We start from the raw sequence: 119,931 nt of genomic DNA, 5'->3' as shown, positions 1-119,931 counted from the left end.
CAAACAGTCCACCCATCAAATCCGTATCTCTCCAATTTAGAGAGAAGGATGGCATGGGGGGCCATGTTGAAGGCCTTACAGAAGTCCAGGTCTGACCTTTATAAAACTTATGTTATTAAAACTATGTGCAAGTAACAGGCATTCAGAAATCATTGCCGTGTGAATTGTTTAACTCCAGGAGAAGCTTTAATTTTGGAAGCAGTATCAGATTCTTTCCAGTAAATGAAAAGCAAAAATCCAGCTAGACTACCAAAGCACTGAGAACAGCTCCCGTCTTTATTCAGAGATGATAGTAAACCCGTTGTACAGTATTTCTGAGCAGCGGGAGATGATCCTGCTGTGAAGACATTAAAAGAAATTCACTTGAATTTGGCACGTACCTAAATTTCCTCTTTGTTTCTTTTTCTTTTCTCTATAAGTAAAATCCAATCTTGCACACTCACCATCGTCTAGTTTAAGGTGCGCTCCCACTGAGTACGAGCTTGCTGCCTTTTCTCGTTCCTGTTTCACTGTTTTGTTCTGTTCAAGTGAAAGATGTATTAGGATAACATCCCATAGTCGGTGCATAATTCCAGCAGAGTCTAGGACACCACCAACAATTCAGGATGGTGGTGGCAAAATCTAAATTTAGGTTTTGGGCAAGCCTAAAGGTGTGAATTCATTTCTAGGTGGAATTTATTTAGCTAGTTGTCAGCTTGAAGTTGTTTTGTGGCCAGGTTGTGTATCCTACGTATTCAAATGGACATAACTGCACAGCTACATTAAAATCTTAATTAGCAAAGATGCTGATACAGCAAAACATTTTAAAGGCGTAAACTGCAAGCTTTATGCTATGTTTTTGAGTGATGGCTTTCTCTTGGCTAGCGATCTTATGTAGCTCTGTAGGTCATACTTTTATATGAAGCAATATATTTTGTCATGTGAAGCGCTGACTTGGAAATAGGTTTTTAACGGTGTTAGAAGCTGGGCACCCGCATGCTCCTGTAGCTGCACCTTGGGCCTGCGGTAGGGCAGCCGCTCTGTCGGGATGGAGCCCAGGCCAGGTGTTACAGGGGTTGGTACGGATGGGTTTAATCGCAAAGCCTTTGTACTCTTGGAAGAACTGACGCTTTTGGCCCATCTCGTAAAGCTCACCTGCATTTGCCATGGTTAAACTGGGCGACTGGTCTCCATCCCTTCAAAAGAGTCTTCTGTTACTCAGCTTCTTGGTCTTTTCCTCTGGGTAGTAGTGAGTTGTGTCTTGCTCTCTGCTCTTCTGGAGAGGTGTGAGTCCTGTCCCTTTCCCCTATCCTCTGCCCAGGCTGCTGGACTCTGCACTTCTGATTACACCAGACAGGGGGTGGGAAGCAGAGAGGGGGAGTAAACGAGGGAGCTCGGCCCCTGCCACCCCTCTGAGAGGGCTGGCTGCCCAGGGGAGCTCCTCAGCTAAGGAGCTGGACCCTCTGCCTTTGAAATGTGTGTAATGGCTTATTTTTGAGCTCGATGGAGGCAGGATAGGACCTTAAATAAATTATGCAAGACATAAACACTCTTCAAGCATAAAAGCCAGTTCCTGTTTGTCTGCGAGATGAACAATTTGGCAGCGAAGCGTGCAAGAGATGCAGAAGGTGTTTGCTCACAGGGGCTGGGTATTGTAACTTCTGCGAGCAGTGAGGAGAGCCACTAGTCGTGCCAGTACTGCTGCCTCTACCCTGCAGGAACCAACAGATATGGGGATTTCAAGTGCCATGGAAAAAGAGGAAGGCAAAAGTGGGTGTGGAGATGACAGCTAAAGGTAGCAATTCAGTCCGTGAGCTTACTGTTAGTCATTACACGGTGTTCTGTTCCTCGGTTCCTTATCAGATTTATTTGCAGATGATCTAACAATCAATCATGAGGACCTTTGGTAACTTCTTGGTTTCTGTTTCCTTTTACTATACCAATTTGTAAACTGGCACAGGTTTGTTGGCTGGTGGGAGTGGAGTGGGGTTAACTTCAGTTGCTGCTGCTGGCTGCTTGGCCTCAGCTTGCTGTCGTGGTGTTCTGCCCTGCTCAGATTCCAACACATGCCTTTCTTCCAGTCTTATGTCCTCGTGCCTTTAGATACTCTGAATTCTGTGCTTTGGAAGTTACCTTCTCCTCTGGAAATGGAGTGACAGAAAATACTACTCTGTATACTCCTGCTGCAATCTTGGCACCAATATTTTTATGGGAATACATTAAATTTTCAGTTCAATATCAATTTCAGTCTTACTCTCTCATGCTCTGAATAAAGATTTGATGCTGCTCAGATCCCATAAAGGTGGTGCTTGAGCAGCCTGTTGTCACAGAGACTCAGAACTGGCAACGAGAAATGTTGGGAGGAGTTCAAGACAGTTCTCAGTGCTCATTTAAAATGATCATTTGGAAAAGTCTAATAAAAGTGGGAAGAAAAGAAGGTCCAGGGAAGCCAAAATACATGGTACATCACCAAAGGACTGCTGCATCCCAGGCAGGGTACTTGGTATTACTAATACTGGCAAATATATTAGACTAAAGCTGAAACACAAGCACAGACGCACAACGGATTTTTCTGGGTGTTTTTAGTAGAGGAATTCTTAATTACTAACGGAGTTGAGTGCCTGTGAGTACAATGTATGCCAACCTTGCTACTTCAGGTCCAGGTTAAAAAATATGGAACACAGAGTAGGTAAATAGCTGGGAGTGACTCAGCTTTACCTGGAGCTTCTGGAGGGTGCTGGAGAGCAATGCCTATAAATCACGTGCAGTGGTTCTGATTTCTTTGATTTCAGTACTCTGGGTATATGAAGAATGAAGGCAAAAGGTAAACCAGCGCAGTGTTTGTAACACTACCTTAAACTTTAATTATTCCTGCCAAAATTTATTCTGTGCTGGTGGATGTAAACTTTGCATTCAGAGTTTCATGTGTCTTGTCTTAGAGAAGAGCTATTTCTTTATGTGCTTTTGTTTCTGCTTGTATCAGAAGTGAGGGAGGAAGAAGTACAGACCCTGGACTGGAAATTCTGGTGATGCTCTGTCAGCAACTGCCCAGCTGCACACGCCTCCGAAATACCTGCCTGTGTTTGGTAACAATTTCAGGTGTTTCTCGGGTATCCCCCAGCACCACAGAGCCTGCAGTACTCACCGGAGTGCTGCAGAGGATACTAGTTGATATGTGAGCTGATCACCGTGTCTTGGAAGAAATTGAGGCTGACATGCTTTGATGGTGGGAACTTTCACTTATACACAGAGATCTCAAATGTTTCTTTAAAAATCTTATGCTCAGACATCCAGACGATGCATAGTGCAACATTTTCTAGCAGTAATTTGGGGATCATTTGAAGAAGGAAGCCTCAAGACTTGACTACAGTAATGGTCTTGCTGAGCTGCCTCAATTTAGGATGGATAAATGAGGGATCGGGAGAAACGAGGATGATCCTTGCTGAGGTACGGTATTTTTTGCAAACTTTGTGTAGCTGTAGATTTGCGGTAGGAACACATAGAAACAGAGTTACATTTGCTATGCCACACTAAAAAAATGTATACTTAATATACTTCAACATGTAAATGTAATAATTAAACTACCAAATGAACACATAGGTGCCAAGCGGTTCTATGTTTCAACATCAGATCTTCTTGGCAGAACTAAGTGGGGAGCAATTACGCCTGTCATTATGCCAGTATGGGCAGAGACCACACCCATCAGGGCAGCAGTGTCTTGGATGAGCTGCGATGGTGTTTGTGCTTCACACCCCAAAAATCAAAGTCCAGCTGAGGCCAGTGCTGGACGACCTAATGTTTAATAGAAAGAAAGGAGCATTTTCTGAAACAATCTTGTTTTGCTAAATGAAGACTTATAATGATGTATGGGTCCAAAGGAATACCTCTAGATAGCAAACCATTACCAGGGTAATGATAAAGGTCTTGGGCAGTCTTCTATATGTGTATGGTATTAGAGTGACGAGAAGATTAAATGATTGATGGAATCAATTCTTATAGTTGGGTTCAGTTCATTGAGTCCTAACTGTTGCAAACAGTAGAAAGTCTGAAGGCAATTAAGGAATGTAATAGGAGCACACAGGCATCCCACCCCATGCCAAGGAATGAATGGTGGCATTTTGTTAAAACATCTTGGCTGAAATAAGCGCAAATCCTTATTTATTTTTATTACTGTTATTATTTTAACATTTCTGTTGTGGTTTATTGCCAGGATGCCTAGACAGTGAGAGAGCTGTAACTCTGGGTTGTTATGAGCTTGCTCAGTGGCATGTGCATGAGTGAGAGCTGCTCTCCCCTTCATGCATTCACCTGCCGACCAGGACACTTGTGCTTCCCAGTTTCCACCTTACTTTTGTTCCAGATGTTCTAAGCCTGCATGTTTATTACATTTCGCTTAAGAATTTATTCCCATTTATTTTCTAAACTGTGAGAATGCCCCAGTACTGCATTCAAATGAGACATAACTGGAGTGTTGGTGGTTTCTTAGAGGGATGTGTAATGTATTGGACACATTTGCTGATTGCTAGATTTACTAACATAGTAAACTTAGCACATGGAAAATTACCTGTTTATGCGTTAATATGGCAGTTTTAACAGTCCTGTCAATACTCCTTAAATACACCCCAAAACAGTGCCGAGAATTGATTTTAGTTGACAACTTCTGTAGGTGTGGGTGTTTTTAAAGAGTTTGGTTTATGAAACAATTCTGAAAAGCTCTATAGTATCTTGTAAATGAAAAGCCAGTGTTTTCCAGATGGCTCTATAAATAAATTTGGTAGACGCAGAAATAAGTAAAGGTATTTCAAGAGCTCCAGGCGTGTTTTTGCACATAATACTATGGTGAGCTTGCAGAGGAAATGAACTTCCTTTTGTTTGCAAAACATAAAAACCCTGAAGTTCTTAACGTTTTTTCCACACTGCTGGGCGTGTTAAGCTACTACGCAGGTTTTTCTTGTCGATCAGAGGTTTCCATGTGTACCACGTTCATGAACCCTCCTACAAAACCTCATAGGAGAAAGGCCAGTGTCAGCTCTAGACAGCTCATAGAGATGCAAACCACAGCATTCTGCTGGGTCAGAGTCCAAGGTGTAGGAGAATAAAGCGTACACGTGTAGCTGGCCTGTAGCAGAAAATACAAAGTGCAATTCGTATTTCCATTCTCCTTCCTACTTTTAAAAAAGTTGGTTTAACTTACTATGCGATCCAGGGTCATCTTACTACAAAAAAGAAAGAGTTACCGAAGTTCTTTGCTGTCTCCAAGAACCTCCTGTATTTGTTCCCTGCCTTGCGCTTCTTGATCTCAAACAATTTCTGTTCTTTAGGCAAAGGTGAACTTGACAGTGCCCAGGTTGATTTCCAACTGCCTGGCTTGCCAGCGTGCGCGCTGGGACAGCACCAAAGAAACAGGAAACATACTGGTTTAAAATAAATGGGTTTGATCCTCAAAGTGCAAGAATGTTACTGAGTAAGTGCTCTAATAGCCCTGTTTTCTTGCTGACGTTTTGGGCCATGTGGCTTCGTGCAGCATATTGAAAAAGGAGTGGAAGGTGCAGAGCATTGCACCCGCCTGCCTTGTTACCTGTCTGAATGTGCAAAGGGATTTGGTGTGTATTCACACCTGAAATCACAGAATCCCAGCATCGTTGGGGTTGGAAGGGACCTCTGGAGGTCACCCAGCCCAACCCCCTGCTAAAGCAGGGTCACCTACAGCAGGCTGCGCAGAGCCATCTCCAGGCAGGTTTTGAATATCTCCAGAGGAGACCCCACAGCCTCTCTGGGCAGCCTGTGCCAGTGCTCGGTCACCCTCAAGGTAAAGAAGTTCTTCCTCATACTCAGGTGGAACTTCTTGCTGTTTGTTCTTGTTGCACTTTGTGCCCGTTGCCCCTTGTCCTGTCGCTGGGCACCGCTGGAAAGAGCCCGGCCCCATCCTCTTGGCACCAGCCCTTCAGGTATTTGTAGGCATTGATAAGATGATGGTCCAAGAGGCACTTCTGTAACAGAACACATGCAGGAGCTTGGAATTGCTTATCAGTATGATCAGCCGTCGGAAAGGTTGTAATATGGTTGATATTAAAGGGACTGTGTAAATGAAACAGTCTAAATATATACCTGGAATAATAAACTATTGCTAATCCTCTGGAAGAAAATGGTGCTCTGTCATTCAAAGGTTATTTTTCCCAGATTTTAGATGGGGTTTAAGATTTTTTTCCCTATTATCTCCAGTATAACTAAAATAAATTAGATTATTTTTAAAGGTATGTTACATAGTTATTCTCAAGGAGTGAAATTAAAACTTCTAAACTTTAGCACCCAAGTGGAATCTAGGCTTCTAAAAGTGCAGCTTTTTTTCTATATACGCTATGCATTCTGTTCAGTCAAGATGGTTTCATTATTATACATTTCATGAGCAGAATGGTCTTGAAAACCGTTAGTATGTATTATACCGGCTTTTAGAGAATGATACAAAATAGCATATCTCTGTACCTTCCCTAAAAACCTCTTCTCCGAGTGCCACTGACTTATTTCTAAACTGTGTTCCTTCCTGTTCATTTGTTGTGGCTGGAGGCAGCAGCAGAGACCACGGCTTCCCTGGGCCCAACAGCTCTCTGCACGCTGTACGTGGTGCTGTGTGGATGAATTGTCCTGCCAGAGAGCTTGTTGGTTTAGCGTGTCAAACAGAGAGTGGCTGTTGTGTTTGTCATTTTGCAGACAGGGACAGTGATGCAAAAAGCTCCCCAGTTGCACATAAGAAATCTGTGCCAGAACTGGATTGGAGCCGAGAGCTCCTGCTTCTCTCCCATTCCTCTGCACCACAAGGCTGCTGCTGCTTTGGCCTCTTCTGGAGTTTATAAATGTTACCAGCAGAGAGAATTTATTTCATTAATTTAAAGCTTTGAAGCCTCTGATGAGCTTTAGAACCCTAGAGGACAGAGAGACAAGGAGCAGGCAGCTGATGTACTGGAAGGAACGACCTGCACGTGAACAGGAAAAGAAGGGTACGGAGCTGGGAACACCAGCCAAGCCACCGCTGCCAACCCAGAACCCCCAACCAACCCTCAGCCCCTTACCAATTTTTGTAAAGCTTTTGTGGACAGGGGTGGCAGGCAGGGGAATGTGTCGTTTGGTGGTTGCTTCCTAAGAGCCCCTGGGAAGAGCAGAGGGGTGGCGGCACGCGAGAAAGCAGAGGGATGTTCATTTGAAAGTCAGACAACTGATAGAAACTCCTATGAGATGTGGATCGGTGAGGCAGGAGTAAGACGGGTGTAACCTCTGTGGCCTGTCATGTGCTCCATCAAACTCAAGGCCTTCTGCAGGGAGGGCGGGGGGACACTATGGTCCCAGCAGCCTATTTTCCTAGAGCAGAAGGCCTCAGAGAGGGAGCATGGCTCCAAAATGTGCGGGAGATGCCTCTGTTGGGCGTGAGACCCCAGTGCTGTTCTGCAGGTGACTGACGGGTAACGAGAAGCTTTCAAAGGACCCCAGCGGGCAACCGTTTAGGGTGTGAGGAGGAAAAGTGCGAGTAACTGTGGACAAGGTGTGCAAAAGGAGTAGGATAGTGTTAGCCAATGTCAAAGGCAACGGGATGGAGGAGGAGGACTCAGTGCTGTTTGGGAATCGGCTAAGATGTCACCCCTGGTATTTGATGATGACGCCCTGCAATGTGATCTCTTGTTTACATTTTAATAGATCCATTTAGCGAACGCGGTGGTAGGATCCCTGCCAGCTCTGTTCGACCAGCTTTGTTTTCCTTGCTAATGAGCGCTAGTGGAAGGCAAGTGCAGGCAGGCAACCGCTTGCGCCAGTCCGACAGGCAGCCAGGCCTGGGCCTGGGCCGGGGTGAAGCGGGGCTGGAGTTTGTGCTTTGCTCAACTTCTCTGAGGAAGGATTTTTGCCAAGCTCTGCCCTTAGACCTCTTCACACTTTGCACCTGTACACACGTTGTCATGTGGCTGGTGTACAAACTGTCCCAGGGAAGCATGGCGCACCCGCACACCTCCGAGGCCATGTCGCAAATGCCACCAGTTGCTAGTGACTTACAGCTGGGGAACCCCGAAGTGGGATCTGCTGGATTTAAAGCCAAGGCAGCTGGGCAGACACAGCAGTGCCTGCGTGGCTGCTACACAGCTGCAGCAGGTGGCAGGAAAGCTCTCATTGCAGAGCGTGGCTCAGCACCAGTCGGTTGAGCGCAAGGGGCAGGAGCCTGTCCAGGGACAGTCGGGGTCTTGGTAGAGAACAAAGTCCAGGCTGTGTGATCCTGAGTAGCCCCAAGATAAAGTTGAATGGAGGCTTTTTACCATGGGTGACGCTAGAGCAATCTTGTCGGGTTTTTATTCATGTGCTTTTGTCCATAAGAGAGCCCGAGGGGAGAGCACTAACACCGAGTCAGAGGCACGATGCGAAGGTGATGGTGTGAACCGAAATTACGTGAGGCACATGGAGGCTGTTGCCTTCCCAGCTCTGTTGTAGCAACCTTTGTTGCTTTGCCTATTGTGCTCCTGTGTGGGTTTTATGAAAAGTGGTAGCTCTTAATACCACACACACTTGGGATAACAGCGCGAGGTGTGTGCAGGAGCCAAGGCTGCACTTGGTTGCCACCGTACATTATGTAAGAAGAGATGATTAAACAAGTTTGTTTCATTTCATTTAAGTTTGATAAACCCATGTGTAGAGGAATGAAGGCAGTGGGTTGATTAACATTAATAATATGCAGCTGTGGCCTTGCTTTGTAGGCAGTGGGTTGATTGACATGGATGATGCACAGCTGTAGCTCGTTCCCAAAAGTGGTTAAATAGCCCCGAGAAGGGTGGGAGAGGAGGTTGGGTGGTGGAGGAGGAGTGTGGTCTGGTCTCTGGAGGAAGGAGAAACAGCATGGACAGCAGAATCTGACTGAAGGTAAGAGCCAACTGCTAAGAGTCTCACCTGTAAGAAGGTGGTGGTGTTACTGTACCACTTGCACAATGAACGTGCTTCAGACTGTGCTTACTGAAATGGATTCCCTTAGTCCTGGAATGTTGGAAATACTGAGTTTTTCCAGAAATAAAATGGGGTTGTCAAGCTGGCAGCTCTTAGTGAGATGCAAATGCTTTTGATTCAAAAAGAAAACAACAACAAAACAAAATAAAAACCAAACCAACCAAAAAACCCCCAACTGAACCCCAAGACTAGCTTCTTGCAAAAAATTATATTCTTATTTTGAGGGGCACTTATTGTGTTCTGTAAGTGGGGTAGTGGTACCACTGGCTGGATTTTACTCTTACAGATGAAGTAAAAGAAGCTTACCTAATGTGTTTTTCATCTGGGACTAAGAATTGCCTAATTTATTGCTGTCCTTAGTTAACTTAGTGTGACCCAGATCTAAATTTAGCTCTGTAAAAGACAAGTTTTTTGTAAATTTCAACACTGTCTAAACATTTAGATTAAAAAACTGTATTTCAGTGTCTTCCCCAATGTTTGTTCTACCCTTGTTTTATTTTCACTGAAGTTTTGTATTTGTTGCTTTTTGCATAACAAAACAAAGACCAAGTGGCAGTATCATTACATACCTGCAAGTTGTAAATCCTTAGCTGCCTTGAAATGTGCACATAGCAACATAGCCTGCATTAGTAAAGTGGAAATATACACAACAGACTGAACTCTACAAATAATTGTCATTTCCCTAACTTATGGTGCATCTATTCAAGTACAGTATATAATAGAGCTTGCGTACTGTTGAAATTACTTACATATGAAAAGCTTCCAGCATTAAATGTATAAAACTGTTCAGCCACGTTTTTTTGGAACAGAGGCTTCTGTGAATACATTAGAATTAGTGGTATAATTAATTAACAGCTAAGAATATAAGCATCTAATCCTGCCGCATGCCTGTGAGATCTGCTGAATTCAGGTTTGGTGGGATGACTACACAGAGTGGCAGCCCTAAACTTACCAGTATTTTCCTTGCAGAGGTCATAAAGAAAAATCAAGTGACCTCCCCTGCAGCATGTTGTGGTTTACACCTATGTGTTATAGGAATCAATCTTTGTAGAATTACTTTCCCTATAACATTAAAATTATAGGAAGCTTACAGTCCCTCTGCAGCGCGTGTGAGTGTGGGCCACCTAAAGGTGGGGTGTGTGCCCTGTGCTGAGGGATACGTGCTGCTTTGGGACCTTAGGTTCGAATATGAACCCCTAGAAAGTACCAGCCCAGCTCTGTGGCCTTCCATCCACAAGACCCTGTAGTCCTTCACCTCTCTCAGGCACTGGAGGAACCCCCTGGAGAGGAGACAGAAGGTTGTCAAGAGTCTGCTTATCCCTGCGTGAACAGGCTGTGGGTGCTGCGGACTCTGCTCTTCAGCTGACAGCTGCATATAGGAATAAAATCTGGCAATAATATTTATTGCAATAATCACGGTGTGACAGGATGAATGCCTGTGAGCCGAAACTGAACATCATTCAAGTTAGAAATAAGGTACACTCAAATGACAGTGGCCAAAATTAACTATTTCAGCAACTGGCCTACACCCATGCAAGACCATGGCACTGGAAACGCTAAAGTTGGTCTTTTTTTTACAAGAAATGACAACTACTCATTTCCTACAGCATCATGTTTAAACACTGATAAATATTTTCTTTTTTTCTTCTCAGGCTCCTTTGGTTGACAAAATGCAGAACGAATCTTAACTCTTTAGCCAGGAGTACTAACTGCCATTGAATTCTTCTCCCTTCTCTCCCCCCTGGTTAAGAAATCATCAGTCTTGTCAATTTGGTTTAATAATACTCTTAAAGGCATTATGGCATCTACACTCCCATAACTTCTCAGCTTTACTTCATTTGAAGGATTAAATGTTTGAACTTCAAATTTAAACACAAAGATGAAACTGCCTCCCTTAGACCGCCTGTGCTAGCCTGACTTCTCCAAATCCAGCTCTGGAATGGCACCTGGGCTGTCAGCAGCACTGGGTTGTTTGGGGACTGCGTGGGTATGGTCCATGCTGCAGGTGCAGCTCTGTGAGTGAAGAGACTCACGCTTGTTTAGTGTCTTTGTCTTAATTTTTGAGTACTTTTCAGGATTCAAGTACAGGCACGAGCTCCTCCACGTGAAGGGAGGAGCCAAAGGAAGAAGGAGCTTTTGCAACCACTTCCCTAATCACTTGCTTTGCCTTGATAGCGGCGTGTCATGGAAGTGTTAAGGGCTCTGAACAGATGTTGGAGAGATTTGGTGAGTACCAAAAGAGCACGTTCTGTAAAGAGGTAGTGGAGCAATTACCAAAGCAATTGCTGAGGAAGATGCCGTAACTGTTAGTAAAAGAATCTCCACATGCAAGACAGTCTGACCCTAAGCAAGAAAGCTCCTGGTTTCACCTTCCAGAGCAGAACCAGGTGCTCCACCTGGAGAAAGAAGATGCATCGTTACTTAAGCAATCATTCCAGAGCTATCCAGCTGCTTCCTGCTGTTCATAGCTATGCTGGGAGGTCAGCACTCACTGGGCTTGGTAAGGAACTGAAGGCAAGGTCACACCTTACATTTGGCTTTCAGATGTCTGTCTATGCTCATGGTGTATCATTTATCAATTTTCAGGAAAAACTTGTGAAGCTGAAGTAACTTTGGGCATCCTGGGATATGGGCATGACCAGCAGCTAGTAAAGGATGGTATAGGGGATGGTTCTTTCCTCCTTAGAATGATGCATAACTTTAAACTTGTGTTTGAAACACAGATGAGAGCAGTAGGAACAAAGATATGTTTAAATACTTATGTATTTCATAACTATATTTAAAATGTGTTAAAGAACAACAAAGTTACAGGAGAAAATGACCCTGAGAAGGAAAGAGAAAAGAAATAAGCAATTCACAGGAAGAGAACTAAGAGATGGGAGAAACTTGCCTGCTAAATTGTGTATCGCTGAATCGGGAGGCACAGTGTGGTGTGCTTTTAACAGTCTAATACATATTATGTTTGACGTATTTTTGTCCCTTTTTCCTCAAAAGTTAACAGCTCCAAATAAATCGTTCTGGTTAAGCTAAAAAGAATGGAGAAATGGGTGGTATTTCTAGAGGAGAGGTATTTTTCACTTACAGGGAAGGTTTTAGAATTCTGCTTGTAACACTGTTGGACCTGGTTCTTCTCTGTTGTTTTTATTTTGAATTTTCAAGTCACATACTGAATTATGCCAAGTGACAGAAGGGAAAATATCTGTGTGGAGCAGAGTCATGCTCTCATGAGCAATTGGCTTCCTTGGCATATCGGTCTTTTCAGGCACTAGTGACCCTCTGAGTGAGAAATGGAAAGAAGAATGATGAGCCAGATTTTCAGAGAGGCACGCACAATTAAACACATTTGAATGGGTCTTATTTACTCTTGCAAGGAGTTACTTGTATTTCCCTCCTGAACACTCTGAGCCTACTGTAACCTTCTCTAATAGCCACACAGGTTGCTGCCCTCTTGAAGGGCTGGATGAGCTTGACCTTGCTTTCATCCTTTTCTAGCAATGATGTAGCTCTCGATGGGGTAGAACAGATTTTGGCCAGCTGTATGGCATGCGCAGCAGTTACAAGTTAATGGTGGAAAAATACGAGCTAGATGTAGGATATACTCATACACAGATCCTGCATTATATGTATGGCGCAAGGAGGCGAGAGGCTGTGTATGCTTCCTAAAGGCGTCTGGCAGCATGTGTTTTAGACTGTGATAACGATTAGCATTTTCATATGAAGTTTCTCTCCCACTTAAGATTTGCAAGGCTGTACACATGGCCTATTGCTTCTTAATATAGCAAACACCAGTAGATGTTACATATGCTCTCATGACTTGGCTTACACTTGAATCCAACTTTCTGTGTGAGAAATAACTGACTTTGATGCCTCATTTGTTCACTGATATCATTCATGATGGTTTTGCTCAAGCACAGTTGTGCCAGAACCATAAATTTTTTGTATAGGTGGAAATGTTACTCTGGTTTTGTAGTCCATCGGTTTATACTATTGTCCAGCTTCCCAGATGAGAAGGTAAGTCTACATGCACAAACATGTCTTACTGTAGTAGGCAAAATGGTTCATGGACGCTTTTGCTGAGTTTGAAAAACTTGCTGGAAAAGCTGAAGAGGCATGGCTGTGGTAAAAACTTGGGGGGGAAAAAAAAAGTAATTATGACCTTGTGGTTCATAGCTTGTTTAAAAACACCTGCAAGGAGGTCAGTATAAGCAATCCTAAAATCTTTCTCCTGGATTAAAGAACCAAAACAAGAACTGGAATATTACTAATAGCAAAATACACTAAATTATTGGCAGAGTTCAATGAATGCAGGTAGTCCACCCGAATTCAGTGCTTCAGAAGAGGCCAGGATACATGACAAGATGAAGCAAATGGAAACTCCTCTCTGTATAACAGAAAATGTTGATAGGTTGTTATTTTTTTCTGTAATACTGATTTTTATGAGCACAAGCTTTTGTAAAAAACCATCATCGCCAAGAAACTCTTTGGCTGCATACACTAGTCAATGATACTTAGTCCCATTAGTGGGAAAACAGACATAACTGCCTGGGAGTCTCTCTTCAAGAAGCTGTTGGAAGACAGGCTGAACAGAGCCTCATCTGTTACTCAAACTAGTTACAGAGATTTTGACCCACAGGGTATTCTGTTGAAAAACTACTCCACAAGGATGTTCCCATTATGTAGAGTTATATGAAAAATGTCATTGTTGTGATGAGAATGCTGGTGAGAGACCTGTAAAATCTCTGGTTTCACAGTTCTTCCCTCATAGGTTGCTCTGAAATGACCAAGTAGCCATCTTGCCCTTCAATTCACTACAGATAAAGTGATAGATACAATCGACATATTACAAAATATCTTAAATACATTGAAATTGGGCTTAACAGTAGTTTGTTAAAAATCCCCCAATGAATTGTCAAGGAAATTGGAAATGTAAATAACTTTGATTTAGGAAATAATAATTATTATTAGGCTAGATGGGTTTTGGAGTGTGACCAGTTTACTGGATCCTTAATGAAAATATGTGTTTGAGAGCTACTGGGAGCTTTCTGCATTGGTATGATGGAGGAAAATATCCTATGATATATGTGTATTATGTATTAGCTTTTCATGAATCAGAGAGGTTCTGGGTGATGAAGGTAAACAGGGATAGCTAACGTAGAGTACGTTGCACTCGGCCATTTTTGTAAATAGTATATTTGGAGGAGAAACATCAGAAACTGTCTTCATTCTTCAGAATTACTTTCTAAGCAAACGGTACGATTTGTAGAGCCTCTGAATGCATCTGATTGAAGATCATCCATGCAAAAAAGTTAGTACACAAGTTCTAGATGTCTTTCTAGAGTGGTCTTTCAAGAACTTTTTCCTTTGATACTCTATCATGAATGGAAAGTGGGCACAAGTAGCTGAGACCAAGCCTGTTATTCAGTGGAGAAAAGTTTTAAGTAAGACAAAGCTCACTCCCAAACTGCCTTTCCCTCAGGACAAAACATCCTCAACATTGTTTTTAAGCCTCAACAGAGACTGTTTCCTTGGACCTGCAGCCAAAGTAGTTCCCTTGTGGCTTCTTTGTAGGAAGAAAAAAAAATCAAGATGGGAACAGGTTCCTGCAAACACATGCTTGCACACACAGAGGGTGAAGTCTCGAGGTGGCGTTGCTGCTAATTCACCTGGGAGTTGATGCCAGTGACAGGGTTAAGCACAGACATCAGTGTACTACTGGACATACGCCTGCGGCATATGTCTCCCGACCGTTAGCTGTGGTAGAGGAGATGCACACCGCCTCCTGCAGATTCTGCCTGTGCCCTGACCAGGGACTGGCTCTGAGCATCAAGGTGAAATCCAGTCATTCTAAGAGATACCTTCTATCTCCAAAAAATACTTGGGGGAAAAAAATAAACACACAAAGGTTCTAATAAACATCAGTATTGCCCAAAGGACCTTTTAGGCTTGATGATCAAGGACCTACACATGGAAGCTGTTATCAGTCCTCCTGCAACTTTGGATGGATCAGCAATGTAAGGTATGTCCAGCTGGACATTCCAAAAAGCAAGAGGGTCTGACCTATGAAAAGTCACCAAGCAGGACTGATTTGGGCTAAACTGTGTTGTGGCTGGATCAGTGTTCCTGCAAGAAGTATACAGCGTTTGGGATTCCAGAAATAAGTCTGTTGCATGGGAAATGTGAACCATCCTATTCAGCGCAGTTTGTAAAAGTAGCAGCCATCTGTTGGGGTTTATAGCAGGCTGAGAAACACAGGATGTTTACTTTTATTCAGATGTGCAGTGGATGTGCCTTGTATGAGCAGCCTGGTTACAATGCTAATAAAACAACTGGGACATTAAGCTCAAGAGAAAAGCTTGTTTTATGTAGTAAAACTGAACTTGAGCAAGATCGTATTGGCAATGTACATGCATGCACACTTATACTAATCATTTAAGTAAAGGTCAGCAGAAAACAGGCCAGACGGAAATTTAGAACAAACACGGCACAAACTTCAAGACTAATTTGACTGCTCTCTGAGGTGCTTTATGGAAACCACTCCCAAAACAAATCATCTACAAAAGGTAAGATAAGGAAAGGTCCACTTTCAAAATAAACCTACATGGCAAAATTACAAGCTGAGGTTAATTTAGATAAACTCTCCAAAAGGGGATTTGACGTTACTGACAAGACTGAAATGTGGCTGCGTACAGCGTGAATCCAAGAGCTCTAAAGATGAGATGGAGGCATTCCCTTATCATTGGCAGGGATCACCAAGAGCCGGTAAGATACATGAGAAGGAGCTGGGCTCAGGTGTCTTTGACTACAGGAAAATGTCACCCGCAATGTGAATAACTTCATGCTGCTGTGAATGTTAACCACCAAAAGGGAAAAATTCCCGTGAGAGTTCAGAGGATGCAAGTGGAATTCTGCAAGTGCTAAGAGAATGAATCCAAGAAGTAACCAAAGATGCAGATGGAGATGCTGGCAAACAGCATTAGCAACAGCTAAGGTTGTTTTTGCCAACAAAGGAAAAAGTTTAGTAAATCAAATAAAATTAAACATGTAGCACCAATAGATGTTCTACTTTTTCCTGCAAATGTCTTTTACCATTTTTTTTTTCTTCCAAGAGGTAATGAGTATTTTTGTAAAGCTCAGTTGAAAGCAGGCTACCTTACCTACATTTCTGTGTAATGGCTTGAATAAATGGGTAACATTTCAGATGGCAAATATTTTTGCAACTAAAATAAAGAATTCTGCATACATGGTATTCTGGTTGAAATATCCCGTAGACTATCACCAGCAGGACCAAAGCTAGATGGTAATTTTCTTGAAGAAACAATTTGAATGGGATGATAGGCAACAGCACCGTATGAAAGCTTTGGCACGCATATTTGTTATAATTCTGTCAATTTGTTAAAAGCAAAACAGTGAGTTGTAGTGGGGAACAGGAGGCAAGTTAAATTGCTTACATATATGTATCAAAACAGTTTGCTAAGTGCAATGTTACCAGGAATTATGAAAAAAATATCCAAAGCATATTCGCTGTTGTGTATTAGAATGGCAGTGTGTAACTTCCTATAACTTCCCAAAGAAAAATAGCTGCATCACACTGGGAAAAGGCCTGAGGTGGATTTCACTGGGTGTGGAATTACATTTGATGCGATCAGAATAGTCCGAATGTTGAGGAATGACATTCTGGGTCAAAAATAGTGTAGTTTGGAAGAAAGTTTGGTAACTCTGGTTGTTTTCATATTTTCCAGGATGCGGCTTATGTAGTATTTGATGACCCTAAATGAAGCTGCAGTGAGTTTTCAAGAAAGAAACCTAAGAAAGATCATAATATGAATTTGACTAGGTACAAATCAGTGACAAGAAAAACCCAGACATTTAAAAATTGTACTCAAGCAGGCATTGGACGGCCTTGCCCAGGAGTATTTCACACTCCATCTACAAGCTGGTGACAAAAATCCAAAAACTAAATTTCAAGGACTCAAGAAATTATATCAACAGCCCATCATTAAAGCCCAGTAACTGCAAGACACTGGAATTGCTCTTGTTTGAAGGGCTCTAATTAGCTATTTGTGTACTAAAAGCTCTCAATGTCAGAATTTAATTGTCTAGTGTATTTTTGAATACAGATGTACACCTATAGAATTGCAGTTACAGATGAATCTGCTCAGAGGTAGGAGCTCACCTAGAAAGACATATATTAGAACTAAACATGACTCAGAAATGCACAATTCCGTTAAATATTTATTCAAGATGAGCGAACAGTCTATGTGATCCGATTATTTTTTATCTGTGTATGAGCTGAAATGGCTCAAGTGGGAGCCACAATTTCTTTGAATGCACTAAATATAGCTTAAGATGAATTTTCCAGAGGTGTCTGCTGGTGCTGCTTGGTGCCTTAGCAAATCATGGTTTTAGCTCCTCCTTGCATCTTCTTAAAAAGGAAAATCTAAACTATTTTTGATCTTCTCTCATTCAAGTCTTGGCTATTGATTCTTGCTATAAATTCTTCTGGGACCCATCTGACACTGGATAATGTTGAAAATTCTCTAAGTGTGGGGGCTGGACAGCATGTCAAAGATATGATACTCAATAATGATAATATGCCAAATCTTATCAAAACATATCACAGGTTTTATATTGGCTCAAATTCTACATTTACTGAATTATCTTACCCTAAATCTGGTGTGTAGGCTTCGCTATAGGACAGATCTTTGAAGTTGATAGTGGTGCATTTTTATTTGCTGGCAAATAAAATTCATTAATGTGTTGTATATGTAATGCATGTTGCAACTATGGTAGCCTGTTGAAGTACAAGGACAATTTAATCTCCTTGGTGCCCTTGGGCATCTAGTTTTTTAAAATTTTATTTTACTTGAACCTGTTCATACCTTTTGCCTCTCTAACAGGATATGAAAGCTTGTAATATTCCATCTTGCCAGATAACAGAAGAACAAATAATACAAAGCAGTTTTGAAAAATAAGTCACTTATTCACTCATCTCCATTCCATTGAAGATCATAACAGACCGCTATCAAATCCAGCATGAAATTTTTTTTCTTCTGAGCTTAAAATCCCCAGCATATTAATCCTCTCCTTGGGCAGAAATTGTACCAAGCCATCTTACTACTTTGCTTTCTCTATATTCTCTTTTCCAAACATAGTCTATACCAAACAGTGGAATAACGATGTCTCTGTTTTATTTGCTATTCCTTTCCTAACCTTAGCATTCTCATCTCATTTTGTTATCAAGTACTGCAGAGGCTTTAGTGCCGTTCCTTCTAAGTGTTTCCTAAAAACCAGTTCTATTGATGTGCTCCTCTAAACTGAGATAGTCTCAACTCTTCCACGAAGTTTTTAAACTTCCAGCACTTGCACAGAACAACACCATTTTTGTTCTTGTTCCAATTATCTATTTTTGTGTGGACTGCTTAGTCAGGAGGTTGTTTAGGTGGTTCTTTGCTATTTTCCATCTAAATCTAATCAATTGCTGTCTTTTTGTAGGATTCATAGCTTTTGGATTTCAACTCCAGTTCCTGTCTCATGTGAAGTCTGTCCTTACTGTAATTTATAGGGTATCCATAATTCCTGTACAGGGTCACGAAAGAACGACAAGCTTCCTTATTCGTGTAATTTTCTCAGTGGGGAAATTTTCCTATTTGTTTAACCTTGACAGTGGATCTCGGAAGATTTTACAAAATGCTCTTATAACCTTTCTTTTCCTGTCATTCCTATTTTAGCAGCATTCATACAGATTCCTTCCCAGTGCTTCCCAACAGTAAAGCCTCTACCGGTGTACCTGCCAGCCAGGGGAGGGGCAGCAGGACTGACTGGCTTACGGCTAACCCTCTCCTACCACGGATGCAGGGGGGCTACTTTGTTCTGCTCAGCGTGAGGGCACACCTGCCCATGCAGCAGGCTCCCAGGAGGACTTGTGTTTAGACCTGGGACTAACACTCAGCCACTTCTTTCCAAGTAGCTTTGCTCCTGATGTCTCTCTAAGTTGTTTAAAAACTCAGTGGAAGTGCCCTTGGCACCTGTATGGCTCTTCCTCTACCCAGCTTCGTACTGCAAGCTCTGGAACCCATTAGGGCTGGTATTTTAAACTTATTTAGGTGCTGCAAGACTCCCTCTGATGTTAAGCATTCCTTACTAGGCTGAACTGAGCTACAGATAAAACACTTTCATTTGCCATAATTCGAAAACTTTGAGTATCTAATAGGTTAAAGCTGTACCATGAGTTAAAAGATGTAGCAAGCTGAAAAAAATACAACATGAATACTTGCTTGTTCTCTTTTATAAGAGAACAAGGTATCTCTCTCTCAGCCTACTCTGTCCTCAGGGTCTCTGTACTTGCGGAAAATCTCAAGTGTTTTATCAGCTGCTGCTGTAACCATGAGAGATGCACCAAGCTTGGGAGTGATCTGGTAGGTACTTCACCAGATACGGGAAGTACTATGAGCAGCAGTTCATATGCTTAAAGCACTGCTGGACACCTTAACTACACGCTGGTATTTTAGTAATTTTATTTGTTTCGGGGTGTGGTGATGCAGGAAGCTGGGCCACAGTAGAGGGTGCTCACCTGAAGAGGATGGGTTTATACGGGGAGATCATAATAGTGTATATGTTGGCTTATAAACACATTAAATGCAGAGATACCTGAAAGGAGGAGCCTCGATCACAAAGTGAAGATATGGAAGCAGACCTCATTTCACTTGGGATTCAGACAAACCCCAGAGGCACAGGGGACCACATCACGCATGGGCAGGTGCTGTTTCCAGGTGTAATTTCAGGCACCAGAAGCAGTTCCCTGTGGGGAGAGAATCGGGGGAGCACTGGAACCTTCAGAGGCAGTTGGAGAGTGACAGTTGGAGAGAACAGGTTGGCTAAGGAACATACCGCAAAGCCCGAAGAAGGCAGGGGTAAACAGGCAGAGAAGGGAAGTTAAGAAAATATTCAGAAAACTAGGCTTAAAGGAGCACCTGGGGCCTGAAGGCAAGTTAAGATGCTGGGGGAGGGAACAAAATAAGAACAAAATCGTGAACTGGGTAATAAGTGAAAGCAGTGTTGTGCTAGGAAGAGGCAGCTAGCCAGCTGCCGAGGCGAGCAAGCTCCTACTTATCTTGCCTTGTTGACTACAGAAACAGACTTCAAATGACGCAGTGTCTATAAACAGAGAGGAAGAATTAGTTCCCATTCTGGTAGTTGTGTCTATGACCCTAAAATCCTTACCCCACACATGCATCAGGAATTCAGCTCCTGAGGGCACCGACAGCGTTATTGCACAGCTGGTACAAGGAGGAGCAGTAAGCAAAAAGTAATCAGCACTTGCTTATTATAACAGAAACTCGGTACATCGATTACAAATGTTGCTCAAAAGTTGGACATACCATTCCTCCCCAAAATGTAACACATACAAATCAGAAGCCAACTGCTGGGTAAACAGACTAAATAGAATGTTTTCTTGTTACATGTGAATTCCATTCAAAAGTAAACAAAAAAATCACAGATTGTGCTGCTTCAATCAAATTGATGGAACAGGACAGTTTCTTTGATGCAGTATTCCACTGTGTTCATTTTTGTTAAAAGACGTATCAGAAAAGCCTTGTTCGCATGCTGATTTACCTCTTCAAACAGCACTACTGTTTCCTCCATAATGCTTTCTCTTTCTGGTCTTTTTCCTGCTGGTCTGAATAATTAGTTCTCTGGGGACATCAAGTCTTTTCTTGCTTACTAGTATTGGAACAGGGAATATCTGAACTAATCCCACGGCACCCCTGATAATGCTGCCTTTGACATTCAGAAGATCCTTTATGTGACCCTTACTGTAGGCAAATACATGTCAGATGTGCTATGTGAAACATTTACAAGCTCCTGCTAGATCCATTTATGTTTATCACTCAATGGAGCAGGACTTCCACAGTGGTATCTATGTAGCAATCCTGTCTGATAAGCTGCTATGTAAAGAGCAGAATGCCAATGTGGATGCGAGCTCTGTATTCATGCCTGGGTGGCCATAACAGATGGTCTATCGTGGAACTTCAGTCACACAAAAATCTGAGTGAAGTGGCAAAAATCTGAGTCACTGGTACAAAAAATCTCTCTTTTGGAGGACTCTCGACTGCTGTTCTGACTGTTTGGGTGCTAAAAAGCACAGTGCCTGTAACTGGTGATAAGCTGCCCCTGAAAATTCCTTTCTAAGCTATTTTTAAAAATGCCTTTTGTAGGACAGTAAGGCAGTATAACTTTCAAAAAGGACAGGCTTGTCTTGTGCCTTTGAGAGCAATGGTGAAACACTGATCAAAAGAACTTATTGCTTGTAGACCTTCAGGAAGGGCTGCAGGTATTGAATGCGTGCATATTTTTATATATATGCCTACACAGACTTGTATGTGAGATGTTGGTCATGTGATCTTTATCAGAAGACAGTTAATTTTTATTCTTACAAATTGATACATTTATTTATATAAACATATAAATATATACAGATACACATATATGGAAAACACCTGTAGTACTTATTTCTTCTTCATCTCTGCTTGGGATTCATGTAATCATTTTTAAAAGTAGCAATTGGTACAAAAACCAGACTAAACAGAGAACAGGAGAATGTCAAATAACAGTGCCCCTTTGAAATATTAGCAGTTTTACATTCACGTCTAATGTTGTGGTCTTAAATCTCCTCACAGATGGAGACTTTACAGACCAAAGCAGAAAAAAAAAAGCAACCTGGAAATAAAAGGGAAGGCAGTTTTGTAAACTCTGCCAACCAACTGATCAAGAAAAGGTAAGATTTCTGTTTATTCACTGATAAAGCCTGTATTTTTCTTGAATTGTTACCATAAAAACATCACCTGATATAAAACACATCATAAAAATGCTTTACACAATCAAAATGGACAAAACATACCACATGATGCATTTTTCATATACAAAATAAACTAGCTGAATGCATTATTTACCAGCTTGTTCAGCTATACTGAAGAACTAATTCTATAGCTAGGATAGTGGACTTGGACAGCAGTTTTGATTTTTACCCCTTCTGTGGCCATTATTTTAGCAAATGACCCCATCACATGCTCCAGTTTTAGATCTTTAGTGTTTTACAAAGATGGATTTCATTTCATACTGGGAACACCAAAGTACAACCATGTAAAATGACACGCTCAACTTCACCTAAAAAGCCAGTCTAGCCGTCAGACTGTGCTAGAACTTCGCTTTCGCAGAGTATGCTATCAATAACTTTATGAGCTACTCCTTGCACTGTTCAGTCCAGACCAAAAGCAGCACACAGGACAGTGAATAAATCTGGGAATTAAAGTATGTCACTGACAAACACAACAAACAGAATAAAGTACACATAACAAAGCAAAACATGTGCATCTGCAGGTTCTGCCACTTATTGCTGGGGACAGCAGGAAGTTACACTGCTTTTGCCAAATTTTACCTTCTATTGGTATAAAACCTCCCTGACCTACATTCTTTGTTACCAACCCTTGCTTGCATTTCAATTAGCTTAGCTGGTTTGGTTTAAGTAAAATCAAAGTTTGAAATGTTTATGAATACGAACAAATCTCTCTCCTAAATTTAGTTACACAACTATCGTGTAACTGTGGTACAGTACAATCTTAGTTAAGTTTTGGTTTTTAGATAAAATTCTTCTGACAAATGCAATCAATTTACAAAGGATGACACATTCTACAGTCTTCTGACTTAAAATCACGTGCAATTTTATTTTAAAAGATGTCTTCACTGCTTGATTGTCCACCTGTCTGGCAATAAAAATGAAAGGATAGCATTAGGGCTGTTGTAGTAAGTAATTTCTCGAATAGCATTACTGCCTACTTGAGGGCGATATAACTGGCTTGGTAGGTTGGCAGAAATGGATGCAGGGGTAAAATAGGTCAGCAAAATTGTGAATAGATCATACTGACTCAAAAGTATTTGTATTGGCATGTGTAAACAGAAATGCAGTCTCTGACAGGCACAACAGCAGATGCTGGGGTTGTTGAGGCCTTAATTGTAGTACTGCGTCCAGTCTTGGGATGCTACAGTTCAAAAAAAAGACGCACATGATTTTAAGATGACATGGGGAGAAGAAATAAGCATCTTAAGGGGTTTAATACTGTGACACTCAAGGAAAGATTGAAATAGAATTGCTTAGTCTATAGGTAAGAAAGTTTAGGGGACACATATTTCTTAAGGTATGCAAGAGGCATACTGAGAGGAGAGGCAAAACTGTTCACATCAATTACAGTCACATTTCAGTAGCAGCGAGTTCCAGGTTCCTCAACGTGAACCGGACCAGGGAGCTTACCTGCCTGAAAATTAGCGATTTTGAAAGTAGTTTCACAACAGCTTAAAGCCATCTAAATTGAGTCTGCCACAGTCCTGCACCTCTTCCGTTACGCCAACATCGGTACTCACACACCTGGAGGGTAAGCCGAGTCGAGAAGTAGAGTGGGACGCAAACTAGGGACACAAACTAGGTAGCTGTTGTAGGATTAGTATGTTCAGAGGGTTCAGGCACCCAGAACCTGCACAAACAGGGGGGGTGTGACTGACCCAACAAAGCAACCAGCTCTCAAACTGCCCTTGAGCTCATCTCCTAAAAAATGACTGCACCTCAGCGAGTTTTGGTCATACCGATGCAGGAGGGCTGCTGCTCGTGAGTCAGGTTTTTTTTCTGCCAGAAACACAGGGGAAACAGTGAATGGTATTTTTAAATATCGCAGTTGTATTAATACTGTCAGTTGCATTTTGGAAAAGAAAGCCCAAACCAAAACCACCAAACACCAAGCCATCAGGTAAATAAATCTAAACAAATTCGATAATATTTAACAGTACTATCTACAAGCGCTTTTTCTGTGGGCCACTCTACACATAAATACACTTAAAAAAAAAAAAAGGCGCAAAATTATTCAGACAGCAATCACAGACTGGCTAAGAAACCCAAGGGTAAGTGCTGCAGAAGCCCTGTCGCGATATGGAGGCCACTGCCTCCCGGCTCTCGTTACCGTGCAACCCAAGGCAGCGGCGGGCCCCGCCGAGCGGCTCGGGCCCCGGCACAGCCCGGCCCCGGTCCCGCGGTGGCCGCAGGGAGGCCGCTCCCGCCCGCGGCCCGCCCCGGGAAGGGGGTCCGTGCTGCCCGCTCCGCTGCGGCGGGACAAGGGCTCTACCTCAGCGTTCGCAGGGCCTGACCCCGGCATCGCCGAGATGTTTTACCTCAGCCGACGGGCCTCGCTCTAGCGGCGGCCGGCGCTCGTCCGCCTCGCCCCCGGCCCGCGGAGGGACGAGAAGGGCGATGGCGAGGGCGATGGCGGTGGCCATGACGAGCCGCTCACCGCCGCTGCGCACCGCGCCGCCCCCGCCCCGGCCGCGCTCCCCTTTCCCGGCTGTCCCGGCGGCGGCGGCGGGCGCCAATGAGGCGGCGCGGCCCGGCGGCAGGCTCCAGTGGGCGGGCGCGGGGGGCGGGCCGCGGGCCGGGGGGCGGTGGCAGCACGCTCGGTTGTGAGTGAGTGAGTGAGTGTGTGTGAGTGCCATGGCCGGAGCCCGCTGAGAGTGACAATAGGAGCGAGCCGGAGCGCGACCCCGACGCCCACCGGGATCCCCCCTCTCACCTGAGCCAGCCGCCGGCGGAAGAGGCCTTCCCTCCCCGCGCAGCACCGCCGCGCCGCCCGCCCGGCCTGCCCCCCCCGGCCGCCCGCACCGCGCCCGCCGCTCCCCCCCGGCTCGGCCCGCACTCGGCTCCCCTCGCGCCCCCCCGCCTCCTCAGGGCCCCTCCGCAGGGCTCCGCCGGGAATGTGAGTGAGGCCGCAGCCATCGCAGGCAGGGGGCTGCGCCGAGTGCATGGGACTGAGCGGAGCCCGAGCAGCCGCCCGCTCCTGAACCCGCCGCCAACGCCGCCCTGCGCTGGGGAGGCCGCCAACGCCGCCGAGGCCTACAGGCTCCTGCGCCGCCGCCGCCGCCGCCGCCGCGGCAGGGACCGAGCCCGGCGCGTACCACACTCGGGCCGCCGCCGCCAGGCATCGGCCGCGCTCCGCCAAGCCCGGCTCACGCCGCCGCCGCCTCCATCCCGTCTCCGGCTTCTCTACCAGGAGGGTCAAGGTAACTCCATCCCTCCGTCCCCCCGCGCCGGCCCACGGGGGAGCGGCGAGGCGGCGGCGGCGCGGGGGGGAGGCGCGGGCGGGCCGAGGGGGAGCCGGGCGGCGGCGGGGAGGTGCGGGGGGCTGCGGGGAGGACATGTTCCAGCTGCGGTGCTCCGCGGCTCCCGTCTGGAAATGACAGCCGAGAGCAGCGGGCGGGAGGCAGCTAATGACACCTCTGCTTCCCCGGGCGCGCAGGAGCCGCGGGCTCCCTTCCCCGCTGCTCTCCGTCGGCATTTGCACGTCCACTCGCCTCGCCGTGCATTGCCCCCCCCCCCGCCTCCCCCCGGGGACCAGCCGAGCTGATGTGCGTGGCTTCCTATTGACCGAAATACTTGGGGAATAAAATGCGATCCCCTGCTGAAAGGAGCAAGAAGCAGCGGCTGGGTTTGCAGCTTTCCCACTCGCACACAATAAATAATCTCGGGCTCCCCCCCCGCCCCCCCCCCCCCTCCCAGCTGAAACTGTATTTCACTGTGGTAGTGCATTCAGGGGAGCGAGCGTGCATTTGGAGAGATGAAAAACCAGATCAGTGTTTACTGTAAGGTTGTTAGGCTGGATGTAGTCTTGTTGAATTAGAATTAGATTTTAATAATTTATAAAGCAGGTTAGGGAAACTGTTACTAAATTTACAGCAGAGAAGTGTCGGTAAAGCTTCTTGCTGACACAATGATCCTGCAGTTTAAGTGATCTACTTTAGTCCCTGTCCATTTTTTTAATTTTATTTTATTTGTAATTTAATTTTGTGAGAGCATGCAAACATTTCTGCAGAAATGGTTACACTTCAATGATGCACGTGATGGAGAGGTGAATCTTTTTGATGAGATGAAATAGGGCCAACCAGTTCAGACTTTAAGAATACATTTTTGCTGATATTTCCAGAATTTGATTTATGTAACAGGTAACTTTGTGTTTATGTGTGTTTTGGCGGACTGTTGAAATCTTAGAAGTGGGTTGCTGAAGTACAGGCCATTCTATTTCAGTTTATCTGACTTTTTTATTTATTAATCTTGGCTGGGGCCTGAATACCCTGGTAATGGTGGTATTTTTTTTTCTCCCCAGATGATAAACAAGACCAGTTTAAGGTGCAGGTTCATGTTGCTGATAGCGTATTATATTTAGAATGCATAACTCAGTAGTGAAAGAATACCTCAGGAGAAATCAAAAAGATAGAACAAGGCTTTTCCCTTATTGTAATGCCAGCTGCACAGTTCAGCTTCTGGGTGCTGCACATGCTTCCTCGAAGAAGCTGTGGAGTTTATACTCCCATTTTTGATAGATTTAGTACACGTATGTAATTTTGCATTAAATAGTTCTTATCTTTCGGAACTTGTTTACGCTGTTGCAATAAATCGTACTTTCTAAAGCTTTTCTTAAAAAGGACAAACCCAAATAGTGTCTGCTTCAAGGGATTTAATCATTGATGAAGCATATGAGTAACCAAATATTTTAATAAAATAAGTACTCGAAAGTGTTCTCTATATTGTGGAATCAACTTCTTTTAGCATACGAGTCACTTTGGTAATTGAAGTCAACAGACATTGAGGATGAGTAATGCTTTCCAAGGACATGTTCTAAGACCCTGATCCTGCAAATGCTTATGCCGATGCTTAACTTTGCACTTGTGTGTAGCCTTAGTGAAATCAACAGAGCTGCCCTTGTTAATAATCGTGCTATTAATGCAGATAGTTCTGTTGATTTCAGTAGGAGCGCACATGCTGGTGAAGTTAACTGTACAAAGAGCTGCTGGAAATATGTAGGCCTAGATTTCTCCTGTCTCGTTTCCCTTAAGTATTACTCATGTATTTCAGCCAAGATGCGATGGGCCTTTTTAACAGACAGGACGAGACTGGTAAATACAATAGCTGGATGGATTAATTCACTGTTGAAATGTTTCCTTTTGGTATTTCTTAGTAGCATGGAATCAGCTACAGGAGTTACTAAGGCAAATTTTATAGGAAGAAGCAATGCTTATTTCTTAGACCAGCTGATAGAGTTGGGAAACAAACTTCTGCTTGCGGAAACCTTTTTTGGCTCTCTGCCTCTCCCTGCAAACCTCATCTGGTTTATGCCCTTAGAACAGTTATGGTTACCACACTGCTATTCTTACAGAAATGCCAGGACCTGGAATAACTATGTGTGAAAAGACTCACAAGAAAATAGCTGAATGTTTCTAAAATGGAGAATAAAGAAGTAATATGTAAAATTTGTCTGTTTTAGTGAAATTGTAAAGCATAGCAGTACTTTTTGTTATGCTTTCTTAAATCTCTAGAAAATCTTGTATGTAGGTATGGCAAATAAACTGAGTTTTTCTTCTGTCCTATTTTTTTTTTCTTTCTATGCATATTGATGACTAATGGCAAAGAACCAGTTGTACCTTTTTGCGTACCCATTCTTTAGCGTGCATGGTCCCTTGCAGAATGAGTTGAAATTACTTTGTCCCAAAGAGCATATAGTTTAAGGCTACAATCCTGTGACAAGTCCACAGTTGTATGACGTTCTATTGACGTAATTATGTCAGCGTTAGGTCTGAATTTTTCCTGTTGCAGGATTTTTGGCAAATGGCAGACACAGATAAAAAAGGGAGTGAGAAGAATTGTTACACTGTTCCATAAGTTTATTCTGTACAATTTGTACATATGTTGGTGAGTTTGCTGTCTTAATCGTATATCCGGGTGAGTTGTCAGCAGGAGAGTGGTGCAGAAAGAAGATGATGATGATTTTTTGAAAAATTAGGTTAATCTTTGCCCATTTCATCCATTTGGAATATCTTTCTGACATTTGTTTTCCTTCAGTAGGGATATGTCCTCAGCACCAACTACTCCTCCATCAGTGGATAAAGTAGACGGATTTTCTCGGAAGTCCGTCAGAAAAGCCAGACAGAAGAGGTCACAAAGCTCCTCCCAGTTTAGGTCTCAGGGCAAGCCTATCGAGTTAACTCCCCTGCCTCTGCTAAAAGGTAAGATCAGGAATGATTTTTAATTACTAAAACAGTTTTACTCTACAGCCAGCTTGTAAACTCAAAGTATTCTGTTGCCAGGAACTGCAGGGAAATTTTGCTAGCAATGAGAAATGTTTCATGCCAGAAATGCATATAGTTAAGCTCTACAAAATAGTTTATCTGTGATTTGAAGGTGTGGTAGTTGTTTGCAATGCTCTTGAAAGTTTTAAATGCTGATGTTAACCTGTACTGTGACTTGGATTTTCAAGGCACCCAGGCTGCGTGTATTTCAGTTGGTGAATCCTCAACAGTTGACATGAATAACCAGTAATTTTGGTATGGGTAAATTGACTTGTGAGCAGAGGGAGACTGGTTTTTAGTATCTTTCTTTGTCGTGTGGGTCTGCAGCCTGTGACAGTGGTGCCCAGTGCAGCCCACGGGCATGTTTTCATTGCCCTCCAGCAAGGTATTAGTGGGGAGGTGGGACCCCCTCTCCTACCATTTGTGAATGGGTAGTTCCCAGCTCCTGGCTTCTGCTGGGTTTGGAAATTGAAAAGTCCAGTGAGCTGCAGCATCTCAAGAGGGTGGATGTGCTGCCAATCAGGTCTTAGGCAAGACACTACTGTTTTGAGAACCTGAGTATCCCAGCTCGCGTTGAGTTTCTTCTGGCAGTTTTAACCTCTAATTTGGGAAAGAAAATTATGATCCAGCATACTACTCTTGAAAGGATGCCAATATCTCTGTAATATCTTGAATGCTTCCCCTAAATCCCAGTTGTCACTGAATTTCAGTACAAATACAGGGGCCAAAAGCACTTCTCAGAATTTGTCTGGTGAGGAAGGGGGGATTGCCTTTCAGAAGTGTTTCTTTTACACTGAATTATCAAATGGTTTATTTGGTTTTGTGGATTTTTTTCATTGCTATTCTTTTCTGCTATAAGTAGTGAAAACAAGTGTGGTCGTTGCTGATAATTCTGCAAAATAGCAAGATTATGTGTGTCCCATTTTTGCTTTGTGGCAAGTATATTTCCCATATTCCCTCCTCTACCTGTTTGGAAAATATGTTAATCAGATTATTGAAAAAATTAATAAATATGTATTTGAACTTTGATTTAGTTCTTAACCCCACTTCTTCATAAGAAGAGAGAAATTGGAACCCCCCCCCACCTAACCCCCACAAAAACCCTCACCCCTTAATGTGTGTCTTTCAAATTAAAAGTAGGATTCTAGGATCAGTTCTAGTGGAGTAGTCATTAAAATATTTTGGGTTCCTTTCTGTGAGGTACTTGTAAGAATGCACAAATGGCCATACTGGATCAAAAGAAAGCTCCACCTAGCCCCACTGCATTGTGCCTGACAGTGATCAAGCTAGAAGCACAGAGGAAAGTAGAAGAGTGGGAGGCCTGGAGCTGTGCTGTACCAGAATGCTCCCCACCTTCAGCATTTTTCGGTTTATGGTCTGTTGGTGCCAGCAGATTTGACTTTGTAGTCTGTAATGAGTATTATTTTACAATTTTTTTCTTGTTGTATTGCGACAGTATAATGAAGAAGCCAATGCTCCTTTAAAATAAGTTTAAAGCTCAGTGTACTTTTGCAGGTCATTTTTGATATGCAGGTTGTTTCCTTTAAAAATAGTAGTTGCTGCACTTCAGAAGGTGAATGGAGTTTATCCTTTGTCTTAAATGGCTAGATTACTGGAAAACATTGAGATTTGTATTTGTATAAATGAAGAAATTGATGTTATAATTTTTTCATTCTGTTGTGTAGTCCCATTTGGGGAATAAACTGGGTATGTGCACAAGCATAAAAACATTGTCTTTGTCTGAGGACCTGGTCTTGCAGAAACATAGGCTTGGGCAGGTGCTTTATTTGACTACTGTAGTTAGTCCTGTGGACTGAGATATAACACTATAATAAGATAAAACAAACAGATGGGGAGCAGAGAGTGTTGGTGAGACATTTATGATTAGTGTCATAATCAGTTACAGTGGTCCAGCTTCAAATGAAGAACCTGATCCTGTGAGTTAGTTTTCCCTCTTTGACAATGCGGATTCTCAGAGGCACAGGGATCTACCTGTGCAGATTTAATTTGCAGGATTTGAACCTAACAATCTACCTGAAACAGTAGTGGTATTGGTCCCTGCTGAAGGGACACTGGCAGTTAAAAATCATGTTACTGTTTGGAAATATTCTTGACCTACATTAATGTTTGTAACATTCAGGATTATTAAACCTGAAAGAAGTGAGGAAACAATTTTCTCCTGCGTTTTTCATACTTTTCGTGGCCAATTGCCTCAAAGTCCTAATTTTTTAAACTCAGGTTTACACTTCAAACAAGTGACTAGTCCTATTACCTCAGTCCAATAACCATATGATTTCCAATTTTATTCTTGTTGTTTGGGTCTTTCAAACCAAAACAGAGAAGGGGCTTCAGCAAAATAGCATTTTAAAGTCTCAGAAAAACGCAGTCAGTTTGGAGACCTACAGTTGCTAAGTTTATTTAAACTTCTTGTTTTGTGTAAATTTCAAGTTTAATTAAACCTCTTCAGGAATATTTCAGTACAGGAAATCTTTAGAGGACAGACCTCAAATTCAACCTTAGATGTTTTTCATATTCATGATTGAGGAGCTTTGCTGACAAAAACATACGTGGTATGTTTCCTTCTTCTTTTTTAAAAAAAAACCCAAATATATTGTATATTGTCATTTACAGGCTGCCTTCTCTCAAGCAGCACTTTTATGGACTTCAGTATCTTCTTTGATTGCAAGAATCATGTATGCAGAAAGCTAGATAAATGCTTAGTCCATTCTTTGCAAGTTTTTATATATGCCTGTCACCATAATGATTTGAGCACCTTCCAGTAGTGTATTAAGTGACGTGACTACACATCTGTCACATCTTATCTGCTCTCATTCCTTTCCCTAGGGGCAGAGTCATATATAGTGAAATGGCTTGTTTTGGTAGTGTTTTAATGCAGTCTGTTGCCTTCTGTGAACATACACGCCTGTATTGCAAAAACAGATAGATAAGTCAGCGTTGTTGTTGTTCATCTGGTAATAAAAATGTTTCAGGAAAAAATAATAGAAGAGACAGTATGTTTTGATGATATGTACAAGTCTGAAGGATAAGCTGCTGTTTAGGAAATGTAATAAGAATCACCGGAATTTTCAGTATTGCTTATTCCAGAAAAAAAAATATAGAGAAATTAAGTTGTTACTGTTTTGTTTGTTTGTTTGTTAGGTTTTTGTTTGCTTGTTGTTTTTCTAGTTTTTTTAATTTAAGTAACAGAAGTGTGTGTATTTTATCTTTTTGAAACAAACCTTCAATGTATTTAGAAACTAAGATGTGCCTTCAAAGGCTCTTTTGGGCTGCCTTTGGGCTTTCAAAAGCCACAAGCCAAAAAGCTGCTCTGTCTGCCTACAGTAAAGACTTAACTTTTTCTGAAAATGTAATTGTATTTTTATTTATTGCATTGTGACTAAATCTAATTTGGAGTTATCTTTTTTAATATGACTAATGTGCAATATAACATTTTAAAACCAACCTTTTCTCCTTTGTTTCAAGTGTAGAGGAATGCAATGAGAAGTGCATATGGGAGTTGTGATACAATTGTCCTGCATTTTCAAGATGTGTATTCTTACATATTTTCAATCTCGCATGCATTTTTAAATGTTTGCATGCCTGGTGTATCTTGCAGTGCATTATGGCTTTAGATTTTGGCTTTACTTTTAAAGAGGTTATTGGTATCATCAAGGCTGGCAGGTCCTGTGGGGGACTGGTTTGTGGCAGAGCAGTCCTGGTGAAGGGCCCTTTCTGGGAAAGAGTACCTTTGCCTCTGTGCCTTAGTCAAACCCAGCCCAAGTTTGTTAACTGGGTTTGTGGCATGCCTCAAATCATGCTTCTTTTGTAGAGGAAGATAGTATTATGTGTGTATTGGATAGGTGTATTATTTATCGGAGGGTTATTTTACTTTCATTTCGTATAGGTACTCTTTTTGCTTAGAAGTCTCTGGAGGTACATTGGTTGGAGTGCAACGTTAGAGTTGGTTGGAAAAAAGTATATTGTAGCACTGGACACATGAAACCAGAGCAATTTCAGTATTACCTGTAAAAAGGGGGAGGGGGAGTTCATTTGTGTTTCTACCACACCTGTAATGTGTGTGGGACTGTCCAGAAGAAGATGACAGACATTCAGATGACTAAAAAGATCATACGCCTTATGAATACGTGTGTAGCATCTTGAGAAATTGGACAGAAACTTGCATGTAATTCTCAGTGTTCTTTCCATACCACTTGCCTTCATTAACCATACATGTTAGGTAAAGCAAACCATCCAAAAGTAAGACTGTGAAATTTTAAATCAGTGTATCCCATTTTTGTAATTTCAAGGTGTGCCTATTTTTTCCTATCATCCTCCCACATTTTCCAATGATCTAATGTAGTTACTGTAGTTTACTTTCAGGTTTTCTAAAACCATTGTATATTTTTGATGAAAACAGCTCAAAGTCTGATTTTTATTTTTAGATAATTTTTCTTCCTTAAAATAGACACTCAGAACAGAAGTTCTCTGTCAACAGTACCAATTGCTTTGCTGCCTCAATATTATGAAATTTATTGAGCTTCTAATACATTTATCAGATAGTTTCCATGGCATTAAAGAGTTGCTGTAGTGGCAACAAAAGAGCATTGCATAGTCAAAAAGGGAAAATTCTTTTCAGTTGCTGTTTGCTTTTGATCATTGTATTATTTCCCTATGGTTGATATTTTATTATAAGCTTTTTTTTATGAATCCTATCTAGAGGTCAAATGCTGAAGTTCCTAAACAGTAAAAAAGTCTTACTAACTCCAGAAGCCTCTTGACTAAGTGAGAACTGCAAGATGTGCACCTTCTTTTTCAAACACTATTACTTTTGATTTTTTAAAAATCTCCTTTATCATAAAAAGGTCTGGCTTTTTCAGACTTGCGGATACTGTCTTCAGAACTGTGCATACGGGAAATAGTTTGGATTTGGGTTGTATAAGAAGAAAGATGCAGCTTCTGTTTTCTGTTGACTTCCATGGGGGTTGGCTGCTTGTCTTCACTGGGCTACTCTCAGTTTGTGACATTTGAAATACTTTGCAGGTGTCAATAAACTGTTAATAATATACCTAAGCTAAATATGTTATCCTAATTTATAAACAGGAATTGAGGGTCATAGTGATTATGGCTTTTCAAAATAAAATTTTGCTTTATTTCCATAATTGGAAATAGATCCCAGGACTACCAATTCATTTTGTGAAAGAAATGCTGGAACTTATATTGTGCTGTACATACTTAATGGTGAATCAAGCATCAATCCTGGAACTACTTTTAGGAATTTTGTGCCCATTCTGGTTGAAATAAATCTGGACATAACGGGCCATCTCTCTGTAAGATTAGGGAATAGGGCCACAGCCCCAAAAAGGAGAAGGACATGGCCTATCTGTTATTTTTTTCTTAAGATTTATGAGGTTCTTGTCATATGTAATTAATTTCTTCACTTTCTTTTGTGCTCTTGGCAACTGTTTTTTTAATATATACTTAACTTTCTATTTTTTCAGCATCTGGTGGTTGTAGAATAATCCTTTCCAATAATCTTAAATGTTTCTGGTTGTTTCTAGAAGGTATTTGTTTGATGGTGTTTAGAAAGGGCCATCTACTAATTATAGTCTTTGTGATTTTTTCTCCACTTGTTATTGTCTCCTACATTTGGAAGTTTGTAGATTTGTAGTTTTGTAGAGAGAATGGGCATGTGTATGCTGACTACACATGGAAATGCTGACTTGTAGTTAAGATCATAGTAAAATAACACCTCCTTATCTTGACAGTGTATTAGTAAAACTGCAGTTGGTGAGAATGTCAGCTTGGCCCCGATCTTCTAAAGTTTCCATTCAGTTGTCTTTATTTATTTCTAAGTCTCCTTAGGCCTGGTGATTTTCCTATAGCTGTGGTGGTGGTGGTTTTTTGTTTGTGGGGGGCGGGGTGTGTGTGTTTTTTTTTGTTTTGCTTTTTAACCTGAAGCCCTCAGTGTAATTGTTTTACTCTTGGAATTTGTTAGTCTACCTCCTAGAAATGTTAAGTGATGATCATTCCCACCTCTTCCTTTTCTTTTCTCTTTTATTTATTTTTAAAGTGAAGTAACTTGTCATCACTGTGTAAAATGTATTTCTGTACTCTTCACACGATTGAGTCTAAAATCTTGATGATTTTCTGCAGGGATGTTTAGACTTTACCATCATCAGAAACTTTTGGTTTCAGTCTGTATTTGCACAGTATGTCTCTGTAATATGTTTCCCAGTATTAATTATTTGTCTAATAATATCACAGTTTTCTTTTCTGTGTCCAAGTGTAACCCTGTGGGTCTTTAACAGAACCTCCTGTTTCTGTAATAAGCACCTCCTTTATATTCCTTTCCTAAAGTACTTTTGACAAATACAAGTTCTGGTTTATCCATGCAGTTATTTCTATATAGTATACATGATGACCGCCTTTATAATTGATTACGATAAGTAGCTTTACTGCTGTGAAAGGGACATATTCCATATCTCTGGAATTTCGTGTGTATTTATAAAATCTGTGTTTGTTTATATTAAATGTGTGTAATATAATTTGTGTATGTAAAATAAGTTATATTTAATATCATATAAAATTTAGATTTTGAGCTTATTTAATTTTCTATTCTGTTTTTAAAATTCAGTACTTACAATGGAATGCTACTTCTGTTAATTGGTAAAGCTTTATAGTAGTAGACTATATAGTAGTAATAGACTATATAGTCCCTTCATGTTCATCTGTTCTAAGCTACTGCCTCCCTGAGAAAAGAGCATTTTCATTTATGCTTTCTGGGGAGTGGGAGGAAGACAGAAACCTATTTTTAGATTCAGGGTAACTTCCTTTCACCTACAGTTTTTTCAGTGAAGTTATTACTGTTTCTTTGGCTCAATCAGGCAAAAATCCTTAGAAGTAACAGCCGAGAGGGCTTGCTGAGTTCAGTGAGTTTTGGTAGGGTTAGGCATTTATGGATCAGTGGTGGGACTGTGTTATCTTGGTAACTGTCTAATTCATAAATATCAGCAAACGGGCAACCATTACTTCATCAAAGGTTAAGGAAAATATGTTAGAAAAATACCGGAGTCGTCTTTCAGAAGGGTATGACAGGGCTTTTCTTAGTTTGAAACCTCGCTGGTTTTAAGTGTCAGTCTTTATTGGCAGGTACAGTTACATGAGGGTTTTTTCTGGTGGCAAACCTTCTTCAAGAAGTTCCCAAGCATATACCACAGTGCACTACCTCTCATCTGTGCCAAGATGAGTGTCCGTGGGGACAACAGTGTAAACCAGATTGTTAAAAACATTTTGTCTCCTCCTAATTTTAGTGATGTTCCTGATCCTGTGTCCTCTCAAACAATTAATGTAGAACAACTGAAATGGTGAACTTTTAGGAAGGGTTGATGGCTTCTGTGTGTGGTTTGCTGCTTAAAGGAAAAAAAAAAAGTAAAAATTGCTGCAGCTACAGTCTGAGGATTTTTATCAAGCATTTTCAAAAGATAAGGTAGCTGTCCAGAGAACTGGTGTAGAATACTTTTGTGCCCACAGTTGTTGCACTTGATTGAAAAAATTGACTGTTTTGAACAAAGTCTTGAAGTCAGGCTACAGGGGAATCAGTTCTGATCAGGAGTAATAATGAATTGCAATGATGGAAGGTTTTTCTAGTAGATTGTGATGTGTGTATCACTTTGAAAATGCATATATTTAATAACAATTTTATTTTAAAACATTTTAACATGTTATGGTGTTTTTATTAATACATTTTTATAAAAAAAGATTATTATTTTGCATTTATGCCCTTTATTTATTTTTATCGTTATTTTTTCATTTCCAGTCTGTATGACAGGTTCTTAACTGTGGTATTTTCCTTGCATGTAAAGTGCATGGGCCTTCCCCTGGCATCTGCAAGGGTCTGGGACAGAGAAGGAACACAATACAACAGAGCTGATGTACCTGGTTAAATGGGCAGAAGGCAAGAAAGTGAAAGGGATCGTTTCTGGATAGCTTCCTAAAAGAAAAAGTAGAATAGCAGATTGCTGTAAAGTCTGTTGAACATCATTGGACATATTGCTAGCTCTTCTGTAACAGCATCTGCTTGCGTTCCCTGGTCTGAAGAGCTTGTTCTAATAACTTAATGTTGGACTTCAGAACTGATCAAGTTGTAATAGAGGTGGAGGCAAGCAGTTTGTTATTCTGGTTATAAAAGTTTGTGCATAATTAGTTGGGGTTTTTTTTCAAGATTTTTATGAAGTTAAAAAGATGTGTCTGCTGCAAAACGTCAGTTGCAGACTCAGCCTTCCTTACTTGTTGGGTATTTTGCAGAAGCTAAAATAAATAATCAGTGGTATCTCAAGGATGATGAATAAATGCAGATAACTGTGTGTACCTCCTGGTAAAAGTATTAATTTTAGGACTTGAACCCCCACCTGGAGGTAATGGTTAAGCACTTGGATACAGTGATTTTTGTTCAGAAAAATCAGATAACCTTCATGAAGAGTAAGGTTAAGCTGAAATTGTATGTTCTCTGGAGAAGTACTTTACTGACAGATTTTGATTAAAACAATGAAATAAAGCATTTTATACTTTTCATTGTGAATGATGGCTAGGTATAAATGAGTTTGTGTAATGCGAGGGAAGTGTTTCTTTAGGGATTCTTTTATCATAAGGTTAGATGATCTTCATTAGAACTGTTATTTTTAATGGGTTTCTAAGGCTTTGAGGAGCATCAGAAACAATGTTTAGTGTCATTAAGAAGTAACTGTGGTTTGTGTTGGTTACAGTCTGTAGTTTTCTGTGGGATTCCTGGAAGATTTTTTGGGAAGTTTTAGGGATACGTTGTGTAAGATCTCTATTTTATCACCCTGCTTGTGCTGTCTACCTGATCTGAGCTGACCTTTTGTTGTTTAGGATTTCTGTGCCTCTTTGCAGTGTCATGAGTTTTAATTTTATGATTTATTCTTATGATGAGTGTCTTGTCGTCTTTTTTGTGTGTGCTTGTACCAAACTTGGATTTTCTGGTTTTAAAATGCAGGTGGCAGTAAATTTGTTGCTTTCAAGTTTTGAATCTCTTGTCATATGGGTTGTGTTGTAAAGGAAGATTACTGCAAGTTAAACCTCTCATATTACAAATTGATATTGGTGATAATCAGAAACAGAGGAGAGGATGATTCCAGATTCTAGAGGAATTAAGTATTCTAATTTTTCTTTTATGTTACCCAGTAGAATGTGACGTGAATGCATAACCTTCCGTTAGTTTTCTTTGCAAGTTTAGCTCATGTGCTTTCCACTTTCACAATCCGACAGCAGGGCATAGATGTTATATGCAGTCTCTTTATAAATAAGGAAGTCTTATGTATTAAGTGGTTTATGACTTCACACAGGGTTAACTGTTCAGAACTGCTTATGGAGAGTACTTTTTCCCATCTGTGTGGAAACAAAAGTGAGAATGATGGCGGTTACAGCTGAGACAGTACTTGAATCACTGTAGAGAACATAACTTATTTGTTGAATATTGTGAGTGTTACCAAGGGAGAGTAAATTTGGCAGCTCGTTATCTTTGCTGTTTTCAAATAACATTTTTGGGGTAGCTTTTTGAATAAGTTGAGGTGGTACTGTGTTACTAGTCATCTTGGTTCTCTTTCACTTTTCCTTTATTCCACCCGGCCCATACTTCTCCTTTCTTCTCCTTTGCTTGTTCTTTATCACCATCTTCCTTACTCCCTTTCTACTTTTTCCTATAACCTTTGACAGATACAGTTCACATATTTTTCCACAAGAGGGTGATAAAACTCACTCATACATGTGAAAACAAGCACACCAGGTGGGATGGATTGCAGAGGTTCTTGAAAATCTCGATGTAATAAAATCAGCTGTATTTATAAAGAAAAAAAAAAAGTCTGTTCACCTTCTTAAGCTCCATCCATGTGTCACAGTGGTTGTTTGCGCTTCTGGAGACAAGACTAGACCTGTCAGGATGGAGATCCACCCCGTGAAGAGCATGCCAGCTCCATGCTGCTCTGTTGCAGTAATCACACCTTACTGCAAGACAGTCTTTCCTTTCTGTTATTCGTGCAGTAATTTTCCTTGTCCTTTCTCCTCCATGCAGTCTCCTGATTTTTTTTTCTTTTTGTTTTTACCCCCTCCTGCTTATTATTAGAAGAAATGTAACCACTTTCCCCACCAATGCTAAGAAACATGAAATTTCTACTCATCTTTAAAAAGTGCAAAAAGGGTGAAAAGGCAAGGCAAAGAGAGAGAGAAAGTAGTCGCCACTGTCTATAATAGGTGATCTTAACTAGAAGTCTGTACCTGCTTTTGGTGAAACCTAGGCCTGAACAGGTGTTTTACTCAAGATTAAACAATGCTCTAGTTTCTTTTTTTAGGACTAGTAAGGATGGTGGAGAGAAGAGCTGAGAATTGTCTGTCTTAAGTGATGGAGATTGTGGCTGAAGTTCGGGCACCTAGTTTTGGCTATTGGAAAAGCAGTGCAATTGTCTCAGGCTATGTTGGATAGCAAAGGTAGGAGAGCAGACCTACTAGGTATGCAGCAGAGGGCTGGGATGCAGGGCTTTTTAGATGCACCTTGAGGAAGAGGCAGTGTATCAAGGTGGTTGTTAGCCTGTATTTTGGACGCCATAATCTCAAAAAAAAAAAAAAAAAAGTCCATTGCTGGAGTTGCTTTAGAATATCATCTGAGCTGCCAGATTAAATCTTGATAGCCACAAGTAAAAAGAACTGCAGTGAGTCCTTTAATATGAAAGAAACGAGCAAATGGGATCTATATTGTGGGTTAGGCATAAGCTAGGCAGTGGAAAGGTTCCTGGAAAAATTCTAAACACTTCATTGCGATGAGTCAAAAGGAATTGTAGCAAGAAAGGAGAAAGGAACAAAACGCTTGAGGTTTTGTGTACCCCATCCTCCCATTAACTGTGAAATTTCAGGTCACAGAGTGAAATTTCTCACTCTTCCTTAATTTCAGGAAGACCAAACAAATGCCCCAAATAATAAATACAAAAGATGCAGTCTTTCAGGAAACCACAGAGTCAGTGAACTCATCAGAGTATCTCAGTTTTTGTCTCTTTCCAGTAGTAGGAAATCACAAAGGGAGGAGAAAGGTGTTGGATTTCCGTTTCTCTTCCTGTTCTTTCGGTGTCCTGTTGTCCCTGAACTACCACATCCATAATGCCCACAGTCAAATTCAATAAACAGCATTTGGAGCACCTTGCTTGATGGGCAAGAAGGGCCCAGTTTAAGATTTGGTTCAGGTATCCCTAAATCTCAAGTGGGACAGATCTTCTAGCCCTAGGGATGAGGGGGACATCCCACCCCAAAGCAGCCATCCTACAAAAGAAAAAAAAAAATCCCCATGAAACCTAAATCATTCCTAGAAATTCTGTATGTGCTTCTGAGCTGGTTCTGTCAGACTATAAGGGAATTGGAGAGATTCTAAATGATATTAACATTGTAAAAGTAGTTTTCTTAAGTTTTCAGGATGTTCTCCTAATGAAAGAATGCCATAATATCTAGAAACAGAAGCAAGCGGCTAGAAGCAGGTTTTGAAGTATCTCTAAGCAAGTTTCTTTTATTTTACTTCCTGCTTGATCATTAAGTCATTCCTGTTGCAGAAACTTTCCTAATCAAGGATTTTTCAGAGAAGAGGATTGACATGTTCTCCAGAATAGATTCTGAGGTGACCTTATTCGACCCGAGTGCATCGTTGGTCTCCCGTTGTTTTGCATTTGCACGGTTGGTTCTGGCATGAACAGGCATTGCACTACAGCAAAATTTCATTTGAGAGCCAGCATCTTCAAAGTTACTTCACTTGTGGTGAAATGTGTCAAAACTTCATGGTCAATAAAAAGCGAATGGTTTGGAAATGAACATATTTTCACGTTTATTTGTTTTTGGATAAGTATTACATTTCTGGATTAAAAAACTCCTGATATTTCAAACATAATGGGAAAGCTCTACAACAACACATAATATAAAATAATAAAGCACAGACTGTTTTTTTCATTACAGTTGATCTTTTTCGATAAATAAAGCATTCAGTACTTGATAGTATTTTTACCTGTGTAGTTTTAAATATCTCGAGCAACAGGACCTATCTCGTGTCCATAGCTGCAGCAAAGATAGTTGAGTAGGGTGCCCACCCACGTCTGCTTCCTTTAGGGAGAGGAGTCGAGTGAGTGAAAGGGAAATAATTCAGCCTTGCCCCCCATTCTTAGATTCCATGGCTAGATAGACAGTGCCTCCCCCTCTTTTGAGCTCATGCCGCAGTTGTGGTTAATGTAGTTTTACTGCATTGTTGTTTCCCAGGTTTCTTGTCCATATTGAATATCTATATTTGGGATTATTTATCCCAGATGTATTAGTTGGTGTTTTTCCAAGCTGAATTTCACTTTATTTTCTGGTCATGTAAGAAATTTGCTTAGGTTCCTTTGTATTATTTCTGACTTTGCTGCTGCTCAAAGTTCCCCATTTAATATCCTCAGAAGATGTTATCTATATGCTATTTTAATCATATAGATCATTAAGGAAGTTATTAGTGTCTGGACTAAATTGACTCTTATCTCACTGGCATTTCTTTCCAGTTGGATACTTTGAGATTTGTATCTTTTTATTTCTAGACTTTTCAGCAGTACTGTTTTTCTCAGCCTCTCCTATCCAAAAAAATTGGAGGCAGTGGTAGACTTAGTACTTTCGGGTAAAACAGAAGTGTGGTTCATGTAGAATAAACTTTGTAAATCCAATCACAATTGAAATTGAAGCTGTATTATACTCATTGCGTATATATCTTCACATTGATTTCGGTATGCTGTCTTTGTACTTTGATTTGTACAGTAGTAGTTCTTAAATGATAAATTATTAAGTAAATATTTTCCTAGTGGAATGTGCTTTCTATTTTTGTATGTCATCTTGAGAACAGAATGTGATTCCTTTCTGTAGGGTCAGCTATTTGAAATACTTGCCTGTGTTTATTCTAACTGCATAATCTATAATCCTCAATATGTCTTTAATCCACTTTATCTCCTACAGAACTACATCTTTGGGATAGGGAAGAATATAGTGTGATAGAATCTAAAGGTGTAAAGTTAGGGAAGATGAAATTAATTTGAGGTCAGTATTGATAGATTTTTGGCAAATAACAGAAGAAATGACGAGTTAATACAATTAATTGCTACTTATTTTCATTCCTAAGGAATGAACAAATAATAAGTAGCAAAGAAATTTTGCAGTATTTCATATCTGGAAATATGATAAAAGTAAAGATGGAATTTACCAACTGGCTAATCTGAAACATCTCCTACAGTGTTAAGGAAAAGGAATTGATTTATTTTCTTTTGATTCTTTGTGGTTATTGTGTGAAGTCGAATTGAACTTAAAAATATTTACCTTTGAATGCACAACTAAGGTTAGAAACCAAGAGTGTGTGTTTCTTAGCACTGACCATTTGAGATTGAGTGGATGCATTAACCTGAAACAAATTTAGCTGTGGGTTCAAGGAGGGATGTGTGTGTGCCTGCACATGCGTGCTTAGAAATCTGGTCTTCGAAGGAAGAGTGCGTCCTGGTACTGATTTGTAGTGGTTCTGACAATTTGGTGTGCTGGTTTTATTAAGGATTGCACAAAAAGCTTCTGTTGTGGTTGCTTCCTTAGAATAATGGAGGATGAAAAACTTCTGAAAGATTTGCCTGTAGCCTATATTAATTACTAGGCAAAATGTGACCCTTTAACAAAACTGTTGGTGCTGTTGGGGGGTGTCTGTATTGATGGACTTGATAAATTGCATTTTTCAAGTAGAATAGGAGAATAGGGAAGACCAGTCATCAATAATCAGCTGTCAAAATTTCCGAAGATTCCCCCCCCCCCAATTAACCCCAAACAAACTTTATTTAAAACCACTGCTTTCATATGTAAATTTCAGGTAAGAGTGTTTTATTAGGTGAATATTGAAGTGTTAGATGCAAATACAGCTGAAGGTCTTTTCCCAAGTGTTGCTGGTTTTGTTTTGGTTTTTTTTTGTATGTTTTGGCAACTGACAGCAATTGAAGATCGTTAAAGAAAACACGTTGTCAAAGGTCAGATTTCTGTGTTTGTCTAATACTAAGATATTAGGTACCATTTGTCACCTAGTGACAAGTAGTCTGATTTTACAAGGTGTTTGGGTTTGGAGGATGAGGATAATGATTATATTAGTCTGATTTTACAAGGTGTTTGGGTTTGGAGGATGAGGATAATGATTATATTAAATAGCAAATTTGCACAGCACAGTTTTTTTTTGTTAGTGAAGCCATACTACATAGCAGGCCTGGGTTCAAACATCACCAGAGCTTCTGTATTTTTTTATTATTTTGTTTTTAAGTAGTTGGTGTTAAATATTCCTGGGCTTGTATTTTAGAAGATGAAAATTGGCAATGTTAGGTAAATCTGGCACATTGGCCCTGACGTTTGTTGTTCTTACAAATGGTTAGGAGCATGTGAGCACTGAATCCCCCACATTCTTACAATACTAAAAAAGGAGGAAAAAGCTAGTGTGGCATTTCAGCATTCTGTATTTGTAAAACTTCTGAGAATCCTGCAAGGAGATGCAAATCACAGGAAAGCTCATTAACTCCATGAGTAGAGATTTCCTTTATAGATAAAACCAAAAAAAGTTAGCATGTAAAGCAGCATGGTCCTTGTCTGCTACTTGCCCTGAAAAATGATTTCATCTAATCCATTCCCTGGAAGGGCAGCAAGTGAATCTCAACACTGAAATGTCTGTTTTGCACCTGCATATGCCATTGCGATAGCATCCATATGACTGGAGGGAGGGTGGGCAGGCCTGCATTTTACTTTTTCCAGGGAGGAAATAAGTGCGAATTTCCATTTTTTCCTTTTGGATGACAAGAAGTTTTCTACAAGCTTCACTGCTTAAATTCATACTGTGCTTTCTGTGCTGCCATACCATTTTCAGTAAAAGAGCAGTTGCATGGAGACAAAGAGGCTGCTGATTTAAGTCTCAATAGAGAAGTCTGTTAGCCTTCAGCTGTGGGAGGATACTAAATGCAGCTAAGAGGCTGGCAGATGCTACCTGGACCAAAACTACTTGAAAATATTAAGCAGCTGTTTAGTAGGTTTGCCTAAAAACAATTTAATGACTGGAAGAGTTGCTGGGAAAAAAATAACAGAGGAGTTTTGGTTTAAAAACGTACTTATTGTCTGGATATGTTTTGCTGTTCGTGGTGAATAAAAAAACCCCAGAGTTCAGCTACAAATATTTTGCTAGTGTTGATGTGAGGTGGGGGGAATCCAACCCCAAGCCCTTCTTTCTCTTCCCACCCCCCATCTTACAATTTTTTTTGGTAAATTATGTTTGTTTATGCAACATTTTGGCTTTCATTTTCAAAGGGAGTAATACTGTTTCTGATTATGTAAGTTAAGCTGAAAGCTGTGGAGTGTTGTCTTCTGAAGTTTTCAGAATACTCAGTGTATCAGGTGCTATTACTGGTTTTCTAAGCTGTAACACTGTGGAAATTTACCTGAAGGTTTCTTTTGTGCTGCAGCCTTTGAGAGCACCCTAAGGAGGCCAGAAGTGAGGTGGTGGGGACTGGGACTGAGTTTCTATGGGGTGCAGGCAGAGCTCCGTGTGTGACCCAAGAGGGGAAGTTTTCTTCATCTACACTCTCTGCATCCCTGCACTGGCCTCCTCTGCAGGTTGGATAGTCCTGGGTGCTGCCCTGGTTTCTCGCCTTGTTGCTGAGCCGGCGTGTAAACACTCTTCAGCTGTGTAATTTCAGATGTGTGAGATGCTGTGTGGGATGCATGAAATGAGCCACCCCAGCGTTTTTTGTTTTTCCTCTTGGCGGATGGAGAGGGGAGATAAGTTGTGTGAAGCTGTTGTGCTGTGTGACTAAACAGAAGAGGCCTAAGGAAGCCATTGCTCAGGACAGGGGTAGTTAATTTAAGCAGGGAGTATGAACTTCTAATTAATTTATAAGTGTAGTTCCCTTTATGACCTGTTCCATAGGGAGAGTTGATTACAGGATCTCTTGTGTTGGGTCATTAAATAGTTAACATCAATGGAGATATTTATGTTTCAGAAGCTGAGATTTGCCCACATGTGGATATAAGCATTTCCAGTAGAACACATTTGTAACTACCTGGAAAAAAGTCAAAAGAGATGATTAATGTTTTGTATGGAATAGGTTTAATTTTGTGTGCCTCAAATTTTTAGCAGGTGCTGCAGAAACTGTAGAAAAAAAGTATCTTTTCAGCATGTCCCACCTATGCTTCACATTGAGCCACAAAGTAATAATCAAATGAACAAGAATCTCTCAACTGAGTCTAAATGGAAAATGTGGCTTTCCATGGCGTAATTATTCCAGAAATGATCATTTCATTGTAGGCAAGTTTAACTAAAATCTGAGATTTCTGCAAAATTATTTGAAAGAAAGAATACGGTTCTGTTTTTAAAGCAAGGCAAAGAAATAGTAAGAGCTTTGAGTCTTGTGTGTATCTGTCTTGATTACTAGTTCTGCTTCTGATAGAAAGGGGTTTTCAATTTTCATAAATGTGTTCTTGTCGTTTGCTTACTATTTTGTTACTACAGTAATGTGGCTGAAAGTTCTGTACGCACAGTTTCATAAATTTTCAATTTTTTTTGGTAGAATTTCTAGAAGCTTATTTCAGCAGTACACTTTTGCCCATGTGAAATGGTTGCTTTAGAATTTTTCCAGTGGTCACTTGCTGTTCATCAGGGGTGGGTTTTGTGCCGTGGCTTAGACTTTTGCTTTGTGCGTGAACACCAGCCCAAATTTGGCAGAGTTCTGAGACAGTGGAATATTATTTTGTGTGTAACAGCTAGATAGGCTTATCATAATTAAGAATGATCAGGTGTTTTAGCATCTGTTATTAACCGGAGTGTACATGTGTCATCCTCAGAGAGCAAATGAGGATGATTTGTTTCCTCTTAGGTGTGACAGAGGCATCAGTGTCACTTCTGTTTGTAGCACTGCTAAGATCAATACTAGGATGCATCATGTGATCTGGGACTTGGCATACTTGAAGAAGCTATAGGAGAATGAGAGAGATGTAGATCCATTAAATGATCAAAGACCCAAAGAAAATGCCTTATGCCATACAATTAAAAAAGTATCTGTTTGAATAGTTTATCAAAAAGCTTGAGAGCAGATATGGTCATAGTGTCTTATGGTGAGAAAATACTGGTCTAAGACAAGAAGAGCTAATGCTGTCAGCTAAAGCCATAAATTAGGCATGTGTTTTTAATAATGAGGAAAAATATCTGCTGGCAGGAGCTGGTTAAAGTGATATTAGAGTGTCTGTTTACGTGTTTCCATCTAAAAGTTACATTTTAGTTGAATGCGAGTTACTGGACTTAATTAATGGGGGGGTGCTTCCTTAGGAAATCTTAGGGACTATCTGCTCTGTGAGCCCTTTCCATCTTGCAGTTTCCTAAATTAGCAGCTGTAAGACCCCCCCGCTTTACCCATTTTAAAAGCTTTGAAAGTTTGTAGGAAAAGTGGTAAGGGATTTGGGTAAAAAGCGCGGCTTTCAGAAATTAGACTAGTTGGATATTTCCTTGGAGGAATTAAGACTTTGTTGTTTCCTCTGCTCTCTATATCTTGGGCGATGCTGTGCTAGTTGCTCAGAGCTGCTTGCTCTTTTGCTGCTCAGCCTGAAACACTGGGTTGTGATGTACAGAATGGATGACGACTTGAAATGCAAGTGAACTTGGTGGGAACTAGTCCTGAATACTACACAGCACTAAGTAAACATTCAGAAAAATCAGGATGTCTCAAATTGGGAATAGGAAATTAATGGTTGTTTTTAATCTGAATCTTTTTATTTCTCAGTGTTCTTTTAAATTAATACCTTGTGAGTAATACAGCATAAAAGTGACTGTCTTTAAAAATGTTATTTTTGTTTGGATTGAGAAAAACGAGATAAAATGGAATACAATGTTATACAAATTCTTTAAGATTCACTGCTTTTATTACAGCCACGTAACTAAAGGATTGCTTTAATTTATGTTAATAGAAGCAAATCTGATAGAATTATTTTTGCTTTTCTTTTAAAAAAATCATAGACTGTCACAAACATTTTTTAAAAGTCTTGATTAAAGGTAATAATGCAGCTTAGTGAAATTCAGGTAGGATCCAGAGTGGAGCAGTGTTGCTTCATTCATTCATTTTGAGCATGAAATCCCTCCCTTCCTAGCCAGATTTTTGTTTTTTAAAGTAATTATTCTGTTTTTTTAATTCATTATAATAATTCATTATTTCATTATGAAAAATAATTTTTTCTTCTGAAGAGTAGTGTGCTGGGTTTTTTCTAATTATTTTTTTACTCAGATCTGTAGTTCATTTTGTTGCTTCTTTAGATCTGTTTCTTCTCATTAGCACATTTTAGCAAGCCTCACCACATTAAAGTAAGGCTGTAGATATAACATAATTTTAAACTGCTTAAGCGTTTCTATTTTTTCACTGCCTTCTGCCTGTCCTGAGTGCAACCCTTTGCATACCCTTTATCCCCTCTTGCATTACTGCTGGGGAGAACGCTGATACCGTGTGCGTTTGTGATACCATGTGCATTTGTGATCTTTGTTGTCAACTGAAAACAGTTCAGTGGCAAATGTCTTGTGTTTGCTTGCTGTTCCCTTCTTTGGGTCAAAACCTCAGGGAATAGTGAACAATTTCTCCCAATACTGTGAAGTGATCTTCTACAGCACAAAAAGTTAATCTGTGTAGACTTTCAGTATGTTTATTCCACTAAATTTGTGGTGTAAAATGCAGTAATTTATTGTGTGTGATGTGTTACATGTCCTTATGCTAACTTTTGCCCTTCTTAGGCATTCACCTTCCCATTTCCAAACAAATGTCTTAAAAAAGAGTCAGGTAGATCACTGAAGGTAGAAGGGAAGGGCTGCCCTTACAGAAATGAGTGAAATCTCAGAGATGCCGATGATGTGATTTTTTAAAAGAAAAAGAAGGATGTTATCATGGCTGTTTCATACAGACTCCTTAAAACTCAGTTTTTGATTATTTTTTTTTTAAAATTAATTTGAGGAAATGAAACACAATATGCAGATGAATCCAAAATTTGTGGAGTTTTGATATATACTTAAATACAGGCAGTGAATTGCTGAAATGAAAGCTTTTCAGCATCGCTTGTTGAAAAGTGTTTATGCTCCCTTTTTCTGAAAATAAAGGGTTGTAATTTGAGCCTGCCTTTTTAAAAGAGGAGTTCCCTCCAATGTTGTTTCTAGGTTGAGTTTGAAGAAGGAAGTAATTTGTAAACTGTTGAAATACAGTTCGGTGTCAAAGCAACTGAAGAATAAAATTACTCTAAATAGTTGCTCTTATTTTGAAAGTGTGTCAGAGTGGAGGAGCTTTCTTTATGCATAGTTGCTATTGGCTGCACAACCCCCTTGTTTCTGCAGCTAATGATAGATAGGAATATTAATAATGTAATTCATGCCTGGTCATATTTTGCTGCTTAATCATCTTGTTTGGCACTCTCCCGGTCATGTTCTGTGTGGCCGTAATTCAGGAATGAAAGCTCACTCGGGCACTGGTATTACAGTCCAGTAATCAAAGAGGCTGGGATTATGCAGATAATGAAAGGACTGGTCAGCGTGTGTTTACCCACGAAAACTGGAGTGAAGTTAGAGACAGTAAACAGCTGGGGAGCTGCCTTCCGAGCCGGACGATGGCTGTCGCTCCTACGTCACAGCTGCTCTGAAGATCCTGGGTGGGTAGGCAGAACCAAGAGCTCGCAGGTTCAGAAACGTGTCAGCAGTATTACTTGTAGTTTCCGCCTTGAAAAACTTCACCTCTTACAAGTTTGTTGCCTTTCGTATGCTGCTGCTGTCAAAAGTAGTATTTCAAAGGAGGTTGCTAGCATTTTGTTAGAAAATAGTTGTTTTATAAGCAGTTTCCTGAACATCAACATAGACTAGAAAGATAGAGAGAGGGGCTATAGCATGGCTCTGAATGCAAATAAAATAGGAAGCTTGTTGTTGTAGTCCTTAATTTTTTTGTTAACAACTACACTTTTTAAAATCTAAACCTAACATTTTCTTGGAGGCTGGCACTGAACCTTGGGAACTGCTTGTGATTCAAAGCGTTGCTATCTTCGTCTGGGTAACTTCTAAAAAACCTTTGGAATAGAAGGGAATTGCTTGGCTTGATACTACGGTGGTTGTAGTTGAGGGGGCACTGTAATGAATGAAATGATGGGAGGATAAAAGGAAGTATCTAAAATGAAAGGGGAAAATAAGTCTGATTGGGGGTTTGGTTGGGTTTTTTTGTTTGTTGGGGTTTTTTTTTTTTTGTTTGTTTTTTTTTTAAGACTTAAGGAGTCCTTTCTCTCTCTTGGTTTTTAAATGGTATTTAATCTTTAGGTAGTGTAGATTCTTCTAAGACACCTATGATTTTTTGTGAAGTGGTTCCCATGCTCTTGTCAATGCATGAATAACAAATAATAGAATGGGTGGGGAGGAAGTTGATTGTAATTTGACTTAAAAGCATGAATGTTTTGACCTCAACGATTGGCAGTTTGAAAAGAATGATTTGCTGTGCTGTTGTGTTGTGAGGTTGAGTTGTTTAGTGTTAATCACCATCCAGTTATGAATATAATTCACTTGTTAGACAAGTGAATTAGGCTATAAGCTAGTGTTGGACTTCTAAACGTACCTTCAGTAAGCACTGGGGTTAAAAGGAGGGATGTTCTTTTGAGTGCTACATTGATGGAAAGAACAATATTCATCTTGTGGATGTAATGAAGGTAAGGTTCTTCAAGTTGGAGAGGACTGAAAAAAATTTTAAAAAATATTTTTGTTATAGTTTCTTATATACTTAAAAGATGGATTTCCTGAGATACTATTTTGAGTGACTGCTCATTGTGAAATTTTCATGCATAAAGGATAAGGTGTTGGTTTTTTTTTTTGGTGGGGTTTTGTTGTTGATTTTGTTGTTTGCTTTTTATAATTGTTTATGTTTTAAGTTCTAAGTTTAGGATGCTTTTTGGTTTGGTTTATAACCTGAGATGGCTTTATTTAGTAGCTGTAAACTTTCATTGTCAGGTTTAATTTAAAAATATTCTATCTATGCATACTGTAGCAAAGCAATGGACTTGGAGGACGGGTGACCCTTACTTTTTTACATGATACTTTTATGTGTCTTATATTTACAGAGCTTTATGAGACATGAGAGTGGAAATTAGATCAACTTATAACCTGATCCTATCTTCAGAATACTTCTAACCTTGAGAGCCCTAAAATCTGAGGAAGTGTAGGTTCAGTCTCCACGGTGTAACCGTTTTTCCCAGCATTTCCGAATTAACACCGCGTTTTATGTTATTCAGAAACAAGTCTAATTTGATTATATTAGCACCTTGCCTGATTAAGGGTTGCTGAATCAGGCTCATTGTTTGAGAGGTAGGCATGTAAAGGGAGATGTGTGTTAATGTCTGTGTTAACTGGCTAGTGTGTTACATGGTAACATTAGCAAGGCAGGGGTGACCTCTGCAAGGATGTCAAGAGAGACTGAGTTTGTATTTTAATTTGAAAGAGAGATTGCAGTATATTTTACTTTTTGCACATTTTTGCCAAAGTTAACACAAGTTTTGAAGAATAAAGGTAAAATTTGCTTTAAAAAACAAGTTAGAATTTGAATTTTCCAAGTTTTTAAGTGGAAGTCGTAAATCTGGAAGCTTTTGTACCAGTCATATGTTTTAAATATTTCTATAGGAAAAAAATACTGTGTTTCTGTTTGATTTAAGGAAGGACAGCAGCGTTGCTTATTAGGTGTAATAAAAAAGAAGCTTAATTTCAAAATACCAGTCCAGTGGGAATTTTGTACACCTCTTGTTTGCCTGTGTATTCTACCCCTTGGACACTCAGAAAACATTAGGAGTTTCAGTTATTATAATTCAGACATTTCATCTGGCCATCATTTTTTTGGTGGTTTTTTTTCTTTTTTTTCCCCCCTAAACATTTTCATGTAGTTCTAAAATTTTTCTTCCTACAGATTTCGATGAGTTCATTACTTCTATTAAGGAAAAAAAAAAAGCTTACTTTTTGTTTTGTTTTTAAGGTGGGGGAAGCCCAGAAACTTAAAATGACCTATGATTGTTACCTTAGACCTACCCAAAAGTAAAGAGATAATGGCAACTTGCTAAGTTGTGACAAGAAGAGACTGGATGATCAGGGAAGGGGGAAGACCAAGGGAAGTTGTTGCTCAGTCACAGAGTCAGGAAGCAGAGAGGAACTGGCCAGACCTGTTGTGTAAGAGGAGCTGGGCTGCAATCAGGTGCAGTGCAGTGGAGGGGAATTAGCTTCTTGATACTGGAACCAGGCCCAGTAGGGAGGGATGGAGAGGTCTGCTTGGGCTGAGTTATTCTGCAAGTGAGAGAGAGGGAAGTGTTAACTGCGGGCAAAGTGTTTGCCGTATCTGAGCTTGCTCTAATATCTAAACCATTTTCCCCTCAACTTTTTTAACTGAGCGCTTGTAACATTGGAAAAAGAAGAGGAAAATTCAAGCATTACTTAATATGATCTTAGTTAGGGATTGTGAGGATTTGGAGAAATGATAATAAAATTTTATTCCTCAACAGGTGAAGTAGGTTATAATACAATAATATAATTTTCTTTGCCTTACAATTATTTTAATAAAAAATACTGATGCATAAACTTGCATCTATCTACACGCTGGTTGAATTTGTTTTTTCTTCAGGTGATCTGAGCTATTGAAGGGAGGGGGTAAATACTTGCACCATTAGTACCCTGAGGTGGTGCCAATGCCTGAAGGAAGGATTATCTCATAGTGGGAAGAGTAGCGCCCAAAGCAGAAGAACCTGCCATTTTTCTCTTCATTGCACAAGCAGCCTTTTTTTTAATTTCCCCTACCTCGCTGTATCCTGATGGAAACCTTGCATTAGGCCAAGGAAACCTGCGTGCCCAGGTAAGGCTGCGTGCATGAGAGAGGACAAACCGGGCTGCTATTTGCACCTTTTCTGAGTGAGGACAGACAATGCAGGAGAGCTTATCCATCTCTGGTAGGCCTGGTTGAGTGCAAGAGATGACACTGACATGGCAGAAAAGCCCCATGGGCAGTAGGGACCTGCGAGTCCAAGCCGAGAAGGAAGCGTGCTGGGTGGACGTATGCCATGGGAAGTCAGTGCTGTCCTCTTCTGTGGCTGAGCCCAGCCCAGGGCATTTGGGGTGATGGGAGCTGAGTACCACCAGAGATCCCTTGTGTCTCTAGGCTTGATGCAGATTATTGTAACTCACGCTGACTCGCCTGACCTGCCACATCTGCCTCGGAGATGGGAGGAGATGAGCCTCCTGTAAAATGGTCAACAACCCTCAGGCCTTGGTCTGTGCAAAAACTGCTTTGGCTATGCCTGAACAGAACATCCTATGGAGAATCTTGAGTCTGTAACTGGGAATAACCATGTCCTGTCCCATCGCAGTTTTTTCCACAGCTAGAAACTGCTCTAAATTTTTCCAACATTTTGGACCAACAAGCATGAGGTTTGGGAGTTAGAGAAAGAGGAGGGATGCTCTTGAGCTGGATTCTAGGGCCCAGGTTGCGTGGTGCTCCTGTGGTGGGCTCTGCTTGTGCTACGGGGGCTCGCTCCCTCTGCTCACTCCTAGCTGCCTCCGGGCACTGCACGTCCCTCACTGACCTGTCACGGGAAGCAAGGATTCTTCATTAGTTTTGTGGCACCATACATTTGAACCCAAATAGATGTGCAATCCTTTTCAGTGACACAATGAACTTGAGTTCTTGCTGTATTGCTTGAGTCCTCAGTCAGGCTCAAAGTTGTACACAGCTATATGGAACTGTTTCTTTAAAAACAAAAATAACCCCAACCAACTCAAACAAAACTAATGTGAGAGTAAGAAGTAGGGATGTGCAGGGCTGATGGTGGTGGTGATTTGCAGGGCAAGGATTTTGTACATGTTTATTCTTTTTAGCAGAATCACATTTAAAGCAGATTTGTTTTGCCTTCATTTCAAGTGAAAAGAAGTTCCTTTCTCAGCAAAACAAACCATCATAGAAGCATTCAGTTTCTCATTTGCAGAATAAATCATTTCAAGTTCTCTTGGGTCCACATGGAAAAAGTACTCCACCGTTTTACCGGATGCTATGTTCTCCAAAACATCCCATTTTTTAAAATGGCTGTTTCTTAATGATCCACAGCTGAAGGCCCTTCCCTTTACTTTTGGCAGCCTGTGCTGTCTTTATCGGGTGGAACAGGATCTCTCTTTCGTCCTAGGAAACAGTATTAATCCTGCCAGCATTTAACTGAATCCAGGATTACTAATCTGTTGAAAAGCTCTGCTTTTAGTTTTTACAGATGATGTTCTGGACATCTGATAGTCGCATTCATGTTGTCAAAAATGCTTGCTGTGTTTGTCTATGGAAACCTCAGATTTTCTAGAAGGGTTTCATTGTATTAATATTAAATGATTGCAGTCTTCATTAGTAAAGAATGAGTCAAGTTCTCTTAATAAAATGGTAATTCTTCTCATTTAAGTTCTATGTTTCTGAAGTAATGGCTTTTAAATACTCAGCATTTAAATTTGCCTTTCTAGTGGAATAGTAAAGTATTACAACGACCGTGAAGTAATTTAGGATGAATTTAAATAATTCAGTTATTTACTTTTCCCAGTGTTTTCCTAGTAAAAGCTGCCTAACTGGTCTGTCTTGTCTCATGATTGGTTTTTCCTGTTTGTACCAATTTAGTTGATAACTATGCAGAAGCTGAATAGTTGGGAGGAAATTCCCAGATGCGTCAACTTAACTTTTCATTAGCAAAGTGATTAAGAAGCAAGCGGGGCTCGCTGAGTTGCTTGAAACATAATTTTGTAGCTGTGAAGCCAGCTGTTTTACATCATGTACATAAGAAGGTCTGTGTGGAAAAACACCTGTTTTAGAATGGGTTGCTTGTGAGTGTGTATTATCATTGCTTCCTTCACTCTTTAAAAATGTAACTTTACATGGGTTTTCTGTCATTTCTTCTGAGTAGATCCTGGCGAGTTTACAGATTGGTTTAGGTAATATGTTGGGGGAAAAAAACCAGCCCAACAAGCTGATGACTAGGTAAAGTACTGTTGATCTCTGGTGCTACAGTTATCTCCTATTTTATGTGGTGCTTCCTTACAAGATTTAGAACTTTAAATGCAGAAAACTCTTGTGTGGGAAGGTTATTACTTCAAAAAAAGTGCATGAGTGAAGTTGCTATAGACTCTTAGAGGCTAAAATGTGGTTAATCTGTATTAAACTCTGGTCTTCATCTTGCATGGGAACAAATTTACTGGAAGCTTCCTCATCTGAATTAATGCAAGTATGAGACATACAGATTCCTCAATGCAGCAGCTCAGAAAGAGTTACTCAACTGGGTTACTTTTCCAGTTGTGACTAAGGGGCCAATTAGCAGCATCCGGAATGAGATGGCATCGCCTAGGTAAAAATAGATGGCATTTGGAGAAGCTGGGGGCTGTTTTGGAGGTCTTCGGCTGCAGACTGAGAAAAGCAAGACAAAGAGGCAAGCTTCTGAAGAGGAGTGTTACAGACATGATTGTACAAAACTCCATGAGCAGGCAAAGGTAGGAGCAGCCCTGAGAAATGGCAAGAAGCAAATTGGATGCTCAAATTGAAGGGCCTCTGCTGCTGAAGGAATGCCTGAGCTGAGTTCTTGGCTGCCTTCTGACAAGACAGATAATGCTAGCATTGATACTGAAGTGAAACAAGCTGTAACATCCTCTGAAAATGACAGGAATCAGGGGGAGTGGGTGTAAAGCTTGCTAGATTGTTAGGTCTTAGGTTAAGGATTGATACTTTAATGCCTCTCAGAGGAAGGAGTAAGGCACACAGAAGTGCTGCTTCAGCTTGTTTGCTTGAAGGTGATTAGTTGATTACTGCCTGTGTCTCTGAGACCAAGTACCCTGGAGAACTTGATGGCATGGGGTTGTATTTTGCTTTCTAGTCTTTACAGTTATAACTTAGTCCTATGACCACAAGAGTTTTGATGGTCCTTTTCTGTCATTTCTAGGATACTGAAGCCACTGGATTAGTATAGTTTAAAACTCTTTTGTTTTTTGCTGACCTACTTTTACTGCATATTAGCTATTGGATTGGGAAAGGGCCATCTGTATATGTGCCTGCTGATACAGCCTGAATGTGAAGTAAAGAGAATGTAGAATGCTGTCTGCCTTCTCTTGATAAACTTCAGTCTAGTGGAGGTAATTACTTAAAATACTAATTTTTATTGTAAATGGCATGCTCTGCTTGTCATTTAATAACGTATTAGTGAGTTTGATATTTCATGGAAAAAAGTAAAGGCGGCAGGAAGAATGTGCCTCAAGTCCTCTTTTTAAATACACAAAGGATGTGTAAGTGTACTAGTAAGCCTGCTACATTTTCTAGCTTGCCCATGCTTTTTAGAAAGTATGATCTGTGTATTCATATGGTCAGATACAAAGCACGTTTGCTGTGCTATACATGCTTTCTTGATCAGTGATCTGTACCTGCAAAGACTCTAAAAAAATGCCTTTTAAAAGTTATGCTCATTCTCCAGTAGTGTATTTGGATTACCTCACTTACTATGAGGAGCTTTCAGGCTTACCCACGTGTGTATAAACCTGCAAAATATGGACTTCTCCTGCTGAGTTTTTCTCCATTAATTTTTCATGGAATATATAACTGGTGAGCTTGCTTTCCTTTTTTTGATTAGTAAGCAATAAGCTTTCTTCTGCCGATTAGAGCAAAGGTGTAATTGCAATTTTAATGAACCAATGTAACATTCCCATTGGCTTCAATTTGGCCAGGATGCCAACTGAAGATTAAGTTTGCAACCACAGTACAGCTGAGGATAAATATTGTTGGTAATCTAATTTCAGTTTATCATCTTCAATAGAGAAGCACCTTAACTAATGAGTAGTTTGGAAGAGGTAGAGAGGGTAGCAGTTGATCATGAAGAGTATTATTTGGTAACCACAGAGGAAATGTTTTAATTGTATTTAATGCCTGAACTGTTATGCCTGGCTAATACTTGTAACAGTCTAAACTAAGAAAGTTTTGAAAACTGACTTCATGCACAGCAGAGCGATCTTTAGTTACGTTAGTTTTGTGACATAACCGTGTCTGTCTAGTTTTCAGTTTTCTCAAACTAGTTTATGAACCTTAAGAACTTAATGCAAAACTCATTTGTAATGGGTCAAATATTTGTTTTTATAGGTAATATGCTGTTGTACATTGATAGTCATGTTGGAGGGGGGCTAAGTAATCTCTAGAGAAATTCACTTCAGGTGCCAAGGCTCAGTGATCTGAGCTTGAACCAAGGTTTGCCTGTCCAGTAGCAGATGGCATTTCTGAGGGACAAAACCCCCTATGATTGATATGCATGCATGTAGGTAAATATATTCTGCCAAAATAAAACTGCATTTTTTTTTTAATTTAGTGTTTTTGGAAGAGGTCAGTCAAAGAAACGTAAAAAAAAATTAAATGTCCATGCACATTATGGTAAAGCAAGGCTACAGTCAGGGTAGTTCTTTAGACAATTACAAATATTCAGAAATTAGGCTTTTATTTCTTGAACCTTGTGTTGGGGAGATAAAATGTTTACCCCATTTAGGATTCAAGCATTAAAAAACCTCATTGTTTAAAAGGTAGAAAAGTAGCCTAATACTCTATATCAGTCAGGTTTCCATATTTTAGAAAAAACACCTGCTTTAGTTACAACAGAGTGGTGTACTCTAAAGGTGAATGATAATTACTAGTAAATGAAATTTGGTTTAAAACTGAGCTGTGCTGTTCTGTGATGGAGGAGATCCTATTTTTAAAGGAATAGCTGGTATTTTTACTTGGACGTATGTAATGATAATGCAAATATAATCAAATATCCAGCATAACACAGACTAACTTGACAGGTTACAGGGGAGTATTATATAAATGTCATGTTTTTCCCTTTTACTTATGAATTGTTCCAGATCCTGAATAATCTGAAAATTAAGATTAAATGGTCTAGAATGGGGATGTATTTCTGTGGGAATGAGGGAGAACTCTACAGTAATTGCAAAATAAAAATAAAATAGACTATTTATTTTCTGTCATTTAGACAGGTCTACTGGGCTTGGCAATATGAGAAAGGGTGTTCCCTTAAAGCTTGACTAATTTGAGGTACTGTCATAAGGTATTGAATAACACAGTCTGAGCCTTACAGATGACCATATCTCAGGGCAGCTGGTTGAGCATAAGCAGTAGAAGGCCTTATGCAAGGAACATATCTTAAAGGAGGGAATGATGTGGTAACCTCGTTTCTTGACAAAGAAACCACGTGGATTGCTTGTGGATGGAAAGTCCTCACGTAGCGTCTTTTGAATAATGCTTTCTAGTTTCTAAGTTGGCAAGGAGATGTTATCTCAGTGTGTAGATCAGGGTTGTACCTTCAGGTTTGCCTGGGTTTTTTCATGGGTGGAGTGTAGTAGGGGTTATGTTCTTCTGCTCAGGAAATGCAGATGAGTAGTGGATGCTGTGGCTGGTGTTCCTGAGGGATATGCTGCTGCAGATGCATCATCCTCTGCAACCCCAGCTTGTTTTTGGCATAACAGTGAATCCGGCTTGAGGTGTTGATTCTGATCTGAGGGCTGAAACTAGTATTTAGAAGACTAAATGAATAATGAAGGCCAAAATCCAGTAATTTTGTTCATCTGTCATACTGGATCTTCTGCAGTAAAGAGAAAACGTGTGTAAGAAATTGAGCTTTCGGGCGGGGGGTGGGGGCACCTGTGTGTGTGGGGACTTTAGAATGCACCACCAGCTTGCTTCTGCGCCTTTTATCATAACTGTTGGGTATGTTTATTAAAATTTGTCTCTTTCTTACACAAACATAACATCTTACACGTGTGTGGTTCCGTAAAATTCTTACTCCATTACATACATGGCTCCCTCTGCGGAGAGAATGAGAAAGCAAACACGTGATGGACAGTTGGATTGCGTAGTGCCTTACTGGAAAATGTGGGAGACTATTGTGGTGAATTAGCATAGAGTAGAATATGTTCTTGACTAAATTTATCCTACCAAATGAGAAGGGAATGGAAGTTATGCTTTCAGGGTTCAATTAAATTTTTCTTAGTGTATAAACAGAGTTATAGAAACCTGTATTTTATATGTATGTATATTATTTAAGTTAATAAATATAAATATTTTTAAATATAAGCCTGAGCTCTTAATGGGTTTTGTTACATAGAATAGCTCTCACTTAATTACTTCTTTCACTGGAGAATAAAGTACTCCTGTGACTTCTGGGATAAATTAATGGGTCAGTATCAAGCAGAGTAGCAATCGTGGCACTTGTTCTGAGCCCATTTGAATGGGAGTTATGTTTTGGGTTTCCCATGCTCTTGGTTCTTTTTTTTTTTTGTGGGTGTCTTAAGTGTTTCTGAGTAAATTTCATAGAGCAACTCTGTAGTTCGAGCAAAATTAATACTGCATATTTTTATTTAGACAGATGGCAGTTTCAGAGCACTTACTAAACAAGGTATAATTTCTGCACTCTTACAGGAAGCATCTACAGATATATAATTTTATCATGATTTCATTATGTACTTAATGCACCAAATCAATAAATTCCAATGCAAATCCTGAATTGCATTGTGACTGTGGTTAGAATGGAAGGTAACTGTAAGATTGCTGTGACATATTTGTGTTGTTATATTTAATGATCATTATAGAGCAAAAGCTTCTCATGTCATGCAGAAAAAAATTGTGATCTGATAAGAATCTTATCAAAAGGAAGACAATAATCCTCTTAAGGATTCTTCTGGCTTAGGTCAGCAGGCCATGGTGGTTTTTTTGCAAAGGTGTTACTTAGTAGCCTGGAACTTGAAACATTTTTTCAGGTTTTTAGATTTTTTTTTTGACATCCAAGGAACCTGGAAACAATGAGATGCTCATTATAAATTGCTAGTCTTGCCATTTTCTGATTTGCCATTAATTTACAACACACACAAAAAATTGCACACGATGTAACAAGATAAAGTTGTAGCTACAGTGTAATCCATCATTCTCTCTACAATTAACAGAAACAAAGTACAAGATAAAAGTGATATGAGCAGAGCATGACGAAGTTGAAATAATGAGCTGAGTGTCTATTGATGTTTGGAATTCCAGTGCTCTATTAGGAATTCAGGAATGGATGGAGGATGGCAGGGTCTGGAGACTAGCTGGGCAGTTAAAAATATACTGGAAAACAGCTTGAAAGACATGATTTTAAAGGAAGACAGCAGTAGGGTGACCCAGTGGAGCACTACGTTACTCCTGTGTAGCTTAGCTCTATGTCTGTAATTTGAGAAATCACTTGGAAAAGGAGATGGCTTTGTTTACATGGTGTTTTCTGTCTCTGTTCTTTGATGTGTTTCAGGGTAGAGGAGCTGAGTAAGTAGGTAAGTTAGGCTTGTTATGGATTTGCATTTGCTCTACCTGTAGCTTTTACTATTCAAATGCCTACAGGAAAACCTGACTAATCTGGTGTACAGCTCCTTCTGGTAAGAGCTGAAAGGAACCAGTGGAAGGTTCAGCACTGGAGGCATTACCAGCTAGAATTGAGAAAAGGAGTAAATAATAATAGTTACTAATCCTGGAGTCTCAAAAACTCTACAAACACTTTTCATGTAGAGTCAGTCTTGTGTTTGTCATGGAGCATGATGTTAAAATTCAGAGATTTTTAAGTTTGTGTATATTTTGTTTCTTAGACTAAGGGTGTTCTAATACAGCTCTGGGAGCACCAAAGCATGAGCTGATTGTCCTGGGGTTTGGTATTCTCTCTCAGCGTAGTATTGGGTTGTTTTTTTACACACCTAGCTAAATTAATGGATCGCTGCCTAAAAATAAAGCAAAAGAAAACACCAACCAACAAACAAACATTAAAAACCCCAAAGCAACAAGTCCTGTAAGTGGATGTATGCTTATGTTTATACAAATGTAGAAAGTAGAAGATGATGATTTGTTTTTCTTTAAGAACATTTAAAATCTGTCTTTTTTCTTTTTTTTTTCCTCTTCCTCTTGTAGAAGACTTCGAAAGGTTAGAATTATGTCTTTCATATCTAATGGTAGAAGGTTAGGCAGAAGGTGTGTGGCAAAGGTATCCTGATAATTCCTTCACTACCTCGGGTCAGTATTCTCAGGTAGCAGGACCAACATGGACAGCAGCTCTCTGGTGACTGTTCAGCAAGCTGGCGACTTTCGCTTTTCTGAGTGAAGGTTAGCTTGTACTTTGAAAGTGCAATTCAGTAATAACCTACTTTAAAACAACTAGCATGAACTTCTGAGCCAGTAGAAAAGAAACTTGAGTCAGTCCAGGAAAATTTGCCACAATAATTCTTAGTGTTTCAGCAAAGTATTTTTGTCTTATTTAGGGATTTTATGCCACGTATTTATGTGTATTTTTGCGAGCCTTTTTGCTTCCATTAAAAAAAATACTGCTAATCATTGTTCCTGAAATATCAATAAAAATTTTGGGGGGAGGGGGAGAAAGCAACGTACAAAACCTGTGATCAGCTTGGGAGTGAAAAAAAGTGTTAATTTGATGTCTGGGCAAACTCACCATAAATAAAGGTGTCACAGCGTGTCAGGAACCTCCAGATATGTAGGTGCTTAATCAAATCTAGCCCCTTTTTTGATGTTTGGAGCTTTGAGCCCCTATTTTTTCCAAGTATTCTGCTACTTTTATTGTGTTACCTATTCACCAAATAATTTTTTCCTCTCTGTCTTTTCCAAGTCTCTTGCTCATGGTCTACCTCATTCGCTTTCCTCTCTTGGTCTTTTAATACTTTTTTATGTTGTAGCTCTGCCGCCTTTGGCTTCCTACTCTGTCCCCTTGTTATAATATTCACAGCTGCTTTGCTGTTCTTCCATGTCTTCTGAAATCTTCTGGTATGTTCGTCCACTTGCTTTTCTCCCATCAGTTTTTCTCTAAAATTTGTGTCATTCGAATCCTTTTCCATACTTTGTCTGCTATCATCTTTGATAAGGGTAACTTTTGGCTTGAATGTATTTGTAGGCAGAATGGGTAAGCTGACTGTCTTGGGTTACTCCTTCAGTCTAAATTCTTCCTGTTCATTGAAGAATGAGGGGTTGAAAAGTGTTGTCGACTTACCTAAGGCAGAAGGCATTGCTACCTGATTATGAAAAGACACGGTTACTATTAAGTGGTGATTATTAGTGCTAGCGTGAGGGACACTGTATACAGCTGTCCTGGTTGCAGCTGGGATAGAGTTAATTTTCTTCTTAGCAGTTAGTACAGTGCTGTGTTTTGGCTCTGATGTGAGAACAATGTTGGTAGCATACTGATGTTGTTAGTTGTTGCTGGGTGGTGTTTATGCTAAATCAAGGACTTTTCAGTTTCCTCGGCGCTGCCAGCCAGAGGGCTGGGGGGGGGCAGGGAATTGGAGGGGCACAGCCAGGACAGGTGACCCAAGCTAATCAAAAAGTTATTCCATACCATATGGCGTCATGCTGAGTATATAAACTGGGGGAAGAAGAAGGAAGGGGCGGATATCTGGCATTATGGCGTTTGTCTTCCCGAGTAACCGTTACGTGTGATGGAGCCCTGTGCTCCTGGGGGTTGCCAAACACCTGCCTGCCCAAGGGAAGTGGTGAATGAATTCCTTGCTTTGCTTTGCTTGCCTGTGCAGCTTTTGCTTTACATATTAAATTGTTCTTATCTCAACGCTGGAGTTTTACATCCCTTTCTGATCCTCCTTCCCACCCCTCTGGGTGAGGGGGAGTGAGCAAGCGGCTGCGTGGGGCTTGGTTGCTGGCTGGGGTTAAACCATGACAACAACCGAGTATCTTGCAAGCCTCTATTTTTTGAGAGACCTGGAACAGCCATTGGTATACCCAAATACCCTGGTGGTCTTGTCTTCCATTAGTTGCTCATGTATTTTCACTATCCATTATGTATTTCTTTGGCTGCTTATTATTATCTGAGATGTTTGATATAACTCTGTTTCATAATGGATTCATCATGTTAGGTTAGCGATGAGTAAGAGTACCCAGACTTGTAAAACCTAGGGCACTCTAGAAGCTCTTTGCTCGGTTGAGAGTGACACATCATTGGTGCTGATTTGCACTAATACAGTCCTTTTGCAACAGGTGTGGATGTAATAGTATTTTGCGGTGGCTCATCAGCAGCTTTGACAACCAAGCTTGTGGTCATGGTCTGCTCCCAAGTTGAAAGATGTTCACAGCGCAGACACCACTGGGCAGTGGTGGGGTGAACAAGTGTTGGTCACAGATTGCCAAAGCGTAGCCTAAAGGAATCTTCTCACTGAAACCTTGACTGCCGTGGCTCTGGGTTGAGCCGTATGGGTGAAAGTGAGGGGGCTTGCACTGTTGCCTGCGCCATGTCTGCTGTGGCAGTAGGCAAAAAAGTTAATTGAAGTTTCATGAACTTCAGAAGTCTGTTTCTTAAAAATATGCTTTATTGAAGTTCTTTTTATTGTCAATTTGGTTTTAATTCTTGGTCTTGCGATGAAGGAAAGGGCAACCCTTCCTCTGTGGGTTCTCTATTAAGGGACTGAAGCTCGTAAGATTTTTACATACATGTGTAAAGGCAGAATTTTGATTAATACATTTAAAAGTCTGTCCACACTATACAATTTTGTTGTGTCTTAAGAGTATATCTATTAAGCAGTATCCCCTGTTGCTTGTAATGCTACTCCATATGCCTCAAAGCACTCAAATCAAGTGGTAGATCTACACTGCTTTCAAACTACTCATCCCAGTAAATGGTGTTTGTTGAAGACCTCTGTGAAGTGATCGGGGAGTATCAGCAAGCAGCAGAGGGATTTGCAGTATCCATGACCCCTGTGAAGCTACCCAGGAGACTTCCACTTGGTGAGAACTCGTTCAGTTTGATCAGGGAGAAATTTATGGTCAGGGGAATAGTTTCAATTTTGTGACTGATTATCTGAAAAGCCCCTGATTATCAGGAAAAGTGGTGGAGTGTGTCCGGTGTTGCACTTCTAATCGTGCATTTTTGAATGTGCTGGAAACAGTATGTTAATGTTGTGCTTTGCTTTTTGTGCATGTTCGCTCATAAAAGTTGGTTTGAGTTTGTCCCACTGTGTTTATTGCTGTGTGGATAATGTTGGTACTGGTTAGACTTTATATGTTTGGTGCCTAACTGCTGCCCTGCCTCTGTAATTATTAAGTATAGAGAATGGGTTGGGAAAGCAGCTTTGAAAAAAGCACCTATTATAAATGAACGATCACTGACTTAACAAAGCATTCAAAATATTGACAGCCAGTCAGGAAAATTGAATTAATGCAATCAGGATAGTGATTACTTTTCTCCAGAAGTGTGTGTAAGAAAGAGAGGGCAAACAGTTGTATTTTTTGGCATGTTAAGAACAATTATCTGCTGTGAAAAGTGGCTTATAGAAATGTGGCTCGTTATGTGCTGGGGTATATGTATGATAGGACCTTGTGTTGCTGAAAGCTTTGGGCTGGGTGTTACTGGACCTTCTGCTGAAGTGAACTTCTCAAAGAAGACCAGAAGGCTTTCAAAATCAAATTTGCAAGTTTTATTTGACTAAAAACTTGAATGTTAGCTTCTTACAAAACAGAATCTTCATAGTGACTTACGGGGGGGAAAGATGTAGACATAAAGATGTTTATGCACTGCTGCCTACTTTCTGCAGGTAGGTCCTTGGTTCAGTAGTTGGTTATGCTTAACTTGGTGGCTTGGTGAGTGGCAGCAAAGCAGAAGTGGTTTGTTTGGGTTTTTTAGAGCTATTATGTCACAAAGTCATTTTACTTAATGTCCTGGGTTTGGCTGGGATAGAGTTAATTTATTTTTCAGTAGCTGGTACAGTGCTGTGGTTTGGGTTTAGTATGAGAATAATGTTGATCACACACTGATGTTTTAGTTGTTGCTAAGTCATGCTTACCTTAAGTCTAGGACTTTTCAGTTTCCCATGCTCTGCCAGTGAGCAGGGGCACGAGAAGCTGGGAGGGAGCAGAGCCAGGACAGCTGACCCGAACCAGCCAAAGGGATATTCCATACCATGGACCATCATGCTGAGTATTTAAGTATTCAAACTGGAGGAGTTGGCTGTGACCTTGGGGTCACTGCTCAGGGACTGGCTGAGTGGCGAGCAGTTGTATTGTGACCACGTGTCTGGTGGTTTTTTCCCCCCTTTTGTATTTTATTCCTCTCTCCCTCTCTCTCTTTTTCATTGTTGTTATTATATTTAATTTTATTTCAGTTGTTAAATTGTTCTTATCTCAGCCTGTGAGTTTTAGATTTTTCCCAGTTCTCTTCCCCATCCTCCTGGGGGTGGGGGCAGTGAGTGAGTGGCTCTCTGGTGCTTAGTTGCTGGCTGGGGTCAAACCATGATACTTAACTATGAAAATAATAGTCCTAGGTTTATTAAATAACTGGAAGATATAGAAACTGAAGAAAAAGGGGATTTGTTTTGCCATTCAGTTGATTGGGAAAGAATATGGGAAACAATCTCAGTGGTTGGAGGTGAGTGAATACATTCTCAGATTTTGGGAAATTGTAAGGAAGTTCTAAAAATTTGTGGTAGTAAAAAACTTACTATTAATCTGTCTATCCCCCATTCTGGACATACTTCATTTTTAGTATGTTTTTTGTTTTTTATGTTTAATGTGTTCTTTGCTTTTACTGTCATACAAGAAGATGATGCTAGTTCTTTATGCAAAAGTAATCTTCAAGCTAATTAATAACAGTAATCTATATACACTGGAAGCAATAGTTATTCCAAGGCCATTTTGATTTTAGCTATTAATAAATGTTCTGGTAGTACACATGTGGGTGCAGGGTTGCATGTGTGAGCATATCTTGGTTTTGCTTAATATTTTATGTGTAATCTGTGTCATTTGTCTTGTTTTATTGTAATTCTAGGCCCTATGCTGTCTTGTGTCTGCAATCCGCTGACTTTTCCTTACAGCTGCCATGCTGGTTTAAGGAGTTCAGTCCCTCCCCCATTTTCACTTCTTCACTTCCCGGCATCATACCCTTCATTGCAAAACTACAGGCTGAAGTGGATCAGGAACTGAGCCAGGTGCTCAGCATCTCCCCCTTCTTGGCTTTTCACTAAGCACTTGGGGGAGAACCCTAGCTCAGTTTTCTGGATGCTATTTTGCAGCTCTGATGCATAGTTTCAGTTTTCTATAATCCAAAATCATATACTTGTAAATTAATTAAAATATGAATGCAGTGTAAACATGAATATTTTTATATATGTTAGAGACTTGCAGTAAAAGTTTGCTGTCAGATTTTTATGTCTGTTTGATAAAAGGACGCAAAAGGCAGAGGCTGCAGACAGGACTGGTGAGAAAGGATGGGCTGGTTGGATTAAGATTATTTTTGAATAAGGCTGTTAAGAGAGAAACTGAATTACTTTGGCCATTTTAGAATTGGTATGTCAGTCCTTGTAGTAACATTTGTTGGTCCATGTCTAAAATAAATTACAGTATTTTTTGTCAGTTTTTCTGATAACTTTATAAAACACTTGATTTTGTTAAAGGCTCAGATTCTATCTTCATTATCATTGTTCAGATATATTAGTACTTGCTTTCACTAAACCAATTTCTTTTTTGCATTTTTGAATACCAGGTGTATTTCAGAAGCTTTGTACAGTTTTAAATGGCTAAAGAGAAAACTGACAAGCCTGAAGGTTAGCTTGTAGCAGAGACCTTCTGAAAATGAGAATTCTCACAGTCATCCAGACAGAAGTTTATCTTTCTTTAAATTTTTATTTTAATAAATGTATGCTCTCCTGTGCATTGGTCATAAATCACACACACCACCTAGTAGTGTCATTTTGATTTTGTTATAGATTAATATTGAAGTACTATAGGTTTTTACACAGATGTATTAGAGCAGTTGCTCAATTATCAGTTCTTCCAACTGAAAGTAGACACGATGGTAATATCGCAGGTTATTAAGTTTTGCAGCCTGAATGTTTGACTGTGCGTCAGAACAAGAGTAAACTGTTGCAGAATTCATTGAAAGCTCTGAGTATCCGTCTGCTGAGAAGAAAATGATTTGCTGTTTTTCATCAACTAACTGTGAACATCTGTAAGGAACAGCGTGTTTCATTTCAAGTCATTGCATTAAGGAGTTCAGCTCTGCTGTGGAGCTCAATATGTCCATACCCCAAGTACTAGTGTGCTCCTTGCTCTTGAATAGTGGCATGAAGATGGCTGGGGAAGTCCATTCTTAGTGACCTTTCAGTAAGGTTTGTACAGCTGTGAAAGAGGCATTAGAGGATAAAGGAAAACTCCAAAAAAACCCAAACCCCAAACCAAAACCAATCAAAAAAGCCACGACCCAGACTAGCTAATGGCGTGGCCTCTGTGGCAAGGTTGGGAACATGAAATACTGATTTTACTGATCTCTGCTGCCCTTTTCTTGTGCTATACTTATTAAGACCCCCTAAAATTTACTCTTACATACTTTTCCCACATTACCAAGTAGAAAAAACTTAGGCATTAAGTGTTTCCCTGATTCCAAGTCACCTGGAATTCCCAAGAACGGTGAGAAATATTAAGTGAAACTTCTTACAATTTTATTTTGTAGTATGAGTGGCAACTTCCTTAATAAAGAAAACCAGATATGACCAGAACAGTTGGTTTGTGGAGTTTTATTTTGTGGGGCTTTGGGGGATTTTGCTGTTTGTTTGTGGGTTTTTTTGATTGGGTGGTGGTGGGTTTTGTTGGTTTGTTTGTTTGTTTGTTTTTAGTTTGCCCCTGTAGTTTGTGTGGCTTATTGACATAGTAAGGCTGGCATGAATTTTTTGTAGTGTTTTAGAGTGTTTTTTCTTGAGAAAAACTTAATTACATTTTTTTGTTTTGTTCCCACACCTCCGGATACTTAACTGGAGAAAACCAAACTTCTGTCAGTTATTTTAATGCTTTAGTTGTTTGTTAATTTTTATTTAATACTGACCCTACCTTAACATGAAGTGTGATCTGGAGTCATGTGAGTCTGGTTATAACTTGTGCTGAATTGTATCTGAATGGATTCCCATCTGTGTGCAGCCTGTATTTTTCTTTGACTATGATGCCCTTGTTTGTCAAAGTAAACGTGTGTGAGCCATGTAGAACAATGCAACCCAAACCCCATTATGTTCATATAATGTTGCAGATTTTATTGATACCATTTACATATTTTCATGTTCTGTGGTGAGTGATGGCATAAGAAAGAATGGAAGTTAGAGTTAAAAATAATACTCTTGAAAAGTAACTGGTTGCACTTTTGTCACCCCCCCACCCCCACCCCCCCGCACACCCAGCTTGTATTTAAATCTGTCTTTTGGAATAAATTGTTAATTGATTAATTGTTGCCTGCTTGCTAATAACAGTAAACTCTGAAGTCCGTTCTCCTTTTTTGTATTATTTGAAAGCAGGTAGTCAAGAAAGCATCCACAAGTACTTTGCTTCCCCAGGCTCTTTATCTCCTGTAAGGCTGTAACCTTAGAAGGGTTGCTAATAAAAGTGGTCTTTTTTGTAATGGGTGCAGGCTAATGAGTTTCTCTGACCCCTTGGCTTATCATAGGTTTCAGCAGTGCCTGCTGTGAGGCATTTGAAATGTGTTCGAGGCCAGTGGAATGGCTTTAGGGTGACCTGGTTTGGGGACCTTTGGTTTTCCAGAGGTGTTTGGGGGAGATTCTTCTCCTGTGTAGCTCTTCTTGATAGGGTTCTGCAGGACCATGTTTGTTGCATCTTCAGTACCACAGATAAGTGTAGCCTTTGGGAACGTGGGGTGAACGATTCCAGTGATAAGAAACATGGTATCATAACTAACTGCTTCCCCCTGCTTAATTTCCTTTGGACACCGCTGTTGTAGAGCTTACCCAAGCCTAATAAATATGAGATCGGTGTGTGCTGCCTAGTATCATCAATTAGACTTTTACCAAGATCTTGGTTGTACTTTGCATGATGCAGTTTGCTAACCTATTGAATCCTGCCACTACTGCAGTGATGTGAGCAGAAAAAAAGGTTGAATAAACTGTTGTGCTTTATCATGCCAGGTCAGAAAGCATGTAGCATCTGCAATCCGTATTTATTCTTTTCAGTGTTGAAGCAATGCACTGAATTGATGTGAAGTGCCTTGGGGTCCTTGCATTTCTATCAGTACTTTTTAAATATGCGGTTGTGTGCTATGACCTTGTACTATTTCATAGGTCTTTTGAACTTGAACCTAGTAACTGTTGTGTACATGGTTTTAATTTAAACAGATTCATGGTACTTTGTCCTTAAAACTACTATACAATTTCTGACAGCTTCCAGGGTTTACCAAGTATTCCTTAGCTCAACAACAGAAAGTTCCGTCTAAGGTTGTTTTTTTACTAGTATGTCCAAGTTTTAAGAAATAAACATCAATCCTTTAGTATTAACATTTTCTAGTTGAAATGTATTTATGTGTTGTATTGTGGTTTGGAAGGTCGTCTGCTGGATTCCAGTGCTGATGGACCATTTGTGCCTTTAAAGAAAGAAAAACCAGAAGGTAGATCAAAGGAACTGAAGTACCTGCTAGTCTGACGGTACTTTCAGAGTAAAAATGCATATTACATTTCTGCAGCTTTCTGCTCTTGTTAGCCTCTTGTGTATGTGAACATCAGATGAACTAAGCTTTCTGTGTACTCTTTTGATGCACTTGGTAAACCAACAAACCACTAAGAAGTTGACGTTAATTTTAGTGTTTTATTGTCTTTTATCTGCTGAGAATTAAGAAAACAGTGCAAAAGCAGTAAGTAGTACATTCTGCTCACTGTGTTGGTCAAGCACATACTATTATTTTGTGTGAAAATGTTCCTATTAACGCATGTTATGTGTTCATAGTACAGCAAAAAATCCTCACTGTGTTTCAGTAAAATTGATTTTGCTTTGGAAAGGGTCCACATGGGGGTAATGATTGAATCTGAAAACTTGTTTGCAGAATTATAGTCTTGCTGTGTACTCATATACATATTCATGTACATTCATATAGGGTTATAAATGACGCAGTGTTTTTAGAAATACAAATTACTCAAGCTTGATGTGTTTGACAGTTCTTTCATCCTTCTTTGGAGTGTAAGTTAACGATGGTGAATGTCAGCCGCCAGTGTATGTAGTGGTATATCGTAGAATTAAGTCTTGAATGTTGTGTTCGCCTTCTCCACTTCAGCCTGGACTTTTCTGGTGAACTTAATTTTCTTAATAGCAGGTGATTAAATCACTTCCGCACTATGTTGTTCAAGGTCTCAAACATACAATAGTAATACAGTTCCTATAAATGGTTCGTTTGTTAATCTGAGCTCTGTTTTACAAAATTCTATGAATGCTGCTTTCCTTTGAAATTTATGTTCAAAAAGAAATCCTGTTTTGTATAATAAGATGCCAGACTCACCAAGATTTCCTTTCTTGTTTCATAGACGTTCCATCTTCAGAGCAGCCTGAACTGTTCCTAAAGAAACTTCAACAGTGCTGTGTCATTTTTGACTTCATGGACACGCTTTCAGACCTTAAAATGAAAGAATACAAGCGCTCCACTCTTAATGAACTGGTGGACTACATTACAATAAGCAGAGGCTGTTTGACAGAGCAGACTTACCCTGAAGTAGTTAGAATGGTGAGTTCCTTCTTTCTCATGGTCTCTTTAAATCCACTTGCAGTTCCAGATGTGCGTTGTGGGCGAAATTGAACCCTGGAGTAGGTGGATTAAATAAGGCCTTTGGTTTATATTTTGTACTAGACATCACTAGAGGATAATTCTCCAAAGACAAAAATATTAATTCTTATATATTCTTAATTAAAGTCAGGTAGATGATGGTTATTACAGTGTAACAAGTGTATGAAAGGAAACCTGGATTGTTTCCTGATGTAGAAAGCCAGCAGCCATAAAATCAGTGTCCCTCACATTTCCCCTCCCTCACCCCCACGCCCCGTATAAATAATGGAATAATTTTTGCAAGTTCCTTACCTTTCTTTGAAATTCATCCAAGCTCTTGAGTGTATACTTTAGGTGGAGATAGCCTAAGGTATGCACAGGTAATGATTTTTAAATAATAAATGCTAAAAATGTTGTATAGGGTCAGTGTGAAAACGTCCTGGGTTTATTATGTGGATTCATAGCAGCTGCTGTTAGAGTGAGCAAGATTACTCAACAACAAAGCCATACCTTGTATATACAAATTGTCAAATAGTGTTTTCAATATAAAAATGGAAACAGTACCAGATGCTAGCTATGTGGTGAAGAATGATCATTGTGATTGGCAAAATCAATCACTGCTTTAAAATGTTTATTCTGTACTACCATACAGGACCCTTTAACCTGTTACCTGGATGAGAAGGCAATTAGTTAAATATAGATTTGGTGATGTTGGTTTTCTAATGGTACTGTGTGAGCATGGAATCCACTGGCTATGTGCTGTAAGAAGGAAAACATGAATAGATTTTACATTACATTATATGTGCTCCTCATTTCTTTGCTGGCACACAGATGCATGCTGTGTTGCTTGTCTGTAATACTTAAAAATAGCTGTAAATTGTGACAGAATCATCAAGCAGTTAATAGTGGAAAAACAGAATTAAGGGTGTATAGAAAAATGTTAATATGGCTTCTTTGTGTGTTTGCATTGTTAAAAAGCCGATAATTATGTGATCAGATTCTTCCCCTTCTTCCTTACCCTCCCTTTCTCTCTTTTCTACTGGACCAATCTACTGAATGAACTGTGTGTTTTTCAGTCTGTTATGTTGTTTGTTCAGCATGTGGTTGCCATTCAAATACCAGTCTGAAGACAGAATTACTGGTTGTTTGCTCAGTTCTTCTGCTGGTGCCGCACTGTAGTATTTAAATGGTTTGCAAATGTTAGTTTAATCTTACTTGTACCCCTTTTGATGAACAAATTATATCATACCCTTTGTATAGACAGGACACTGATGCGCAGGTAACTTCAATAAAATTAGGTACTTCTCCTGTGTGTAGGAGATGCTTCCAAACTTACCTCCTGGGAGAATTTGGTATTTGGTTTTTTTTTAATGCGTTTCTGTTATTGAGGTTGTGTTCTCGCTTTGACTTCGATTATAGTTGTTTACTGCAGCAACATTTGTAAAATAAAGACTCTGCAAGTTAGTGTTGTCTTAGGTTGGGCCCCAAGAAACCAGAATTTCACGTGTAACTGCTCATGAAGTTCAGTTTGAATCATAAATGATAACTATGACTCAGGCTGAACTTGCACTGTAGAAGAGATGCAAAACCTGTTTGCTAGCATGTCCTACTGCCCCTGCAGTCACATTGATTCACAAAACAGTTTTTATCTTAAGGAAATGATGCGTTGCCTACATAGCTTGAAAGGCATGGCTTTAAATAATGTTTTTAAATATGGTCTGTAACACTGATATGGAGGAGTCACTGGAAGTAAAGATACAGTGTAAATTTTTCCAGTGGACTTCACAGATGCCTGCTAATGGAGCTTCAGGAATTCCAGTTTCAGCTTAGCTCATTTTTGGATATGGAAAGCTGTTCTATCTTCTTTCCTCCAGTGTTCCCCTGATCCTTTCATTGCATCATGCATGCCCTTCTTCATCATGTCTTGCATTTGGGCTCCAGTGCTGACCTCAAGCTATGTTTTCTCTTCAGTGCCCCAGGGTATTTAAGCAGGGGAGGACTGAGAATATTCTCAAGTCCTGTTTACGGCTACCCAGTGGCCCTTGACTGCCCAGACTTGGATTTTTTACAAATAAAAAGGTGCCTAAGTAATTAGGGAGGTGGACATGTTTTTTTCCTAAAGAATTTCCTGGACAGTTGTAATATTTAAATTCTGTAAGAAACTCTAGCCTGCAACAGACACTTGTGGCTCTATGAAAGAGTAAGCTGTTGGGCAGCTGGAGCGCCCCAACTGTGCTTGTCCCAGCCAGCAGCGTTCTTGGTGCATGTGCTTTTGGAAAAACACTTTGGTGGTTTTATTCCATGTGAGCAGGATGCTGTACTCTGGTATTGAATTTATGTGAATGAATCTATGGCAAATGCATGAGTGATTTCTGTCGATCATCCCAACGAATGCTAATGCAGCGTTTCTACTAAAGCACATCATCAAGGCTTTTGCGGGTTGCGTGTATTTTGTATTTTACAGATAGGCTATCTGGTGCAAATACCATTTTCCCTCCAGTTCTTTGCCTATAAAAGTAAGACTTCTCCCATCACTTTGGTACAGTTATACAGGTCCTAGAGGGAAAGGCAGGACTTCCAATATTATATAAAACAAAGTTTTCAGCACATACTGCCTGGTGAAGAGACAGCGTTAGTCACTTTGTGCTGAAGCACTGATTGGTGTAACTTGCCCTTTGCAAAAAGTGCATGTGTTTGTTTCCAGCAGGATTGTGCTTGTAATCATATACGAGACAGACATAACTGCACACAGTTGACTTCATGAGTGCAACTGCCGCCTTTATCTGCTTTTGAGGGTCTTCATCTAGGTCTCCAACTGTGTTCACAAAGGAACTGTCACATTGGCAATCTCACACCTGTCATGATAGTGAAGAAGACAGATCTACGTCCCGAACAAATCAATGTCCCTGTTGACGTGCCTGCCACAATTGTCACGGGAGTGTTTTGATTGAAAGACCAGTATCTTAAAGCTGATCAAAATGGAGCACATGTGTTCTTTGTCCCTTTGAAAGGCCTCCTCCCTGTTATATTTAATGTTTATGAATCCAGGAATTAATATTTCCTGTTTAGCCCTTTGGGCTATTTGGAGGTGAAGGGAAGTATTGTAAATAGAGGAAAAAGAAAGAAGTGTTTTGTGAGTTTTGGCATCATTTCGGAGCAGAAAAAAAGGCGCACCAGTATGAAGCTGATACTTAAAAAATTACTAATATTTACAAAGAAGAATTAATGGACAAAGTCTTTTCTTGCCTTAAATCTAAGTTTCTAAAACGTCCAAAAAAGTAGTATCTGTGGAAGAGCCTTTTATTGTTTTAAAGTTTTAGAACATACGTTTATATTAGCATTCTCTGTTCATTGGCTTTACAGATACTAAGATAGAAAAGGCTGCCTGTAAAATTCTTCAGAAACTCTGAGACTTTTAATTACTTCTAGAATGTGGAGGTGTTATGACTTAAGGGTTTCAAAAACAGTCGTTTGTGATAGCCAGCATAACAGCTCCTGGAGATTTTTACTTCCAGTAATCCTAAATTCATGCCATTAAAACCTTCATCCCCAATTTGTAGTATCACGTATTTCCATCTTGCTCTCTTGAACTTATGATGTAATGTTTATGTATATAGCTAAATGTGGGATCACTTGGCTCTTCGTCAGCCTGTGTGCATGTCCACTTTTTTAAGCCACCGTCTTTAGCTTGGTATATGCAGAAGCGGTTGGCATGTTACTGGTTATTTAAAAAGAAAAAAATAATTAAATTTACTAATGGCCACCAAAGCAAGCTTGCAGTGGCATTGTCACTGTCATCAATATCGGTTGATGGGAAGAACGGTTGGGATTTGTGTTAATGGCCATAAGCTGGACAGATTTATTCAGGAAGGTATTGCTCAGCATGCTTCCCCTGCAGTTTGATGTGTTGTTCAGAAGGGCATATGACATTTTTTAAAATTAGGCTGGTCTTAGGAAAAAAGGCCCTTGCCAATTAGTCCACACTCTGCTAAGAAGGAAATGCCAGTAATACGACTTTATGAGCCAATAATTGGACACTTAATCTAAAATTTGTTCCTGTCTGAGCAAAATGTGGAAGCTTAAACTAATGATGCTGATTTTGTTGGTAGCTTAAACGATGGTAGTTGAATGAAATGAATGTTTGTTATTATCTGTGGTATCCTAAAGGGTGTATGTAGTTTCTGGGTATTAAGACACAGATTGAGGAAACTGATTTCTTTCATTTAAAAAAATTGGATGGGGAAAAATTGACAAGCTGTTAAACTGAGAAATATGAATGAATCTCTCTGTTGGTGAGCAACACTTCAGCTCTCCTGCTTGCTGCTTCAAGAATTGTAAACCCACCCCCTAAACTTTACTGTGATGTCTATGCAGCATGTGTGAATGGTTGCCAGCCCCTAAGAGATTGCTAATGAAACTTTTTTGAGATACACCTTTTAGAATGGAATAGTGTTTGTTCTCCTCTTAAGTGCAGAAATGCCTTGTGCTTCATGTTACCAACTTTGTCTTTTCTGTAGTGATGAATCAAGTAAAATAAGACTGTAATCTCTATAGCCAAAGTGAAACCATATTAGATGTCTTGCAGCTCAGAAGCTATGTTGAGCAACACAATGAAAGAAACTTGGTTAAATTAATAACCAAATAAATACCAAGAATTGCATTTTAAAGTTGTTTTTTTTTTTTTAATTAATTTCTCTACTGATATAAATCTAGAGGGATTACATTCCTTTTACTGGAGGTTTGTCTCAACAGATGTGAGGGCAGAGTCTGATCAGGAGTTTGTGACAGACCTTAAACATAAAGAATATCTTGTTAAGCCATGATTTTTTTAGTATGTTAAGGAACCTATTTTTAGGAAGTGTTCTAGCTGTTAGACTTCATAGGCATTATGAGTTTCTTTATTTTCTATAGCTTTAGCTATAACATATGACTAAGTATGACACCCTGCTCGCTAAATGTTCATCTTGTTTAGGGTTTTCTCTGTTTAAATGTTCTTGGATAGAGATTTTAATGCAAGTCTACTTACATTCAGTCTTACCTTTTTGATGTAACTAAAACCCTGTGCATATGTTCCTGTTGGTTCTTGCATTATATTTAAAAATATAATACTGAATGTCATTCTGAGTTTAAGGGAAATAAATCATATACCCTTATAAGAATTGATAAATAATGCCTCTTCGATAACTTCAGGATTTCTGTAAAATATTGGGAATTAATCTTAAACTCAACTTGAATCAGTAGAAGTTGAACAGATTGTTTGAAACCATCCCAAATGCTGAAAGGAAGATGCAATGTCCTCTGATGCCCCCCAAATGGACTTTGATTAAAAATTGCCATGTAGATGTAGCCATGATGGAGCAAGCATGCTATCAGAGTTAAAAAAAAAAAAGGCAAAAATCACATCAGATTTTAAATTCTGTTCTTGTTTCTTTACTGTGAGGGTTATCAATTCTGTAGAAGCAAGAAAAGAATCTGACTTCAGTTTCTTTTACGCATTATTTCCAAATTGCTGTTAGATGCTTTTTATTATTCATGTTCTTTATACACCTAGTTTGCACAAAACCCACAATGCTTATTAAAAGAAGAGGCTCTGATGTTCTGTACTCCTCTCAAAATATCAGTTGGAGGCAGCTCCTCTTGCAGTAGTTGCTCCTAATAATTTTTCCCGACAGTATGTAATTACATTTACCCGTATCCATTATTCCTCCTGTTGGTTACATAGGCCTCTCATTCGTCAGACTCTTATCTGCATAATGGTACAGTGACTAGGTCTAGAGCAAAGAAATAAACTGGAAGAATAGTTTTGTTCCAAGAAGTACTTGTTTCGAACTGCAGCTATTTTATTTCTTTATTTCTTTCTTTATTTACTTTATCTCAAAGGAATGTGCACCCCAACCCCTCATTTTGGCTGTGTCATCTTTAATACTTTTCAGGCATTGTATCTGTAGTTAAGCACAATGTGAATCTTCTGGGGGATAGTTTTCTTGGGTTTTGAATTTTTGTTATGTTCTTCACTTTGGAGTCTGAGACAGTATGAGTTTTGTAATGCTGTCTAGAGTTCAAGTTTATGTATTGGCAGGCTTTCACTTGATCTGATGCCTGCTCTACAGACGAGGGGCTTTTTCTGCTGGTACTGTGCTTTGAATTTGTCCAAGATACTTGACTTACTGCTATGATGCTTTTAGATTGTATTGTATAGTATCAACTGGGCACACATTAAATTAATAACTGTTCCATTGGATCATCTCAAATCATAGTTACATATGGAGGTAGCAGTGAATAGGGTCATTAGTAGTAGGGTGCACGGTTATGCTTGAGGTCTAGGTGACCTAGAGTGGAATTTCAGAGCTCCAGTTTCCAGCAGCGAGAAGTCTACCCGGGGCTGCCTGGGGATGGGGCTGTGCTAGCACTTCTGAGATGGTGAATGTGCTCTTGAAGTGGATCTCCCATTTTTTCCTCACTCCACTTCGATGCTTGTGATGGAGGAGTCTCGGGGTTTGTAAATTTTCTTCCTTTTGGATAAATGCCTACTCCAGGAGTGTACCTAAGCTTTCCAACTTGCTAATGGGCTTCAATGCAAGAGATCACTAGAAAGAAACTCTTCCCTCCAAACGTACATGGTGTGGTCATTGCACCAGAGCACCAGCTCTTCTGTTCTACAGACTTGCTCCTATGAGCATAGCCAAAGGATCTTGGTGTTGCTGCTTGCTCATCTGTATGGATGGAAGCTGCTACTGCTGCTGAAGTGGGAAATTGTAAGCTAACAAGTTTAGGAGCCCTGATCCAGAGCTAAATTCTTGCAGATTGAATTTTTAGACTTAAAGGTCAAGAAAAGATGAGAGGAACGTTTTTTCCCCCCACCGTGTGACCTGGATTGTTGACTGTGTTTGCAGTGCAACAGAGTCCATTTGAATGTAGCCAAGTCAAAATTAATGCTGCTGGGCAAAAAGAAGGCATCTAATATTAAGCTCTGAAAGGCTGTATTCAGGCAAGCAGTGGTGCAGAAAAGGACCTAAGCATTGTGGATTACTGTTGTGAGTATCTTAATATGAGCTTCTGGTACAATGCACCGTTCAAAGAAGTGAATGTTGAAAAAATAAAACAGGAACATGCAGGAAACAAGAGGGAGATGGTCTGACTTTTTATACGTACCCCAGTGCACCTGCTGTGTACAGGTGGGAGCTCAAGGGAAGGAAGCAAAAATAATCACAGGATTAAAAACAAAGAAAGAAACCAACAACTGCCTGGGTTCAAAAGCTCTTTCTTGCCATTACCCAGCACAGAAGTTGGGGAAGTGTCATGTCTATTTATAAATACATACATACTGCATATGCAAACATATATACAGAAGTAAAGAGATCTGGTGGTTTATCGAGAATCAACAGGGAATCAGGCAGATTCAACTTTGAAATCAGCAGCAGTGTGGTGTAGTTTAATAGTAGTAAAACTTCAGGAAAAGAATGCTGGTGGAATCATTTATGATTTTTACATAAAATTAGATACTACTTTTTGCAAGATGTACTTCAGTCAAACTTCTGAGAATGATTCAATGGTTTATAGAGAGAGAATATAGCCGAGTGACCGCAGTAGTACATCAGGCTCTAAAATATATAAATGCATAAACAATATCAAAAAGATAAACGTATGCAGATGTATTTCAGAAGGACAAGATTAGAGTCCATTAAGGGCCATTGTCTCCCAGTTGGCATGGCTTCATGTTATGGCTTAATTACATTTTATTGTTACTGGATGTTGTTAATATGCACAGTAGTTTAAACACGGTGTGTGCAGAGATACTTGGTTTCAATTCCATATGTACCTGGGGTTTATTTGGGTGGTTCCAGCTACTGGTAATACAACAGGTATTCCCTGTGGGCTAATTGGGTATTCACTTCCCCTGGTTTTGTATAGCTAATGTGTTAAGCTTCCCTGTGTGTATGTTTGTTTTCACTTCAGGCTCCATTCAGGAAAACTATTACTGATAAAAATCTCTGTTTCAAACAGCACAGAGTAGGAGCACTGAGCTGAAATTGAATTTGTGAAGTGTTTCTGTTACTGCGTTGTCATTTTTATAGCAGTCCAGTGAGGGACAAAGGGAGGGCTTCTCAGAACATTTATTGCTGACTTCAGACTTAAGGTTTTAGTACTTTCTTCTCTAAAAATTACTTCAGATATAAATGTGATGATAAAATCAAGGTTTTCTTGAAGCTTGTTACTTTTAACAGCATATTCATGGTTTTGGGTTCTGCATTGCCAGGTACTGGTCATCAGCTCTGTTCAGAACTTGCAGCTCATTCTTTGCGGGGGTATCAGAGCAGCCTTCCCGATCTTCTTGTTTGTTTTTAACAAATTGACATTGACTTGTAATTGCCTGGAAAAGTTTTTGCTTGCTTCTGGTCGAAGTTGTGCCTGACTGACACACTGACATGGAGCTTAGAGGTTTCTGGGCATCTCCAATTTAAAAATCTATCGTTTTGGCATTCCCAACTTGATCTTGGAAATTTTAGATTCGGTGCCAATGGGTAGATTTTACTGGTTTTGTTAAACTGACTTCTGGTTGCTTGAATGTTCAGATTCTGCACAGAGGGGGAGCAGTGATGTCCTTTTCTACGCTTGGTTTGGCGTGTGCTTCTGGAAGGGACAGTCACGGAGGACAGCATGCAGATGTCTCTGAGGACATAATAGGAGAGATCTGTCAAGACACAACTTTCTAGAATATTAGAGTTCAAATTTGCTTTGCAAAAATATCATCTGGGTTTGAAGGCGTTCCTAATCAGTGGGAGATGGAAATCCGTATTGACCAGCAGTCGTTTGTGGTGGCTGTGGGAGAAGAATCATCAGGGGCTGTATGCACAGGCTGGCAGGGCTGGCCTTTGGCTTGATGATCCAACAGAGGTCAGAAGAGAAATGATGCAGCTATCCAGCTGAAGGAATTTTGGCATGCTGCTGGAGCCCAGGGATAAATATTAAGTAGCTACCTTATGCCTATCCAAGAGAAATTATTCCTTCCAGATTTGTAGCCAATTCCTGCCTTTGTGTGGTGGCTGTCGAAGTCTCTGATGTACAGCTGGGCAGTTCATGCATGGAAGAACTTGTTGCCTTCGGTTCTCCCTTAGAGGCTTATAAACATTAGCCACCCAGAGGCTACTGATTTAGATAAGCATGCTATAAATTGACACTGCATGTAAATGAGCTATCGTGCTGTGTTGTGGTGATTAATGTAACTGTAATGGCACACATCTTTTAAAATTATGATAACCTGGGGAAAACACTTAAAGATAACCTGTTTTGCTTGTGCTTTTCAGGAGAGTATCTGTTTTGGCTCCATATAGCTTATCTTTACTCCTAATGTAAAAAAGAAAATTAAAGAGAGCAAACTGTATACTAGGACCATATTGTAACTTACATTGCATTTTACTCCTGCGTGTCAATTTTCTTTTGCAAAAAACTTGCTTCTGAGTTGCCTTGAGACTGGCCTTTTCTTAATAGGCACTCACCAGAAATCATACTGGTTTTATTACAAGCTCAAGACTCAGGTGTCAGTGCTGGCGCTCAACTAATTGTTGCTGAACCCTTCATACTTCTGTCATGCTGTTAAGGCTTTGCCACTAACTGCTCGAGGCTTGGTTTGACTGCATTTAAACCTTACAGGAATTTGTCTTGGTTTAACTTTTCACTCGGAAAGTATGTACTTTTCCTTGCAGGTTTTGTTTGTACCATAATTGAATATTTGTTTAATTTTCTAAACACAACAGCTAATGAATACTTACATTTTCTCCGATCTGTTGGTACAAATTTCATTAATTTATGTATGGCTAAATTTGCAGCAAAAATTCTTTGTGGTTTCAAATTAAGTTTAAAGCAGAAAAAAAAAAAATAGCTGCTAAGTGCCTTTGGTTTTGCTAGTTCCCTGTTTTGGTCCAAATCATGAGAAAACTTGGATTTTTAAATGTGAAGCATTAACCAAACATGCTTCAGTAGGGATTGCAGAATCCCAGATGTTCAGCTCCAAGGCACCAACAGGTACATTTCCACCTTTTTATGTGGGAATCCTTTGGGCTGTCTACCCTCATTTGCCCTGTGCTCTTAACATAGAAACAACTCTGTCCTGCTGATTCTCATCACTTTCCTCCTGTCCCTGCTTTTTCGTATCAGGGATAGAAGACGGAGGAGCTCAAGAATCGTTGAGGAAAGACAAACTATAACGTGTGTATTCCTGGAGTAGCTATTTGAGTTTTTCTCATGAGACTAGAAAAGTCTTCCACGGAGGGGCTCTTGAGAGAAATGAATGAGTCAGGGGAAGAGGATGGAGGAGGGAGAAAAAATATATTCTAATAACTGCTGGTAATCACTTGGCAGGTATGCATACAGGGCAAGCAGGGTTCAGTATCTTATCAGCACAGGCTGTAATAAGTGCTGCATCTGTTAAGGCTGAAAGTCGTGCGACCTGAAAACGTGAGTTTTGCAAGTACAGAGGTGGCTTCTGTGAAGTGTTGTACTGTAACTGCAGTGAAATACACCCTCTTGTGGCAAGAAGGAAAAAGTCCGAGCAGAAACCTGTGTGACCTCTTTTTTTCCTATATTTGCTTGTTTAACCATACTTATTCTTATTTGGTCTTTCCCTCATGATCAGTGAATATTCCTCACTGGGAGTGCCACGTGCTTTCCTACAGTCTTCTGTTTCATCTTTCTGTTTATGGAGTACCTGAATCTGTTCTGTTTGTCTTGCAAATTCTAAACCTTCACTTTGCCTTTTCCCACCTGTTTTATCAGTTTGGATTTTATTTAAACTCTTGGCTTTAAAGTGCCCTTTCTTACTAAGTTGCCAACATAGTGAAAACAGGCCTTACAAACTAGCTTTACATCATTTACAGGAGTAAAAGGCTGGAAAAATAAATAAGGATGTTGAAGAACATGCTAGTTTTGTTTATTAATAGCTTAGTTTGTCTGAACTGCAATGAGGAGATCCTGTATAGACGGGATTAGGAGATAACATGCTGCTTTCCCCAGCTGTTTGATTAACTGGCTTAAGGATGGATCAAACGCAGTAGCAGAGTGGAAAGAAGGCACAACATCACCTTCAAAGTGCAGGAAAGGCCCTACAACATGTTTGTAGTTTGTCAGATTTGCTGCATAATAAGCTGTGTGCTCCATTCAGCACTGTAATTAACCCAGGAAAGCATTCCAATTCAGTCTTTGCTGACAGCATGAACTTCACAAAACCAAGCAGTGTCACCAAAGTACCTCTAAATAAGATTAAGCAAAGTAAACCAACCATGAAATAAAATGTAGGCTAAGTGTTGTGCAAATGCTATTTGTTGCTTTCATTTAGTACCAGGTTCTGTACTTGGCATGAGGTGACCAGGCATATAAATGTGTGAATAGCACTGGCAAATTCTTCACAAGTGCTGACAGATGAGACCTTAAGCAGATATCATTAATGTTTTTATGTGCAAAGGAAAATAACCAAGTGTTTTATGAAAACACTTCTAAATGCATGTTGATGGTGTTTCCCGTAACTCCTGAACAGTCATGGCTCTCAGCCCATTGATGCCTAGTAGGACTGGGAATTAGATGTTGGTGGGCTTCTCTGGAACATGGTGGACAGAAGTAGTGGCAGACTGGCTAATGCTGAGATATCAGTGGAAAGAAGAAAAAAACAAAAACAAAACCTGGAGAAGGGAAAGCTGAGGCTGGTGGCTGGTCTGTAAAGTGACAGGTTCCTTAGACCTGTACTGTTGCTGAAGGACTTTGTCAGACAGCAGGCAAAAGAAATACTGCTTATGCGATGGATGGTAGGGTAGGGATAGACATAGAGAGCCCTGAAAACTAGCAACTATCTGAAAAATAGATCTCATCATTCTTTCTTTCGCTTTTCAGGTATCTTGCAATATCTTCAGAACTCTCCCACCTAGTGACAGCAATGAATTTGATCCTGAAGAAGATGAGCCCACCTTGGAGGCATCATGGCCACATTTACAGGTTTTTGATAATTTATTTCAGAAAAAAAATGCTTATCATTGCATAATTTATCTAATAATTTTCTCAGCTTTTTTTAAAAACCTGTGAATCAGAACTAGCCTGTGAGACACTGACGCTTACTAATAGTGTTCATGACTATAATAGACCTACAAACACAGGAGCATACTTCGTGGAATTTGCAAAATGTTGAAGCTTTCTTTCAAAGTCGCATTGATGGTGTCCCTCATATTCTTGTTTTCCTTCATTGATTTAAAAATTATTTTGCTTTCAAATTGCTCTGATGCAGAAGTGTTCTTCAGCAACTTCAACAAGAGCATTGCGGGGATGATAACGGCTAGCGCTTTTGCTTTACCGTGGGTAGTTAATTTGCATAGAAAAGTACACAGGTGTTGGCAGCTGATCAGAAAAATGAATGACAGGGTACATCCCCAAGTCTTCCTTCTGCTTCCTGGGTCAGGGTTTGCTTTCAGGTGTTTGTAGAGGGATGCACGCTCACTGCTGTGCTATCATCCCTTCCTCTGTACCTCAAGTGTCAACACAAGGTGTTTGGAACAAAGAACATCGACTAATTTTGGAGGAAGCATTGTTGATACTAATGCAATAAATTCCCTTATAGAAAATACAGATGCAGGTCCTGTCTGTGTTAGTCAGGGCAATGGCTTACAGCACTAGTAAATTTAGAAGTTTGCCTGAGTAACAGTTTGTGGGTCTCGGATTTTCTGTAAGCAGAGGAGCACGACTGACCTCAGCTTGAAATGAAGATTTTAGTGGACAGTTGCGTGCACAATCCTTGCATGTGAGCAGTTTGCTTCACTCTTTTGTGCTCTCAAATTCAGAATCTGTTGAAATGTAGGTTTCATCCCTCATTTATATTTAAATTTCACAAAAAATAAGAATCTTAAAAGCTTCAAGCCAGCTCTGAACAGCTCTGCCTGCCTGGAAACAGCACAGGCATACATGTCAGTTATCCTATGTTCGTTGACGCTAGTGCTGTAGTTTTAGAAGTTATTACTTACATGGAAATGATGGAATTTCTTAGGCAGTGGATAATTTACCATTGTCAGGAAGAAATGCACCAAAGTATTTGTCAGAAGGTGATGGAATTGATTTCCTGATAAGTTAGTTATGTAAGCTGTCACTTTTTCCATGTCATATTTCTAAACTTCTCTCGCTCTTTTTGATTTCCTGTTGCTGCTTCTTAGAAGTCAGAGAGCACTGACTTAAAGCAGCAGTAGCAGTATTGGAGCATGTTGGCGTTTGCATGGAAAGGTTTAAAATTATTTTAAAATGTCGTTTAGCTTCCTTTCTCCTTTTCGGTATTAATAATCATGCTCACTGAAGTCAGAAAGGAAACAGTTTTCAATGGCTGCTGTTCTTGAAAAAGTTCAGCAAAGAGAATTGCTCATCTGATCAGAGTTGCTGTCTTACGAGGCCACAACAGTCCCTGTTTCACTTTGCTTCCTTTTTGCCTGGTTTTTATTCTCTTCTTTTTCTCTGCTAAATGAAAAGTCTGTTGCTGTCCTGCTGAGTATTTCAGGCAGAGATGGAATTTCTTGAAAGTAAGCAGGTTTTCTCTAGCTCTGAGCTAGTCTTCATAGTAAGTCAGGAACTTCTGAATAAATTTCAGTTTGTATTCTTGTTCTGTGTTTCATGTTGTAGTACAACGCTACTCTAAGCACTTCCTAATTTAATTTAAGTATTTCTTCACCAACCCTTTCAGAATAGTAATGTCTGTATTTGATGTGACTTCAGCAGTTCAGAGGGCAGTTTAAATGTGCTTTCCAATTACTCTAGGAAGCTTTACAAGATGATAACAAGCGTTACAAGGTGGCAGTGCTTGTTCTTGGTGATGAAATGTCTTTCATTGGAGTTAAATAAGCAAAGCTAACTTTAAAAGGTCATGTAATTAATTCTGACTAAGATAGCAATTTGATAAAGGAGAAAATATTCTTCATTTTTTTAACCTTTTGCTCTGTAGGAAAATAAGTATATTATTTTCTAGCGAAAGAATTTAAGGAAATACTTAAAAATATAAAGAGTAATTAAGTCATAAACTAAGCCATGGATATTTCTTATTCTTTTGCAGCTTGTATATGAGTTTTTCATACGATTTTTGGAAAGCCAAGAATTTCAGCCCAGCATTGCCAAAAAGTACATAGATCAGAAATTTGTATTGCAGGTAAGCTGATCCATTTTCTTTAAGGTTTCATTTTGCTTTTGAAAAAAGTGTCTTTGAAAAGGTTTTGTTTAGAATTTGAAAGTGTAACTTTGTTTAGCCTTTTTGTGTTGCAAATAAGCATATACAATGAAAGTTTTCAGTCTGTGGAGGTAGGGGAAATGTGTCTGTGCGTTTGTATGTCAGTCTCTGTTGCTATAGATATGTATAAAATAGTTGGTTTGTCTCCTGTTTTGATACCTGAATCAAAACATTTGACTTACTGGTTATGAGAGGGAGCCGAAACAGTAACTGTTGAAAAATGAAAGGTTTACTATTGAGTAGTTTAAAAATGCTGCTATCTAGATAGGCTACTTAAGCACCAGTTTTAATGTGTCTTAACATCGTTAAAATATTTCTGTTGGAATAGGAGAATATTTCTCCCTTCTGACTCTGCTGGAGAGCTGGCAACAGGGGCAGAAGTTCATTGACAAACCTGTTCCCAGTACAGTACTGAAAGCAGTGATGCTAGCAGTGGTCAGGGAGGAAGTACATCAAAAGGCCATGTAAAGTTCAGCCTCTGTTAAAAGCAGGGAAGAAGAAGTAGCATCAAAAATAAACGACATTGGCAAAGAATGTGTAGCTTTCATTTTCCTGGCCATCTTTATGGGTAAATGGAATAGATGGCCGCTGTCAGTTGGTCAGCTGGTGGCCAGGTATTTGACACCTATGTAATCTTCCTCCTCCTTGTGTACAAGCTAGGCTTCTGGTGTGCTTTGTTATTTCACTTGAAACTCCAGTAGCTGGTCTTCTTTACTGAGGAAGTTTCATCCAGGCCTTGACAGACACCAGAACAGAGATGGCTGAAGGAAAATGTTTTCTGGGATAAGCCAGGAAACTCCACAGCTACAACTTTTGTCTTCAGCTTTTGGGAATAGACCTATCCTGTGTTTTCTGTTTCCACCGTGAATTTTTGTCTAGCCACAGCGTCAGAAAGAGCTTCCTGTTTAATGCTGTCCATAGCTTGCTTTTGAAATCGGGGAAATTTAGAAAGAATCCTACTTAGTTAGAAAAGGGAATTTCCTTGCGGGCTGAGACTTCAATGAAAGCCAAAAAGTGGCAGGAGAAACTCAGCGTTTCTGAAGATGTTTCTCACCCCTTTGTCATAGAGCTTTTATTTTCCCCTGTAGTGCTCAGGCCATAGAAGCAGTGCTTTTGCTGCCCATGTGTATTATTTGTATGAAGAATACCTGAAAAATGTAGTGAAGAGAGCAATTTCTGTCCTTAAATTAAAGGATTCAAAGAAGGGACTTCAGTTTCTTTCTTAATATCACAGGACTTTCTTCACCCTACAAAAGCAATAGGATATATTTATGTCTTTACTTCTCCCACCTTCTAAATACAAGAGCGTTTTCATCTGGGCCAAACCTGTATGGTGCAGTTTCCTTTTTGTTCGTCTAAATACTGATTTGAACAAGTAGGTGCGCCAATCTGATTGTCCAGCACCTGGTAGAAATGTAAGAATATGCATGGGGGGGTAATTGCTCTTGACAGGTTTTTCCGGACTGGTTTTATTTTCTTCAGATATAGCAGATTGCATTAAAGGAATGCTTTTGTTCTACTTCAAAATTGAGAGAAAATAATTCCTAGATGCTCCTGTTACGTGCAGCTGAACTGAACTTGGTCATGACTGGTGGCATCCCACCCATGCCCTTCCAAGGCATTCAAACCTTTACAGTTTGGCCCAGGAGAATGGGTCTAAACCAAGGTGTATTTATTTATTTTTTTAAAATCCTGTTAGTCTTTATTAAGTCTACTAAATAAAAGAACGGTATCTGCTGAAGGAGGAAAATCAGAGTTTTTAAAACTTACGTATCTGAAAATGTATGATACAACAATTAGGGTTCAAAAGAATTCTAAGAATTCGTAAGTTCTGGCCACATGGTTAGGTGATGCATTTTAATATATTTTGCTATACACAGTGGGTCAATTTTAAATTCACGTTTTTCTATAAAAAGTTCTTTAGCCTATAGGAACTGAGGTGTTCTGCTGCTTACTGTGTTTGTTGTGCGGCTAGAGTAACTTGTAAGAATCTGCGACTACAGATCGCTTACATGGGGAACTGATTTGTGACTTAGCATTAAGGATGTTTGGTGTTTCACGACACTGATAACACAGGCGTGACAGTCTTTGAAATCATCTTTCTGTCTAAATTAATTTTTATAAAAAGATTGAGGAACTAATGAAGTGTTGCTTGGCAGTAAGGATGCCTATATGAAAAAATGTTACAGTTATTTTAATGGACATTTTTCAAGCTTTTTCTTGTTTGCTTGCTTTTTGCCTTTTTTTTTTTTTTTTTTTTTTCAATACAGATGTGTTTCTGGCTTTAAGCTGTATGTTTTGATAAAATTTCTGTACTTAACAGTGTAACTGTTCATTTCTAAAGCCTGCTTGTGCAGCCTGAAATGGTAGGCAGTGGTTGCTAAGAGACATACCATTCAAATACATCCACAAGTGTCTATGTTATGGAGGCTGCTATTTTGGAAAATTTATTTCCCTTTTCTATGTGAGTTTAGTGTCAGAATAGTCACATAAATTGTGGAACTCTTGCAGCTTATCCATAAAAATAAGACTTCATTGTTGAAACCTGACAACAAATTGGACATATCAAAATAATTCTCTCGGTCTCTTAAATGGGAGACTGAGTCTTAGTTCAGCAACGTTTCCACAGAGGATCTGTATAAGAGAACTGGAAATATAAATACTTTGCTCCTAAAAGCAATCCAGTAAGAAAATTAAAAACATAAGTGTTTCCAGCTGTTTGCTGTCTTTGGGTGAAATTTGCTATTTGGGGAAGGATGAGGTGACTATTTATTTATTTAACTGTAGACCTAATTGAACAAAGCAATGTGTTTATAACCTCTGGAGGGCAGCTGACAAACCTCATCGGTGCCTCATGAAATTCCCACCAGATTCTTACTGCAAGGAAAAGATAGTGGGAGCTCATTACAAGCCACAGAAACATCCAAAATAATGAAGAATGTGTGCATCAGTCCTAAACCTGCATGTTAGAAAGCAAAATCCCAGACAGTTTAACAACTTTAATCATATTTTTCTGTCTTTTTTTTTCTTTTTCGCCTCCTCAAAGTTGTGTAGCAGGGATCAGGTGGTATACATACACTGACGTAGCTACTTACAATAGGTATTTTTAATTTATCTATTTGTGAATCCGAGATAATTTTGTTTTCTACCATTCATGCAATAATTTTCTGACAGTATCTTAGACGTTTGTAAGACCTGTTTGGCAAACTGTCTTCGTTTCTTTTGCAAGACTGGTACTGGTTTACAGTTAATTTCTTTTTCATACAAGAGAGATACTGGTCACTTATGATTACTACGTTGAACTTCCCCATTTTCTGTGTATTTGAGGGGGTGGAGATTTTGGGGTTTGGGTTTTCTTGTTTGGTTGGTATGCTTGGTTTTTAAATGAAGCTAACCTTCTTACTCCAAATGTCTGCCAGAACAGGCAGTGTTGTGGTGTCAAAAAAGATGAAGAAGAAGGGGTCAGGGGAAGCTCTTATTTTTGTGTAGAGGATTCAAGGGGAATAGAACACAGGTCTGCAGGTGATACTTCTGGTGCTCATTTCATGCCTTAATTCTTAGAGGCAACTTCAGGTGTCAAGTGTTTCAGGATGGATTTTGTACAAGGCACCAGCTGGTGTTCTCTTTTGACTGAATACCACGTAATCATTTTGCTGTTTTAAAATCTTGTTTAAGAGTTACTTGAGGTTTCTGCTGTTGTTTTGTTGGGGTTTTTGCTTTGTTTTGTGGTTGGTTGGTTGGTTGTTTTTTCTGAACTGGATATTGAAGTTACCATTTTGTTCGACCTGGAGGATTAATTCCCCCTGATACTTTCATTTGTGGTGGTTGGTGGAGATCCTGTAACAGCAAAGCCAGTGCGTAGACTTCACCATTGAGTCTTTCCACAGCGTGAAGGCCATGCAATCCCTAGGAAGGCTTAAGAGCTCATTAATATAAATTACAAGTGAAAGATGTGACCTTCACACAATGTTGTTGGAACAAAATATTAGAGCAAATGATGATATTTTCGTTCTGCAGAGTGAAGGAATGCTGGATGGTAAGAGGCAAACTTATTTTGTAGATATGACAGCATCTAGGAGTTTATTGATTTCATTTTGGGGAGAAGGATTTTTATTAGTTGTTTGAAGATTTCCAAAGTTTTGTTATGTCAGAAGTGGAAATTAGTAAACTGATTTTCGTGATGATGTGCTGGGGTTACAGCAGATTTTTTTAATACTGTATTTCTACACCTTGGGTAACGCAGATATGTTCTTACATGCATGTGCTTTCGTGAATTTTAACTTTTATATGGAAGTCTGTGTGTTATACCTGTTAAATATCTACTATTTCAGTTCTGTTTTTCCTTTAAACACAGCTGTTGGAGCTGTTTGACAGTGAGGACCCTCGAGAACGAGACTACCTAAAAACAGTCTTGCACAGAATTTATGGCAAGTTTCTGGGTCTTAGAGCATTTATCCGAAAACAGATTAATAATATTTTTCTACGGTAAGTTGTGGAAGAAGGTACTTTTTGCTTATGAACATTTTAGGAAACTGATCTATTACTTATATTTAACTTCTCTTATTTTTTTAGATTTGTTTATGAAACTGAACACTTCAATGGCGTAGCTGAACTGTTGGAAATTTTAGGAAGGTAAATGAGTCTTTATTTATTACCTATCTCAAACTTCCTTTCTGGACATGTCAGAATAGTGTCGGATTCGGAAAAAGTATTACTATAAGCCCTGATTCTGAAAGCAGATGTGTGCACATGCTCATTTTAAGTTCACATGCAAGTCTGTCACATCTTTGCCAAGAGTATATAACTGGATGCAAATTACAGCCAAAAGTTTTGGACTGATTTTGTGTGTGTGTGTGTTAGATTTTGTGCACTTCATCTTTACATGCTGCAGAATTTTATGTTTGTTAGCACACTAACAGTGTGAATATTTTGAGTAAGTTAAATTCTGGTAAGTTAATTACTCAAGAACACCTTGCTTACATGAATGTACAGACCACATAGACAGTCTTATCTGGCAACAGGTTTGTGCAGCTGTTCTTATGATTATTCCTAAGTCAGAGCTGAATTACTACCTAGATATATACTACACTGCTAATATAAAGCAGGAGAAAAGTCAGCACCTGTTTACAAATGGTACGAGCCTGCTCTTTGTAAACAGGTACTGACTGTCAAATTATTTTAATGTAGAAAGTGCTTGTTCAGACCTCAAGAATGTTTTCTGTGATGATAACACTAACAAATATTTCTCTTCTAATTTCTAGTATTATCAATGGTTTTGCTTTACCTCTTAAGGCAGAGCATAAACAGTTTCTGGTGAAGGTGCTGATCCCTTTACATACTGTCAGGAGTTTATCCCTCTTCCATGCACAGGTAGAAATTGTGAAAATATTTTCTGCTGAGTTAGAATGATATAAGGTTCCTTTAGAAATTTAATTGTGTAGCACATAAAAGGTGGGGGGAAATTTTCAAAATGTAGAAAACATGCAATAGATTTTTTTAAATATGATTTCTATGATATATGTCTTGCTTCTGTTCTGACTAGATAATTAGAAGTGTGACATACATCTGTAATATTTTGGGGTTTTTGTTCAGTAGTTAAATTCTCTCTTTTGGTTTTCCTCTCTGCTATTTTTTCATTCTCACAAGTCTGCCTTTCCCATTCCCTCTCCCAGGAGGATGTTTGGGTTTCCTTAGTCTTGTGCTGTCAAGGCTCTTCTTCACCCTGGCAACTTTCCAAATACTAATGCCCACATTTTTGCATAATCCTTAACATTCTCCCTTGCAGATTCCTTAATACTGCATTTACGCTCTCATACATCTTTCTATACATTCAGCTTTCATGACATAATTTTTCCTCTGATAAGTGATACCTGTTGCCTTTTTCTCTGATTTTCAGATAGTGCAGGCTTTTTTATGCTGATAAAACTGTGCTTTCTGAATATGTTATTCCAGGTTTTAGCTGTGTCAGCTCATCTTGCAAGAGTTTTCATTATTTTGTTGATCTGTAAAATGTGTAAAAAGACGCAGTTTCAGAGAGTAACAGAAGCTTCAAAACATTGGTTGTATGACTCAATCTAGAATTGCAAGTTGCTCTGATTTTTGTTGTATATGCTACTTTGTACCCTAATTTTTTTAAGAATGTGTTCTGTTGGGTTTTTTAACTGAACTTTGAGTGGATTTGCACAGTGCAAACTATGCATCTCAGTTTAAAATCGGATGCCATTTGAGAAAGCTGTATAGCATCTTACCTTGAGTCTCTCTTTAAAAAAAAATAATGTTTCTTTGTGATTTCTTCATAGAAACATTCTAACTTTATTTTCTTAAATCTTTACTGCTTCACAGCTGGCGTATTGCATAGTACAGTTTCTGGAGAAAGACCCCTCACTCACAGAACCAGTAAATATTTCTTTAATACTTTTTTTTGTGTATCATAAATGGCTTGCCCTTTTGAGAGAAAAGTAAAAAATCTAAATTTTTTTGCCTTCTAATTTAGGTTATTAGAGGTTTAATGAAATTCTGGCCAAAAACCTGCAGTCAGAAAGAGGTGAGTGATACGCTACTGTTAACAAAACATAAGAGTTATTTCGTTCTATGATAAAATAGGCAGGGAATCTTTAGCTATTCCCAGGTACATAGCACATGCTGTGGTGGATCTTGGTATTAATTCTTCTAAGTGATTCTCCATACTTCAGTTCTGTTTCTTTGGATGTTTTTGACTATGAAGAGAAAAGCTTGATAACTGTGGTTTCTATTCACAAAATCTGCAGAGAATTTTTTTGTTTCAGAAAGGAGGATAGTTGAGGATAAATGGGAAAACTGTTAGATTTGGAATAGTTTATACGTAAGGCCAGTATTTTTCCAGGGAGGATGAAAGATATTTTATTGTCTGGCATTTACCTGCTAAACATGTAAAAGATGCAGTTAGACCTTTGCATTTTAATTTCAAACTTGATGCAAATCTGAGTTTACCTAATGAGATTTTGTGGCACAGCAAACCCAGTATTTTGAATATTGCTTCCAAAAATGAAGTAAAATTAAGAGACTCTCCTTAGTTAATAAAGTATTAAGCCTTGGCCAAATGCATAGAATCACAGAATAGTTTGGGTTGGAAGGGACCTTAAAAGTCTCCTAGTTCCACCCCCCTGCCATGGGCAGGGACCCCTTCCACCAGCCCAGGTTGCTCCAAGCCCTGTCCAACCTGGCCCTGAACAGTCCCAGGGATGGGGCATCCACAGCTGCTCTGGGCAGCCTGTGCCAGTGCCCCACCACCCACCCTCACAGTAAAGCATTTCTTCCAGACAATTCTTTGTATGAGGCTAGGTTTTCAGCATGGATATACTGGTGCAATTCTGAGTTTTGTTGTAAAGGAGTACTTTAAATACAGCACTTGCACATGCTCATCTTCCTTCTTTTGAGAGACTGAATCCGGAAGCTGCTAAAGGTAGAACTGATGGCATTTTTTGAGAGGTGGTCTTGCTGAGCTAATAAGGCTTCCATTTTTTCCCTGAAGTGGTATTGGAGGGTTAACAGCATTGTGCTGATTAAGATTATTCAGAGGTTTTATATTTAATGCTTCCTTCCTTGTCTTTAGGTCATGTTCCTAGGAGAGCTGGAGGAAATCTTGGATGTAATTGAACCATCACAATTTGTCAAAATCCAGGAACCCTTGTTTAAACAAATTGCCAAGTGTGTCTCTAGCCCTCATTTTCAGGTCAGTGGTAAAGGTTATTGCTTGTATAGGAATGTGTAATCTCAATTTCAGACATAATGCTGCCCCAGATGTAAATAGTATTTTATGTTATGTGGTTTAAATTACTTGTCTTCTGGATTTCTATGGAAGAGGGTATGTTGCAGTGGAAGTTTTAGTTTTGAGGTCCATGAATAACTTGTTAGATGTGCCAGGGGTGACAGCACAGCACTTGCTGTTCTGAGCCACGTAAGGCCTTAAACTGTATCCAAACAGACTTGAGCCCTTCTGACTGTAGGTGACAGGTACTCATCATATGGCCTTTGGACCGATAGACCACGTATGATGTATTTGTTCCCTTTTTTTTAGGGCAGTATTGTGCAGCATTCTTGTTTTCCTGCTTACTTCCCTCTGTATTAGAGGTGATAGAACCCATAGCCTGTTTTCTTCACATTGTGTATGGGAAGAAGGGGAACAAACAGGATTTAAATTGAATCGTATGTCAAGAGGAGATAGGATTCGTGGCCTGTAGCGTCTTTATGTTAAGCTAGGTGATGCATCTTAGCACAAAGGCAGATGTGACTGTTTTTCGCTCTTCCTTGGACTACATTTGTTTTCAGCATAATTTAGATCAGTGTTTTCCCTTCTGACCACCCCCCACCCCTCCCCCAGCTCCTCCCCAAGGTGATTATTATCACTGATACCTTCCCCACACTTAAGATCTCTCCTCACTTATTCAACCCAGCTACTGGGCCTTTCCCTGTCTCCTTCCTCTGGTATCCCAGCACAGCTCTTTTCCTTCCGATTGCAGTCACAGCAGTGAGGGAAGGGGGTGATGAGAAGTCTGGCTGCTCTCTCTTCTTCTCCACAGCTGCAGCGTTAATGCAGTGTCTGCACCTGGTCATCACTGAGTAACAACATATTGCTCAGGGAAAGAGAGAGTGGATGCTGTGGGATCTGAATTATGGAATAAAAACTTAATTCCATTAATGCTTCTTATACTACTGATTAGAGTTTTAATTCTAAAGTAAATGATACCTGTTAATTGATCTTTGTGAAATTTCTGTGATTTGTTTTTCCTTCAGAAAATTACAGAATTATAGGTATCTGAATTCCTGTTAATATTTTATTCTTTTGACTCAAAGGTGGCCGAAAGAGCACTGTATTATTGGAATAACGAATACATCATGAGTTTGATAGAAGAGAATTCAAATGTTATACTTCCCATCATGTTTTCCAGTCTTTATAGGATTTCTAAAGAACACTGGAATCCGTAAGTTTTTGCCATTACACTTTATCTTACCATTTGACATACCACTGATAAACTTAGGGAATGTCAGCTGAATAGAAGAGATCCAGACCCAAAGCTGGTATGAGCAGGTGCAACTCTGTTAATGCCAATGTAAATTAGTCTGTATTTGAGCTTGTCTCAAAATGTTTTTAATTATCTGGTATGTTTACAAAAATCACTACCTTATGGGGTAAAAATAGACCTTCTCACAAGTTGGAAAAAAGGGAAATTAGATGTTACATTGTTATTGAAGAAAAAGTGTTGCTCATCAAGTGTTTTGCCTACACGGTTTTTATAAACTGGTTAACGTCTTAAGCCAGATTGTAAATTGTCTAGAAGAATATTGCTTGGCATTAATAAAGCTTTGTGGCTGTATCATGGATGAGGCCGATGCTTCTGGTACTGGCATTTTTCTAAATGTTTATGAATCATAGATATCATATTCTTACACTAGGTTGCTTTTTCTAAATTTATTTAAATACAGCTGTTCTCTATTATGCACAGTAATTGACCAGTTGCTTCATATTGATATCTTGTTAATTTGACATTTTTATTTTTAAACTGAATGATCTAGTAGAAAGTGTTTTGATGAAAAATATTATTGCAGTTAGATGCCATGTAATCTATAGTTTAGTTGAAAAGGTTTTCTAAGTCAAGATGATTACCGTTTAGTAAACCCAGTATTTTTAATGAGCTGCATTACATTCAGGTCCCAGTTGCTTTAAGACCTTACTGTAAAGTATTCATAAAATATTTTGTCTTTTTAGACGTTAGTCTTTTTGTTCTGTACCTACTAAACCCTCAAGTTTGTATGCTTACATGACGAAGCTAATGCGATTGGAAAGCTGTAACCAATGCGGGTGACAAAAAGACACTTTCCGTGGCATAGTAGAATCACAGAATGAATGGATTGGGTTGGAACAGACCTTAAAGATTATCTATTTCCAGCACCCCTGCCCCTAGATCAGATCCAGCCTGGCTTTGAACACTTTCAGGGATGGGGCATCCACAAATTCTCTGGGCAACCTGTTCCAGTGTCTTACCACCCTCGTAGTGAATTTCTTCCTAATATCTAATCTAAATCTGCCCTCTTCCAGTTTAAAGCCATTCCCCCTTGTCCTATCCCTACAGGCCCTTGTAGAAAGCCCCCTCGCCAGGGTACCGCATTACCGTTCTCCAACCTGCCCATGTTCCTGCCCAAATTTATAAGCACTTTTTTAAATGTAGGCAACAAAGAAGGAAGTTTGTTGGAAGAGGTGAATGACAGACAGAGGTGTGTGGGAAATGGCACATGGTTTGTCTGATACATACGTTAGCTCCAAAGGTTTCTGACACCTGAAATGCTGATTCACTGCCTTGCGGCTAAAGAGCTGTTTCTTAGCAGCCCCGTGTGTGAGCATGATGACCATCATAGTGGATCAAGAACTGGGATCTCTCGATTGATAATCTGTTCCAAATTCTTTGGAAGTTGTTTAGATTGATTTCTTTGCCTTCTCCCTTTTCAGTTGCTTTGTAGTTTCTTTATCTTCAACTCTGCCAGGAAGGAATTTTGACCCTTAGATAATCAGGCTATTGGCAGGCCCATCTTACTTTGGAAATTCTAGTATATTTTACGTTAGTTGTCCAGTCAGATAGTGTAAAAGAGTAAGCTGATGCTACCTTTTTTGAACCTTTGTGGGACAGAATGCATTTGAAGCCTTTTTGAAATTATTATTATTAGTAGTATTATTATTCTACATAATTTCTTCCTGTAATGAACAGATCACGCCTGTCCTGTTTTATGCAATTAAGCAACTTAAATTCAAATAAACAGTGGTGTGTACTGGCTCTCGGGAAAGGTCAGGAACAGCAATAAGCAGAGTAGGCAGGCATTATATATATATTATATGTATGTATATAAATATATAAATTTATATATATAAAATGCATAAGTTTTCATTCTTTAATATGTATGTACACACACACACCGTTTTACACAGATACTGCACCACTCATCTGAAGGATTTACGGGTTTTTAAGAATTTTTTTACTGTACCAAAGTAAAAATGAATATGAAATATATATGAGTACAAGGAAATCACTCTTGACATACAGCTTTGTATTTTGCATAGATGCACTGAATATTCAGCTTCATAGAAAAATTATAAGGAAATATGAATCACTCCTATTTTGTGTTTAAATTCTATTCTTCCTGCCAGCATAGATGATTTGAATCCCTGGAGTTGCATTCAGAATTGCTCCACAGCATGAGGGAAGAGTCGTCTATAGCTATATGTAATAGCTTTCTGTTGTTACCTTTTACCCTGGAGTTTTGGTTTGCTCCATTTAAGTAGTCAGTAGAGACATGAAGGCTGATTCTCACCTTTAAATATGTTAATCAAAAGTAGTTTCACTGAAATGAAAGAATTTACATTATCATACTTGCAAGAGCAGAACCGGTTGCAGAAATGCTGGTAAGAGAAGACACGTTTATTTCATGTTTGTTTTACCTGAAACTAATAAACTCCTTTCTTTTTTCTTTTTTTAATGTTTCACAGGGCTATTGTGGCTTTAGTCTACAATGTGTTGAAGGCATTTATGGAAATGAACAGCACCATGTTTGACGAGCTGACAGCCACTTACAAGTCAGATCGTCAGCGGTAACTTTTTAAAGCTTTTTTTGTCAGCTGTGCATAAGGCCTGCTGTTTAGTTTTTCCCTTACACTCAGATGCAGTTGCATAGATGCAATGCCTCATTTTTCCCCTTGCATGCTCTTTAGCTTTCCTTTGCAAGATATAAGATAATACCATGCACAGGTTGTTCTTTTACCCCTTATGAAATACAGTATCCATTGCATTGCTGGGAATCTGTATTCCTCATGGAATTTCTTTTGACTCTGCATTCCAAAAGACTTAAATGTATCGAGATCTTCAATAGTAAAAGAAAACCAAGGTTTTAAAGATTAACACTTTACTTAAAGGCTTCAAAAAAGTTACACTGAGGTTTGGAAAGAGACATGAGGGAAAACCCTAAGATTTGATTTTCCAAACTACTGTTCGTAGGCTAGATGTAACCTCAAAGCAAAGAGACATCTCTCAACTCTTTCATATCTTATTCAGAGGTCTTGCTGTGTCTGTCTTCTAGCATGCCGGCTCCATTAGATACACCGCTCATACGAACATTAGTTCCACCCTAGTAAAATGCTTTTTGTCTTTTCTTGTATTTTCCTTAATTTTCATTTCCCAATTATAGTGCAGCATCTTTTCTCAAAAGTTACAGCTTATCCAAAGTGTCAGGTGAAAACAGTGAGGAAACTTGAGGAAGTTTGAGGAACAGTTTGCAATTTCATTTAAGTCATACCTTTTCTGTGACTCAGGGTTCCCTCAGGCAGAGCAAAGGGCACTGTATGTGCTCAGACTTTGTTAGGTTCTATGGCCTGTGAAGTCTCCTGGAGGCCATGTTTTTTAAATTGTGTGGCCAGAGTCACACTGTCCTTGTGTTCAGCTTCGCTGTTGTAAGAAACAAAGTTTAATACACACAAAAAAATAATCTACATTTAATAAGTTAGTTCATTAATACAGTATTTTACTTTTAGAGGCTTGGATGCACCTTGCCAGATCAGTTCTGAATAGGTGTTGATAAATAAGGCTTAATCTGCTAGTGCAGTTGAGGCAACACTGTGTGGTTTTCTAGCAGAAAAGGCAGAGAATCTTAGGGATGGTCATCTAACCCAGCCATTTGCTGAGGAGCTCAGTGACTTGAACCAATTTGTGACTGCGCTTTGCCTCTTAAGGCGAGGAACTCTGCTCTTAACAGGACCAGGCACTGTAGTGGTATGTCCCGTGTCTGGATAAGGGGTAGGGTTTATTGACCGAAATGCACAAAGAATTTTTCTTGAATCTACTGATGTTGTATCTCACATCAAGGCTGGTGCTAACCATTTCACCATTTTTATTTACTACTTAACATTTTAAAACATGTAAATACCTTAATGTATAAACTGGGATTTTTACCTTAACGATTACAGAAAATCTTTGGCATCTTAATGAAATCATATTTCAAAAGGGCAGCTTTGAGACCACTTAAAGCTTGAGGAGAAATATGTTAAATGTTAATGACTGATAGGTCAAATAGGTAAGTTGGCTGAGGTGATCATCCTCTAATAGTCTTTTAGGTAAGCAGGCATATATTTCTTAATGATTAGAAGACAAATACGGTAAGTAGCCTGAAAATGTCAGGCTATTTCACTTTCTTGTATTTAATTTTAAATACTTTAGAATCTAGTGACGGTGGGCCCTTTTTTGCTCCTTCTTCTTTACTGTTTGTCAGGGATTTATCTGAAAGCTTTTTGTATTTTTATACATTTAAAATACCCTTGGGAAATTAAAGTTTCAAATAAATGAACCGGATGTTGGCATTTGGACTGAATCAAGATGTGTAGGGATGTTTCTAAGCTGCTGAAATATTTTTCAAGAATTCTTTTCTGTGACTGGCAGAGAATCTGTATTTCTATAACTGTTAGATTTCCATTTCATCTGAAACTAAAAGGTAAGGTAATAGGAATTGGAACCATTTTGTACCTTGCAGTGGTCAAGGAAGTTTATTCAAAGCAAGCTATGACAGAGACAGGAAGTTCAGAAAGCAAATAACGCAGATAAAGTAAATGTTAGGTTAGCTGTTCAATTTTATCAAATCAGCCATTAAAGTCTGTTATTAAAGGAGATGCTATGTAGATCTTGTAGGAATTTGCTAAGGAAAATGAGTAAGTCACTGAACAAAAGGCACGTCTTGTAGCTTGAACTTCCCCTTGGCTGGTACCTAAGCTGTATGAAAGTGACCAGCCAATGTAAGTCAGAACAGTGGTTCTAAAAGAATAAGGGAATGGTTGTTCTAGAAAGTGCCTGTTATATGTATGATTAAAAAAATACCTTCCTTAAATAAATAAATCTGAAAATAATTAAATGTAAGTTGGTCCTGAAATGTAATTTTTTATAATCATGATATATTTGTTCCATAGTAGATGTCCACTGCCATTTTTTTCCTCTGCATTACAAATGAGTGTCTATGAACACTGTCACTTTGTTCAGTTTGGTTTATGTTGTTTCCGTACTGTTTCGTTTAGTGATACTGATGGTAGGTATCAAAAACGAAAAAAAAGAAAGAAAGAAAAATTAGGAAAATTGAAGTTGTGTTCAACAAAATTAGTGCTGCTAATTAATGTCAACTTTATATTTTTTAACATAAATATTCTATAGTCTTCTGTCCTGCTAACTTTTTGTCTTATTTCATCTATCAGTGAGAAGAAGAAAGAGAAAGAGCGTGAAGAACTGTGGAAAAAACTGGAGGATTTGGAATTAAAGAGAGGTCTTAGACGTGATGGAATAATTCCAACTTAACACAAAAACAAAACAGCATTATTAACCTGTGGAGTCACACATTTATGTAGTAGAAGATGGAGCAACAGTTTTCTGTATTGTGCAACTTTACAGTAGATTTCACATTTGTTTCATTATTACAACAGCACTGTATATACCTGTCTCTAAGTAAAGGAAAAAAAATAAGGACTTTAATCCAAAGTTTGGACAGCAGATGGACTTCTCAGAACTTTGCAAACATAGTCATTGTTTTGACCCTTCTTTAAAACCAGTCTTCAAAGATCTGTTGATGAAAATTGCGATGTCGAATTCCATTGTGAGGACCTGTTCCTTATTTATCGTTAGCAGAGAGTATAATACAACTTTCAAATGTGAACAATCTTAAAATTTAGCTTGTCTTTCTGCTAAACTGTTAAGTGTATTTATAGTAAAAGAGAAAAAAGACTGTCATTTCCTTATGAGTTTGTGTAACATCCTCCTTCTCTGGATAACTTTACTGTAATTTGACTTTTCTTCCTTTTGCACATCTTCATAAGTTGAATGTCCATTCAGATCAGGGCCCTGAAAAACACAGGTCCTGAATAAAAGTTTTGTTTACTGGTGTGAGCATTTTTTTTAGTACCAGGCTGTCTCTGGTGCTTCCTTAATTTGAACATTAGGAGTTAAAAAAAAACAAGTAGGTGATAAACATAGTAGTAAAGGGAGCTTTGGATTCATGCACCTATTTATTGCAAATCCAAATTTGTGTCCACAATCCTTTAAAAATGGGCAGTGGTAACACCCTGGACTTCAGTACCTAACCAGTATTAGTGATGCGGCATTGGACACACATACGGAACTTGTTTTAGAAATACTAATTGCTAAATTATTACAGTATGTTTTTATTCGACCATTTCGAAAGAATAGACAAGTGCTAAACAGTGCAAGGATGAAACTGATCTCCAGTGGTTATGGATCTAATTGGAAATCGAGTTGAGATAGCAGTTTGGACTGTTTGGAGTTGTTGCCTTACTTTTTAATATGTATTTATAAAGTGTTCCAGCAAAAGAGGATGTAGCCTCTAAGAAACATACTGTAGTGTTTTTGTGGTTCTAGTACTATTACTCATCACAGTACCAGCCCTATGGTCTTAGCTGGAAAGGATTCTGGATAATAACTTCTGCATTCTCATCTGGATGCTCATTCCTAACTACTGTATTTGTTACCAAAAGAGGTTCTACAAATGCTACTGAAAAAAATTCTGGAAATCCTAATGTTCTGAGTATTAATAATAAAGTTTAAAATGCTTTTATATCAAAGGTGCATTGTGACCAAATTGTTTAAAACAAAAGAAAAAAAAAACAAACACAAAAACAACGAAAGAGGGCTGTATTATAAGTATACATTATTGGCTATCTGCTTTGTATTTGAAAGTGGAATCTTACATCTTTGGTAGGTAAAATGCTGATAAGACTTATGTACAGTATATATTTAGCTAATGCAGTTGCATTATTATATACCGAAAGGTATGTGTTTCAGGATTTTTCTCCAGGATGCTTTTGAACTGTTATAGACGTATGACAACAGTGAATTGATAATCCTAAACCATCAATCCAGCAGTATTTACAGTATAAAACTGAATTGGTGTTCATGAGTCTTTGTGATAGTTGCAAACATGAATTTATGACCTGTTGCCATTGATAGAAATACAGTATAAATACAAGCTTGTATATTTTTATTCCTACCATTTAAATATACAGTAGGACTTGAAGTTTTCTTGTTTTCAGGTGTGGAAAAGAGGTAAAAAAGAATTCCCTCCTAGACTACTGACTGTTTCAGGATTATCAGGTCACAGTTTGTATTCCTGGGTCTGCGCACACAAATGTTGTGAACAACGATTTTGTAAAAACTTGGCACTGTTAATTCTGAAAAAAACAAACGTGGAACTAGTCTTATGCAACACCAAACACAACATGGTTTAGTGGGATTAATATGAGCTTCTTTTAAGAACATTGACTGGGACGCAATGTAAATTAGGCAGTTACTGTCATAGTTGAAACATTTTATTTTAAAGTGCTGAAGCAAAGGTGCAAGCTGAAATACTGAAGATTAAATAAATTTATAACAAATCATATCCCTTAGCCCATTGATTTTGACAGTCTTTCATTTCTGTTACCAAAAAATACTTGCTAGTGTGATTTCTGTGTGAAATGATCTTGCTTTACGAGAGGGTGGACTTAAATTCATGCTCAAAGACTATGTTCAATTGTGAAAAACTGAGATAGAATGCAATGCAGGAAGAAAAGATTAATATTTTCCACCTGGTGGAGTAAAACACAACAATATGAAATTAGAAAAAGCACCTTGTCCTGTACTTAGAGTTTAGGTGAGTGTTGTTTGTTCATAACTATTTTTGGTTTTGACATGATATTCTGGTGTTGATCATACAAAACTGATGAGAACCTGATGGGTTGCAATATTTTGTTAACCTCTGATGTTACCTCTGATGTGGGGATAGTGGGGAGTATCTAAAGTTTATAGATGATTTATCACTTCCGAGAAGGAATGTTTCTTTTTAAGTGAACGAGACGATGTGATATTAGTCACTTGACTCTAAAAGGCTGATACGACACTAGGTTGCACGGTGCAATGTACATGAAGAAGCACTTGCCACAGTGATACGACCGTACCCCCGGGATCCACTGTTTGCCGCGATCCAAATGCGATGCCCTGGCGCTCTGCAGAGCTCCCACTGGTACCCACTGGAGTTGTAGGCAAAGGTGGCGGCAGCATATGGGCCCAAGTGTGATCAGTGCGTCTATTTAATTATGCTTTCATTTGCTTTTTGAGTTCCAGAAACTACCTTATTTGTGTAAATGTTTTTGTTAACTGCTCGTACAGCAGTTGTTGGGTGGTCGCTCGTATCCTGTGCCATATTGGTTTCAGGAGAAAGGGTTGCTCTCTGGTAAAAGGAAAGAGCTGCATTTTCAATACTAGGGCATTGCATCAGGTTGTGGGGATAGAACGACTGTAAAAGTTCCTCTCATATACTTTAAATTGGGCACACATTGCTTTCTTCATCTTGCAAGTCTCCCTTATTGTTTTCCTTTCATTGCTTTTTGAGTGTTTTTTGTCTCTCTTCCAAAGGTTGGAATGCTTTAAATAAAAGTATTCTAATGCCATTGGAGTGTTCGCTAGCGGGGTTACAGTAAATTTAATCTTGGTTTTGTTAGCATAAATAAAAGGATTTGATTTATTTTTTTATCTCCTCCTATATATGGAAAAATCAAGGGTGTTAGAGCCAAGAATTGCTTGAGTAAGAAATGCAGCAGCTGTACTTAAATGTGCGTAAGTACAGCCTCAGGCTCTCATGCTCCTTATGGAAAGGAAAATGCATTAGGAGCTTAAAAAACCTCTTTATTGTTTTGTGAGGAAGGGGAAAGACTAGATTCTTCTCTTCCCAAGTAAAACTGAAATAATTTGCTTTTATTTCTGTCTTGGAAAACAAAGATGGCCTTTTCTCTTAATTGTGTAACAGTACCATCCCAAAGCAGTTGCCCTAAAACAAGACGAAGGTGACAATGCTCAAGGTTGAGGAATGTTTTTGTTTACATGTGGCTTTTTTCATTTTTGGCTCACCTGCTTCCCTTAGCAGCTCTGGAGTGAGCCACAAATTAGTTTTTCTAGTTGGTATGTGCAGCAGATTTTGTATAGCCCAGTATTCTGTTTTGAAGTCTATGAAGCCGTATCTTGAAACAAAATGGAATTAATTTTGATTGAAAACTTTTATCCAAGTGTTGCTTCGCATCCACAGAAGCATACGCATTTTATCATGACCTCTCTGAATACAAATTTTTGTTATTTGGATCACTTACTGTAAATATGTTGTATTCATAACCTCATGTAACAATGAGGAATTTTCAAATATAAATAGTACTGATACATTTCTTGTTGTTGTCCTATTTTTGATTGTAGTATAGCGAATGACCTGTCATGCTTTTTGTTTCAAGGCTAGCATTAGGTTCATAGATCTTAATATTTTAGCATTTCATTGTTTAAGCAGGAGAGGGCAGCAAAAGTTCATTTTTCCCCATAGGAATGCTCTGGTCCATTACTGTTTTTAAATTTAGATGCATTTAACTATCTGTGGGTAGGGGGGAAGATGAAACATTTTTTATATATATTAAAAGGTGCATATGAAAATATATAGACTGGTCCAACCAGACTGTGAAAATGTCTTCTACTCTACACCGAAGTAATAATAAAAGAATACCTTCCACCTCTGGATAAAGTACAAGCAGGTCTTAAGCTCTTGGATTCAGATGTCATTCTTTGGAAATAGTTTACTTTCTTAAAAATGGTATCAAAGAAACTCGAACTCAATGGTGCTCCCAGCTATAAATGTGTAATCTTCCTCTTTTGCACATGCTCAAGAGGCTCTGTACTGCGGGCGCATCTAAATAAAGAAGCAATGAAGTGTTTTCCAGGTGCTTGGCTTTTTATTCCACCTCCCCCCATCTAAACTGCGGTGAACTTCAGCGATTAGTTACCCCCTCGCATGTATTGAATATAAGAGCAGGTATCTGAGGAAAAACAAACCCAAACAATGAGGTGGTAATACAAGTTGCTGCCAGAATTACCGTAGAAATGCTCAGTTTTCATTTAAATTTATTTTTTTTAAAGGTCCTCTATGCTGATGAGCATCCTTGTACTGCACACAGCCCAGCCTGTGAGGGAGGCAAAGAGCGGTGGATACAGAAAAGAGGCATTAGAGCCACACGGGGTTCTTCATAAACCCTTTGAGCCTTAAACTTTGCAGCTGGTGAAGGAACTTGCTCTTTTATAGCATCATTCTGCTGTTTCGGTCCTTGTGCTGCCCTGCCCTGCAGTTTGGAAGCGAAGAGAAAGGCTCGAGGCTGTTAAGTACGTGGGGGAGACCTGGAGAGACCACGGATAGAGCCTGGTAAGGGGCAGTGCTGCTCAGCGGGTTTAGTAGAAGCGCAGTAGATATGGATGCTGCAGTAAGGTTGGGTTGACTTAATCTGCTACTGGTTTTAAAATACAGTTTCCTACATGAATTATTCCAGGAACCTAATTCTTAAGAATTCCTTCCGTTTTTGATTTTTTTCCAAATTAATCTTCCAACAGTTGGATCTCATGTGCCTTTGTTAGAAGAGCTCATTATCACAGATCTCTTTAAATACTTGTTATACAATATTCACATCACTTTACAACTTTGTGTCTCTTTAGGCAAGTATTTTCTAAAACAATTTTTTTTAAAAAAAGATGAGAACATGCAGTAAGTAAGTTGGCCTTCAGGGAAGGATTTGTTTTCAGTACTTGCAAATTAGAAAACAAGCTTTAAAGTATTGGCATTGAAAACTTGGTTTCCTACTTTTGGTATTGATAATTGCTTTGCTAATTTTTTGGTTTTGTCTTCACTTCTCAGGAATATTTTGTTTTCTCCTATAACAGCAGAGTGCCTAGTTTATCTTACGTTAGGTTTGGACCCTGTGTCACAAGTTGGTGGCCTACAAAAGCAGTTTCATGTGCAGGTAAAGGCTGTTCCCAAGTCTGTGTTCAATTATTGCTTCCCTGTATGGTGAAGCAGTAGCTTGGGTCTTAGAAATTGAGACAAAGTCTTGCATTGTAAGTTCACAACTATCTGTGGTTTTAAAGATTAAGTGCTAAAACCAAAGTGAATATCCTGAATTTGTTAGTAAATACCTTGAAAGAAAGCGCACTAACCCCCCTGCTGAGTGGTGACTGCAGCTTTTCCTGGGGGTCTCCAGCAGATAAAAACTGTCATACTGAAACTTTTATCTTTTACTGTTTTTCTGGTTTTGTTCCCTGCCCTCCTCTTCATTTTGTCTATTCAGTGCTTCACCCCCCCACCCCCGAGGACACTGAAGGTGTGACAGGTTAGGGATCACTCAGGAAGGATGGAAAGCTTGCGATACGTTTAAAGAAGTACATGTTTTGTATTGCTGGGCAGTGGCTCATGCCTTTGATACGCACTGGAAAACGTCTGGGAACCGGCATTATCCTTGAATCTGGGAAAGTCTTCCAAAAAGGCACTAAGAAAGGGATATTCTGTATAGGTTCTGCATCTTGTTTTCAAAATTCTTTGTCACCACCTGGGGTAAGTTTTTGCTTGTGTACAAAGCCTCTGCACTTCGACCGAGAAAGCAGCAACCCAAGAAGCAATATTGACAGAGCCCCTGGCTAGCGGCGCGGGGCAAACAGAGAGCAGGAGGAAGGGCGATTCCCCCGACAGCAAGGAAAGCCAGACCCCGCATTTGTGAAAGGCTGCGCAGACCTCCAGCAGCACAAGGCAGAGGTTACCTGGAAGCAGGGTTTGACTGAAGCAGGCTCAGGTCCGTTTTGAACCTTCACCTTCTGGTGAAGTGGACATGGTTCAGCGGTGTCAAACAGCAGCTCGATTTTGAGCATCTTGTAATATTAATTCCGCAAAGTGCGCCGAGTAGCGCTACAGTTCACGCTGATCTGTTGTCCCTAAGACAATGCGATGACTGCCATGCTTTCCTACTATCCCTTCGGCTACGTAATAGTGTGTGTAAGTGGAAAATGGCTGTGTAAGTAGCTGCCTCAAACCTAGACGGCATCTGCATTATGCAGCCTTCCACTTCAGCTGTCCTGGAGGCAGCAGGCTGGAGTGCGCAGCTGACAGATCTCGGAGTAAACTGAAACTTGGCAAAACGCACTCCTGGTTTCTGGAGCAAGGAAACGTGGCATTCAGACAGCGGTAATTAGTTTATTAGCCCACAGACTGTTTCACAGGCACAAAGAGATATTATTGCTATTTGCTGTCGATGACGCTCATCAGACAGTAATTGTCACGGGTAGTGATTATGCACTAGATTTCAAACATGGATTCTGGCCGGACAAAGATTCCTCTCAAGGATAAAAGGGAAGGTTTCCTGCTGTACGCGCTCCCTTCTGCCGGAGCTGGGTGAGGCCAGCCTCAAGGCTTGCAATGGGCTGAATCTGAGCAAAATTTGTCATTCTCTTCAAAATCGCCATAAAGGGGGACAGGATCGGTGACAATGGACCAGTGGGTATTTTAGCCTTATCTAAGCAAATGCCTTTCCATGCCGTTAACTAAAGAACTGGGACTTTTTTGGAGAGGTTCCATGGAGCCTTGTTCTCCAGACATCGCAACATAACTCTGCTTTAGCGGAAACTGTCTCAATGCTTTTTTTCAGTTGCAATTCTATTTCTATAATGACCTCCAATCTATTGAATCACCCTAAAATTTCCAGTCTGATTCATTAAGAAATCCCCGCCCTGCTTCAGATCCCATTGCTATCTATTTGATTATTCAGAGTTTGTTGGTAAAGTGCTTTGAAAATTTTGAAATTTAGAGAATTACTCCAATATTTATAAATGCTTCTGCTGTAAATGTAACAGAACAGCTAAAGATATAGGAGATAAGGACTTTGATATGACATGCTAATGTAAGATCACCCAGGGAATAATTTTTTTTCCTTCCCTTTTTCTTTTCCCACTGGACCTATTTCTGTTTTTTCCTGCTGCAGAGCTAATTCTGCTGCTGGTCAATTTGAATATATGCAACACAGAAGCCAAATGAAAGAAAAAAGGAGCTGCTTTCAAGAGCTGTGCTTCCAGTCTGTGTGAGTCCCCCTTCCAGCGCAACCTTCGTTCCTCCTCCCTCGAGCCTTCCTCCATGCATGGAAATCAATGTCCAGTTGTGCCTCAAGGCTCCTAGAGATGTAATGCCTTAATTTAGGGGTATCTCTGACCAATATCTAGAAAAATGAGATCCTCAGAGGCTGCATAAGCCTTTTTGATTCTTCTGCTAATTACAGTCTAGACAGGCCAAGCATATGCAAGGATTGTAGGTTTTTGTCAGAATTTAGGAGAACAGAGGTGGCTGCTTATCCCGTGGCATTTTAGCCCAGCAACTTTCAACTTCTTCAATTTCTTTTTTCTCTGAATTTTCATCTGTTTTTGTTGCAGTGAGTCTGTGTGCGTAACTTTCTGTCCAGCCCAAATTCCCTTTAGTAACAAAGATCAAGGAGTTCAGGAGCGGTGCAGATACCGACGCTTGGCTTCCCTGTCTCTCCTACCCGGATCCCTGGGTCTGGCTTGCAGGAGCCAAGCCTGAGGCACCGGCTGCTCTGACACGTGGGTGAACTTAACTGGGACAGAAGCTGCAGAGGAGAGAACTGCCAGCAGTCAGGTGCACGTGGCGTGAGAACACAGAATTTATTTTCTTAGTAAACTTTACCATAAAGGGATATTAGGCTCCTTGCCTGGATTATAAGAAGCGCTACTCCAACAGCCACCCCCTGGTTTGTACCAAGTGCTTCAGACCTGACCAAACCAAGAAGGAACCCTACCATTCAGATGCAGGAACCCACTATCTTGCAGCAGGTATCAGGTTTATACAGAGTCTACCCTTTAGTTTATGAATTCAGTGATGAGGAAGAGATTAACTAAATTAGTTAGACTGTTAAGACAACGCCCTCCCCCTTTTTTTTCTCCCCTTTTAATCAAGAATAATTTATATCCCTGTTAAATCCACCATCATTAAACTGCTTGCTTTTTTCCTATTCTAAATTAGCAAACCAGTTTCAAATCGTTGGCAATGAAATGTATGCAATATATAACTTAATGAAACAGTATCCAACCTATTATTGGGATTTGAAAGCTAATAATTAAATGTAAATGCTTGGATTCATTGTCTAGGAAAACAGAACCTGTCATGCTGGGGTTTTTGTGTTTTCTGGCTTTTTTTTTTTTTTCTTTTTTTTTGATCAGGTTTCAATTAGTCACTGACGTCGAATGTCCTGTTTTGGTTGCATTGTTATTGCAGCAGGGAGAGTGAGCATGAAATCCAGATCCTGCAGTAATAAATAAAAACTAAATTTCCAATGCTTTTAAGCTGTTGCTTCTGCATAAGGTTGATTTCGTGGGATGACTGACTGACAACCCTCATTCATTATGGTAGGATAGTTGCAAGGCAGAACTGGGATAAGTATTATATCTCAGTGCTTTATTGAACAGAACAGAAACAGAAAAATCAGATGGAAGGGGAGCATTTACCTTACAACAATCTTTTTCAGTAGCCAGGATATGCAAAATGCAGGTAAGGCTTAGAGGCAGTGATTTCAAGCTTGCTGTGGAAATACTAGCAGTTAAAATTGTGTGACCTTACTTCCTTACTGGCTTGTCTCCACCTGTGCTGCCTGACTTGGCAGCAGTCGAAGTCCCTAAAACACAGCTTTGAAATGTATTTTCCTTTACTGTAACCTTGAATTGTTTTCCATGTGTTTGAATTCTGTCATTCCTACCCATTATCCTGATCAGTTTGTTCATGCTAATACATTTTTCCAAGTAGCATCTTACTGTCTGGAAACATCTCTTTGCAGAGGTGGAGTGGTTATTTTTTTGCCTGCAAAAAGAGGAGTGAGCAGGTGAGAGGAGGAGAAGGGTTTCTGGCATCCCCGTGGCAGTGGATGGGGCTGTGAACGATGCAGGGAGGATGCTCTGTACAGGTATGGTCTGTCCCTGCGCCAAGTCCTGGGGAGAGAGGGCCGTGGGGTAACCTTCACCCACTCCCTCTGGGCTCCCCAGTCCTTAGATTTTCCATTCCTGCAACACACCTCCCTGAGCGCCTCGGTGGCTGGACACCTCCCAGTCCCTCCTTGCCCCAGCCTGGCACGTGCCCTGTCATTCAGTTTTCCTTTTCTTCCTCTTACCAGACACCATCTCTCAACCTCTCTTAAACTCTTCCCTGTCCCTCAAGAGGCAACACTTCTTGTTGCCAAATCCACTGCCACCCCAAACTGCATGCCTCTGACCTGGAGCTCATGTAGACTCCAGCTGGTTTTTTTGAGCCTTCTCCTCCTGCCCTCCAGGCTTATACCCTCATTGCCTGTCCTCCTGTGGGATCCCCTGGTGGGGCAAGTCGTGCCTCTCACCTGGCTCTTCTAGAAGAAAGACATTCTCTCCTCTGCTAACATGAGGATGTGAAAGACCTGAACATAGCAAGTCAATAAGCAAAATCAGTCAGATGCTTAGAGGGGAGGATATGTAGAAACCGGGTGTGTGTTAGTCTAGAACAGAGTTTGTCCCTCTGCAGAAGGGGATTATGTTTTAATCTCAGAAATAAACTCCATGTGTTTCTATCCATGGTTAAGGTTGTTTTTTAAAAAAGAATATTTTATTATTTTTACCTTGGGTGCACTCATACCTACTTGCTTGAATGATGGAGATCTTCCCTCTTCTAAGAAAAGAAACATGGTGAGACAGATTAAGTACAGCTCTTCTGTAAACTGCAGGACTTTTCCTGCCAGAGTCAATGATGGAAGTCCTGTTGCTGTCACCAAAAGCAAAATAAAGATCTGTGAGGAGATTGGACAAATCTGCTGTGTCTATATGGGAAACTGGTCGGTACTAACAGGAGCGATGTGGACTCATTTCCTCTTCCTGCAGTAAATTTATCCTATTAATATCATCTGCTATTGTGTGTGTATTAGCTGGGTGACCTCTAGAAAGCTTTTAGGGTTATAAGCTTCAGAGAGAATATGTGATCCTGGTTTGCTTCCTGCCTGCCTTACAGCGAAGCACCCATCAGCTCCAGAGAAAAGTGGAATGAATTTATGCTGCGTTATTTGTGAACGGTACGTGAGCATACAGTTAAACACTTAAGCACATACAATAGAACCCAACCCCTTCATGTGAAGTAGAGACCGTTTTTCTAAGGCTGTCTAGACACAATGTCTGTGCACAAAAGGATTTGGTTATGAACAGGGCGGCATTGTTAAAAGATTATATTCTGCTACTGGGGAAATTGAAAAGATTTTTTTTTTTTTACTTTCAAGAGCAGGGAACTACCCTTTCCTGGTGCAGTTGCCATTTCATGGCAGTGTTACTAATTCTGTCTTTTCTCCTCTGAGAATCTCCCTTATTATTACTTACCTAAAAATGCTGTCTTGAGAAAAAAACTGCTTATCTAGTCTCTGATGTGAGAAAAAACTGGAAATTCAGCAGTGTAACTTCACTTTCTTGGTCTGGAGAATACCAAATGCATACAGGAGAGGTATTTTGTCCCGACTGGAGTGAACATCAGCATGATGCTGAGAATCTGTCTGTTTTGGCGTCCTGTAATGGCAGCAGACTGACGTTTTGTAGGCAATGGAAGAAGGCGGCTTGCACCAAGTGCGCTGCCCTGACCCACCCCTGCAGAGGAGAAGGGACACTGGGGAGAAAAATGTCTGTTTGGAATGAAGCTTTGTAATTGGAAGTGCTACAATGAGGTGAAAACAAAGACCAGGCAAAAACCTGTTCCAACATTTATCTGCCTTCAGGGATGATCAGATGTTTAAGGTATTAGGGAAACAAGTAATTTTTGAGCATGTCAAACCTGTCTGTGTCCAGGAAAATGCTTTACTCCTGTTGTCTCAGTGTACCGGGATAGGGTTGTCGTAGCCACGTCAGTCAAAGGCTGAGTCTGGATCTCTCGCTCTGGCTGCCTGTGGTGATCTGCTGGTTGGACACCAGAGTTTTGTCTCACCGTCTGGCACTTCCTTGGGTACGGATGAGCATTTCGCTGATGTGCGGTTAGGGCATCTGGCTGTATCCCTGCATTAGCCGTGGCCCGAATGAAGTGTCATGCCATGTGATGGGAATCTGGAGGGAAGGGCGCCCTGAGAAGTTAATTGTCCTTGCATGCAGCTCTTTTAAGCTGGTCTCTGTGTGGGGTTTAGGGAAGTTGGGGTCCTTCTCTTCAATGCTGAAGATAGGGTAACAGAAGGAGCGGGGAGCTGTATGTAGTGCCTCCAGTCATTTCATACTTCCATGTCATGGGAATGAAGGAACTTCAAACCATGGTCCAGCAGGTTTGGCAAAGGAGAGATTCAGACTAAAACCATCTCTGGATGAAATGCCATGAGCCTTCCTTAGGGCATGTATGGAGATTCAGTGCCAAATGGCTTCAGTGATAAAATCTCCTTGCCAATGACAACAAGACCAAACCCCAAAGCAGGGTCCCTTGGACCATGGTTTGAAGTTCCTTCATTCTGCTGACATGGAGAATCCTTCTCATTCCAGAGTTGCCCTTGGGTCAGGCAAGGAGACTGAGCAAACCAAATCTTTGTTCCTCAGCCCAGAGTCGTTGCCTGTTACCCGCGTATTAGGAGGAGGTTTGGGGAACCTTTGCATGGACACAGCCCTGTACGTGCAGTCAAACAACTGAAATGGGGGAAAAGAACAGGTTAGCCAATTTTAAACAATTTGTCAACACTGTGGCTCCCAGGATTTCAAAAAAATGAGGTGATTTCTCAGTCGAAAAAGGCTGTGAAACTGTGATGTACAGAAGCTGTCATTGTCACCAGTCTCATTAGAGACACGTTGGTAGTTCCACCAGGGTTCTCCATGCTGTGCAGGGTATCACCCGAAGCAGGAAAGCTGGTAACTGTTGGACTGTGGCCCTTGGGTTTGCACTAGTACCTGTGCCTTTCCTGCACCCTGGGAAGGGTTTTTCTAAAAGGGGTATGGACCAGCACAGTTTTCCCGAAGTGTCAGTGGAGGTTTGGCCATTGCTAACTCTTGTAAATTTAACCTATAGGTGCCTTGCGCTTGGGTGATGCTAAAGGGCCATAGGTTCAGAAATTCAGTTCCACACAGCTGGAGCCTGCAGGACATCTGATCCCTTCATAGAGTCATCACTGACACTAATGAAAAAGGCAAACTAACTTTAATTTTCTAGCCTTATGTTTAGGGTCACACTCAACATTGTATTATCTTTCCAGCTTAATCTGTGAGTAATTCGTAATGCGTTTTCCTTATAAAGCAACATCTGTATGTTGTATTCTTTACATATCGAAGGGGTCAGAGTCTTTTAGTATTTCAAGTTGAGTGGAAATCCCTGGGGTACAGTTTGGCACACTGCTCTGAAAACATACCTTTTAGTTGTTTCACTGCTGGGTTTTAACTTAAATGACTGATGGAGGATTTAAACAGCTGGGTTTCAGCATCTGTTTGCCACATGCCAGCGGCAGGCAAAGCAAGAAATTATTATACTGGGCCATGATTTACATATTTGACCTTTGAGGATAAGAGGATATAGCAGACATTGTCAGAATCAAATATCTTATGAAGCCCTGTGAAGTATGAAACTTGTCTTGTTAGACTGTCAGAACTTTATAAATTAATGTCTGATTTGAAAGTGTCTTCAAATGACCAAACCATTTTGTTTTTATCAGGATTTATCTGTCTAATCTAATCAAAGTAGACATAGCTTAAAGAGACTGCTGAAGGTAAAGCATGCTTGAGGTAAAGCAGAGGTGTGTAGTAATAGCACCATGAAATTGAATTTGTGGTGTTCTTTCAATTAATCTATATTGATTAATCCTTATGCAGAAGACTACAGACTGACCTGGACTTTCAGCTCAAGTATGAAATCGTTGCTACTGTGATATCAGAATTGCTAAGTTATAAATTATAAAGAGTGATGTCTTCCCAAAGGCAGAAGGCTGTTCCCCTGGAGGCAGAGCTGTGTTTCAGAAAGCCCTGCAGGTCTTGATGTATTTCTGTGGTCGGGGCGTTTTTTCCTCCTGTGCTGGAGTGGGCATTTCACAGGTCATGAAGTGTGTGACAGCACAAATGATTTGCTATGCCATAGTGTGCCTGCTGTTTGCTTCGTTTGTAAGGGTGGTTTAGAGATGGAGGATGACTGGTAGAGGATATTCAGGATTGTTTAATGATAGTTGTAAATAAGGGGTGCTATACGCACCCTCAGCATGGCCTCGATGCTCTTCTTTCACAAAGAACAGGCTTGGCACTCTCCAGCTGTGTTACAGTGGAGTCAAAACGGAGACCCCTGCAGAAAGGACACGGGCACGACTGCAATGAGACAATTACAGAGTGACGTGGCCATGGCAGCGATGCTCATAGGGGAAAGATGGAGCTTTGTCATCTCTCACTCTTCTCATCTTCCTCCCTGAGTAATTCTTCAGTTGCTGACAAGTTGGTGACTCAAGATAGACAACAGCAAACTGGCAACCCTGTGGTCACCTAAGCTGTCTCTGTACAGTTGTAGGGTTTGTTTCTCAGTGGCCTGCTGGAACCTGTTTTTCTTTATGACCTTGCGTCTCCCTGAGCCCTGCTGGTCCTGTGACATGGGATGACTGCACCCATGAAGAGCTTGTTAAAATCGCTGGGACCAGGGTGATGAACTTCAACTGGAAATAGTCTGAGGACTCAAAGTGTTGACTGAGATCCACATTTCCCCAGAGGGTAAAAAGAGTTCAGGCTGAAAGATTCGGTCCTGTCTGCTGCTGACACTTCTTGCCTGTTACTGTCTGGGTCTATGCTGTGCTGAAGTTTGGTTTGGCCAAGTGCCTCTCTGGGGTTTGGGACTCTCATCATATTAGTTTTCCTGGCTGGATTTTGGTTAGTTCAATAGTTCAATGAGTTTATTCTAACAGGATTCAAAGGAAGAGACAGTAGCTTTGTTTCAGGAGACTTCATTTCTAGCTTTGTCTAATTTGTAAACTTCACTCATCACCAAAGCAATGTTGGAAACAGAGCATTAGCACTGGTGGTGATGCATGTCAAAATGAGGTGTCTTTTTTCCAGTGCACTGGACATGAGCAATAGAGAAATTAATGAATTAAGATAATGTATCTTTGAACTTATGTAGCTTTGATTAGGGAGCTTCATCTCCAAATTCTGAGCCTAGAGGAGAGGATTAATGGAGCTGTGTCATTGCCCACTAGTCTGTCATAAAAGCCTAAAGTGTCCTTTCAAAAGACCATTAAAGGAAAGCTATGGAATGCAGAAGTGATTTGAGTTAAATTGGTTATTGTCAGTCACATATAGTTTACATAGCATCTATATTTATTGGAGAATCTTTTTCACGTTGCAATGAACTCAGAGCACATCTCCAGGCAATTACCTGCTGTACAATTAGAGAGCCTGGTTCTCACCCACATCAGTGTTTAGCCAACTCCACCGGATTTGAGTTCTTGAGTTACACTGGGCTGAATGTGATCAGCAGCATCACCATAAATGAACAGTTTAACAGGCAAGAAATTGTGGCCACAGCTGAGGATGGTGTAAGGGTACACACGCTTTCACAAGCAGCTGTGAAAACAGAAGCACGTTACCAGTAGTGTGCAATATCCACAGTCAGATATTTTGTACAGGTTTGATAAAGGCAAAACCAAAGTGCAAGAGTCAAGTGCTGTGGTGTTTGAAGCTTGCATTCCAGATACTTAAAAATCTGTAAAGTGAAACACAGTGCTATCATCTCAGAGTAAATGTCTAATGTTCTGTCTCTTACAGCATTTCTGTCCGGGTTGTCTAAAAAAAGTATATTGCATATCAGTCTACCAGTCTATTCACCTTAATTCTTCTTATTTCTGTCAACCCCCTTGACTGTTTATAGCAAATTGGACAGAGTGATAGTGCTTGGTTTTTTTCAGGTGTTATGAGTATTGTGGATACACATCCCTGTTACCACCCTCCTGAGCAAAAGCTGCTGTACTGCTGCAACCCCTACGAGACATCAGGGAACCCATACATCAGTTTGGAGACAGGCAACCACAGGAGCACTCACGTTGCATCTCAGTGATCACAGAATAACCCCTTTTTTGTTTAAAATGATGTAAGATCAGTTAACGTTTTTCCTCCCACTGCATTGTAACAACATATTGGTAATTGTTTCTATCAAGGGTTGCTCTGCCCGTTTGGGTATCTGCCCTCAGCACTGGTCCCGCAGGTGTTGCTCAGGCAGTTTTCCTGCTTGAGTTTCTCCTGAGACAAGAGTGAAGTGTTAGAGAGGGATGCTAATCTGGGAAGCTGTCATTTAGAGAGTGCCGTGTATTTTCACACCCAACCACGTATTGCCTTGCCTTGTAGATGTCAGAAGGGCTCAAAACTTGGCAGGAGCCAGAGAGTTACTCAAGAACTTCATGCCAAGCAAAAGTCTGTGTTCCCTTGAAAAGTTTGCACATCTCTGTATTGAGGATGAGTTTTGTGTTAATTAGACCCATTTTAATATTATTTCAGGGCATGCTAGTCAACTATAGTCAAATGTAAATTTATGTGGTGGCTGTTGTTTTTAGACCCTAGTTTTGGCCCCCCTCGGAGGTCCCCCACCTCCCACCCCCTTTTTTTGTGACACATTTTCCCCAAATATTTTTTCCCACATTCTGATCATAAAATGTATTTGGTATTGTCAAACCAAGGAAAGCAATCCGCTTTTCCCCTAATTAGCGGTATTTTATTCTTTATTACTAGGAGCTATGTTTGACAGATACACCTTTCCAGAGCAAAGACATGGTAGCCTTAAAAAAGGAGTCTCCTTGCTTTCCTAAGGATCGTCACTAAAGAGGCCCACAGCCTCAGCTTGGGGTTGTGCCTTTGCTCTCTTCATTCATTCTAGATATGTGTTTTTCTTTTTTTTCTGGATATCACTGTATGTATACCAACTCCTAAATCTCCTAAATCTTCAGGGAGCTCCCCAGGAATGTCCCTGTTGCAGGTAAATTTTTCCCAGCAGTCAGTTTTTGAGGAACGTTTCTTAAGCAGTTCTTCACCTTTGCAACACGTGATTTACTGACACTGTAGAGCGCGACCCCTGAATCAGTATTTACACACCTAAACTGGGACAGATAGCTGCTGTATCACTTTTTTTATTTTAAACTGTGGCTATCGTTGCCCTGTTGGGCCAGGATGTATTTTGTTGAAAGCTGTCCTTTTCTTGACCATGGAGATTCTTAATTTCCTATTTGCCTTTACATTTTTCCTTTTGAGTTTTTCTTCCAGAACATTTTGCTCAGATTTTAAGGTGTAAGAAATTAGTTTTTCTGACGTACCACATATATAAACATGTAAAGCAGGAATTTTAGTAAATGTATCTGAACTATAACGCAGACTGATTGTCCATATTGTATAAAATCAGGTTATCATTAAGAGTCTGAACTGAACCTTCAGTTCTGCTATGGATTTATCTTTATTGGAATTACCTTGTTTTGGGTGCAATACCTGTATGTTGGAGATCCTATCAGGTTTTAGAAGCTCGAGCTCTTCTTCTGGCTGCAGGATGTTCACTATTTCTCTTCTAGGTTGAATTCTTCACAGCTACAGGGCTTTTTCAGCAGTATAGCGTTATCTCACCAGGCTAGATATGCCTTGAGGAAATCGTGGATTACCCTTTTTTCTTACTGTTAAGCCTCATCCCTAGACTTAATTTTCCAGATCTGGATGGCAGAGGAGGATATGAATAGTGTTTGACAGTTTCCTTGTGACAGCAATGCCAATGAGGAGGTGTCTGTGTGGGAGCAGCTGTGGTGTCGCTGCGGTCAGTGCAGTGCTATTTCACAGCAATTCACATCTCCTGCGCTAGGTTTTGCAGGTCTGTGCACTGGGCCATTCTGCCATTCGTAACACAGGTACCCCCCAGAAACAGCAAGGAGTAATTATCTCTTCTGTAAGACGGGTCATTCCCCTAAGTACCAAGCATGGCGTGATTTACTTCTGCAGCAGCCTTGAAACCTCTTCCCTGACTTCATTCTTCTCACCCTAATGCTCATTCAGCCCGTGCCAGCCTGTGTTAAGCTCAGGAAGAGAAATAAGCAGAAAGTCTTTTAAGGTGGGAGGAGTGGCTTTGCGTGCCTGAGACTTTCTGCCAGGACTGGCGTCCCATTGTTTGTAGGGAGAGTCCACGTGTATCTAATCCCTGTGTGAGAATACGTTTCCTGAGCGCTGCATTGTGCTTTCTGTGCTTAGAGTTGGCAGTGTTTCTGTCAGAGTGTTTCTATGAGCTTTACTCGCTTCCTTTGATTTTAATTTACAAATCAGCCATACCCTCTCAAGGTTAAACCTGCTTTGTCTGTCCCTTTGCAAACCAGTTCTTCACAAATTTTAGAAATATAGCAAATGACAGAAAGTCATGCTCCAAGACAAATACACAGCAGCTGTGGGAATGGATTAAAGAATCTTAATGTACTTGTTTGTAAGGCTGTTTTTGGGACACAAAGGTTATCTTCCTTTCAAAACTGCCAGCAAAGAGTAAACAGCCTATTGAGACAAAGTCTGACGTTAGCTTTTATAGAGAAAAGTGATTCTGGTGCTATGAGTTCAAATTACATCCAGCATACGTAGCTTCATCTCCTCCCTGATGGCTTTATAACTCGCTGTGTTCTAACCTGAATCCTACTTGGTGCCTCTCTTGGGTGCCTACTGCTGTGAACTTGGCCAACAAACCCATACCACCTCATCCATTTCTCCTTCTCTCTTTTGAACTTACAACCACCCTTCCCAGCTTGTCTTGTGTGCAGTGCATTAAGTATCTCCTGTCCAGTCACTGCCTTTGCTTGCCTGAGTGGGTACCGGTTTCCTCCTGGCCTGCCAGCTGCCTGCATGGCTCACTGCAATACCTGCCTATGCGCAGCTGCTCAGCTTTGTTATTGCCCTTGGTCTGTCTCATTTGGTAGCACGTCTCAGCTCCTTTCTCATGACCGATTCAATTCAAACTTCTAGTGCATTAACCCCCCATTCCTTACCCTACCTCCTTGCCTACTTCTAGAGCCTTCCTCTTCCAACCCGTGTTTGCACAGTCACGTTACCTCAGCTATCCAGGGTCCTCTCCCCCTCCATGCTCTCTGCCGATTTTTTACTTGCAGGGGCATCTCAAGAAAAGCATTTGTAAGACCTCCACAAATTGCTTTTCAGTTCTTTCTCCAGACTCAGCGATGTTGTTGATGTCCACAAGAAGTGGGTGAACTGAGCTGACATGAAATTGTTTTTCACATTTTATTCATTCCCCCACAACATTTTGTGGGAACTTTTACTTCTGCTAGAAAGACCTAGAAATCTGGGGCAAACCCAGTAATGCTAGGTTGGAAAAAAATTTTTTTAAAATCTATATTTTCAGTATGAAACCAGATGTGTGGCACCTAATATTAAAAGCAATAATTTTTCATTGAAAAACACAGTGGGTTGGTTGTGGTTTTTTTAAATTTTAAAATAGTGCAGATAATTTTTGTTAACCTGCTCCAAATGCTAACAAAATGCTAACATGATCACTGTCAGTCCTGCTTCGCTTGTGTATGAGCTCTCACCTTTCCCCCCTACTATTTGTTTCTCTCTCTTTCTGAGTTGTAAATTAATCAGGGTACAGACAGGTTGCTCATGGTCCCAGGAGTATCTTGAGACCTGTCAAAATATAAGTAGTCCTTATAGATGGTTAATACTAGGAAAAATACATAAGGGCAAGTATGAAGTTGAGAAGCTCATCACTGAAGGACAAGGAAGGAATTAAAAATTCCCTGCATGGCTGAGGATTTGGGTGTTCATGTTAGTTAAGCTGTTTGGTTAATTTTAATTTGGGAGTTTTATGTGGTGTTGAAGTCAACAGCACCTGGTATTGCTCTGTTTCCCATGCATGGGAGAGGAGATAGGACCAACAAAACTGCCTGGGAAAAACCAACATTCATGTTATTCATGAGACATGATGCAAATCCTTCAGAAATAGGCATCTGTCCCAAGAATAGATAGGTTTTTCAAAAAAGAAAGTAAGAGAGAGTCTACCATTTGTCTTTCATTTTACTTCCTGAGGTTATTCAGCACAAATGGAGACAAGAGAACAGAACCTTGGTTGGCTGCAGTCAGTGAATCCAAACTGAATTACACAAGCTGAAAGTCCAGCACCTGGTTTTCTAATCCATAGGAGAGGGATCTGTCAAAGCTGGTTGATCTGCCATCTGGCATGTATCTCCTGTACCTGTCTTTCATCTTGGGCTGATTTTTGCTGGCACATTTCCAAAATCAAATGAAGGGAACTTATGACGAATATTTTCACTTTTACTTGCCTCCTTTGCAAGTCAGGAACTTTTAAACTATACATTTTTTTAAAAGCCTTTAAAGGTATCTTTTCTAGCTTCATTTTGGTCAGTGAAATTAGCAAAAATGTTTTAGGTTTTTTTTTGTGGAAAGTTGCTGATATTTTTAGATCAGTAGCAAGACTTTGGCTGCTCCTCTTGACCTCCCTGTAATCTGTTTTGGCTTTGAATCTCCTGCTTTTCCCTATTGGATTCAATGGGAGAAAAGTGTCAAGGATGTGTCTGGTGATCGCGTCTATGGAGACATTACAATACCTCCGTTAAGTATTCCTCCTCCAGCACCATGCCTGACAAGTCTTTACTGGGAGCTGGAGTCTTTGCTGCTAACAAGACTGTGAATAATAATGAGCAAGAATACTGGGAAAGATCTTTAACATCCCGTCCCTCCCAACTTCAGAACAGTTTTCAAATTTTAGTAAAAATTTTGTTCCTTTCTGCTTTGTTCTTCCCTTCATCTTGAAAAATATGAAATCTGTGGGTTTGGTTATTTGGTTGGGTTTTTTCGGTTTAGTTTTCTGCTAAGTACATTCATTTTCTGAAGTGGCTGTTTCCCATGTCACGATGGCGATAGCACTTAACGGCTGCTGCTTGTCTGTGCTTCAGGAGGTGTTTGTGAAGGCCTGGGGTCACACCTCGTGGCTGGAGGATTTCTGCGCTTGGGTGCCTCCTGGTCTCGCTGCAGAAGGCGCACGCTGCGGGCTCCAGGGCAGAGCCTTTGGATGGCAGCTGAAGCCCGAGCCCTGGTAGGGACCTCCTGTACTGCTGCATTAGACATATGTGGTTAAGAGGAATGACTGTGGGGAGGGAAAAGGCAAAAGGAGGAGAAAAGTTATGATTAGAGTTGGATTCAGCTGTGTTCGTGTACAGACCAGCTTACCCTGTAAGCTTAGGTAAAGGTCTGATGCGATGTGATCTCTACGGAGGGGCAGTGGCTCTTGGTTATGCAAAATGTCCTGTGCCGTTATGTGAGGTTTGCTTGACTGTGGACAGCCAGCTCCTTCTTTCACTTCTTCCAATCACCGTTCCCTAATTTACACAGAAAAGGCAAATCTTGAGGGTGAATAACCAGCCCGCTACGTGCCAGCTGGTGCGCGTAACCAGTGCAACAGACTGACCAGGGAAATAGCCGGGCAGCGCAGCAGCGAGAACAACAGCCAAGCAGTGGCTGCTCCACGCCAGAGCGGAGTGCAGCCCAGTGCTCCGTGTGCTCCCGGGAGGTGTTAGTGTGGATATGAGCCCTGCTGCTGCTGCTGCACCAAACGTAGGCTACTGACCTTGGAAACGAAACAAGGACCTTGAGTCGTGGGTTATTCACCCTGGAAAAGGGAGAGCACCTATGTCATACACCTCATTGCGTCCTGAATGCTTTAATATCACATTTCCTTAAAATCTCTTTGCTGGTTTCCATAGCTCGTACTACAGAAGGCCTGAATACAACCCACCAGAAGTATATATTTGGTAATCGTAATGTAAATTAACAACTCACAGTAATCACTGTTTCATATTTGATGAGATGCATTTTGTGGACATCGACAGATGTTGTTGTGTTTTGTTTGTTGTTGTTTTTTTCTTGTTTTGTTTTTGTCTAAAGCATTGTAGGATTATTTAAATCAAAGTTTCCTCTTTGCATTTAAATGCAAAGTTTTCCTGTTTGCAGGGCTGGGTTGTATTGCTGTGGCACCTTCTACAGCATCACCCCGAGGGGTTTGTGATCACTGACACTTGCCCTGCGTTTTCAGGATGTGCCCGGGTATTGGAGCAGTCAGCGCTGGGAAGCTGCTGACCAGCCACGAGCTGGTGGAAGCGAAGGGAGGTGACTTTCCTGAGGTCATTGTGTAAGCTTGTGGTGGCGCTTCTCTCACGTGCTCGTCTTTTACAATCTTGCTGACCAGCTTGTTTTTCATAGTGCCAAGGTTCCTTGGATTCTCTCTGTCCTATGGGTAGCTGAAAATTGTGTTGCATGGCAAAGGCAAGGGACATGATTTCCAAATTGCCTTTGTGCAGTGGTGCTTACCTGTGTGACAGCTGCCTGACTTGTCAAGAGAACATTTGCTCTTCTTGAAAACTCTCCACTCTTTCCCCCCATCCCTTGCCCTTGCTTATAGAGAGTAATCTGGTAAAAAAAAGGTCTTATGCAGCTGACAAAAATTTGGGTGTTTGTTCATGCAAATATTTGAAAAGTCTCCCTTCAGGGTGTTTATTCAGGGCTTGTTAATTAAGGGGTAACAATGATTTCAAAGCCAGCCTCCAGTCTCTTCACAAAGGTGTTGCAATTCTGCTATGGAAGAGAAGATCCATTTTGCCCCAGTGCATGCTCATTATTTCACTCACCGAGATACTCTCTTTGTTTCAGTGCTGATGTTATGAAGCAATACCCTTTAAGCTAATCGCTGTTGGAAAGGAGAAGCTTGCTTTACAGTCAATGACTTTGATGCCTTGGGTAGTTCAAGTAAGGATCTGCCTCTGTCTTGCCTTGATTGACAAGAGCCTTTCTATAAATTGAGCAATTAAGCAACCCAGTAGCAGCTGCTAGGGAGATCTACTGAGCACAAAGCTGAGAAAGATTCCTGTGCAGATCTCCTGCTGCTCACTCTGACATCCTGAAACACCACCTGCAATTTAAAACTCCAAAAGGAGATCTGACTCCAAGAAGTTAGGTGAGTGTGCTTCTGTGTTTGTTCCATGTCATGGCTCT

General features: G+C 40.0%; 1 protein-coding gene across 4 annotated transcripts; it reads left to right on the top strand.

Moving 5' to 3' along the window:
• Positions 1 to 24,453: 24,453 nt before the first annotated feature.
• On the top strand, positions 24,454 to 101,819 carry PPP2R5E (protein phosphatase 2 regulatory subunit B'epsilon). Of its 4 annotated transcripts, none has more exons than XM_055802659.1 (14): positions 24,454 to 25,047; positions 27,881 to 28,044; positions 68,552 to 68,748; positions 80,668 to 80,769; positions 82,856 to 82,948; positions 87,381 to 87,511; positions 87,599 to 87,658; positions 88,288 to 88,396; positions 89,369 to 89,422; positions 89,520 to 89,570; positions 90,618 to 90,737; positions 91,859 to 91,986; positions 94,542 to 94,628; positions 97,281 to 101,819. In XM_055802659.1, exons 2-14 carry the CDS (start codon positions 27,888 to 27,890, stop codon positions 97,378 to 97,380), a joined length of 1,389 nt encoding a protein of 462 aa, XP_055658634.1. In that variant the 5' UTR covers positions 24,454 to 25,047; positions 27,881 to 27,887; the 3' UTR covers positions 97,381 to 101,819. The 4 variants fall into 4 exon arrangements, with proteins under 4 accessions (XP_055658634.1, XP_055658630.1, XP_055658623.1 ...); XM_055802655.1 differs by having other exon boundaries at positions 24,456 to 25,047; positions 27,884 to 28,044; positions 94,542 to 94,643; XM_055802648.1 differs by having other exon boundaries at positions 24,457 to 25,047; positions 94,542 to 94,643.
• Positions 101,820 to 119,931: the final 18,112 nt, after the last annotated feature.

Source organism: Falco peregrinus, chromosome 1 (assembly GCF_023634155.1).
Source record: "Falco peregrinus isolate bFalPer1 chromosome 1, bFalPer1.pri, whole genome shotgun sequence".
NCBI lineage: Eukaryota > Metazoa > Chordata > Aves > Falconiformes > Falconidae > Falco > Falco peregrinus.
The sequence above is the reverse complement of the archived record's forward strand: the minus strand, read 5'-3'. Positions and strand labels throughout refer to the sequence as shown.

Coding starts and splice junctions, on each gene's coding strand:
- PPP2R5E (XM_055802655.1), top strand. CDS start 27,888: ATGTCCTCAGCACCAACTACTCCTCCATCAGTGGATAAAGTAGACGGA. Junction 87,512..87,598: donor ATTAATAATATTTTTCTACG/GTAAGTTGTGGA, acceptor TTATTTTTTTAG/ATTTGTTTATGAAACTGAAC. Junction 87,659..88,287: donor CTGTTGGAAATTTTAGGAAG/GTAAATGAGTCT, acceptor TCTAATTTCTAG/TATTATCAATGGTTTTGCTT.